Below are 144,179 nucleotides of genomic sequence, written 5' to 3' on the forward strand. Positions count from 1 at the left end.
TTGTCAGCGTCCATCTGAAAGCCGGTCCATGTCTGTGGACCATGTCACCAAAGGGCAGCATGTCGATGAGGAAGAGGAGTGAGACAAGGATTGAACCTTTAGAAACATCAGAGATAACGGTGATAGGGTGGGAAGAGAAGCTTCTCCTGGTTCTGATCAGATAGGTGAGTGGAACCAAGTGAGGGCAGTCCCAGCAAAAGAGGTCAGTGTCCGATGGATGAAGACGTGACGGGTGAATTTGCTGTCGGTATGGAGACGGGGAGTGTTGGGCCATGGAGGAATTTAATCCCAAGGATGAGAATTTTAAATTTAAGTGATATGGAATTGGGAGCCAGTGAGGGTCAGTGAGGCCGAGTAGGACCTGGTGCTGGTTGGACACGCACTATAGGGATTTGGACGATTTCACGTTTATGGAAGGTGGAGGTTGGGTGGCCAGCCAGGAGTGCATTCGAGGAATGGAGTCTGAAGGGGACAGAGGCATTGATGAGGGTTTCAATGGCAATGGGCTGAGGAAGGAATGGAGGCTGGTGAGGGAATCATGTGGCCTTTGTGATGGAGGTCAAATCGGGTCATGAGCTCAGCTGGGTGTTACACGGGGCCAATTTTCCTGGAACCGTTTACCATTTAGAATAAACGGGTAAACATCTGCAGTAAAATAGCGGAGAGAGGAATGTCAATGGGACACGTTCAGTGTCCGTCCCCTAATATCACCCACAGTCATTTTGAGGCTGCAATCCTCAATCTGCCCTTTAACTGTCCCCGTGTCAGCGACTCAAAATTCATATTTTAACTGGGAAACTGCAGGAACAGAGTGAAACGGGTCTGCTTGTGTCTCTGGATTCAGTCCACACTGCGGAGAATCGGTAACATTTATAAATGAATCACCAGGAGTGAATATGGTCAATACAATTATATAAAAACTGTGAATGAAGCCGCTCATTATTGTTGGATTATTCCTGTATGAGAACAGATTTAAACTTTATTCCTGCGAGAGATCTGATTAAGATAATAACCTGGATATTGAGATGTGTTTTATTCACCACATTACTTACATCGGAGTCAAAGCTGCTGACGTAATGTGTTTGTTAAACTGACTGTCACTAATAGCAATGATCAGGTGTATAACCGTGTCAGTGGAGACTATCCCGTGTATAAATCAGGACTTGTTGGAATGGAGCAGCTCAGAGTGCCTGCCGGCGCCGTGGTTTCCAGGCCAACAGAAGTCAGTGCTTCTCACAGAAATGGGATATCCAGTAATAATTCAGATACAACGCATGTATTATCCTGTTCTTGCAGCCGTTGGAGTTCCAGGTAAGCCATTAACTCAGCTGTTAATGGTGTTAATCGCCGTTATCTCTGTTGCTGTATTTGGCAAATTATATTTTCTCCCTGCATGTTTTACGCAGTCGCCTGTTCTGTGCTGTTGGTTGAATGATGGAATGTGTTCTTTTTTTGGTCTTGTAGGAGCTGCAATATATCCGTAATGATTTTTGTGTATCCAACCCTGGCATTGTTAGTGGATTGTTCTCCAAACTGAATGTATTTTTGAACAATGGTATGTCCTTAACTTCCAAAAAGTTCGGTCTTGAAGGAGTTACATTATACCTGGAGTGGCCTTTCTTTCTCCAACCCCGGCATTGTTACTGGAATCATCACTGTACTGAATGTATTTGAGTCAGGTGTCTGGGCTAATAGCTGATGTCAGACCATCAGGAGCTGTTAATAGTTTCATCGTGTGCAACTAACCTGTCCGAGAATATTTTTTCATCAATGTATTTTCAGTGATTGATGATGAGACAGCTCACGGTCTCAGTGTTATAAGGAGGCAGTTCAGTTCCTAGTTTGCTGCAGATTCTATCACATCTCCTTCTCTGCTTCAATGTGGATTAATTCACTGACTGTCACTGGACTTCACTGCAAAATGAAATGTTTTGTTGTTATGTTGTTTCAGTTTGCACTGTCCCTGTTGGAATCAGGAGGCCTTCGATCTATCTGTCGATTGCAAGTGTGATTTTGGCGTTTTGTAAATTGAACAATGCCGCCATCTATCCCTTTACTTCATAATTACAGGTGAAGGAATCTCAATTATTGTGAGATCTCCCTGGGAGAGGCATTCGATTCTGTTCATTCCATGATTTGTGGATGAAGTGAACTGTAGGTGAACAGGTGGAGAATTGAATGATCTATAGAAACATTAAACTATTCCACAGGGGCTTAACGAACCGATACTGAGAATAGGATCGGCGGAATACGGGGCTGGTGAACAGAATGCAGGCACAGGATGATAGGATTTAATCGGATATGAAAATGGACTTGAGAAAGAGAGTAGAGTGAGTGATATAGAGGGCGACTGAGAGGGAAAGCGAGAGGCTGTGGTGTGAATAATTAATCAGAATGAACTGCTGAAACGTCCAGTACAATTAAACAGAGAAAATGTGATTTGAAGGTGTTATTATGATGTGGTCAGATTGGGTGAGTTTTTATTGTGGGACTCGCTCCTCATGCTTATATCCCTGTCAGGTCCTCAGTCTGTTTTTGTGAATGTTCCATGATCTCCAACTTAGCACGAAATATAATTACAACTTACTTCAAGAATAGAATCAGAAATTTCTTGATCATAATGAATTATTCGGATTCTGTATTTTTAAAGCTCGGCTAAATTCGATAACAACGTGGTTGATTTTATTAATACTTTTCAATTTAATTTTAATTGAATGTGCAAATTAAATTTATTTTACACATTTGATACCCAACACAGGTTCCCTGACACCAATAACCACAGAAATGAACTGTTGAATATATTAGTTGGATTGTGTTAGTGGGACCTATAGATTAGATTTCCTCTAACACTCTGCTGCAGTCTCTCCTTGTGAATCCCAGCCTCTCCTCCCACTGCAATGAATCCTCTGTCTCCTCGTCGGTTCCTTCAGTGTGCCCGTTATCCCAAACCATCTGCTCCTGACTTCCCTCCTGCTCCTACACGTTCAGGTACACTACACTTTTCTGTGATTCCCTCCCAATCTCACTAACTGTCGGCTCTGTTAACCCAGAGCAACACACAAGCTGCACCTCCCCCTGTCCCCTCACCTTCCCCACAGTTCGCTCTCTTTCCCCGTCCGTCTGGAGCCCAAACCCGGCTTTAATCTGCTTTATTCCCCGTGTGTAAAATCCCTTCTCCCTTCCCCACTGACACCGAGCCCTCACTCAGCCCTTCCAGTGGATCCGGTGCTCACTTTATTCACTTTCTGTATCCATCTCCCAATTCATTATTGATCATTGTGATTAAAAAACATCTCTCTGCCTGAAAGCGCTGCCCAGGTCAATCAATCACTTTCCACCCTTCGGTGCAGCAACAAAGCTGGAAATTTCACCCCAGATCCTCTCAATCTGCTGCTTTGGCTCCAGGTCTGATCAGTAATTTCTCTGCTTCCTTTTCTCTCTCTTACAGTTAACTTGGTGGCGATTGTGATCCTGTCCCGAGGAAAGTGCGGTCTCTCCAAATGTATCAGTCGCTACCTGGTGGGAATGGCAGTGGCCGATCTCCTGGTCGTTATCACTGATCCGATATTGAACAGGATTAATGACATGTATCTCCCACTGTCATTCCTGGACATTACTCCCGTGTGTAGTTTTATTATATTCTTGGGTTTTGCAACCACGGTGGTTTCTGTTTGGTTCACAGTCGCTTTCACCTTTGATCGATTTGTGGCCATTTGTTGTGAGAAGCTGAAAACTAAATATTGCACCGAGAGAACGGCGGCTGTGGTTCTGGGAACAGTGAGTGTGCTGGGCTGTTTGGAGAGTGTCCCCACGTACTTTATATATGAACCTAAATTTATATTTGATAATGTTCCCTGGTTATGTGAGACTGAATTGATCTTCCGTACTTCCCCCGCATGGGCCGCATTTGACATGTTACACCTCATTTTAACCCCTTGTCTCCCGTTCTGTCTAATTTTGCTTTCCAATGTTCTGACAGTCAGGAGTATTTTAGTGTCCAGTCGAGTCCGCAGGGCACTCCGGGGCCGCAGCAATAGAGAGAATCAGAGTGATCCAGAGATGGAGAACCGAAAGAAATCCATCATTTTACTCTTCAGTATATCGGGCAGTTTTATATTGTTGTGGCTGACACAGGTTGTATTTTACATTTATCTGCGAATTGTGGACTTTATGCCTTTTTACTCCCCATCTGACCCTAATTATATCACAAATGATACAGCAAAGATGCTGCAGCTTCTCAGTTCCTGCACAAACACGTGTATTTATGTCCTGACCCAGACTAAATTCAGACAGGAGCTGAAGAACGCGGTGAAATACCCATTCAATGTAATTGTTAAATTAGTGAAATTATAGAAAGAGCTGAAGGGTTTCAAGCACTAGAACTAAATCCCATTTCATACTCCATCCCCTACACTTCCCAGGTGATAAAAAGTATATTTTATATTAGCAGCACAGAGCCCTGAAATTATCTTAAATCTGATTCTGGTATTATATTTTATTGATTATCTGACCAATTGAGACAGGATTTGCTCCTCAGACGAAACCTGAATTTTTGCTCGAAATTCGAAGCTCAGCTGTACTTCAACTAAATGGCCACCTTAATAAATGGGCAAAGCTGGAAATCAAAGTAGCTGTCGAATGGGCACACTCCATATGAATGGAGATGGAGAAAGGGAGAGGGAGCTGAGAAGGAGAGACATAGAGAGAGACAGAGAGAGGGAGAGACAGTCAGAGGGGGATAGAGAGACAGCGACAGAGAGAGTCGGACAGAGAGAATGAGGCAGACAGAGAGAGAGGGAGAGATAGAGGCAGACAGCGAGAGACAGACAGAACGAGATCGACAGAGAGACAGGGAGAAAGAAAGACGGAGATAGAGAGACAGAGAGAGAGAGACAGGGAGCGTGAGGGTAAGAGACAGACGGAGAGAGGCACAAAGACAAAATAAATGTAACGATTTATAAAGCACAGAAAATTAAGACAGATTCACATAAAAGTCAGAGAGTGTGTGAGAGAGAGAGATTGAAACAAGCAAGGGCAGAGACATGGTTATTCAGAGATGGAGTGAAATAAAGAGAGAGTTATTAAGACAGAGAGAAAAATAAAGAGAGAAAGAAAGCAAATATAAACATATACATATATTATGAGAGAGCGAGAGAAAGCAGACATGGAGGGAACGAGAGAGAGACACTGATAAGGAATTACAAAGTGATAGAAACGGAGAGGTAAGTAGATGGAAGAAATCAATTCAAAATAACTAGAGACTGAGGGAGAGGCAGAGCAGGAGAATGTAAGACATAATAAGACAGTAACAGAAAGAGAGAAAATGGAATCGAAAGCAGGAAAGAGGGGAGAAATACAAAGATTAAAACAGAGATTGAAAGAAATGGAATAAAAGACAGAAACAGATGCAACGAAGAGATCGAGAAATCATCGAGAAACAGAAAGAAAGAAGTAGACAGAAGCAGAGCTGGAGAGACTGAGAAGCACACCGAATGAAATAAAGACAGATGAAAAGAGAAGGAGCAAGAAATGGATAGAAAGAAAAGGGAAAATTAGATCCACAGAGAGAAACTAAGACAGAAATAGACAGAGGAAGAAAGAAAGAGAGAGAAGGATACGGAGACAGTGGCGGAAAGTACAAAAGACGGATAATATCAGAGAGACAGAGAAACATGCGAGAGGGACAGGGAGGCAGGTGGGAAAAAGACAGAGCAGGCAGAGGTAGGATAGGCAGCGATAAACTGACAGAGAGAGAGAGAGAGAAGGAGGCGTATATAAAACAAGAGTAACAGATAGAAAAAGATGGAGATATAAACAGCGACAGATTCTGATATTTCAGAGCAGGTGAAATAATAAGATCGAAAAACACACAGAAAATCAACAGAGATAAACGATATAAACAGAGAACAGACAGGATGAAAGATGGACAAAAAATAAAGTGACAGGAGGGTGGAGACAGGAGTGAGAATAGAACACCGAAAGCATTAAATAACCAAACAAACTGTGTAATCAGCCTGGAGTGTGTGAGAGTGCTGGTCAGCAGAACAGCAGCAGATGAAGCAGGCCAGTTCATGTTTGTTCTGGGGTAATACTCTTGTGGATTTAATTTTGACATTTCTAAAGGTGATGCCTGGAGGCTACACAATAAAGTCCCTCAGCCTTGTGTACCTGACCCTGACCATTACATACCTCCTGCGTTGTCTTACAAATCCGGCCCTTGAACTTCTCCAACTGATCGGCCATCTCTAGGATGTGGGAGGTGACTGTCTCTAGGGTCCACACATTAGGCCTGTGCTACGAAGTCTTAGTTTTGTTGAAGACTGGGGTCCTGAGATCTGGGGCCTTGGGCCCCTCAGCCAAGAGCAGTTGTTTCTCGGTCTCCCCAGGGGAGAAACATAATTATTTCCAGCGCCCCCTGCTCACTGGTGCTCGGTGTTTCATATACCCTCAGTCTCATTACAGACATCCTTTCGAGAGGGTGCATCTGGGCTGGTGATGGAAACGGTGAATCAGGTACAGCAGTAGATGCTTCGGTGCTACAAAGCTTACTGTCATATCCTTACCTTAGTAAGTGGTGTGTGGGGCCTTACAATTGACAACATCTTGCATTTATATAATGCCTTTAAAGTAATGAAACGTCCCAAGGTTCCAGTCACTTTTTCATTGTTTTCATCAAATGCATTCATTTCACTGAGATAAAACTTTTTTTCTTTCATTGCTTAAATTTTTATCTTCAAATCCAATAAATGTTTGTGATTCTTGTTACTTTTTGATTGTTTTCAACAAATGTACCTATTTCACTGAAATAAAGTTTTTCTTCTCTCATGGCTAAACATTTTATCATCAAATCCAATAAATTTTCCTGGTTCTTGTTAATCTTTTCCTTTCTTTCAATAAATGTACTTATTTCATTTGTGAACTCATTTAAAAAGCACCTGGATTTGAACCTGAAGTGCCTTAAACTACATGGCTATTGACCAATTACTGGGAAGTTGGATTAAGCTGGATGGCTCATTTTCGGCTGGGCGGACACGGTGGGCCGAATGGTCTCCTTCTGTGCCGTAAATTTTCTATGATTCTCTGATTCTAAGGCACGTAACGGGAGCATTTTCAGATCAAATCAGAGCACAGCAGCTTGGTGACTGGTTGGTGAGTGATACATGTTTTGCTCTCTCAGCTAGGGGAGTGGTTTAAACTAGGGACCTATAACTTAATAATACTTTATGCAATTATTAACTGAAACTAGATAAATTATGTAATTAAAACAATTACTGAAACTAAAACAAGTAAATTAATTAATAATGACTTTAATGAGGTAAATACATTAAACAAGGTTAGATAGAGATGGCAGGGCAGGTGATGTGCTGTAACTGCAGCATGTGGGAGTTTGTGGAGAGCAGCGTGATCCCAGGGATCCACATCTGCAGTAAGTGTTTGCAACTCGAGGAACTTCGACTCTGAGTTGTTGAGCTGGAGTCCGAGGTGCAGACATTGAGATGCATCAGGGAGCGGGAGAATTATCTGGACAATTTGACACAGGTGGCAGTCACACCCCTTAGGTTTAGTGGTCAGGGACAGAAGGATGTGACTGCGAGTTCGGCAGTTAAGGGGACCCCAGATGCAATAAGGGAGGAGCCTCAGCCTCAGCCCTTGTCCAACTGGTACGAGGTGCTTGTTAGCTTTGTGGATGAGAATAAAGATTGCCCGGAGGAAGGGAAAATTGACCACGGCAGCGTGTTACAAGAGGCCATTCATGTGGGGAGGGGGCGGGGAATGAATGTGGCCGTGTTAGGTGATAATATATTTCGTGGGATAGATACTGTTCTCTGCAGCCGTGACCAGGAGTCCTGAAGGCTGTGTTCCCTACCTGCTGCCACGGTTAAGGATATCTCCTCACGGCTGGAGAAGAACTTGGAGTATGAGCGGGGAGGCGGGGGTGGGGGGGGTAGTTCGGAATGCAGTGGTCGTGTTCCACGTAGGAACCAACACCATAGCTAAAAGAGGAATGAGGTTCTGCTGTTGGAGTTTGAGGAGCGAAGGTCCAAATTAATAAGAAGAATCTCAAAGGGAATAATTTCTGGATTACCAGCTGAGCCACGCGCATATTGGCATAGGGTAAAACAGATCAGAGAGTTCAATGCGTGGCTCAAAGAGTGGTGTGGGAGACAGAGGTTTCAATTCATGGGGCACTGGCATCAGTACTGAGAAGAGAGGGAGCTTTTCCGCTGGGACGGGCTCTACTTAAACAGAACTGGGATCAGTGTGCGAATTGAATAACTAGGGCGGTAGATCGGGCTTTAAACTAAAAAGAGAGGGAGAAGGTTCAAGTAAGATTAAATTTATAAATATAAAGAGAAGAGTCAAGGCCAGAGAGCAGTGTAGCGATTTGGGTAAAGCTAAGCAGAGTGTGTCAGGAGGGGACAGAGAGTGTAACGGAAAGGGTACCTCAGTGAATAAGGTCAACATAGGAACATAGGAACATAGGAACAGGAGAAGGCCATTCAGCCCCTCGCGCCTGCTCCGGCATTTGATAAGATCATGGCTGAGCTGTGATCTAAATCCATATACCTGCCTTTGGCCCATATCCCTTAATACCTTTGATTACCAAAAAGCTATCTATCTCAGATTTAAATTTAGCAATTGAGCTAGTATCAATTGCCGTTTGCGGAAGAGAGTTCCAAACTTCGACAACCCTTTGTGTGTAGAAATGTTTTCTAATCTCTCTCCTGAAAGGTCTGGCTCTAATTTTTAGACTGTGCCCCCACTCCTAAAATCCCCAACCTGCAGAAATAGTTTCTCTCTATCCACCCTATCTGTTCCCCTAAATATCTTATAAACTTCGATCAGATCACCCCTTAACCTTCGAAACTCCAGAGAATACAACCCCAATTTGTGTAATCTCTCCTCGTAACTTAACCCTTGAAGTCCGGGTATCATTCTAGTAAACCTACGCTGCACTCCCTCCAAGGCCAATATGTCCTTCTGAAGGTGCGGTGCCCAGAACTGCTCACAGTACTCCAGGTGCGGTCTAACCAGGGTTTTTTATAGCTGCATCATAACTTCTGCCCCCTTGTAGTCTAGTCCTCTAGATTTAAAGACCAGCATTCCATTAGCCTTCTTGATTATTTTCTGCACCTGTTCATGACACTTCAATGAGCTAGTTATCTGAACCCCTAGGTCCCTTTGGACATCCACTGTTTTCAACTTTTTACCATTTAGAAAGTAGCCTGTTCTATCCTTTTTTGATCCAAATTGGATGACCTCACATTTGTCTGCATTGAATTCCATTTGCCACAATTTTGCCCATTCACCTAATCTATCAATATCGCTTTGTAATTTTATATTTTCATCTACACTGCTTACAATGCCACCAATCTTTGTTTCATCGGCAAACTTAGATATGAGACTTTCTATGCCTTCATATAAGTCGTTAATAAATATTGTGAATAATCGAGGCCCCAAGACAGATCCCTGCGGGTCTCCACTAGTCACATCCTGCCAAAGTGAGGAGCTTCCCATTATCCCTACTCTCTGTCGCCTTTCGCTCAGCCAACTTCCTAACCAAGTCCGTACTTTTCCCTCGATTCAATGGGCTAACAGTCTCTTATGCGGGACCTTGTCAAATGCCTTCTGGAAGTCCATATAAATAACATCCATTGACATTCCCCTATCTACGACTTTATTCACCTCTTCAAAAAATTCAATCCGGTTTGTCAGGCATGACGTACCTTTTACAAATCCATGCTGGCTCTCTCTGATTAACTGAAAATTCTCGAGGTGTTCAGTCACCCTATCCTTAATTATAGACTCCAGCATTTTCCCCACAACAGATGTTAGGCTAACTGATCTATAATTCCCTGGTTTCCCTCTCTGTCCTTTCTTAAAAAGCGGAGTGACATGTGCAATTTTCCAATCGAGAGGGACAGTTCCTGAATCTTGAGAACTTTGAAAGATTATAGTTAGGCCATCCGCAATGTGCTCTCCTACTTCCTTTAAAACCCTGGGATGGAAACCATCTGGTCCTGGGGATTTGTCACTCTTTAGTGCTATTATTTTCTTCATTACTGTTGCTTTACCTATGTTAATTTTATCGAGTACCTGTCCCCGATTCAATATAAGTTTTCTTGTGATTTACAGCATGCTATCCTCTTTTTCGACTGTAAATACGGACGCAAAGTGATTGTTCAACATGTCCGCCATTTTCCCATTGTCAATGACAATATCCCCACTTTCCGTTTTTAAGGCGCTAATACTGCTCCTGACCACCCTCTTTTTCCTAATATAACTATAAAAGTTCTTCGTATTGGTTTTGGTATCCCTTGCAAGTTTCTTTTCATACTCTCTTTTTGTAGCCCTTGCTATCTCTTTTGTGACCCTTTGTTTATCTTTGTATCTTTCCCATTCGCCAGGATCTGTGCCATTGTTTGCCTTTTTGTATGCCCTTTCCTTATGTCTTATACTGTCAGGGAAAAATAGTAAGAAGTTAAAATTAAAGGCTCTTGATCTGAATGCATGAAGCATTTGGAACAAGATAGAAGAAATAATGTAGAGATAAATAGGTTTGATCTAGTAACGTAAAAACATAGAAAATAAGAGCAGGAGTGGGCCATTCGGCCCTTCGAGCCTGGAACGCCATGCGATTTGATCATGGCTGATCCTCTATCTCAATATCATATTCCCGCTCTCTCCCCATATTCCTTGATACTTTTTGTGCCTAGAAATCTATCTATTTCCTTCTTAAATATATTCAGTGACTTGGCCTCCACAGCCTTCTGTGGTAGAGAATTCCACAGGTTCACCACCCTATGAGTGACGAACTTTGTCCTCATCTCAGTCCAAAATGTCCTACCCCGTATCCTGAGACTGTGACCCCTCGTTCTGGACCCCCCCAGCCAGGGGAAACATCCTCCCTGTATCCTGTCTGTCTAGCCCAGTCAGAATTTCATACGTTTCAATGAGATCCATTCTCATTCTGCTAAACTCCAGTGAACACAGGCCTTGTCGACCCAATCTCTCCTCATACGACAGTGCTGCCAGCCCCAGGGATCAGTCGGTTGAACCTTCGCTGCATTCCCTCTGTGGTAAGTATATCCTTTCTTAGGTAAGGAGACCAAAACTGCACACAATACTCCAGGAGTGGTCTTACCAAGGGTGTCTAACTGCAGTAAGACACCCTTGCTCCTGTACTCAAATCCTCTTGCAATGAAGGCCAACATACCATTTGCCTTCCTAACTGCTTGCTGCACTTGCATGTTTCCTTTCAGTGACTGGTGTACAAGGACACCCAGGTCCCTTTGTATATCATTTTTTTCCAATCTGCCACTATTTAAATAATAATCTGCCTTTCTATTTTCCCTTCCGAAGTGGATAACTTAACATTTATCCATGTTATACTGCATCTGCCATGTATTTGCCGACTCACTCAACTTGTCTAAATCGCCTTGAAGCCTCTTTGCATCCTCCTCGCAACTCACGATCCCACCTAGTTTTGTGTCATCAGCAAATTGGAAATATTACATTTGGTTCCCTCATCCAAACCATTAATATATGTTGTGAATAGCTGGAGCCCAAGCACTGATCCCTGCGGCACCCCACTAGTCACTGCCTGTCACCCCGAAAAAGACCCGTTTATTCCTACTCTCTGCTTCCTGTCTGTGAACCAATTCTCAATCCATGCCAGTTTATTACCACCAATCCCATGTGCTTTAATTTTGCACAGTAACGCCTCATGTGGGACTTTATCAAAGGACATCTGAAAATCCAAATAAACCACATCCACTGGTTCTCCCCTATCTATTCTACCAGTTACATCCTCAAAAATCTCCAGTAGGTTTGTCAAATATGATTTCCCTTTCATAAATCCATGTTGACTTTGCATAATCCCGTTGAAATTTTCTAAGTGTCCTGTTATCATATCCTTTATGATAGATTTTAGCATTTTCCTTACTACTTATGTTAGGCTAACGGGTCTGTAGTTCAGGCCTAAAAGGGTTAAATTATGAGGACAGGTTGCACAGACGAGGTTTGTATTCCTCTGAATAGAGACGATTAAGGACTGATCTAATTGTGGTGTTTAAGATGATTCAAGTAGTTGATAGGGTAGATAGAAAGAAACTATTTCCTCTGGTTGGGGACGCCAGAATAAGTGAGCATAACCTTAAAATTAGAGCTAGGTCGTTCAGCGATGATGTCAGGAAGCACTTCTTCACACTAAGGGTAGTGGAAATCTGGAACTCTCTCCCACAAAAGTCTGTTGAGTCGGGGGGTTAATTTCAAAGTGGTGATTGATAGATTTTTGTTAGGCAAGGTTATTAAGGATTAAGGAACCAAGGCGGGTACATGGAGTTCATATACAGATCAGCCGTGATCAAATTGAATGGCGGAACAGGCTTGAGAATCTGAATGGTTTACTCCTGGTCCAATGTAACATGATCGTGGGGCTGAATGGCCTCCTCCAGTTCTTGTGCAACAGGTTAGAGGCGGTGCATAGCCTCTCACTCTTCCTACTTAACATGATCGAGAGGCTGAATGGCCTCCAGTTCCTGTATAACATGATTGAAGGACTGACTGGCCACCACCAGTACCCATGCAAGAGGCTCGAGGAGCTTAATGGCCTCCTGCTGTTCCTGTGTAACAGGCTTGTGGGGCTGAATGGCCTTCAGCTCACAAATAACAGGTTCGAGGGGCTGAATGGCATCCTCCTGTTGCTATCTGACAGGCTTGAGTGGTTGGTTGGCCTCCAGTTCCTGTATAATAGTCTCGAAGGGCTGTATGGCCTCCTCCTATTCCTATGTGACATACTTGAGAGGCTTATCGGCTTCCAGTACTGATGAAACTGGCTTGAGGGCCTGAATGGCATCCTCCTTTTCCGATGTAACAGGTTCGAGGGGATGAATGGCCTCCACCTGCAACTGTGTAACAGCCATGAGGGGCTGAATGGCCTCCTCCTGTTCCTGTCGAATTGCCGTGTGGTACTTGCAGCTATTGCGTCCAAGATGGCGGCCGTAATCGCCGCCATTTTGTCCAAGTTGGCCACCGTGCTTTCCGCCATTTTGTGCAAAATGGCCGCCGTACTTGCCGCCCTTTTGTCCAAGACTGTCGCCGTCCTTGCCGCCATTTGTCCAAAAGGGCAGTCGGACTCGTGCCCATTTTGTCCAAGATAGCTGCCGTACTTGCCGTCATACCGGGTTAGCGTAAATTCATATACATGATGTATATTATAAATTCAAGTTGTTGTTGTACCAGTAGTTGTTATGGTGGTGGTCTAAATAAAGAGATTGCCACTCTGTGATCACTCTGAGGTGTCTGGGCGCTTTCTGGGATCACTTGTTGCACCCTGGGATCACTCTTGTGTGACCGTGTGCAATCCGGGATCCCTGGGTGCACTCTGCGATGAATCTGGATTGACAGCGTGCAATCTGGGATCTATATTTGCACTCTGGATCACTCCGGGGTGACTGGTTGCACTCTGGGATCCCTGGGTGCACTTTGGGAACACTCTGGGGCGACTCAGTGCACTCTGCGGCCAATGTGGGGTCACTGGGACATTCGGGGGTCACTGTCGGATTACTGAGGACACATTTTGTCCCAGTTGTCGGCCGTACTTGCCTCCATTTTGTACAAGGTGGCGGCCATACTTGCCGTTATGCTGGCTTTGTGTATATATATATATATAGAAAATATGTATTTTAGGAATACAAGTTGTTGTTGTTGTTTTTGGTGGTCTAAATATAAAGACTGCCACTCTGGCATTAATCTGGGATGATTGGGTGCAGTCTGGGATCACTGGGTGCACTCTGGGACCCCTGGGAGCACTCCAGGATCACTCTGGGGTGACTGCGTGCAATGTCGGATAATTCTGGATTGACTGGATGCATTCTGGGTCACACAGTGCTGACTGGGTGCACTCTGTGTTCCCGCTGTGTAATCTGTGATCATTCTGGCTTGACTGGGTGCAGGCTTGCATCCCTGTGTGAACTCAGGGTTTACTCTGGGGTGACTGGGTGCGCTCTGTTGTACTGAGGGGACACTGGGAAATTCTGGGGTCACTGTGGTATCACTGGGGACATTCTGAGCGGTACTTGCAGGCATTTCGACAAGGATGGCTGCCGTACTCGCCGTTAATTTGACCAAGATGGCGGCAGTACTTTCGATTATTTTGTCCAAGATGGCCACTGCACTTGCCGCCATTTTATAGAAGATGTCTGCACTAATTGGCGCCATTTTGTCCAAGATGGCCGCCGTAATTGCCGCCATTTCGTCCAAGATGGCCGACGTACTTCCAGACAATTTGTCCAAGATGTCCGCCGTATTTGCAGCACCTTTGTGCAAGATGGCCGCCGTTCTTGCCGCCATTTCATCGAAGATGGTCACTGTAATTGCATCCATTTTGTCGAAGATGGCCGCCGTACTTGCCGCCTGTTTGTCCAAGACGGCGACAGTATTTGCCGCCATTTTGTCCAAGATGGCCGCCGTACTTGCTGCCACTTTGTCCAAGATGGCCGCCGAACTTGCCGCCATTTTGTCCAATTTGGCCACTGCGCTTACCGCCATTTTATAGAAGATATCTGCACTGCTTGGCGTCATTTCGACCAAGATGAATGCCGTACTTGCCGCCATTTTGTCCAAGATGGCCTCCATACTTGCTGCCTATTTTGTTCAAGATGGCCACCGTACTTGCCACCATTTTGTCAAAGATGGCCCCCGCACTTCCCTCAATTTTGTCAAAGATGGCTGCCGTACATGTTGCCATGCTGGCCTTGTTTAAATACAGGCATATGTTTATACAAAATAGTTATACGTATCATAGATACAAGTTTTTGTAGTAGTAGTTGTTATCGTAGTGGTCTAAATATAAAGACTGCCAATCTGGGATCAATCTGGGATGACGGCGTGCAATCTGGAATCTCTAGGTGCACTCTGGGATCACTCCGGGTTGACTGGGTGCACTCTGGGATCCCTGGATGCAATCTGAATTCAATCTGCGGTGACTCGGTGCACTCTGGGGTCACTGTGGGCTCACTGGGATATTCTGGGTTCACCGTCGGATCACTGAGGACACTCTGTGCGGTGCTTGCCACCATTGTGTCCAAGATAGCTGTGTACTTCCCTCCAATTTGTCCAAGATGGCTGCCGTAATACACACACACACATATATATATATATATATATATCATATATATATGAAACATGCAAATATAAATACAAGTTGTTGTTGTAGTAGTTGTGGTGGTGGTCACTCTGGGATCAGTCTGGGTTGACTGAGTGCAGTCTGGGATCACTGGGTGCAATCTGGAATCCATGGGCGCACTCCAGCATCACTCTGAGTTGATTGCGTGCAATCTCGGATAATTCTGGATTGACTGGATGCGTTCTGGTTCACACAGTGCTGACTGGGATCATTCTGGATTCACTGGACACACATTGGGTGCACTCTGGGTTCCCTGCGTGCAATCTGGGATCACTCTCGCTTGACTCTTTGCACTCTGGGATCCCTGTGTGAAATCAGGGATCACTCTGGGGTGACTGGGTGCACTCTGGTGTACTCTAGGGGTCATTGGGACATTTTGGATTCACTGAGGAATCACTTGGGGACACTGTGCTCAGTATTTGCCAACATTTTGTCCATCATGGCTGCCTATATGCCGCCGTTTTGTCCAAAATGGCTGACGTACTTGCTGACCTCTTGTCCAAGATGACGGCCATAATTGCCGCGGTTTTGTCCAAGATGGCGGCCGTGCTAGGAGGCATTTTCTCGCAGATGGCCACTGTAAATGGCGCCACATTGTCCAAGATGGCCAGCATATTTTCTGCTATTTTGTACAAGATGGCTGCCGTTCTTGCCGTCATTTTTTTGTAGTTGGCGGCTGTACTTGCCCCCATTCTCTCCAAGATGGCAACGTACTTGCGGCCATTTTGTCAAAGATGGCCGCCGTACTTGCCGGCTTTTTGTCCCAGACGGCCACACTATTTGCGGCCATTTTGTCCAAGATAGCCACTTTAATTGCATCCATTTTGTCCAAGATGGCTGCAGTATATGCCGCAATTTTGTCCAAGTTGGCCGACGAACTTGCCACCATATCGTCCAACATGGCCCGCCATACTTTCGGACATTTTGTACAAATGGCCACTGTAATTGCCGCCATTTTGTGCAGGATGGCCGCCGTACTTGTCACCGTTTTGTCCAAGTTGGCAGCCTTACCTGCCGCCATGTTGTCTAAGATGGCCGCCGTACTTGCCGCCATTGTGTCCAAGTTGTCCGTTATACTTGAGGCCATTTTGTCTAAAATGTCCACGTACTTGCTGCTATGTTGTCCAACCGAGCAGCCGTTCTTGCCGTCATTTTGTGAAAGATGGCCGCCGTACTTGCAGCAATTTTGTCCAACATGGCCGCTGTACTTTCGGCCATTTTGGACAAGATGGACGACGTACTTGCCACCAATTTTTCCAAGATGGCCACCATATTTGCGACTATTTTGTCCAAGATCGTGCCATTCTTGCCGCCATTTTTTCGAAAATGGCCGCTGTACATGCGGCCATTTTGTCCTAGGCGGCTGCCGGACATACCGTAATTTTGTCCAAGATGGCTTGCATACTTACAGCCATTTTGTCCAAGATGGCCGCCGTACTTGCTGCCAATTTATGCAAGATAGCTACTGTACTTGCTGCTCTTTTGCACAAAATGGCTGCCGTTTTCGCCGCCATTTTGTCCAAAAATGCCCGCCGTACTTGTCTCCATTTTGTCCTAGATGGCCGCCATACTTGCGTCTAATTTGTCCAAGATGGCTGCCGTTCTTGCCGCCATTATTTCGAAGATGGCCACTGCACTTGCGTCCATTTTGTCCAAGACGGCTGCCGTACATGCCACCATTTTTTGCAGGGTGGCAGCCACACTTGCGGTCACTTTGTCCATTGTGGCCACCATACTTGCGTCAATTTTGTCCAAGGTGGTTGCTGCGATTGCCGCCATTTTATCCAAGATGGCTGCCATTCTTGCCGCCATGTTGGCCGTGTGTAAATATACATATATATATCATATATATATACAATAAATACAAGTTGTTGTTGTAGTAGTGGTTGTGGTGTTAGTCAAAATATAAAGACTGCCAAACTGGGATCAATCTGGGGTGACTGGCTGCACTCAGGAATCCCTGGCTGCACTCTGGGATCACTCGGGGTGCAATCTGGGATCCCTGGATATACTCTGCGATCAGTCTCGGGTGACTGGTTGCACTCTGGGATCACTCGGTGCACTCTGAATTCACTCTGGTGTCACTGGGACCACTGTGATATTACTGGGGACAATCTGCGCAGTACTTGCTGCCATTTCGAACAAGATGACTGCCGTACTCGCCGCTGATTTGTCCAAGATGGCTTCGGTACTTTGGGGCAATTTTGACCAAGGTGACCACCATAACCAATACAACTTGTTGTTGTTGTATTTGCAGTTGTTGCGGTGCTCGAAATATAAAGACGACAACTCTGGGATCACTCAGGGGTGACCGATGCCACCCCCAGAGGGGTCCAACCAAGGCCTTCTTCTCTGGAGGGGACTGATGGAGGCCAACGTCAGAGCGGCTGACTGACACCTCCCCCAGAGGGGACCGACCAAGCCCTCCCGCAAAGGGGACTAACCGAAGCCTCCTCTCCAGAGTGGACCAGAGTCCGCCCCCAGAGGGGACTGACTGAGGCCTCCTGCAGAGGGGACCGACCAAAGACTTCTCCAGGGGTGACGAAATGAGGCCTCCTGCCAGACCTCCTCCACAAGTTGCACCCAAACAGGGCCCACGTGAGTTCGTTCTGTTTATTGCCCTGGGGTTAAATTTCCTCTCTGGGCCCTGGTTTTGGGGCCTCGGTTTAACATGTTCCTGTTTGATTGTGACCGTTGTGATTTAATCAGGTTAAAGCCTGGGGTTAAAGTAGCCCGGCCTGCAATGTTATACAAACATGTTAACCCAGTGTGAGACAAATAGGGGCTGAGAGGAGATTAACGTCTGAAACATGAACCCCTGTACGGGCTTCGAGGGTTTGTTATAATTTCAAAATGATGCTTGTGTTTCAGGGAGATGCGATAACTTTGAGGGTTCTGAGCGGCCATTTGAGGTGTTTTGATGGAATAAATAAGGAGAAACTGTTTCCAGTGGCAGGGGGTCGGTAACCAGAGGACAGAGATTCAAAATAATTGTCAAAAGAGCCAGAGGTGACATGAGGAAGGATTTTTTTATTATGCAGCGAGTTGTAATGATCTGCAATTCACTGCCTGAAAGGGAGGTGGAAGCAGATTCAATGGTAACTTTCAAAAGGGAATTAGATAATTCCTGGAAAAGGAAAACTGGGTTGGCCACGGGGAAAGATCAGCGTAATGGGACTATCTGGTTAGCTTTTAAAAAGTGCCGACACCGGAAAGATGGGCCGAATGTCTTCCTTTTGTGATGTTTCATTCTGTGATTTTGCGGCAGGCTCACGTTGATCATTTTGGGGCAGTTGCATGGCGGCCATTTTAAGTTGCATGTCGCGAGGCCATTTTGTGGGGTCCCAGCTGAGCTCTTTTGCTCACAGTCCGTCTCATCATTTTGTGTGAACTGCACATCCAGTCTCCCGAGTAAGACCCCCCCCCCCGCACAACACACACACACAGAGTTCACTGGACCAAACAGTCACATCTGCAATGCCGCTTGGAGGAGGAGGGATGTAATTTTAATGATCTTTTATTCAATGATTTAAGACACTAACACCATTTTTAAAAAAAATAACAAGACCAGGCCTGAGCTGAACTAAGCGGTGGAGTTTTATGAACACAGCACACAGACAACAACTTACATTTATATTGCACCTTTATGGGAGTAAAACATCTGAGGGCGCTTCACAGGAGCGAATCCTATTACACCGAGCAACCCAAGGAGGTCATGGACAAGTGTGAAAAACCTTGGTGAAAGAGGTAGGTTTTAAGGTGCGTCTCAAAGGAAGAGAGGGACATGGAGAGGTTTAGGGAGGGTATTCCAGAGCTGAGGGCCCAGGCAGCTGAAGGCACGGCCATCAATGGTGGAGCAATGGCAGTGGGAGATGTGCCAGAGGCCAGAATTGGAGGAAAGGGGAGGATTTGTCGGGACACTTGTTGCAGAGTCCGAATCCTCACTGGAAGAGACACACATTGTGCATTAGGAAACAAGTTACCTTGGCCCCTCCTGTCTGTACATTGAACAAATGTCCCACTGCAGCGCACACTGAGCCCCACCCTGGGCCCTTCCTGGCTGTTCATTCACCCAGTTTCCCACTGCAGCCGAGACTGAGCCTCAACCTGGACCCTTCCTGTCTGTACATTGAACAGTGTCCCACTGCAGCCCAGACTGAGACCCACCCTGGGCGTATCCTGTCTGTGCATTGACTCAGTGTCCCACTGCAGCCCAGACTGAGCCCCACACTGGGCCCTTCCAGTCTGTGCACTGACCCAGTGTCCCACTGCAGCCCAGACGAAGCCCACCCTGGGCCCTTCCTGTCTGTACATTGACCCAGTGTCCCACTGCAGCCCAGACTGAGCCCCACCCTGGGCCCTTCCTGTCTGTGCACTGACCCAGTGTCCCACTGCAGCCCAGACTAAGCCCACCCTGGGCCCTTCCTGTCTGTACATTGACCCAGTGTCCCACTGCAGCCCAGACTGAGCCCCACCCTGGGACCTTCCTGTCTGTATTTGACCCAGTGTCCCACTGCAGCCCAGACTGAGCCCCACCCTGGTCCCTTCCTGTCTGTACATTGACCCAGTGTCCCACTGCAGCCCAGACTGAGCCCCACCCTGGTCCCTTCCTGTCTGTACATTGACCCAGTGTCCCACTGCAGCCCAGACTGAGCCCCACCCTTGGCCCTTCCTGTCTGTACATTGACCCAGTGTCCCACTGCAGCCCAGACTGAGCTCCACCCTGGGACCTTCCTGTCTGTTCATTCACCCAGTTTCCCACTGCAGCCCAGACTGAGCCTCACCCTGGACACTTCCTGTCTGGACATTGAACAGTGTACCACTGCAGCCCAGACTGAGCCCCACCCTGGGCGTATCCTGTCTGTGCATTGACTCAGTGTCCCACTGCAACCCAGACTGAGCCCCACCCTGGGCGTATCCTGTCTGTGCATTGACTCAGTGTCCCACTGCAGCCCAGACTGAGCCCCACACTGGGCCCTTCCTGTCTGTACTTAGACCCAGTGTCCCACTGCAGCCCAGACTGAGCCCAACCCAGGGAACTTCCTGTCTGTTCATTTACGCAGTGTCGCACTGTAGCCCAGAGAACGCCACACCCTGGGGCCTTCCTGCCTGCACATTGACCCAATGTCCCACTGCAGCACAGACTGAGCCCCACCCTGGGTCATTCCTGTCTGTACACTAACCCAGTGTCCCACTGCAGCCCTGAGTGGGCCCGACCCTGGGCCCTTCCTGCCTGTACATTGACCGAGTGTCCCACTGCAGCCGAGACCAAGCCCCACCCTGGGACCTTCCTGTCTGTTCATTCACCCAGTTTTCCACTGCAGCCCAGACTGAGCCTCACACTGGACACTTCCTGTCCGTACATTGAACAGTGTCCCACTGCAGCCCAGACTGAGCCCCACACTGAGCCCTTCCTGTCTGTACTTTGAAACAGTGTCCTACAGCAGCCCAGACTGAGCCCCACCCTGGACCATTCCAGTCTGTACATTGACCCAATGTCCCACTGCAGCCCAGAATGAGCCCCACCCTGGTCCCTTTCAGTCTGTACATTGACCCAGTGTCCCACTGCAGCCCAGACTGAGCCACACCCTGGGCGTCTCCTGTCTGTGCATTGACCCAGTGTCCCACTGCAGCCCAGACTGAGCCCCACCCTCGGTCCTTCCTGTCTGTTCATTCATCCTGTGTCCCACTGCAGCCCAGACTGAGCCCCACCCTGGGCCCTTTCTGTCTGTACATTGACCCAGTGTCCCACTGCAGCCCACACTGAGCCCCACCCTGTGTCCTTCCTGTCTGTTCATTCACCTTGTGTCCCACTGCAGCCCCGTCCGTGCCCCACACTGAGCCCTTCATGTCTGCACATTGACCCAGTGACCCACTGCAGCCCAGACTGAGCACCACCCTGGGCCCTTCCTCTCTGTACATTGATTCAGTGTCCCACTGCAGCCCAGGCTGAGCCCCACCCTGGGCCCTTCCTGTCTGTACATTGACCCAGTGCCCCACTGCAGCCCAGACTGAGCCCCACCCTGGGCGCTTCCTGTCTCCACATTGACCCAGTTTCAGACTGCAGCCCAGACTGAGCCCCACCTTGGGCCCTTCCTGTCTTTCATTGACCCAGTGTCCCACTACAGCCCAGACCGAGCCCCACCCTGGTCGTCTCCTGTCTGTGCATTGACCCAGTGTCCCACTGCAGCCCAGACTGAGCCCCATCCTGGGTCCTTCCTGTCTGTTCATTCATCCTGTGTCCCACTGCAGCCCAGACTGAGCCCCATCCTGGGCCCTTTCTGTCTGTACATTGACCCAGTGTCCCACTGCAGCCCAGACTGAGCCCCACCCTGTGTCCTTCCTGTCTGTTCATTCACCCTGTGTCCCACTGCAGCCCCGTCCGTGCCCCACACTGAGCCCTTCATGTCTGCTCATTGACCCAGTGTCCCACTGCAGCCCAGACTGAGCACCACCCTGGGCCCTTCCTGTCTGTACATTGACCCAGTGTCCCACTGCAGCCCAGACTGAGCCCCACCCTGGGCCCTTCCTGTCTGTACATTGATCCAGTGCCCCACTGCAGCCCAGACTGAGCCCCACCCTGGGCGCTTCCTGTCTCCACATTGACCCAGTTTCCGACTGCAGCCCAGACTGAGACCCACCTTGGGCTCTTCCAGTCTTTCATTGACCAGTGTCCCAATGCAGCCCAGACTGAGCCCCACCCTGGGCCCTTCCTGTCTGTACATTGACCCAGTGTCCCACTGCAGCTCAGACTGAGCCCCATCCTGGGCCCTTCCTGTCTGTACATTGACCCAGTGTCCCACTGCAGCCCAGACTGAGCCCCACCCTGGCCCCTTCCTGTCTGCACATTGACCCAGTGTCCCACTGCAGCCCAGACCCAGCCCCACCCTGGGCCCTTTCTGTCCGTACATTGACCCAGTGTCCCACAGCAGCCCAGACTGAGCACCACCCTGGGCCCTTCCTGTCTGTACATTGACCCAGTGTCCCACTGCAGGCCAGACTGATCTCCACCTTGGGCCCTTCCTGTCTGTACATTGACCCCGTGCCCCACTGCAGCCCAGACTGAGCCCCACCCTGGGGCCTTTCTGTCTGTACATTGACCCAGTGTCACACTGCAGCCCAGACTGAGCCCCACCCTGTGTCCTTCCTGTCTGTTCATTCATCCTGTGTCCCACTGCAGCCCCGACCGTGCCCCACACTGAGCCCTTCCTGTCTGCACATTGACCCAGTGTCCCACTGCAGCCCAGACCCAGCCCCACCCTGGGCCCTTTCTGTCTGTACATTGACCCAGTGTCCCACTGCAGCCCAGACTGAGCACCACCCTGGGCCCTTCCTGACTGTACATTGACCCAGTGTCTCACTGCAGCCCAGACTGAGCCCCACCCTGGGCCCTTCCTGTCTGTACATTGACCCAGTGTCCCACTGCAGCCCAGAATGAGCCCCACCCTGGGCCCTTGCTGTCTGTACATTGACCCAGTGTCTCACTGCAGCCTGGAATGAGCCCCAACCTGGGCCCTTCCTGTCTGTACATTGACCCAGTGTCCCACTGCAGCCCAGATTGAGCCCCACCCTGGGCCCTTCCTGTCTGGACATTGACCCCGTGTCCCACTGCAACCCAGACTGTGCCCCACCCTGGGCCCTTCCTGTCTGTACATTGACCCAGTGTCCCACTGCATCCCAGACTGAGACCCACCCTGGTCCCTTCCTGTCTGTACATTGACCCAGTGTCCCACTGCAGCCCAGACTGAGTCCCACCCTGGGCCCTTCCTGTCTGTACATTGACCCAGTGCCCCATTGGGGACCATCCAGCCCCGGATATCCGGCAGAATCAGCGCTGTGGGACCGGGTGACTGAGTCTCGTGACCCTGTCGCTGGGCCTCTGACGTCACAATGGGAGACGACGCTCGCTCAGCTCGAGCTGGAAACCGTTAAAGGGCCGTTTGGATTTCAACCTGGAGCGCGGCCGGTTAAAGGGGAGGGACAGAGAATCGGCCAAAAATATTCATATAATGAGACCAGGAATGGCAATAAATTGAAATGTTCATATCATGAGACCAGTAATGGTAATAAATTGAAATGTTCATATAATGAGACCAGGAATGGTTATAAATTGAAATGTTCATATAATGAGACCAGGAATGGTTATAAATTGAAATATTCACACTTTCACACTCAGTCCGGGTCTGGATTCCCGCAGTGACTCCAGGTGTCTCTTTCCGTTTGGACTGAACTGATTCCCCCACAGCCTGAAATAGATTAAAGATTAAACAGGAAATAAACAGATTGAACAACAGTGTAAATAACAGGGAGACTGGGGTTAATATTTCAATAATAATTACAGACAAATATTACCCATAAAAGGCACTGAAACGCATTGATATTTTAATTATTATATTAAACATTAACACAAACACTCACCCGATCCACTCCAGACTCCTGCAGGTCAGTATGAGGGAGCGGAGAGTGGGGACAGATCGGTCTGTGAAGGAGTTTGATCCCAGGGACAGACCCGTCAGTGACCGGTTTGTACTGAGAGCGGAGACGAGATAATCGGTACAAGAATCTGTGAGACCGACATCATCCAGACTGGGGATCAGAGAGAGAGAAATGACAGGAATCATGGTAAATCCACAGTATTTATTTGTATTACTACTTGTACTGACATTACTGTACCGTGTTCGGCATCCAGTTATTATAAACACAATCTCACACAGTCTGATACTTACCCCAGTTCCTGTATTTTACAGTCTGGCTTCCTCAGAGCCGCAGACAGTAGTTTCACTCCTGAATCTCCTAGTTTATTATAACTCAGGTCCAAAACCGTCAATGACCGGTTTGTAGTGAGAGCGGATGCGAGATCCTTGGTACAATAAACTGTGAGATCGTTATCCCATAACCTGGAGAGAGAGAGAGAGAGAGAAATAGATTGCAGCAATCAAAGAAAATTCCCAGTATTTATCTTTTTTTTTTATTCGTTCACGGGATGTGGGCGTCGCTGGCGAGGCCAGCATTTATTGCACATCCCGAATTGCCCCTTGAGAAGGTGGTGGTGAGACGCCTTCTTGAACCGCTGCAGTCCGTGTTGTGACGGTTCTCCCACAGTGCTGTTAGGAAGGGAGTTCCAGGATTTTGACCCAGTGATGATGAAGGAACGGCGATATATTTCCAAGTCGGGATGGTGTGTGACTTGGAGGGGAACGTGCCGGTGGTGTTGTTCCCATGTGCCTGCTGCTCTTGTCCTTCCAGGTGGTCGAGGTCGCGGGTTTGGGAGGTGCTGTCGAAGAAGCCTTGGCGAGTTGCTGCAGTGCATCCTGTGGATGGTACACACTGCAGCCACAGTGCGCCGGTGGTGAAGGGAGTGAATGTTTAGTGCGGTGGATGGGGTGCTGATCAAGCGGGCTGCTTTATCTTGGATGGTGTCGAGCTTCTTGAGTGTTGTTGGAGCTGCACTCATCCAAGCACTGCACTCATCTGTGGTATTATTACTTACTGCAGTTTCTGTAGTTTACAGTCCGGGTTCCTCACAGCCGCAGACAGTAGTTTTACTCCTGAATCTCCCAGTTTATTATTACCCAGGTTCAGAACCGTCAGTGACCGGTTTGGACTGAGAGCGGAGGAGAGATCATCGGTACAAGAACCAGTGAGACCGTTAGCCCATAACCTGGAGATCAGAAAGAGCAAGCCAGAGACAAGTCGAGATAACAGGATTCAGAGTAAATTCCCAGTATTTATTTAAATTATTATTACTATACTGACATTAATATACCGTGATCAGACATCCAGTTATTATAAACACAATCTCACACAGTCTGATACTTACTCCAGTTTCTGTATTTTACAGTCCGGGTTCCTCAGAGCCGCAGACAGTAGTTTCACTCCCGAATCTCCCAGTTCATTTCTCCCCAGACTAAACACAACCAGACAGAGAGTGAGAAACAAACTGAATCCAATCCCCGATCTGACACAATTTCTCTCTGATATTACAGGAAGCACTGAAAAACCTTCAGGAAATTATTAACCAGATTTCCCTGTCACTGACAATGAATCTCACTCTGTCCAACTCCCCATATATTCAGGGACTGTCAGTAAATGTATTTAATAAATAAAGTGCTGTCTGTGTGAAGCCTTCAAATGTCCCTCAGTCCGGTCTCATTCCCTGATGATCAAAATTACCCTCATGGAGGTCAGTGACTTGTCCCGTCATGTTTTGGGAAACTTGTCTCATTTCTGCTGCTTCTTAAATCCCAGATTTTATGTTAATGGGGTGATTTTCCCCAAATTAAATGATAAAGTGGTGATTACCTGTACTTTGTGCAGTATTATATTTATCTGTATAATATCTCGGGGTGAGTTATATTGTGAATCGGTACTAACGGCTGCTGTAAAATCCATCCCCCAGGATTTTATGTGACAAGGAGAGTTTATTCTGTCCTTTTACATGTTTTAAATGTTTCTTTACTGCTCGTTTGTAGGGGAGGGGAGTCTCTCTCTTTATTCCCATTATAGCTCTACATTTATTTAAGGTGTTACGGGCCCGACAGTTACTGGGGAATTTTCTGAAGTTCCCTCCCCGAGCGGTACCTCACACACAGGGGGCAGATTATGGGAAATTCCCGGGTTCACTGCCTCTGGTTAACCCAGGAGCCTCCCGCTGTGTGTGAGGCCCCACCGCTGGCCGGTGTGTGTCTGTACTCCTGGGCTAATACCCCACAACCCGTTAGATTTCAACCTTTTTAACCGGCAGATTTTAGTTCCCAAATCCCACTGAAGTGTCGGCCTGGATTAGTGAGCGAGGGGCCTGAATCCACGACCTTCTGACTCAGAGGCATGAGTGCTGCCATCTGGGTGAAGAGATGGTGGATGTATTGGAGAGTGCAAAGGGCTGGGTCATTGATGAGTTATGATAACGGACCGACATCCTGTGGGGAAAGCTCAGCTCGCCCACTGGCGGTTGACTGCCCGAAAGCTGTGTTTTGCTCTTTGTTAATGAATGTTTGGTGTTTCTGCTTCCCTCTCCTAAACACGTTGACAGTCCGGTGACTGTCACTTGCCCCCACACCTCGGTAAGAGGGTGGGATACTCCGTCACACAGACTGCTGCAGTTAGTGTCGGTCTACGTGTAAGTCACAGTGAGAAGGAGCCTCTTCAATGGACGTATCTCAGGCAGTGAGAAAAACAGCAATAAATATCGTTTATTGCAATTAAATTATCAGACTCTTTCAGTGACCTGTATTTACTGATCCGATAAAGACTCAAAAATCCCTACTTGTTCACAAGATTCCATTTTAGATTCTCCAGTCCTTCGGGAATTATTAATCGATCATCTTATCATTTGTCATATTTGTGTTGAATCTGCTTCTCTCTGGTTTAACTGAACTGTTTGTTTCCCTTCATTACGGAGCAACAATACAATCCGTGACTGTTCCACAATTGGCCTAACAGTTAGAGACAAATAAATAGTTACCTCAACTCCCGGCATTTGTGCAGTGCGGGTCCCAGCCGCTGGAGTCCTTCACACCGAATCGAACCGTATTCTAGATTGAGGTGTTTTATTGTATCACAGAGTCCAATAACACGAGACAGCACCGCACAGTCAATCGGGGTCAGTCGTAATCCATTAAATCTGAGTGTTTCCACAGATCCCACTGTGACCCGAACCAGTGTTTGATTCTGAGACTCAAACAGGTAGTGGAATGTGTTCAGGAGGTCCCTTTGACCAGTTTCACTCTCTGTGTTTCCAATCTCTCCTTCAACCTTCTCCTTCACCCAGTCAATCACTCCGCAGATTGTTCGATGAAGAAATGGACCCAGAAACTCCTCCAGGGGCCGAGCTGACTGTGAGGAGGAGAGACCAACAACAAAACGGAGAAATATCTCAAATCTCCCATCTTCCTTGCTGTGGGCTTCACTGAGGAGTTTCCGGATGTCACCAGGATCTGGAGTCAGGAATTGTGCGAGTGCGGCTACAAACTCTTGGATGGTGAGGTGCGGGAATGTGTAAACCACACTCTGGGCAGAATCATCTCTCTCCAAAAGTTCCATCATGAACCCAGACAGGAACTGGGAAGGTTGCAGATTGTACTTGATCAAATCTCCATTTCTAAACACAATCTTCTTCTCGGAGACTCCAGTGAAGGCCATCTCACCGATCTTCAGTAACACATCACGGGGGGATTCAATCTCTCGGCCATGGTTTTTCAGAATGTTGTAAATATAGTAGGAATATAGTTGGGTGATGGTCCTGGGAACTCGCTGCTGTTTCCTGTCTCTTTGTGTGAAGAAGGGACCCAGTGACAGACCGAGGATCCAGCAGTAGGAAGGGTTGTAACACATGGTGTACAGGATCTCGTTCTCCTCCACATGTTTGAAAACAGCTGCTGCCACCGCCTGATCTTCAAAAAACTTGTTGAAATATTCCTTCCGTTCTTCACCAACAAATCCCAGGATTTCAGCCCAGACACTGATCTCAGCCTTTTCCAATAAATGTAATGCAGTGGGGCGGCTGGTCATCAGCACTGAACATCCTGGGAGCAGCTTGTGCTGTATTAAACTGTACACAATGTCAGACACTTCGCACCAGTCTTCAGGATCTGTGCAGATGTACTGAGGTTCTGTATTTCTCCGATTGTCAGCAAAATCGATACTGTCCTTGAATTCATCTAAACCATCGAATATAAACAGTAATCCCTCTGGGTTCTTCCAGAGCTCTACCAGAATATTCCCAAAGTAAGGATACAGATCCAGTATCAGATTCCTCAGGTTTATTCTACAGCTAATAGAGTTCAAATCCCGGAATTTAAAACTGAAAACAAATTGAAAGTGTGGGTATATTTGCCCAGTGGCCCAGTCATAAACAATCTTTTGTACCATTGTTGTTTTTCCAATCCCCGCGACTCCGCTCACTGCTGCTGAACTCCCAGATTTGAATTTTCTCTTGGAAAAACTGCTCTGGAACAGTTGATCAGTTCGGATTTTTTCCAGTTCTCTCCGGAGATGTTTCTCTCTCCACTCTTCATGGTCTCGGCCTCTTGCCAGCAGTTCGTGTTCTACAAGTGTCCGATCTCGAACAGTAGAAATGACCGTTAGCTCAGTGTATCGAGTGACCAGCTGGAAAATCTTAACCTTCTCCTTTATTAGGATCGTGTTCACTCTCAGTGTTTCAGTTTGGACCCGGAGTGTTTCCTTGTGTTTCTGTTGAACATCTTCAATTCGAACAGACAGAAAGTGGTTCTCAATGTTAGTTCTATTAGCATAAAACCAAATTCTCAATATTACTTTACTCTTCAGTAAAATGTTGCGAGATTGAATTCACAGCTTCAATAGAGGTGCGAGCAGGAAATTAAACTCAGTTACTGAAAACCTCGCTTGAAAGTGAACAATGGCTGTGAAAAGTTTCAAATCCTCACTTGATTCTAATATTTACTGATCATGGAGATTTCTGTGAAAGTGATATTTTCCCTCTGATGGTTAATATTATCAGCCCTGGCCTGAACCATGTACATCTCATTAAAATCCAAATGTGATTCTGGTTATACGAAACTGGATTAACCTATAAAACCATCAGAGGTGCTAACCTTCTGCGGAAATGGGAAATATGTTATTGTGTGCATTGGGAGAGGGACATACTGTGAGTTGACAGAAGTCCCACTGTTATTGTATCAGATCTCGGGCAGGTTATCCGGGATATTGTGGGCACTGGGAGAAGGACAGACTGTGAATGGACAGAAGTTCCACTGTTATTGTATCAGATCTCGGGCAGGTTATCTGGGATATTGTGGGCACTGGGAGAGGGACAGACTGTGAATGGACCGAAGTTCCACTGTTATTGTATCAGACCTCGGGCAGGTTACCTTGGGTGTTGTGTGCACTGGGAGAGCGAAAGATTGAATAGACAGGAGTTAAGTTGCTTTTGTTTTCGGACTCGGTGGGGTTATCTGGGATATTACGTGCATTTCTATCGTCACCTGATCACAGGTAAAGTTTACTGCCATTCTGAAGTTACAGAGGGGAATCAGAAAGATGAATTAAGGTATTGGAGTTTGGGTTGTGGGAAGGCTGACGGGGTTTGATGTATTTTGTTTGGGCAAGAAACTTCGGAATTGAAATGTTTTAATGGAATTCCCAACATTAGTAAGGACATAAGAACATAAGAAATAGAAGGAGGAGTAGGCCATACGGTCCCTCGAGCCTGCTCCGCCAGTCAATCAGATCATGACTGATCTACCTCAAATCCACTTTCCCGCTCAATTCCCTTATCCACTGATTCCCTTAGTGTCTAAAAATCTATCGATCTCAGTCTTGAATACACTGAATGGAAACAGGAAACAGGCTCACAAACAACAAAATAATTAATAACGGAGAAGGGAAGTCAGGGTAATTTTCTCACACAAAGGGCCAGAGAAACTTGGGAAGGACACTAAAAGGGCAGTGTAAGTGGGGTCAAGACATAATTGAACGTGTTTCTGTGGATACACTGAGAGGAGGGGTAGTTGGTGTCATCTCTCTTAGGGACAGGCTTATTTGGGCCAAATGGCCTTTTCCTGTCTCTAATCATTCTCCTGTTACATTGTGTTTCAGAAATTGTCAACAATTTTTCAGCAGTTTTACAACTACATTGAATGTGTTTTTCGAACAGTCCTTTCATATCACCGATTAGAATTAGAATTACTGCCCACATCACTCAGTGTGATGGTGGAGCAGAAAACATTCACAGTTCATTTCAACTGTTCTCCAAATAATTATACTCCGTTATTTCATTTTGGTCTGAATTTCGTATAATGCAGGTTTGGGAAATTACAAATCTGTTTCCATTAGTCATTCCATTGGGTCTAAAAAGACGCCTGAGTTAAAGGACCATTCTTTGAGCAGAAGAAGGTTCTCTCTTTCACTGCCATGAGGAAGTTAACCCATAACTTCCGAATTACCCTGATAATTGTCTTTCCCTCCACGGATTAATGATCCATTGTGTTAACATCTTCTGAGATGAGATCGAACAATTTGCTATCTCATTCTGTGCTGTGAAATGATAATATTTTAAAATTTCGCATTTCTCCACCTCTTTCCCTCTAGTTGATGCTGGGCAGATTTCTGCGGGGGGGGGGGGGGGAATGGGGCTGGCGCCTGCTAACCCTTAACATCTGGCTCAAGGCACTGCTCATTAAATTTGAGGCCAGAGCATCTGTGCGGTGCATAGGCGTAGTGTGTGGGATTCACAATGCAAAAGGTTCCTGCCAGGTAAGTATGGGGATTCGCAGTGTATCAGGATCCTTCCAGACGTGTATGGGGATTCACAGAGTATCCGGAACCTGTCAGGTGTGCATGGGGATTCACAGTGCATCAGGATCATACCAGGTGTGTATGAGGATTCACAGTGTATCAGGATCATACCTGGTGTGTATGGGGATTCACAGTGTATCAGGATCCTGCCAGGTGTGTATGGGGATTCACAGTGCATCAGGATCATACCAGGTGTGTATGAGGATTCACAGTCTATCAGGATCATACCTGGTGTGTATGGGGATTCACAGTGCATCAGGACCCTGCCAGGTGTGTGTGGGGATTCACAGTGCATCAGGATCATACCAGGTGTGTATGAGGATTCACAGTCTATCAGGATCATACCTGGTGTGTATGGGGATTCACAGTGCATCAGGACCCTGTCAGGTGTGTATGGGGATTCACAGTGTATCAGGATCCTGCCAGGTGTGTGGGGGGCTTGACAGTGTATCAGGATCCTGCCAGGTGTGTATGGGGATTCACAGTGTATCAGGACCCTGTCAGGTGTGTGTGGGGATTCACAGTGTACCAGGATCCTGCCAGGTGTGTCTGGGGATTCACAGTGTATCAGGATCCTGCCAGGTGTGTATGGGGATTCACAGTGTATCAGGATCCTGCCAGGTGTGTATGGGGATTCACAGTGTATCAGGATTCTGCCAGTTGTGTATGGGGATTCACAGTGTATCAGGTTCCTGCCAGGTGTGTATGGGGATTCACAGTGTATCAGGATCCTGCCAGGTGTGTATGGGGATTCACAGTGCATCAGGATCCTGCCAGGTGTGTATGGGGATTCACAGTGTATCAGGATCCTGCCAGGTGTGTGGGGGGCTTGACAGTGTATCAGGATCCTGCCAGGTGTGTATGGGGATTCACAGTGTATCAGGACCCTGTCAGGTGTGTGTGGGGATTCACAGTGTACCAGGATCCTGTCAGCTGTGTATGGGGATTGACAGTGTATCCGGATCCTGTCAGGTGTGTATGGGGATTCACAGTGTATCAGGATCATACCTGGTGTGTATGGGGATTCACAGTGTATCAGGATCATACCTGGTGTGTATAGGGATTCACAGTGAATCATGATCCTGCCAGTTGTGTATGGGGATTCACAGTGTATCAGGACGCTGTCAGGTGTGTATGGGGATTCACAGTGTATCAGGACCCTGTCAGCTCTGTCTGGGGATTGACAGTGTATCCGCATCCTGCCAGGTATGTCTGGGGATTCAGAGTGTATCAGGACCCTATCAGGTGTGTATGGGGATTCACAGTGTATCAGGACCCTGTCAGCTCTGTCTGGGGATTGACAGTGTATCCGCATCCTGCCAGGTATGTCTGGGGATTCACAGTGTATCAGGATCCTGCCAGGTGTGTATGGGGATTCACAGTGTATCAGGATTCTGCCAGGTGTGTATGGGGATTCACAGTGTATCAGGTTCCTGCCAGGTGTGTATGGGGATTCACAGTGTATCAGGATCCTGCCAGGTGTGTCTGGGGATTCACAGTGTATCAGGATTCTGCCAGGTGTGTATGGGGATTCACAGTGTATCAGGATCCTGCCAGGTGTGTATGGGGATTGACAGTGTATCAGGATCCTGCCAGGTGTGTATGGGGATTCACAGTGTATCAGGATCCTGCCAGGTGTGTATGGGGATTCAGAGTGTATCAGGATTCTGCCAGGTGTGTATGGGGATTCACAGTGTATCAGGATCCTGCCAGGTGTGTATGGGGATTCACAGTGTATCAGGATCCTGCCAGGTGTGTATGTGGATTCACAGTGTATCAGGATCCTGCCAGGTGTGCATGGGGATTCACAGTGTATCAGGATCCTGTCAGGTGTGTATGGGGATTCACAGTGTATCAGAATCCTGCCAGGTGTGCATGGGGAGTCACAGTGTACCAGGATCCTGCCAGGTGTGTATGGGGATTCACAGTGTATCAGGATCCTGCCATGTGTGTATGTGGATTCAAAGTATATCAGGATCCTGCCAGGTTTGTGTGGGGATTCACAGTGTACCAGGATCCTGCCAGGTGTGCATCGGGATTGACAGTGTATCAGGATCCTGCCAGGTGTGTATGGGGATTCACAGTGTATCAGGATCCTGCCAGTTGTGTGTGGGGATTCACAGTGTATCAGGATCCTGCCAGGTGTGTGTGGGGATTCACAGTGTATCAGGATCCTGCAAGGTGTGTCTGGGGATTCACAGTGTATCAGGATCCTGCCAGGTGTGTATGGGGATTCACAGTGTATCAAGATCCTGTCAGGTGTTTATGGGGATTCACAGTGTATCAGGATCCTGCCAGGTGTGTATGTGGATTCACAGTATATCAGGATCCTGCCAGGTGTGTGTGGGGATTCATAGTGTACCAGGATCATGCCAGGTGTGCATGGGGATTCACAGTGTATCAGGATCCTGCCAGGTGTGTATGGGGATTGACAGTGTATCAGGATCCTGCCAGGTGTGTATGGGGATCCACACTGTACCAGGATCCTGCCAGGTGTGCATGGGGATTCACAGTGTATCAGGATCCTGCCAGGTGTCTGGGGGGATTCACAGTGTACCAGGATCCTGCCAGGTCTGCAAGGGGATTCACAGTGTACCAGGATCCTGCCAGGTGTGTTTGGGGATTCACAGTGTATCAGGATCCTGCCAGGTGTGTACAGGAATTCACAGTGTATCTGGATCCTGCCAGATGTGTACGGGGATTCACAGTGTATCTGGATCCTGCCAGGTGTGTATGGGGATTCACAGTGTATCAGGAAACTGCCAGGTGTGTATGGGGATTCACAGTGTATCAGGATCATACCAGGTGTGTATGAGGATTCACAGTCTATCAGGATCATACCTGGTGTGTATGGGGATTCACAGTGCATCAGGACCCTGTCAGGTGTGTATGGGGATTCACAGTGTATCAGGATCCTGCCAGGTGTGTGTGGGGCTTGACAGTGTATCAGGATCCTGCCAGGTGTGTATGGGGATTCACAGTGTATCAGGACCCTGTCAGGTGTGTGTGGGGCTTCACAGTGTATCAGGATCCGGCCAGGTGTGTATGGGGATTCACAGTGTATCAGGAACCTGTCAGGTGTGTGTGGGGATTCACAGTGTACCAGGATCCTGTCAGCTGTGTATGGGGATTGACAGTGTATCTGGATCCTGTCAGGTGTGTATGGGGATTCACAGTGTATCAGGATCATACCTGGTGTGTATGGGGATTCACAGTGTATCAGGATCATACCTGATGTGTATGAGGATTCAGAGTGAATCATGATCCTGCCAGGTGTGCATGGGGATTGACAGTGTATCCGGATCCTGTCAGGTGTGTATGGGGATTCACAATGTATCAGGATCTTACCTGGTGTGTATGGGGATTCACAGTGAATCATGATCCTGCCAGGTGTGTATGGGGATTCACAGTGTATCTGGACCCTGTCAGGTGTGTATGGGGATTCACAGTGTATCAGGACCCTGCCAGGTCTGTCTCGGGATTCACAGTGTATCAGGATCCTGCCAGGTGCGTATGGGGATTGACAGTGTATCAGGATCCTGCCAGGTGTGTATGGGGATTCACAGTGTATCAGGATCCTGCCAGGTGTGTGTGGGGATTCACAGTGTATCAGGATCCTGCCAGGTGTGTATGGGGATTCACAGTCTATCAGGATCCTGCCAGGTGTGTATGGGGATTCACAGTGTATCAGGATCCTGCCAGGTGTGTATGGGGATTCACAGTGTATCAGGATCCTGCCAGGTGTGTCTGTGGATTCACAGTGTATCAGGATCCTGCCAGGTGTGTATGTGGATTCACAGTGTATCAGGATCCTGCCAGGTGTGCATGGGGATTCACAGTGTACCAGGTTCCTGCCAGGTGTGTATGGGGATTTCACAAGTGACAAAGATCAGCAGCTGAATTAAGTGAAATAATGCAACCTCCACATATTTATGGATAATTCAGAAATCTTATGATCTGTAATTTGAATCTACACAGAATAGTTGAGTATTGATGACAAATCTAAACGAGGTTAATTTCTGTTCCCCAGCCCTTGAAGTTCTGATTCCCAGATTGTGACAATCTCCAATAAATGACTGCAGTCAAACATTCTGATTCTCAGAAGTGAAATAAAGGGTTTGAAATCCCCATTTCATCACTTACCTTTCAGGTGACTGGGTATTTCAGATAAACCTCGTCCGATGTTCATAGAATCAAATGGATCAGGACCTGTTTAAATCAATGAGCTTTCATGAAATCAGATCTGTGTAATATTATAGTAAATTCTACAGTGTTTCAATCTGAAATTGAATTCAGTGTGTCATTTTACCGTACCAAGTTCCTGCATCTGTTTCAGTATTTTGTCCAACTTTGGTATCACAAGGTGCATTTTCACAAAGGATTCCCACATCACCCTTCGGGCCCGAGAGCCTTTCTCCATCACCAGATTTAGGAGAAGTTTGGAACTGTCCGCCCTGTTTCCCTTCTCCACGAGATCAACGACTTTCTGTCAAGAATAATAATGAATATATTGGTCTCTCCTTTTCCCAGTCCCACAAAAACTGTTTCCATTTTGTTTTTAGACAACACAAGAGTTATACCCGAACCGTTCCCCTGCCCTTTATACAGATACTGAACGATCCACTGGGGATTTTCACCTCTTCGTATCATTGTTTCAGATTCACTGTATTTTCAGTTTGATCCATTTCTTTCCTATTTGACCTGTTTCTATTCTGTCACATTCTATGATTCTCAGATCTGATATCCTGTTAGTTCTGTGATGTTTAAATAATCCAAACTCATTCTGTGTCCCTCCCACTTACCCGATGTTCCTGTCCACTGAAATGCCTCGCGTATGTTAACAACGAGCTGACTCCGTCCACCACTTCTTCAATAGCCTGTTCTAGTCTGTCCCGGTAGAATTTCGTCAACTGGAACAGCTGGTAATTGTCGCACTTTGTCAGGAACTCAGTGATTGGATCTGTGAACAAAAATGGACAAAACTAAACACATTATTGTCTTTCCATCCGGGCGGCTACATTTCCTCATATACCAAACGGATGAAGCCGCCTTGTGAGCCACATTATCAAACACCTTCTGAAAACCCATGTACATCGCCTGTGCTGCATCCCATCCATCTATATGGTCACCTCTCAACAAAGCTGTATTAAATTTGTCAAATACGGCTTGTCTGCAGCGAATCAGTTCCTGCCGCCCCCCCCCCCCCCTGATCTTCCCCTGTATCTCTAAATGTTCACTAATTTTACCTGGAATTACAGATTCGAGGAGTTTGCCCACTACTGACAGAGACTAATTGGTCTCCAGTTACCGTTGAGCCTCTCTCCTTATTTTACCAGACATATTACTTGGGCTCCTTCAGTCTACCTGGATATTTTTGATAACAATCGAGGATTGAGAAATTGTGGTCAGGGTCCCTCCTATCTCCTCTCTAACTTCCTTTAACAGCCTCTGGTGTGTTATCTCTGGGCCCAGTGATTTATCCACCTCAGCGAAGTTTCTCAGATCCAAATCCTTCTCTAATTATGGGCCCACATCCTCTTCTAGTGCACCAACACTTCCACTTCCACCATCATTTTTAGAAATTAAAGGAAATATTTTGTATCTCCCCAAACCTTCATCCACAACTAGTTTCCCCCAGTTCCCCTCTATCTCACCTCCACTGATTGCTGGCCTGCAAAACCCACCGAGAATTGTGCTATTTCCCTTCCTATTACTTAACTGTGTACATATGGATTCTATCTTAACACAGCTCCCTGGAACAGCCTTATGTTCTACACCTCTCCATCCCTCTGTCCTCCTTTAAGACTCTTCTTAAAACCTACCTCTTTGTCCAAGCTTTTTGTCTCCTGTCCTCATATCTCCTTATTAGATTCAGTGACAAATTGTGTTTGATAATCGCTCCCGTCACACACCCTGGGTCGTTTTACTACATTAAATTTGCAACATAAACACAATTTGTTATTGTTCCAGCTCTGTCATAGAACCTTTATTAATACTGAAGACCAGGGGTATTTTTCTCTCCCCTCAAAATGTTATAACCAGGAGCATTTCGCTCTGAGCCTTGTGTGAACTCTGGCCCTGTCTTACAGATACTAGATCACATCTGTCATGTTTCTGATTTTCCGAATGTGTTTGGAATGATTTGTTTATTCACAGACATAACACACAATCCTAACTCCGATTTTTTGTAATGTTGACCCATTTTCGTTTCTTGTTTTTTTTAATACCAAGTGACTTTCTCCCTCAATATTTCAAAACCACCTTCCTTTTTACCTGCTAATAACTTTTCACTGTTTCATAAATCTTCGTTCCTGCTCCAGGTTTCATTAATTCCACTCTCTTGTCTCAGATCCGGAGTTTCCCCATCCTCCAGTCATATCAGCTGAAACCCTCCCACTGCTCCATTCACCCAGTCTGTAAAACCATTGTTGGTCGGTTCAGACCGTGACCGTCCCTTCCCTTCCCTTCTCGCTGAACTCACGCCAGTCCCCAAGACCGTGAACCTTTCCCTCCTGCTCCATTCACCCAGTCTGTAAAACCATTGTTGGTCAGTTCAGACCGTGACCGTCCCTTCCCTTCTCCCTGAACTCGCTCCAGTCCCCAAGACCGTGAACCCTTCCCTCCTGCTCCATTCACCCAGTCTGTAAAACTATTGTTGGTCGGTTCAGACCGTGACTGTCCCTTCCCTTCTCCCTGAACTCACTCTTGTCCCGAAGACCGTGTACTCTTCCCTCCTGCTACAGCCCTGCAGCCACACATTTGCCTACCTCCTTAAGCAGCCCAGTGCAAACCAATTCGGAGATCACCAGCGAGAGGCCTTGTTTTTAGTTTAGACCCTGAGCCTTAATATTCCCACCATAAATGTATTTCTCTCCGTGTTATTGATTCCGACCATAACTATTCACTGCTCTCGTTTCCATCCCAGAGATGGTCCCACCTGTTCCAGGATGTTCTTCCCTCTGACACCAGGGAGGCAACTTACCATTCGGGACCTGCTCAGTGCTACAGAAGAGTCTGTGTATTCCCTGACTATGGAATATCCCACCACTATCATTCCACCATTCCTGTGACCCACCTGCCTCTCACCCCCTGCCCCACGCGGGGTGTCCCCCTGCTGCCCGATCTCACACTGTTACTCAGGAAGACCATCCTCTGAGTCACTGTCTCTAACCACCTTACAGTCCCCAACACCAGGTATCTATTGGACAGTTCCAATACTCAGGAGATCCCTCCACCTGTGACTGCACTGTCCCTCGAGATGGTAACTCACTTCCCCCTATCTTCACAGTATCTGCGCAGTTACCTCTTCCAGTGTGAGCTGCAGGTTCTTGCTCGTGATCTGGACCCTTTGTCAGGACAGAAATTCAATTTTGAAGAATTTGCTGAACCTACCTGTGTCCATTCTCATTCTTGTTGAAGATGTTGGCTTTTCTCCCCTGTTTGAACCTTCAGCCATGGTGGTGACAAATTCCCAGATTCTGATGCTCTGTAATAAATATAATATTAATAGGAGAGTTAGACAGAAATATTAAAATGAGCAGGAGAGCGTTCCCTTGTTAAACATGTTACAAAGCCCCTCTTCCCCCATCAGTGCAACAGCTGTTATCTCTAATATCGAGCATTTCCTGAGTGTTATGATCAACACTCCACATCTGGTGTGACACAGACAGCTGCCCCGTGAAATCCAGTAAGTCCCGCTGATCTCCACAACCCAGTTACTGTCGGCCGAGACTCTGCACTGGGAGGGCCCATTTGTAAGCTTCACTCGCACATTGCAGATCAAAAACAGCTTTATTCCTCAGGTAGTTAATATTCTGGAAGGAAATATGGAGCAGGGTGATCATTGGTGAATTAAATGACCCTTCACTCGGTTTAACACAGTCTGGTGATATTGTATTATTTTATTCACATAAGTATTTGGTATTTTTGATTTGTTGAGTTTTGATTTTAAATCCTGTTACTTTATGAATATGATATCTATCCACATATACAATATATAGCAGAGTGTGATTCCTCTGGTCTGTATGGGCAGTGACAGTGTGCGTGTGTTCATGGAGATGTGTCCTAGTTGGTGCTTCTGTTAGAAAATATTCATCACATTCCTCATGGTGTCAGCAGCTGATTAATGAGCACAGTAGGAGGTGAGAAGATTTACCACTGTTCTAATATTAACACTAGTGAGCACTGTCGGAGGTAAGATTTATCACTGTTCAATTATTAACTGTAATGAGCACTTTAGGAGGTAAGGAGATTTACCACTGTTCTAACATTAACAGTAATGAGCACTTTAGGAGGTGAGGAGATTTACCACTGTTCTAATATTAACACTAATGAGCACTGTAGGAGGTGAGGAGATTTACCACTGTTCTAATATTAATGTTATGAATTGTGTAACTTTAAACATTTCGGTGATGCACAGTCCTAATTTATGGAATGTCGCCAGGGTTCTTACAATCTCAATAAACACCATAAATCGTCAATGGCAGATTGTACTGTTTTTATACAATCACCTGTGTGTGTCTCGCTGTGTGCGTGTATCTCACGGACGTGCCGACCAATCAAACTATCAGTCAATGTCCTTTCCTTTCATCACTGTGGAAATGTAAAAGTGATTATGTCTCGGATCAGTAATTTCTCCAAACTATAGTTGAAGTTATTCACCGGCATTAATTTATAACCAAGTTTGGGATTTTGTAAAATTCAGTTGCTGCTGTTTCACTCACACTGACACTAGTATAAAAGCACACAACAGCAACAACTTGCATTGCCACAGAACCTTTAACCTCGAAAAAACATCCCAAGGTGCATCACAGAAGCCGAATCAGAATGAAAATGGCCATCATTTTGGTCGAAGAAATCGGTTTTAGGATGGTCTTTATTCTGACACAACCCACAAAATAATCAAATGGAAGAAATTTTACAAATCTTTATTAAAAATAAAATTTCCCCATCATTTTATCACCAATTTATATTGAAATGATAATAATTTAATTGAACTGCAAACGTGAAATCCAGAAATAGATTTACTGATAGGAAATAACATTGTGTAAAACTTCGCATCCAGTTCAGAATTGCAAGATGATTTATTTTGATAGCTGGATATGAAATATATTTCAATTCGTTAACGCTGTTTGGTACTACATTGATGTGGAGATGCCGGTGATGGACTGGGGTGTACAAATGTAACGAATCTTACAACACCAGGTTATAGTCCAACAGATTTATTTGAAAATCGCAAGCTTTCGGAGGCTTTCTCCTTCGTCAGCTGAGTGTGGGATTCCACGGAAGGTACAGCATTGATAGTCATAGAACAATGCCTGGTGATTACAGATAATCTTTCCAACTCTATATTCAGTAGTCTGGTACCTAATGTTTCACTGTCTGAACACTGTTCAATCCCGTTGATTGTCTTGACAACGGGCAGTTGGAAAGATTATCTGCAATCACCCAGGCATTGTTCTGTGACCATAAATGCGGTAATGTTCAAGGATTCCGACACTCACCTGACGAAGGAGAAAGCCTCCGAAAGCTTATGATTTTAAAATAAAGCTGTTGGACTATAACCTGGTGTTGTAAGATTCGTTACATTGGTACTACATTAACACAGAGTGTAATATCGATATTATGGGGACCATAAAGACGGGTTCTTTCCGAGTTGGTGCTGGACGCGGGGAGACACTATATATCTGCTGGGCTGTCCCTCAGACTGGAGTCACCTCTTAGATCAGACCCCTTCACTCTAAAACACACATAAGATTAATTTGTGACTGTGTGTTTTGAGACAGAAACTGATCTCACTTCACATTTCATTGCACGGCCTCATGCTGGATAATTGTACTCGGTTATCAGACTCTCCCAGTCTCATTCTCACCATTTCCCCCCTTACCTTGTAACATTTCTGGACTGTCGACAGGACCAGTGTTTATCTGAGGAAATGGGACTTTCTCTTACCTTTCTCCCCAGTCGATCTATGGAAGCTCTTTGAATCGGAAGGGTTCTCTCTGGTTGCTGCTCTCTCAATCCTGTGCTGATTCACCTGCTGTTGTTCCTCAGTCGACAATCCCTGTTTACTTCCAGCTGTGAACTTTTCGCAATCACTCCGTCATTCACCGGGAGATCTAATGATGGCAGGGCAGAAAATGAGACCAATATTGACGGTGTGAAGTAGAATGTAATGTGCACTTTTCCTCGAATGTTTAATTAAAATAAAAGTAATTGAAACTTAAACAATTGAATAACAAATATTTGATTGAATGAACAAACTGTTTGATGAACTCTGTTCCACATTCCATGTCTCTTTACCACCCCGACCACAATATGTGATCGTTTCATTCTCCAGCCCCAGTTAGAGGCAATTCCTTCTCCATGTCCTGCCCCTGTTTTGGGGATCACATTTGCTATTTTTGAATCAGTGGCCATTCCTTTATATTTTCTGGCTGAACTCCATCCATGGGCCAGATTCCCAATTTCCAAGTGTATTTTAGTGGCATCATCGACAAACAGGGAGAGTTGATGGGACAATATCCTCAGCGACATGGTTCGACCCACAGAAGGCAGCTGTACTGCCCCAACACCGTGACTGGGAAGTGTGACTATTTTAGTGAGTTCACTTCACTGAATATTTACATAACATAACACAACATGGGACTGATTTATCACAGAAAGAAGAGATTTCCCCTGCTTTGAGTGTTACTGTTTATTGTGGACACTCCAATGAGTAAAAGTCCTGTTCACAGCTGTGGACTGGGTTTCTAACCGTCTTGAATTGACAGTTCCTGACTCAGAGGCTGGATGTTTCTCCAGTTAGCTGCAAATTCCAAAGTTATGGCATGTGGGGGTGGGGATGGAACGTTTGTAACTACAAGTGAGAGCTTTTATTTGGAATATTTAACCGTCAAATAATTATTATCTGTAATAACAACACCTCAGTGTGGGAATGTGGAGGGAACGTTGACCATATTTAAGAGAACAAGAGAAAATAGAAGCTCTCAGCAATTAACTAGTTTTTATTTTGCTATAAATGGTCATTGATGTACACAACTGGACGATAGATTACAACTCATTCACATGCCTGTAATAAAATATTTCTGATTAGATAAAATCAGGATCAGTAAGTGAATGATTTGAAGTAGAACGTGTGGACAAATATGGCCCACTCTTAGTTTTAGGATAAATCAAATCACTATCCCCAAAAATATCAATAGTTGATGGGGAATTGGAGTTGAAAGATTTATCGGGGCCACTCTCCAAACACAATGGATATGATCGAAGAACTCACACATTAGCGAGGGCACGGTGTCACCCAAGGATGACATTCTCCCGTGTCTGATACAACGGAGCGGGGAGGGCACTGTGTTACCACAGGATGACAGTTTACACAAGAGGCGGGGCAGGCACTCGAGGGCACCGACCCCAAACGATGGCAGTGCACCATATGAGAGAGAGAGGAGGCGTGTGTATATCAGTCAGTGACTCTTTGTGTGTTTGATAGAGAGAGATAGGGGAAGTGCTTGCGTATCTGTATCAATGAATGAATCTGAATGTGTGTGCGTATATGAGAGAGGGAGCGTGAAACAGATTTTATCAGTGGGCAACTGAGGATTGTATAAGTATGAGAGAGAGACAATGGATGCCTCTGTATAACTGTGAGACTCTTAATGTGCGTTTATGTGTCTATGAGAGAGACAGAGCGAGAGAGAGAGGATGCATCTGTATATCTGAGTGACTCTGAGCAGGTGTGTGTATATGTGATGGAGGGAGACACAAAGTGTATCAGTAAGGGACTGACTGAGTGTGTGCGTATGTGAGAGGCAGAGAGAGGAGAGAGAAAGAGAAAAGAGTGAGTGTGTGTGTGAGAGAGGGAGACAGAGGATGCCTCTGTATATCAATGAGTGACAGAGTATCTGTGTGTATTTTCTGTTGGGGAGAAGCAGCAGGATGATGAAATCTAACCTTTAACCATCAACCACTTCTAAAATCCTACACAGACCGGTATTTAACAAGTTAAATTTCCAGAAGATACTTTTCCATATCAAACGTTGAATCAGACAAAGCAAGTGCAGACAACGTGCAAAGTACAAAAACCTCTTGCTCTTATCGATAAAAAGTTGGAGGAAGTGAGTTCCCAAAAACGGAAACCGTTCGCCTCTGTCTCTGCAAGTTTCAGCATGTTGCTTTTACTTTGTGTCACTCAGGGGCAGACATTTTGAAACCCTCTCAGTTCCCCCTTCAATTTGTTTTTTTTACAAGAAGGTTTATTCAATTCCACTGTGTTCTGATTAAAGTAGCTCTGGGTTTCAATTCGATCCTAACATTCACCTGAGAATAATGGGATCAACGGCATTTGGTGTTGATTAATTCTCTGCATAAGGTTTTATCTTTCATTCTGATCACCATCCGGTTCTACCCAGAACCGTGTGTGCGACGAGCTCTGCACTTAATGCAGAAATGTGTTTCCTTCGATATAATCCCCCACTCTGAGACATTCTCAGTCACTCACCCAATTCATCCAATGAAAAGACTGAAGCGACATGAGATCTGGTCCGCACGGCTCCTGTCCCCAGTGAAGACCCTGGTGCTCGGGGATTCGGCTGATCCCCCGCCTTAATCTCCCTGTCCCCAGTCAGGACTCTGATACTCGGGGATTTGGCTGATCTCCCCGCCTTTCTCTCCCTGTCCCCAGTCAGGACTCTGATCGTCGGGGATTCGGCTGATCTCCCCGCCTTGCTCTCGCTGTCCCCAGTCAGGACTCTGGTACTCGGGGATTCGGCTGATCTCCCCGCCTTGCTCTCCCTGTACCCAGTGAAGACTCTGGTACTCGGGAATTCGGCTGATCTCTCCGCCTTGCTCTCCCTGTCCCCAGTGAAGATTCTGATATTCGGGGATTCTGCTGATCTCCCCGCCTTGCTCTCCCTGTACCCAGTGAAGACTCTGGTACTGGGGGATTCGGCTGATCTCCCCGCCTTGCTCTCCCTGTCCCCAGTCAGGACTGTGGTACTCGTGGATTCGGTTGATCTCCCCGCCTTCCTCTCCGCTCGACACAATCTGAGTGGAGCCCTCCAGGGCGTGTCAGCGCACATCAACCTCGCTGTCACCTCTTCCGCTGAATGTTACTGACATTTTAAGATCGTGAGGCGCATAACCCGAAACCTCGCGTTGCCTTTACTCTTCCTACCTGATGATTCACGTGGTTTTGATGCGAGTTAAGTTTCGTATTAAGTGCTCAAATTATGTAAATGCTTCGATTTACAATCCCCCCATTGATTTGAAGCAGACAGAACAGAAGGAGACCATTCGGCCCCTGCTGTCTGTGCTGGCTCTTTGAAAGAGCTATCCATTTAATCCTACTCCCCTGCACTTTCCCAATGGTCCTGCAACCTTTCTCCTTTACAAGTGTTTATCCAATTCCATTTTGAAAGTTACTAAACAAATTTGTTCACCGCGAGCGACTGGACAGACAGAGCATCGGTTATAGACAGAGTCATTGGGGTAGATTTTAAACACGAATCTGCTTCCACAGCCCTATCAGGCATTCGGTTCCAGATCAGAAAAACTCGCTGCGTAAAGAAAATTCCACTCATCTCCCCCCTGGCTTTATTGCCAATTCTCATCAATCTGCGTCCTCTGGTTAGCGACCCTCCTGCCAGTGGAAACAGTTTCTCCATATCTACCCAATCAAAACTCCACTATGAAATCTCCACTTAACCTGCTCGAAGAAGAACAAACCGAGATTTGAAGTTCCTCGGGCCAGACGCAGAAAATTGCAGGATATTCGCTGGAAGTTAATGTTACTGAAGTCAATGGAAATTACTGAGGGAGATAGTGAATGGGTGACCAACAGACAGAGGAAGGGTAGGAAGGCAGTGCAGGGGTCCCCTGCGGTCATCTCCCTCCAAAACAGGTATACCGTTTTGGATACTGTTGTGGGAGATGGCTCACCAGGGGAAGGTGGCAGTGGCCAGGTTCATGGCACCGTGGCTGGCTCTGCTGCACAGGAGGGCAGTAAAAAGAGTGGCAGAGCTCTCGTGATATGGGGACTCGATTGTAAGGGGAATAGACAGGCGTTTCTGCGGACGCAACCAAGACACCAGGATGGTATGTTGCCTCCCTGGTGCAAGGGTCAGGGATGTCTCGGAGCGGCTGCAGGACATTCTGGAGGGGGAGGGTGAACAGCCAGTTGTCGTGGTGCATATAGGCACCAACGATATAGGTAAAAAACAGGATGAGGTCCTACAAGCTGAATTTAGGGAGGTAGGAGTTAAACTAAAGAGTAGGACCACAAAGGTAGTAATCTCAGGATTGCTACCAGTGCCACGGGCTAGTCAGAGTAGGAATGACAGGATAGCTAGGATGAATACGTGGCTTGAGAGATGGTGCAAGAGGGAGGGATTCAAATTCCTGGGCCATTTGAACCGGTTCTGGGGGAGGTGGGACCAGGACAAATTGGACGGTCTGCATCTGGGCAGGACTGGAACCAATGTCCTCGGGGGAGTGTTTGCTCGTGCTGTTGGGGAGGGTTTAAACTAATGTTGCAGGGGGATGGGAACCGATGCAGGAAGTCAGTGGGAAGTAAAGTGGTGACAGAAACAAAAGGCAGTAAGGGAGAGTGTACAGAACATGACCGGACAGATGGTCTGAGAAAGCAGGGCAAAGACCAAGGGAAGTCTAGATTAAACTGCATTTATTTCAATGCAAGAAGTCTGATGGGCAAGGCAGATGAACTCAGGGCATGGATGGGCACATGGGACTGGGATGTTATAGATATTACTGAAACATGGCTAAGGGAGGGGCAGGACTGGCAGCTCAATGTTCCAGGGTACAGATGCTATAGGAAAGATAGAGCAGGAGGTAAGAGAGGAGGGGGGGTTGCGTTCTTGATTAGGGAGAACATCACGGCAGTAGTGAGAGGGGATATATCCGAGGGTTCGCCCACTGAGTCTATATGGGTAGAAATGAAAAATATGAAGGGAAAGATCACTTTGACAGGATTGTACTACAGACACCCAAATAGTCAACGGGAAATTGAGGAGCAAATATGTAAGGAGATTACAGACAGCTGCAAGAAAAATAGGGTGGTAATAGTAGGGGACTTTAACTTTCCCAACATTGACTGGGACAGCCATAGCATGATGGGCTTGGATGGAGAGAAATTTGTTGAGTGTATTCAGGAGGAATTTCTCATTCAGTATGTGGATGGCCGGCGAGAGAGAGGGCAAAACTTGACCTCCTCTTGGGAAATAAGGAAGGGCAGGTGACAGAAGTGTTAGTGAGGGATCACTTTGGGACCAGTGATCATAATTCCATTAGTTTTAAGATAGCTATGGAGAATGATAGGTCTGGCCCAAAAGTTAAAATTCTAAATTGGGGAAAGGCCAATGTTGATGGTATTGGACAGGAACTTTCAGAAGTTGATTGGGAGAGTCTCTTGGCAGGCAAAGGGACGTCTGGTAAGTGGGAGGCTTTCAAAAGTGTGTTAACCAGGGTTCAGGGTAAGCACATTCCTTATAAAGTGAAGGGCAAGGCTGGTAGAAGTAGGGAACCTTGGATGACTCGGGAGATTGAGGCCCTATTCAAAAAGAAGGAGGCATATGACATGCAGAGGCAGCTGGGATCAAGTGGATCCCTTGAAGAGTATAGAGATTGCCGGAGTAGAGTTAAGAGAGAAATCAGGAGGGCAAAAAGGGGACATGAGATTGCTTTGGCAGATAAGGCAAAGGAGAATCCAAAGAGCTTCTGCAAGTACATAAAGGGCAAAAGAGTAACTGGGGAGAGAGTAGGGCCTCTTAAGGATAAACAAGGTCATCTATGTGCGGAACCACAAGAGATGGGTGAGATCCTGAATGAATATTTCACATCGGTATTTACAGTTGAGAAAGCCATGGATGTGAGGGAACTTGGGGAAATAAATTGTGATGTCTTGAGGAGTGTACATATTACAGAGAGGGAGGTGCTGGAAGTCTTAACGCGCATCAAGGTAGATAAATCTCCGGGACCTGATGAAATGTATCCCAGGACGTTATGGGAGGTTAGGGAGGAAATTGCGGGTCCCCGAGCAGAGATATTTGAATCATCGACAGCTACAGGTGAGGTGCCTAAAGATTGGAGGGTAGCAAATGTTGTGCCTTTGTTTAAGAAGGGCGGCAGGGAAAAGCATGAAACTACCAGATTGTCGTAAAAACCCATCTGGTTCACTAATGTCCTTTAGGGAAGGAAACCTGCCGTCCTTACCCGGTCTGGCCTATATGTGACTCCAGACCCACAGCAATGTGGTTGATTCTTAATTGCCCTCTGAAATGGCCTAGCAAGCCACTCAGTTGTAAAATCTCGCTACGAAAAGTCATAATAAGAATAAAACCGGACGGACCACCCGGCATCGGACGACTAGGCACCGGACACGACAACGGCAAAACACCAAGCCCAGTCGACCCTGCAAGGTCCTCCTTACTAACATCTGGGGACTTGTGCCAAAATTGGGAGAGCTGTCCCACAGACTAGTCAAGCAACAGCCTGACATAGCCATACTCACACAATCATATCTTTCAGCCAACGTCCCAGACTCTTCCATCACCATCCCTGGGTATGTCCTGTCCCACCGGCAGGACAGACCCACCAGAGGTGGCGGTACAGTGATATACAGTCAGGAGGGAGTGGCCCTGGGAGTCCTCAACATTGACTCTGGACCCCATGAAATCTCATGGCATCAGGTCAAACATGGGCAAGGAAACCTCCTGCTGATTACCACCTACCGTCCTCCCTCAGCTGATGAATCAGTCCTCCTCCATGTTGAACACCACTTGGAGGAAGCACTGAGGGTAGCAAGGGCACAAAATATACTCTGGGTGGGGGACTTCAATGTCCATCACCAAGAGTGGCTCGGTAGCACCACGACTGACCGAGCTGGCCGAGTCCTGAAGGACATAGCTGCTAGACTGTGCCTGCGGCAGGTGGTGAGCGAACCAACACGAGGGAAAAACTTACTTGACCTCGTCCTCACCAATCTACCTGTCGCAAATGCATATGTCCATGACAGTATTGGTAGGAGTGACCACCGCACAGTCCTCGTGGAGATGAAGTCCCGTCTTCGCACTGAGGACACCATCCAACGTGTTGTGTGGCACTACCACCGTGCTAAATGGGATAGATACAGAACAGATCTGGCAGCTCAAAACTGGGCATCCATGAGGCGCTGTGGGCCATCAGCAGCAGCAGAATTGTATTCCAGCACAATCTGTAACCTCATGGCCCGGCATATTCCTCACTCTACCATTACCAACAAGCCAGGGGATCAACCCTGGTTCAATGAGGAGTGTAGAAGAGCATGCCAGGAGCAGCACCAGGCGTACCTAAAAATGAGGTGCCAACCTGGTGAAGCTACAACTCAGGACTACATGCATGCTAAACAGCGGAAGCAACATGCTATAGACAGAGCTAAGCGATTCCACAACCAACGGATCAGATCAAAGCTCTGCAGTCCTGCCACATCCAGTTGTGAATGGTGGTGGACAATTAAACAACTAACGGGAGGAGGAGGCTCTGCAAACATCCCCATTCTCAATGATGGCGGAGTCCAGCACGTGAGTGCAAAAGACAAGGCTGAAGCGTTTGCAACCATCTTCAGCCAGAAGTGCCGAGTGGATAATCCATCTCAGCCTCCTCCCGATATCCCCACCATCACGGAAGCCAGTCTTCGGCCAATTCGATTCACTCCACGTGATATCAAGAAACGGCTGAGTGCACTGGATACAGCAAAGGCGATGGGCCCCGACAACATCCCAGCTGTAGTGCTGAAGACTTGTGCTCCAGAACGAGCTGCGCCTCGAGCCAAGCTGTTCCAGTACAGCTGCAACACTGGCATCCACCCGACAATGTGGAAAATTGCCCAGGTATGTCCTGTCCACAAAAAGCAGGACAAATCCAATCTGGCCAATTACCGTCCCATCAGTCTACTCTCAATCATCAGCAAAGTGATGGAAGGTGTCGTCGACAGTGCTATCAAGCGGCACTTACTCACCAATAACCTGCTCACCGATGCTCAGTTTGGGTTCCGCCAGGACCACTTGGCTCCAGATCTCATTACAGCCTTGATCCAAACATGGACAAAAGAGCTGAATTCCAGAGGTGAGGTGAGAGTGACTGCCCTTGACATCAAGGCAGCATTTGACCGAGTGTGGCACCAAGGAGCCCTAGTAAAATTGAAGTCAATGGGAATCAGGGGGAAAACTCTCCAGTGGCTGGAGTCATACCTAGCACACAGGAAGATGGTAGTGGTTGTTGGAGGCCAATCATCTCAGCCCCAGGACTTTGATGCAGGAGTTCCTCAGGGCAGTGTCCTAGGCCCAACCATCTTCAGCTGCTTCATCAATGACCTTCCCTCCATCATAAGGTCAGAAATGGGGATGTTCGCTGATGACTGCACAGTGTTCAGTTCCATTCGCAACCCCTCAAATAATGAAGCAGTCCGAGCCTGCATGCAGCAAGACCTGGACAACATCCAGGCTTGGGCTCAGAAGTGGCAAGTAACATTCGCGCCAGATAAGTGCCAGGCAATGACCATCTCCAACAAGAGAGAGTCTAACCATCTCCCCTTGACATTCAACGGCATTACCATCGCCGAATCCCCCACCATCAACATCCTGGGGGTCACCATTGACCAGAAACTTAACTGGACCAGCCATATAAATACTGTGGCTACGAGAGCAGGTCAGAGGCTGGGTATTCTGCGGCGAGTGACTCACCTCCTGACTCCCCAAAGCCTTTCCACCATCTACAAGGCACAAGTCAGGAGTGTGATGGAATACTCTCCACTTGCCTGGATGAGTGCAGCTCCAACAACACTCAAGAAGCTCGACACCATCCAGGACAAAGCAGCCCGCTTGATTGGCACCCCATCCACCACCCGAAACATTCACTCCCTTCACCACCGGCGCACTGTGGCTGCAGTGTGCACCATCCACAGGATGCACTGCAGCAACTCGCCAAGGCTTCTTCGACAGCACCTCCCAAACCCGCGACCTCTACCACCTAGAAGGACAAGAGCAGCAGGCGCATGGGAACAACACCACCTGCACGTTCCCCTCCAAGTCACACACCATCCCGACTTAGAAATATATCGCCGTTCCTTCATTGTCGCTGGGTCAAAATCCTGGAACTCCCTTCCTAACAGCACAGTGGGAGAACCGTCACCACACGGACTGCAGCGGTTCAAGAAGGCGGCTCACCACCACCTTCTCGAGGGCAATTAGGGATGGGCAATAAATGCCGGCCTTGCCAGCGACGCCCACATCCCGTGAACGAATAAAAAAAAAGCCTGGGAACTACAGACCGGTGAGCCTGACATCTGCACTGGGTAAGTTGTTCGAGGGTATTCTGAGGGACAGGATATACAGGCATTTGGAGAGGCAGGGACTGATGAGGAACAGTCAGAATGGTTTTGTGAGAGGAAAATCATGTCTCACGAATTTGATTGAGTTTTTTGAAGGAGTAACCAAGAAGATAGATGAGGGATGTGCAGTAGACGTGGTCTACATGGACCTCAGCAAAGCCTTTGACAAGGTACCGCATGGTAGGTTATTACATAAGGTTGAATCTCATGGGATCCAAGGTGAGGTCGCCAATTGGATACAAAATTGGCTTGATGACAGAAGACAAAGGGTGGTTGTAGAGGGTTGTTTTTCAAACTGGAGGCCTGTGTCCAGCGGTGTGCCTCAGGGATCGGTGCTGGTTCCGCTGTTGTTTGTTATTTATATCAATGATTTGGATGAGAATTTAGGAGGCATGGTTAGTAAATTTGCAGATAACACCAAGATTGGTGGCATTGTGGACAGTGAAGAATGTTATCTGGGATTGCAACGGGACCTTGATGAATTGGGCCAATGGGCCGATGAATGGCAGATGGAGTTTAATTTAGATAAATGTGAGGTGATGCATTTTGGTGGATCGAATTGGGCCAGGACCTACTCCGTTAACGGTAGGGCGTTGGGAAGATTTATAGAACAAAGAGATCTAGGAGTACAGGTTCATAGCTCCTTGAAAGTGGAGTCACAGGTGGATAGGGTGGTGAAGAAGGCATTCGGCATGCTTGGTTTCATTGGTCAGAACATTTAATACAGGAGTTGGGATGTCTTGTTGAAGTTGTACAGGACATGAGTAAGGCCACACTTGGAAAACTGTGTGCAGTTCTGGTCACCCTATTATAGAAAGGATATTATTAAAGAATGCAGAAAAGATTTACTCGGATGCGACCGGGACTTGATGGTTTGACTTATAGGGAGAGGTTAGATAGACTGGGACTTTTTTCCCTGGAGAGTAGGAGGTAAAGGGCTGATCTTATAGAAGTCCATAAAATAATGAGGGGCAGTGATAAGGTCGATGGTCAAAATCTTTTCCCAAAGGTAGGGGAGTCTATAACGAGGGGGCATAGATTTAAGGTGAGAGGGGAGAGATACAAAAGGGTCCAGAGGGGCAATTTTTTCACTCAACGGTTTTTGAGTGTCTGGAACGAGCTGCCAGAGGCAGTAGTAGAGGCGGGTTCAATTTTGTCTTTTAAAAAGCATTTGGACAGTGACATGGGTAAGATGGGTAGAGCGGGGTATGGGCCAAGTGCAGGCAATTGGGACTTGCTCGTGGTACAAACTGGGCGACATGGACATGTTGGGCCGAAGGGCCTGTTTCCATGTTGCAACTTCTATGATTCTATGATTCTATGAAATCAGGAATGTGGGAAATCTGAACAGTCAGTATTTTACAAAAAACTAGGAAACAATTTGGACTGTTTAAATTAAGGGGCAACCTTTCATTCTCCGTCTCTCCGCCTCCCCCCGCCCAGCACTGTTCAAAGTAAGGGGCTCTCTGTCATTCTCCCACTCCCCCCTCCCCCCTCCACCCACCCATCACTGATTAAAGTAAGGGGCTCTCTGTAATTCTCGCTCACCCCCTCCCCGCGCCCATCACTGATAAAAGTAAGGGGATCTCCGTCATTCTATTTCTCCCCCTCTCCCAACCATCACTGATCAAAGTAAGGGTCTCTCTGTCATTCGCGCTCTCCCCCTCCCCCTCCAATCACTGATTAAAGTAAGGGGCTCTCTGTCATTCTCCCTCACCTCCCTCCCCCAACACATCACTGATGAAAGGAAGGGGCTTTCTGTCATTCTCCTGCTCCCCCACCCATCACTGATTAAAGGAAGGGGCTCTCTATCATTCTCCCTCTCCCCCCTCCCCCCGCCCATCACTGATTAAAGTAAGGGGCACTCCCTCATTCTCCGTCTCCCACACCCATCACTGATTAAAGTAAGGGTCTCTCTCTCATTCTCCCTCAACCCCCTCCCCCCACCCATCACTGATTAAAGTAAGGGGCTCTCTCTCATTCTCCCACTCCCCCTCCCCCACCCATCACTGATTAAAGTAAGGGGCTCTCTCTCATTCTCTCTCTCACCCTCCCCCCATCCATCACTGATTAAAGTGAGGGGCTCTCTCTCATTCTCCCTCTCCCCTTTCCCCCCGCCCATCACTGATTAAAATAAGGGGCTCTCTCTCATTCTCCCTCTCTCCCCTCCCCCCCACCCATCACTGAATAATGTAAGCGGCTCTCTCTCATTCTCCCTCTCCCCTCTCCCCCCGGCCTTCACTGATTAAACTAAGATGCTCTCTCTCATTCTCAGTCTCCCTCTCCCCCTCACCATCACTGAATAAATAAGGGGCTCTATCTCATTCTCCCTCTCCCCCCTCCCCCCGCCCTTCACTGATTAAAGTCAGGGGCTCTCACTCATTCTCCCACACCCCCCCTGCGCCAACCATCACTGATGAAAGTCAGGGGCTCTCTCTCATTCTCCCCCTTCCCCCACACATCACTGATAAAAGTAAGAGGCTCTCTCTCATTCTCCCCCTCCCCCTCCCCCACCAATCACTGATGAAAGCAAGGGGCTCCCTCTCATTCTCTCCCTCCCACTCCCCCCACCCATCACTGATGAAAGGAAGGGGCTCTCTCTCATTCTCCCTCTCACTCTCCCCCGCCCATCACTGATTAAAGTAAGGGGCTCTCTCTCATTCTCCCTCTCCCCCTCCCACCACCCAATACTGATTAAGGAAAGGGGCTCTCTCTCATTCTCCCTCTCCCTCTCCCCCGCCCATCACTGATGAAAGCAAGGGGCTCTCTCTCATTCTCATTCTCCCTCTCCCCCCTCCCCCACCCATCACTGATTAAAGTAAGGGTCTCTATCTCCTTCTCCCTCTCCCCCCTCCCATCACTGATAAAAGTAAGGGGCTCTCTCTCATTCTCCCTCACCCCCCGCCCATCACTGATCAAAGTAAGGTGATCTCTCTCCTTCTCCCTCTCCCACTCCCCCCACCCATCACTGATTAAAGTAAGGGGCTCTCTCTCATTCTCCCTCTCCATCTCCCTCTCCCTCTCACCCCACCCATCACTGATTAAAGTAAGGGGCTCTCTCTCATTCTCCCTCTCCCTCCTCCCCCCACCCAACACTGATTAAAGTAAGGGGCTCTCTGTCATTCTCCCTCTCCCCCTCCCACCGCCCATGACTGATTAAAGGAAGGGGCTCTCTCTCATTCTCCCTCTCCCACCTCCGCCCACCCATCACTGATTGAAGTAAGGGGCTCTCTCTCATTCTCCCTCTCCCCCTCCCCCCCGCCCATCACTGATTAAAGGAAGGGGCTCTCTCTCATTATCCCAACCCCACCCCCTCCCCCCGCCCATCACAGATTAAAGTTAGGGACTCTCTCTCATTCTCCCTCTCCACCCTCCCATCAATGATTAAAGTAAGGGGCTCTCTCTCATTCTCCCTCTCCCCCTCCCACCACCCAGCAATGATTAAAGGAAGGGGCTCCCTCTCATTCTCCCTCTCCCCCCTCCCCCACCCATCACTGATTAAAGTTAGGGGCTCTCTCTCATTCTCCCTCTACCCCTCCCCCCACCCATCACTGATTAAAGGAAGGGGCTCTCTACATTCTCCCCCCCCCTCCCCCCGCCCATCACTGATTAAAGTGAGGGACTCTCTCTCATTCTCCCTCTCCACCCCGCCCATCAATGATGAAAGAAAGGGGCTCTCTCTCATTCTCCCCCTCCCCCTCACCAACCTAAAACTGATTAAAGGAAGGGGTTCTCTCCCATTCTCACTCTCCCTCTCCCCCTCCCCCTCCCCCCACCCATCACTGATTAAAGTAAGCTTCTCTCTCTCATTCTCCCTCTCCCCTCTCCCTCCACCCATCACTGATTAAAGTAAGGGGCTCTCTCTCATTCTCCCTCTCCCCTCTCCCTCCACCCATCACTGATGAAAGGAAGGGGCTCCCTCTCATTCACCCGCTGCCCCCTCCCCCCTCCCATCACTGATGAAAGTAATGGGCTCTCTCTCATTCTCCCTCTCTCCCCACCCCACCCAACACTGATTAAAGTAAGGGGCTCCCTCTCATTCTCCCTCTCCCCTCTCCCCCCACCCATCACTGATTAAAGTAAGGGCCTCTCTGTCATTCTCCCTCTCCCCCTTCCCCTCCCACCGCCCATCACTGATTAAAGTAAGGGGCTCCCTCTCATTCTCCCTCTCATCCCCGCCCATCACTGATTAATTAAAGGGGCGCTATCTCATTCTCCCTCTCCCTCTCCCCCCACCCATCACTGATGAAAGTAAGGGGCTCTCTCTCATTCTCATTCTCCCTCTCCCACTCCCCATCACTGATGAAAGTAAGGGGCTCTCTCTCATTCTTCCTCTTCCACCTCCCCCTCCCCATCACTGAATAAAGTAAGGGGCTCTCTCTCATTCTCCCTCTCCCACTGTCCCAAAACATCAATGATTAAAGTAAAGGGCTCTCTCTCATTCTCCCTCTCCCCCTCCCCCCCGCCCATCACTGATTAAAGTGAGGGTCTATCTCTCATTCTCCCTCTCCCCTCTCCCTCCTCCCATCACTGATTAAAGTAAGGGGCTCTCTCTCATTCTCCCTCTCTCCCCACCCCACCCATCACTGATCAAAGTCAGGGGGTCTCTGTCGTTCTCCCTCTCCCCCCCGCCCATCGCTGATTAAAGTAAGTGGCTCCCTCTCATTCTCCCTCTCCCACTCCCCCTCCCACCGCCCATCACTGATCAAAGTAAGGGGCTCTCTCTCATTCTCCCTTTCCCCCCGCCATTCACTGATTAAAGGAAGAGGCTCTCTCTCATTATCCCTCTCCCCCTCCCCCACCCATCACTGATTAAAGTAAGGGGCTCTCTCTCCCTCTCCCTCTCCCCCCTCCCCCACCCATCGCTGATTAAAGTAAGGGGCTCTCTCTCATTCTCCCTCTCCCCCTCCCCCACACATCACTGATGAAAGTAAGGGGCTCTCTCTCATTCTCACTCTCCCCCTCCCCCCCCCCCGCCCATCACTGATGGAAGTAAGGGGCTCTCTCTCATTCTCCCTCTCCCTCTCACCCACCCAGCATTGATCAAAGTCAGGGGCACTCTCTCATTCTCCCTCTCCCACTCCCCCCACACATCACTCATTAAAGTAAGGGGCTCTCTCTCATTCTCCCTCTCTCCCCACCCCACCCAACACTGATTAAAGTAAGGGGCTCTCTCTAATTCTCCCTCTCCATCACCCCCACCCATCACTGATCAAAGTCAGGGGGTCTCTGTCATTCTCCCTCTCCCCCAGCCCATCGCAGATTAAAGTAAGTGGCTCCCTCTCATTCTCCCTCTCCCACTCCCCCTCCCACCGCCCATCACTGATTAAAGTAAGGGGCTCTCTCTCATACTCCCTCTCCCCTCTCCCCCACTCATCACTGATTAAAGTAAGGGGCTCTCTCTCATTCTCCCTCTGCCCCCTCCCCCACCCATCACTGATTAAAGTCAGGGGCTCTCTCTCATTCTCCCTCTCCCGCTCCCCCCCACGCCCATCACTGATTAAAGTAAGGGGCTCTCTCTCATTCTCCCTCTCCCCCTCACCCACCCAGCACTGTTCAAAGTCAGGGGCACTCTCTCATTCTCCCTCTCCCCCCTACGCCCCCCCCGCCCATCACTGATTAAAGTAAGGGGCTCTCTCTCATTCTCCCTCTCCCTCTCCCTCTCCCCCCACCCATCACTGATTAAAGTAAGGGGCTCTGTCTCATTCTCCCCCTCCCCCTGCCCCCCTACCCATCACTCATTAAAGGAAGGGGCTCTCTCTCATTCTCCCTCTCTCCCCACCCCACCCAACACTGATTAAAGTAAGGGGCTCTCTCTCATTCTCCCTCTCCCTCACCCCCACCCATCACTGATCAAAGTGAGGGGCTCTCTCTCATTCTCCCTCTCCCCCTCCCCCCCCCCCGCCCATCACTGATTAAAGTAAGGGGCTCTCTCTCATTCTCCCTCTCCCCCTCACCCACCCAGCACTGATCAAAGTCAGGGGCACTCTCTCATTCTCCCTCTCCCCCCTACCCCCCCCCCCCCCCGCCCATCACTGATTAAAGTAAGGGGCTCTCCTTCATTCTCCCTCTCCCTCTCCCCCCACCCATCACTGATTAAAGGAAGGGGCTCTGTCTCATTCTCCCCCTCCCTCTCCCCCCCTACCCATCACTCATTAAAGGAAGGGGCTCTCTCTCATTCTCCCTCTCTCCCCACCCCACCCAACACTGATTAAAGTAAGGGGCTCTCTCTCATTCTCCCTCTCCCTCACCCCCACCCATCACTGATCAAAGTCAGGGGGTCTCTGTCATTCTCCCTCTACCCCAGCCCATCGCTGATTAAAGTAAGTGGCTCCCTCTCATTCTCCCTCTACCACACCCCCTCCCACCGCCCATCACTGATTAAAGTAAGGGGCTCTCTCTCATTCTCCCTCTCCCCCTCCCCCACCCATCACTGATTAAAGTAAGGGGCTCTCTCTCCCTCACCCTCTCCCCCTCCCCCACCCATCGCTGATTAAAGTAAGGGGCTCTCTCTCATTCTCCCTCTCCCCCTCCCCCCACCCATCACTGATCTAAGTAAGGGGTTCTCTCTCATTCTCATTCTCCCCCTCCCCCTCCCCCTCCCCCTCCCCCTCCCCCTCCCCTGCCATACCCGTCACTGATTAAAGTCAGGGGCTCTCTCTCATTCTTCCTCTCCCCCCTCCCCCTATCCATCGCTGAATAAAGTAAGGGGCTCTCTCTCATTCTCCCTCTCCCACTCCCCCCACACATCACTCATTAAAGTAAGGGGCTCTCTCTCATTCTCCCTCTTCCTCACCCCCACCCATCACTGATTAAAGTAAGGGGCTCGCATTCATTCTCTCTCTCCCCCTCCCCCCATCCATCATTGATTAAAGTGAGGGGCTCTCTCTCATTCTCCCTCTCCCCTTTCCCCCCGCCCATCACTGATTAAAGTAAGGGGCTCTCTCTCATTCTCCCTCTCCCCTTTCCCCCCGCCCATCACTGATTAAAGTAAGGGGCTCTCTCTCATTCTCCCTCTCTCCCCTCCCCCCCACCCATCACTAAATAATGTAAGCGGCTCTCTCTCATTCTCCCTCTCCCCTCTCCCCCCGCCCTTCACTGATTAAACTAAGATGCTCTCTCTCATTCTCCCTCTCCCTCTCCCCCACACATCACTGATTAAAGTAAGGGGCTCTCTCTCATTCTCCCTCTCCCCCCGCCATTCACTGATTTAAGGAAGAGGCTCTCTCTCATTCTCCCTCTCGCTCTCCCCCACCCATCACTGATGAATATAAGGGGCTCTCTCTCATTCTCCCTCTCCCCCTACCCATCACTGATTAAAGTAAGGGCTCTCTCTCATTCTCCCTCTCCCCGTCCCCCTCCCCCTCCCCCCCTACCCATCACTGATTAAAGTCAGGGGATCTCTCTCAATCTTCCTCTCCCCCCTCCCCCTACCCATCGCTGATTAAAGTAAGGGGCTCTCTCTCATTCTCCCTGTCCCACTCCCCCTCCCACCGCCCATCACTGATTAAAGTAAGGTTCTCTCTCTCATTCTCCCTCTCCCCCCGCCATTCACTGATTAAAGGAAGAGGCTCTCTCTCATTCTCGCTCTCCCCCTCCCCTCACTGATGAAAGTCAGGGGCTCTCTCTCATTCGAACTCTCCCCCTGCCCCCACCCATCACTGATTAAAGTATGGGGCTCTCTCTCATTCTCCCTCTCCACACTCCCCCCGCCCATCACTGATTAATGTAAGGGGCTCTCTCTCATTCTCCCTCTCCCCCTCCCATCACTGATTAAAGTCAGGGTCTCTCTCTCATTTTCCCTCTCCCACTCCCCCCACACATCACTGATTAATGTAAGGGGCTCTCTCTCATTCTCCCTCTACCCTCTCCCCCCACCCATCACTGATTAAAGTGAGGGGCTCTCTCTCATTCTCCCTCTACCCCCTCAACCCAACCATCACTGATTAAAGTAAGGGGCTCTCACTCATTCTCCCTCTCCCCCTCCCTCCACCCAACATTGATTAAAGTCAGGGGCTCTCTCTCATTCTCCCTCCACACTCCCCCCACCCATCACTGATTCAAGTCAGGGGCTCTCTCTCATTCTACATCTCCCCTCCCCCCACCAATCACTGATTAAAGTAAGGGGCTCTCTCTCATTCTCCCTCTCACCCTCACCCACCCAGCACTGATCAAAGTCAGGGGCACTCTCTCAATCTGCCTCTCCCCCCTTCCCCCGCCCCCCGCCCATCACTGATTAAAGTAAGGGGCTCTCTCTCATTCTCCCGCTCCCTCTCCCCCCACCCATCACTGATTAAAGTAAGGGGCTCTCTCTCATTCTCCCTCTCACCCCTCCCCCCACCCATCACTGATTAATGTGAGGGGCTCTCTCTCATTCTCCCTCTCCCCCCTCCCCCCGCCCATCACTGATTAAAGTAAGGTGCTCCCTCTCATTCACCCTCTCCCACTCCCCCTCCCACCGCCCGTCACTGATTAAATTAAGGGGCTCTCTCTCATTCTCCCTCTCCCCTCTCCCCCAACCATCACTGATTAAAGGAAGGGTCTCTCTCTCATTCTCCCTCTACCCCTCCCCCCACCCATCATTGATTGAAGTAAGGGGATCTCTCTCATTCTCCCCCTACCCCTCACCCACCTAAAACCGATGAAAGTCAGGGGCTCTCTCTCATTCTCCCTCACCCCCCACCCTCCCCCCACCCATCACTGATTAAAGTCAGGGGCTCTCTCTCATTCTCCCTCTCCCCTCTCCCTCCACCCATCACTGATAAAAGTCAGGGGCTCTCTCTAATTCTCCCTCTCCCCCCGCCATTCACTGATTAAAGGAAGAGGCTCTCTCTCATTCTCCCTCCCCCCCTCCCCCACACATCACTGATGAAAGTAAGTGGCTCTCTCTCATTCTCCCTCTCCCCCCACCCATCACTGATTGAAGTAAGGGGCTCTCTCTCATTCTCCCTCTCCCCCTCCACCCACCCATCACTGATTAAAGAAAGGGGCTCTCTCTCATTCTCCCTCTCCCCCTCCCCTCCCCCCCCCTACCCATCACTGATTAAAGTAAGGGGCTCTCTCTCATTCTCCCTCTCCCCCTCCCCCTCCCCCCCTACCCATCACTGATTAAAGTCAGTGGCTCTCTCTCATTCTTCCTCTCCCCCCTCCCCCTACCCATCGCGGAATAAAGTAAGGGGCTCTCTCTCATTCTCCCTCTCCCCCTCCCCCCACACATCACTGATTGAAGTAAGTGGCTCTCTCTCATTCTCCCTCTCCCACTCCCCCTCCCACCGCCCATCACTGCTGAAAGTAAGCGTCTCTCTCTCATTATCCCTCTCCCCCCGCCATTCACTGATTAAAGGAAGAGGCTCTCTCTCATCCTCCCTCTCCCCCTCCCCTCACTGATGAAAGTCAGGGGCTCTCTCTCATTCTCCCTCTCACCCTCCCCCCCACCCATCACTGATTAAAGGATGGGGCTCTCTCTCATTCTCCCTCTCCAACCTCCCCCCGCCCATCACTGATTAAAGTAAGGGGCTCTCTCTCATTCTCCTGCTCCCCCTCCGTCCACCCAACACTGATGAAAGTCAGGGGCTCTCTCTCATTCTCCCTCTCCCCTCCCCCCACCCATCACTGATTAAAGTAAGGGGCTCTCTATCATTCTCCCTCTTCACCTCCCCCCACCCATCACTGATTAAAGTAAGGGGATCTCCCTCATTCCCCCTCTCCCCCTCACCCACCCAGCACTGATCAAAGTCAGCGGCATTCTCTCATTCTCCCTCTCCCCCTCCCCCCACCCATCACTGATAAAGGAAGGGGCTCCCTCTCATTCTCCCTCTGAACCACGCCCATCACTGATTAAATTAAGGGGCTCTCTTTCATTCTCCCTCTTCCCCTCCCCCCCACCCATCATTGATTAAAGTATGGGGGTCTCTCTCATTCTTCCTCTCCCCCCTCCCCCCACACATCACTGATTAACGTAAGGGGCTCTCTCTCATTCTCCCTCTCCCCCTCCCCCTCCCCCACCCATCACTGATGAAAGTAATGGACTCTCTGTCATTCTCACTCTCCCCCTCACCCACCCATCACTGATGAAAGTATGTGGCTCTCTCTCATTCTCTCTCTCCCCCTCCCCCCACCCATAACTGATTTTAGTTCGGGGCTCTCACTCATTCTCCCTCTCCCCCTCCCCATCACTGATTAAAGTAAGGGGCTCTCTCTCATTCTTCCTCTCCCCCCTCCCCCCACACATCACTGATTAAAGTAAGGGGCTCTCTCTCATTCTCCCTCTCCCCCCTCTCCCACCCATCACTGATTAAAGTATGGGGATCTCTCTCATTCTCCCTCGCCCCCAACCCCACCCATCACTGATTAAAGTTTGGGGCTCTCTCTCATTCTCCCTCTCCCCCTCCCCATCACTGATTAAAGTAAGGGGCTCTCTATCATTCTCCCCCTCCCCACTCCCCCCGCCCATCATAATTAGAGTCAGGAGCTCTCTGTCATTCTCCCTCACCCCCCTCCCGCCGCATATCACTGATTGAAGTCAGGGGCTCTCTCTCATTCTCCCCGTCACCCTCCCCCCACCCATCACTGATTAAAGTAAGGGGCTCTCTCTCATTCTCCCTCTCTCCCACCCCCCACTCATCACTGATTAAAGTTAGGGGCTCTCTCTCATTTTCCCTCTCACCCCTCCCCCACCCATCACTGATTAAAGTATGGGGATCTCTCTCATTCTCCCTCGCCCCCACCCCCCACCCATCACTGATTAAAGTTTGGGGCTCTCTCTCATTCTCCCTCTCGCCCTGCCCATCACTGATTAAAGTAAGGGGCTCTCTATCATTCTTCCTCTCCCCCCTCCCCCCACACATCACTGATTAAAGTAAGGGGCTCTCTCTCATTCTCCCTCTCACCCTCCCCCCCCACCACTGATTATAGTAAGGGGCTCTCTCTCATTCTCACTCTCCCCCTCACCCACCCATCACTGATGAAAGTAAGTGGCTCTCTCTCATTCTCTCTCTCCCCCTCCCCCCACCCATAACTGATTTTAGTTCGGGGCTCTCACTCATTCTCCCTCTCCCCCTCCCCATCACTGATTAAAGTAAGGGGCTCTCTCTCATTCTTCCTCTCCCCCCTCCCCCCACACATCACTGATTAAAGTAAGGGGCTCTCTCTCATTCTCCCTCTCCCCCCTCTCCCATCCATCACTGATTAAAGTATGGGGATCTCTCTCATTCTCCCTCGCCCCCAACCCCACCCATCACTGATTAAAGTTTGGGGCTCTCTCTCATTCTCCCTCTCCCCCTCCCCATCACTGATTAAAGTAAGGGGCTCTCTCTCATTCTCCCTCTCCCCCCTCCCCCCACACCTCACTGATTAAAGTAAGGGGCTCTCTCTCATTCTCCCTCTCCCCCTCCCCCACCCATCACTGATGAAAGTAATGGACTCTCTGTCATTCTCCCTCTCACCCTCCCCCCACCCATCGCTGATTAAAGTAAGGGGCTCTCTCTCATTCTCCCTCTCACCCTCCCACCCCCCCACCACTGATTAAAGTAAGGGGCTCTCTCTCATTCTCACTCTCGCCCTCACCCACCCATCACTGATGAAAGTAAGGGGCTCTCTCTCATTCTTCCTCTCCCCCCTCCCCCCACACATCACTGATTAAAGTAAGGGGCTCTCTCTCATTCTCCCTCTCCCCTCTCCCTCCACCCATCACTGATTAAAGTGTGGGTCTCTCTCTCATTCTCCCTCTCCCCTCTCCGTCCACCCATCACTGATGAAAGCAAGGGGCTCTCTCTCATTCTCCCTCTCTCCCCACCGCACCCAACACTGATTAAAGTAAGTGGCTCTCTCTCATTCTCCCTCTCCCCTCTCCCCCCCACCCGTCAATGATTAAAGTGAGGGGCTCTCTCTCATTCTCCCTCTCCCCCCGCCATTCACTGATTAAAGGAAGGGGCTCTCTCTCATTCTCCCTCTCCCCCTCCCCCACCCATTAATGATTTTAGTTTGGGGCTCTCTCTCATTCTCCCTCCCCCCTCCCCCCACGCATCACTGATTAAAGTAAGGGGCTCTCTCTCATTCTTCCTCTCCCCCCTCCCCCTACCCATCACTGATTAAAGTAAGGGGCTCTCTCTCATTCTTCCTCTCCCCCCACCCCCTACCCATCACTGATTAAAGTAAGGGGCTCTCTCTCATTCTCCCTCTCCCCCCACCCATCACTGATTAAAGGAGGGGCTCTCTCTCATTCACCCTCTCCCCCTCCCCACACCCATCACTGATTAAAGTCAGGGGCTCTCTCTCATTCTCCCCCCCCCCCACCCATCACTGATGAAAGGAAGGGGCTCTCTCTCATTCTCCCTCTCCCCCGATCCATCACTCATTAAAGTAAGGGGCTCTCTCTCATTCTCCCTCTCCCCCTCCGCCTCCCCCACCCATCACTGATTAAAGTAAGGGGCTCTCTCTCATTCTCCCTCTCGCCCTCCCCACACCCATCACTGACTAAAGTCAGGGGCTCTCTCTCATTCTCCCTCCCCCCCACCCATCACTGATTAAAGTGAGGGGCTCTCTCTCATTCTCCCTCTCCCCCGACCCATCACTGATTAAAGTAAGGGGCTCTCACTCATTCTCCCTCTCCCCCGACCCATCACTGATTAAAGTAAGGGGCTCTCTCTCATTCTCCCCATCCCCCCTCCCCCCACCCCCCTCCCTCCACCCATCACTGATGAAAGGAAGGTGCTCTCTCTCATTCTTCCTCTCACCCCTCCCCCGACCCATCACTGATGAAAGTAAGGGGCTCTCTCTCATTCTCCCTCTCCCACTCCCCCCACACGTCACTGATTAAAGTAAGGGGCTCTCTCTCATTCTCTCTCTCCCCCTCCCCCCACCCATTACTGATTTGAGTTTGGGGCTCTCTCTCATTCTCCCTCCCCACTCCCCCCACGCATCACTGATTAAAGTAAGGGGCTCTCTCTCATTCTCCCCGTCACCCTCCCCCACCCATCACTGATTAAAGTAAGGGGCTCTCTCTCATTCTCGCTCTCCCCCACCCCCCACCCATCACTGATTAAAGTAAGGGGCTCTCTCTCATTCTCCCTCTCCCCCTCCCCCAACCCATCACTGATTAAAGTAAGGGGCTCTCTCTCATTCTCCCTCTCCCCCTCCCCCATCACTGATTAAAGGAAGGGGCTCTCTCTCATTCTCCCTCTCCCCCTCCCCCAACCCATCGCTGATCAAAGTAAGGGGCTCTCTCTCATTCTCACTCTCCACGTCACCCACCCATCAGTGATGAAAGTCAGGGGCTCTCCCTCATTCTCTCTCTCCCCCTCCCCCCACCCACAACTGATTTTAGTTCGGGGCTCTCTCTCATTCTCCCTCTCCCCCTCCCCATCACTGATTAAAGTAAGGGGCTCTCTCTCATTTTTCCTCTCACCCCTCCCCCGACCCATCACTGATTAAAGTAAGGGGCTCTCTCTCATTTACCCCCTCCCCCCTCCCCCCACACCCCACCCCCCACCCATCACTGATTAAAGTCAGGGGCTCTCTCTCATTCTCCCTCTCCCCCCTCCCCCACCTATCGCTGATTAAAGTAATGGGCTCTCTCTCATTCTCACTCTGACCCCTCCCCCCACCCATCAATGATTCAAGGAAGGGGCTCACTCTCATTCTTCCTCTCACCCCTCCCCCGACCCATCACTTATTAAAGTAAGGGGCTCTCTCTCAATCTCTCTCTCCCTCTCCCCCCACCCATTACTGATTTAAGTTCGGGGCTCTCTCTCATTCTCCCTCTCCAACTCCCCCCACGCATCACTGATGAAAGTAAGGGGCTCTCTCTCATTCTCCCTCTCCCCCGACCCATCACTGATTAAAGTAAGGGGCTCTCTCTCATTCTCCCTCTCCACCCTCCCCCCACCCATCACTGATTAAAGTCATGGGCTCTCTCTCATTCTCCCTCTCCCACTCCCCCCACCCATCACTGATTAAAGTCAGGGGCTCTCTCTCATTCTCCCTCTCCCACTCCCCCCACACATCACTGATTAAAGTAAGGGGCTCTCTCTCATTCTCTCTCTCGCCCTCCCCCCACCCATTACTGATTTAAGTTCGGGGCTCTCTCTCATTCTTCCTCTCCCCCCTCCCCCTACCCATCACTGAATAAACTAAGGGGCTGTCTCTTATTCTCCCTCTCCCACTCCCCCCACATATCACTGATTAAAGTAAGGGGTTCTCTATCATTCTCCCTCTCCACCCTCCCCCCACCCATCACTGATTAAAGTCAGGGGCTCTCTCTCATTCTCCCTCGCCCTTCTCCCTCCACCCATCACTGATTAAAGTAAGGGGCTCCCTCTCATTCTCCCACTCCCCCTCCCCCCACCCATCACTGATTAAAGTAAGGGGCTCTCTCTCATTCTTCCTCTCCCCCTGCCCCCGACCCATCACTGATTCAAGTCAGGGGCTCTCTATCATTCCTCCACTCCCCCCTCCCCCGACACATCACTGATTAAAGTAAGGGGCTCTCTCTCATTCTCCCTCTCCCCCCACCCATCACTGATTAAAGTCAGGGGCTTTCTCTCATTCTCCCTCTCCCCCTCCCCCACCCATCACTGATGAAAGTAAGGGGCTCTCTCTCATTCTCCCTCTCCCCCTTCCCACACCAATCACTGATTAAAGTCAGGGGCTCTCTCTCATTCTCCCTCTCCCCCCTCACCCCACCCATTACTGATTTCAGTGAGGGGCTCTCTCTCATTCTCCCTCTCCCCCGACACATCATTGATTGAAGGAAGGGGCTCTCTCTCATTCTTCCTCTCACCCCTCCCCCGACCAATCACTGATTAAAGTAAGGGGCTCTCTCTCATTCTCCCTCTCACCCTCCCCATCACCGATTTAAGTAAGGGGCTCTCTCTCATTCTTCCTCTCCCCCCTCCCCCGACCCATCACTGAATAAAGTAAGGGGCTCTCTCTCATCCTCCCTTTCCTACTCCCCCCACACATCACTGATTAAAGTAAGGGGCTCTCTCTCATTCTCCCTCTCCCCTCATCCCCCACCCATCACTGATTAAAGTGAGGGGCTCTCCCTCATTCTCCCTCTCCCACTCCACCTCCCACCGCCCATCACTGAATAAAGTAAGGGGCTCTCTCTCATTCTCCCTCTCCCCTCTCCACCACACATCACTGATTAAAGTCAGGGGCTCTCTCTCATTCTCCCTCTCCCCCCGCCATTCACTGATGAAAGGAAGGGGCTCTCTCTCATTCTCCCTCTCCCCCTCCCCCACCCATCACTGATGAAAGTAAGGGTCTCTCTCTCATTCTCCCTCTCCCCCTCCCCCTACCCATCACTGATTAAAGTAAGGGGCTCTCTCTCATTCTTCCTCTCCCCCTACCCCTCCCCCTCCCCCTACCCATCACTGAATAAAGTAAGGGGCTCTCTCTCATTCTCCCTCCCCACCCTCCCCCCGCCCATCACAGATTAAAGTAAGCGGCTCTCTCTCATTCTCCCTCTCCCCCTCCCCCTCCCCCTCCCCCCATCCATCACTAATTAAAGAAAGGGGCACCCTCTCATTCTCCCTCTCCCCTCTCCCCCCACCCATCACTGTTTGAAGTAAGCGGCTCTCTGTCATTCTCGCTCTCCCACCGCCCATCGCTGATGAAAGTAAGAGGCTCTCTCTCATTCTCCCTCTCCCCCTCCCCCACCCATCGCTGATTAAAGTAAAGGGCTCTCTCTCATTCTCCATCTCCCCCTCCCCACCCATTAATGATTTAAGTTTGGGGCTCTCTCTCATTCTCCCTCCCCCCTCCCCCCACGCATCACTGATTAAAGTAAGGGGCTCTCTCTCATTCTTCCTCTCCCCCCTCCCCCTACCCATCACTGATTAAAGTAAGGGGCTCTCTCTCATTCTCCCTCTCCCCCCACCCATCACTGATGAACGTAGGGGGCACTCTTTCATTCTCCCTCTCCCCCTCCCCCACCCATCACTGATTAAAGTCAGGGGCTCTCTCTCATTCTCCCTCTCCCCCGACACATCACTGATTAAAGTAAGGGGCTCTCTCTCATTCTTCCTCTCCCCCTTCCCCCGACCTATCACTGATTAAAGTAAGGGGCTCTCTCTCATTCTCCCACTCCCCCCACCCATCACTGATTAAAGTAGGGTGCACTCTTTCATTCTCCCTCTCCCCCTCCCCCACCCATCACTGATGAAAGTAAGGGGCTCTCTCTCATTCTCCCTCTCCCCCTCCCCACACCCATCACTGATTAAAGTCAGGGGCTCTCTCTCATTCTCCCTCCCCCCCACCCATCACTGATTAAAGTCAGGGGCTCTCTCTCATTCTCCCTCTCTCCCCTCCCCTACCCATTACTGATTTAAGTAAGGGGCTCTCTCTCATTCTCCCTCTCCCCCGACCCATCACTGATTGAAATAAGGGGTTCTCTCTCATTCTTCCTCTCACCCCGCCCCCGACCCATCACTGATTAAAGTCAGGGGCTCTCTCTCATTCTCCCTCTCCCCCCTCCCCCACCTATCGCTGATTAAAGTAATGGGCTCTCTCTCATTCTTCCTCTGACCCCTCCCTCCACTCATCACTGATGAAAGGAAGGTGCTCTCTCTCATTCTTCCTCTCACCCCTCCACCGACCCATCACTGATGAAAGTAAGGGGCTCTCTCTCATTCTCCCTCTCCCCCCTCCCCCCACCCATCACTGATTAAAGTCAGGGGCTCTCTCTCATTCTCCCTCTCCCACTCCCCCCACACATCACTGATTGAAGTAAGGGGCTCTCTCTCATTCTCCCACTGCCCCCACCCATCACTGATTAAAGTAGGGTGCACTCTTTCATTCTCCCTCTCCCCCTCCCCCACCCATCACTGATGAAAGTAAGGGGCTCTCTCTCATTCTCCCTCTCCCGCTCCCCACACCCATCACTGATTAAAGTCAGGGGCTCTCTCTCATTCTCCCTCCCCCCCACCCATCACTGATTAAAGTCAGGGGCTCTCTCTCATTCTCCCTCTCTCCCCTCCCCCACCCATTACTGATTTAAGTAAGGGGCTCTCTCTCATTCTCCCTCTCCCCCGACCCATCACTGATTAAAGTAAGGGGCTCTCTCTCATTCTTCCTCTCCCCCCTCCCCCAACCCATCACTGAATAAAGTAAGGGGCTCTCTCTCATTCTTCCTCTCCCCCCTCCCCCGACCCATCACTGAATAAAGTTAGAGTCTCTCTCTCATTCTCCCTCTCCCACTCCCCCCACACATCACTGATTAAAGTAAGGGACTCTCTCTCATTCTCCCTCTCCCCCCACCCATCACTGATTAAAGTCAGGGGCTTTCTCTCATTCTCCCTCTCCCTCTCCCCCTCCCCCCCCCACCCATCACTGATTAAAGTAGGGGACACTCTGTCATTCTCCCTCTCCCCCTCCCACCACCCATCACAAATTAAAGTTAGGGGCTCTCTCTCATTCTCCCTCTCCCTCTCCGCCTTCCCCTCCCACCACCCTTCACTGATTAAAGTAAGGTGCTCTCTCATTCTCCCTCTCCCTCTCCCCCCACCCATCACTGATTAAAGTAAGGGGCTCTCTCTCATTCTCCCTCTCCCTCTCCCCCCACCCATCACTGATTAAAGTGAGGGGCTCTCTCTCATTCTCCCTCTCCACTCTCCCCCCACCCATCACTGATGAAAGTCAGGGGCTCTCTCTCATTCTCCCTCTCCCCCTCCCCCCGCCAATCACTGATTAAAGTTCAGGGCTCGCTCTCATACTCCCTCTGCCACCTCCCCCACCCATCACTGATGAAAGTAAGGGTCTCTCTCTCTCATTTTCCCTCTGCAACTCCCCCCACACATCACTGATTAAAGTAAGGGGCTCTCTCTCATTCTCCCTCTCCACTCTCCCCCCATCCATCACTGATTAAAGTGAGGGGCTCTCTCTCATTCTCCCTCTCCCCCCTCGACTCAACCATTCCTGATGAAAGTAAGGGGCAACCTCTCATTCTCCCTCTAACCCCCGCCCATCAATGATTAAATTAAGGGACACTCTCTCATTCTCCCTCTCCCTCTCCCCCCACCCATCACTGACGAAAGTAAGGGGCTCTCTCTCATTCTCCCTCTCCCTCTCCCCCCACCCATCACTGATGAAAGTAAGGGGCTCTCTCTCATTCTCCCTCTCCCCTCTCCCCCCACCCATCACTGATTAAAGTGAGGGGCTCTCTCTCATTCTCCCTCTCCCCCTTCACCCCACCCATCACTGATTAAAGTAAGGGGCTCTCTCTCATTCTCCCTCTCCCCCCACCCATCACTGATGAAAGTAAGGGGCTCTGTCTCATTCTCCCTCTCCCCCTACCGATCACTGATTAATTTCAGGGGCTCTCTCTCATTCTCCCTCTGCCCCCTCCCCCCGCCCATCACTGATTGAAGTAAGGGGCTCCCTCTCCCCTCTCCCCCCGCCCATCACTGATTGAAGTGAGGGGCTCTCTGTCATTCTCCCTCTCCCTCTCCCCCCACCCATCACTGACGAAAGTAAGGGGCTCTCTCTCAATCTCCCTCTCCCTCTACCCCCACCCATCACTGATTAAAGTAAGAGGCTCTCTCTCATTCTCCCTCTCCCCTACCCCCACCCATCACTGATTAAAGTAAGGGGCTCTCTCTCATTCTCCCTCTCCCCCTCCACCCACCCATCACTGATTAAAGTAAGGGGCTTTCTCTCATTCTCCCTCTACCCCCTCCCCCTCCCCCCTCCCCCCGCCCATCACTGATTAAATAAGGGGCTTTCTCTCATTCTCCCTCTACCCCCTCCCCCTCCCCCCTCCCCCCTCCCATCATTGATTAAAGTAAGGGGCTCTCTCTCATTCTCCCTCTCCCTCTCCCCCCGCCAATCAATGATTAAAGTAAGGGGCTCTCTCTCATTCTCCCTCTCCCCCTCCCTCCACCCAACACTGATTAAAGTAAGGGGCTCTCTCTCATTCTCCCTCTCCCCCTCCCCCATCACTGATTAAAGGAAGGGGCTCTCTCTCATTCTCCCTCATAACTCACCCCACCCATCACTGATTAAAGGAAGGGGCTCTCTCTCATTCATTCTCCCCCCTCCCCCCACCCATCACTGATTAAAGTCAGGGGCTCTCTCTCATTCTCACTCTCCCCCTCCCCCCACCCATCACTGATTAAAGTAAGGGGCTCTCTCCCATTCTCCCTCTCACCCCTCCCCCATCACTGATTAAAGTTGAGGGCTCTCTCTCATTCTCCCTCTCCCCCCTCCGCCACCCATCACTTATTAAAGTAAGTGGCTCTCTCTCATTCTCCCTCTCACCCCTCCCCCATCACTGATTAAAGAGAGGGGCTCTCTCTCATTCTCCCTCTCCCCCTCCCCCCGCCAATCACTGAGAAAGTTAAGGGCTCGCTCTCATACTCCCTCTGCCCCCTCCCCCACCCATCACTGATGAAAGTAAGGGGCTCTCTCTCATTCTCCATCCACAACTCCCCCCACACATCACTGATTAAAGTAAGGGGCTCTCTCTCATTCTCCCTCTCCCCCCTCGACTCAACCATTCCTGATGAAAGTAAGGGGCAACCTCTCATTCTCCCTCTTACCCCCGCCCATCAATGATTAAATTAAGTGACACTCTCTCATTCTCCCTCTCCCCCCACCCATCACTGATTAAAGTAAGGGGCTCTCTCTCATTCTCCCTCTCCCTCTCCCCCCACCCATCACTGATGAAAGTAAGGGGCTCTCTCTCATTCTCCCTCTCCCCTCTCCAACCACCCATCACTGATTAAAGTGAGGGGCTCTCTCTCATTATCCCTCTCCCCCCTCACCCCACCCATCACTGATTAAAGTAAGGGGCTCTCTCTCATTCTCCCTCTCTCCCCACCCCAGCCAACACTGAAAAAAGTAAGGGGCTCTCTCTCATTCTCCCTCTCCCCCCACCCATCACTGATGAAAGTAAGGGGCTCTGTGTCATTCTCCCTCTCCCCCTACCGATCACTGATTAATTTCAGGGGCTCTCTCTCATTCTCCCTCTCCCCCCTCCCCCCGCCCATCTCTGATTGAAGTAAGGGGCTCCCTCTCCCCTCTCCCCCCGCCCATCACTGATTGAAGTGAGGGGCTCTCTGTCATCCTCCCTCTCCCTCCGCCCATCGCTGATTAAAGTAAGGGGCTCCCTCTCATTCTCCCTCTCCCCCTCCCCACACCCATCACTGATTGAAGTCAGGGTCTCTCTCTCATTCTCCCTCTCCCCCTCCCCCCACCCATCACTGATTAAAGTAAGGGGCTCCCTCTCATTCTCCCTCTCCCCCTCCCCACACCCATCACTGATTGAAGTCAGGGTCTCTCTCTCATTCTCCCTCTCCCCCTCCCCCCACCCATCACTGATTGAAGTCAGGGTCTCTCTCTCATTCTCCCTCTCCCCCTCCCCACACCCATCACTGATTAAAGTAAGGGGCTCTCTCTCATTCTCCCTCTCCCCCCTCCACTCACCCATTCCTGATTAAAGTAAGGGGCTCCCTCTCATTCTCCCTCCAACCCCCGCCCATCAATGATTAAAGTAAGGGGCCATCTCTCATTCTCCCTCTAACCCCCGCCCATCACTGATTAAATTAAGGGGCAATCTCTCATTCTCCCTCTCCCTCTCCCCCCACCCATCACTGACGAAAGTAAGGGGCTCTCTCTCATTCTCCCTCTCCCCTCTCCCCCCACCCATCACTGATTAAAGTGAGGGGCTCTCTCTCATTCTCTCTCTCCCCCCTCACCCCACCCATCACTGATTAAAGTAAGGGGCTCTCTCTCATTCTCCCTCTCCCCCCACCCATCACTGATGAAAGTAAGGGGCTCTGTCTCATTCTCCCTCTCCCCCTACCGATCACTGATTAATTTCAGGGGCTCTCTCTCATTCTCCCTCTGCCCCCTCCCCCCGCCCATCACTGATTGAAGTAAGGGGCTCCCTCTCCCCTCTCCCCCCGCCCATCACTGATTGAAGTGAGGGGCTCTCTGTCATTCTCCCTCTCCCTCCGCCCATCGCTGATTAAAGTAAGGGGCTCCCTCTCATTCTCCCTCTCCCACTCCGACGGCCCATCACTGATTAAAGTAAGGGGCTCCCTCTCATTCTCCCTCCAACCCCCGCCCATCACTGATTAAATTAAGGGGCTCTCTCTCAATCTCCCTCTCCCTCTACCCCCACCCATCACTGATTAAAGTAAGGGGCTCTCTCCCTCATTCTCCCTCTACCTCTCCCCCCACCCATCACTGATTAAAGTAAGGGGCTTTCTCTCATTCTCCCTCTACCCCCTCCCACCACCCATCACTGATTAAAGTAAGGGGCTCTCTCTCATTCTCCCTCTCCCTCTCCCCCCGCCAATCAATGATTAAAGTAAGGGGCTCTCTCTCATTCTCCCTCTCCCCCTCCCTCCACCCAACACTGATTAAAGTAAGGGGCTCTCTCTCATTCTCCCTCATAACTCACCCCACCCATCACTGATTAAAGGAAGGGGCTCTCTCTCATTCAATCTCCCCCCTCCCCCCACCCATCACTGATTAAAGTCAGGGGCTCTCTCTCATTCTCCCTCTCCCCCTCCCCCCACCCATCACTGATTAAAGTAAGGGGCTCTCTCCCATTCTCCCTCTCACCCCTCCCCCATCACTGATTAAAGTTGAGGGCTCTCTCTCATTCTCCCTCTCCCCCCTCCGCCACCCATCACTTATTAAAGTAAGTGGCTCTCTCTCATTCTCCCTCTCACCCCTCCCCCATCACTGATTAAAGTGAGGGGCTCTCTCTCATTCTCCCTCTCCCCCTCCCCCCGCCAATCACTGATGAAAGTTAAGGGCTCGCTCTCATACTCCCTCTGCCCCCTGCCCACCCATCACTGATGAAAGTTAGGGTCTCTCTCTCATTCTCCATCCACAACTCCCCCCACACATCACTGATTAAAGTAAGGGGCTCTCTCTCATTCTCCCTCTCCACTCTCCCCCCATCCATCACTGATTAAAGTGAGGGGCAACCTCTCATTCTCCCTCTAACCCCCGCCCATCAATGATTAAATTAAGTGACACTCTCTCATTCTCCCTCTCCCTCTCCCCCCACCCATCACTGACGAAAGTAAGGGGCTCTCTCTCATTCTCCCTCTCCCTCTCCCCCCACCCATCACTGATGAAAGTAAGGGGCTCTCTCTCATTCTCCCACTCCCCTCTCCCCCCACCCATCACTGATTAAAGTGAGGGGCTCTCTCTCATTCTCCCTCTCCCCCCTCACCCCACCCATCACTGATTAAAGTAAGGGGCTCTCTCTCATTCTCCCTCTCTCCCCACCCCAGCCAACACTGAAAAAAGTAAGGGGCTCTCTCTCATTCTCCCTCTCCCCCCACTCATCACTGATGAAAGTAAGGGGCTCTGTCTCATTCTCCCTCTCCCCCTACCGATCACTGATTAATTTCAGGGGCTCTCTCTCATTCTCCCTCTCCCCCCTCCCCCCGCCCATCACTGATTGAAGTAAGGGGCTCCCTCTCCCCTCTCCCCCCGCCCATCACTGATTGAAGTGAGGGGCTCTCTGTCATTCTCCCTCTCCCTCCGCCCATCGCTGATTAAAGTAAGGGGCTCCCTCTCATTCTCCCTCTCCCCCTCCGACCGCCCATCACTGATTAAAGTAGGGGGCACTCTGTCACTCTCCCTCTCCCCCTCCCCACACCCATCACTGATTGAAGTCAGGGTCTCTCTCTCATTCTCCCTCTCCCCCTCCCCCCACCCATCACTGATTAAAGTAAGGGGCTCTCTCTCATTCTCCCTCTCCCCCCTCCACTCACCCATTCCTGATTAAAGTAAGGGGCTCCCTCTCATTCTCCCTCCAACCCCCGCCCATCAATGATTAAATTAAGGGGCAATCTCTCATTCTCCCTCTCCCTCTCCCCCCACCCATCACTGACGAAAGTAAGGGGCTCTCTCTCAATCTCCCTCTCCCTCTACCCCCACCCATCACTGATTAAAGTAAGGGGCTCTCTCCCTCATTCTCCCTCTAACTCTCCCCCCACCCATCACTGATTAAAGTAAGAGGCTCTCTCTCATTCTCCCTCTCCCCTACCCCCACCCATCACTGATTAAATAAGGGGCTCTCTCTCATTCTCCCTCTCCCCCTCCACCCACCCATCACTGATTAAAGTAAGGGGCTTTCTCTCATTCTCCCTCTACCCCCTCCCCCTCCCCCCTCCCCCCTCCCCCCGCCCATCACTGATTAAATAAGGGGCTCTCTCTCATTCTCGCTCTCCACCCTCCCACCACCCATCACTGATTAAAGTAAGGGGCTCTCTCTCATTCTCCCTCTCCCTCTCCCCCCACCCATCACTGATTAAAGTAAGGGGCTCTCTCTCATTCTCGCTCTCCCCCTCCCCCCACCCATCAGTGATTAAAGTAAGGGGCTTTCTCTCATTCTCCCTCTCCCCCCTCCCATCATTGATTAAAGTAAGGGGCTCTCTCTCATTCTCCCTCTCCCTCTCCCCCCGCCAATCAATGATTAAAGTTAGGGGCTCTCTCTCATTCTCCCTCTCCCCCTCCCTCCACCCAACACTGATTAAAGTAAGGGGCTCTCTCTCATTCTCCCTCATAACTCACCCCACCCATCACTGATTAAAGGAAGGGGCTCTCTCTCATTCAATCTCCCCCCTCCCCCCACCCATCACTGATTAAAGTCAGGGGCTCTCTCTCATTCTCCCTCTCCCCCTCCCCCCACCCATCACTGATTAAAGTCAGGGGCTCTCTCTCATTCTCCCTCTCCCCCTCCCGACACCCATCACTGATTAAAGTAAGGGGCTCTCTCTCATTCTCCCTCTCCCCCTCCCCCCACCCATCACTGATTAAAGTCAGGGGCTCTCTCTCATTCTCCCTCTCCCCCTCCCCCCACCCATCACTGATTAAAGTCAGGGGCTCTCTCTCATTCTCCCTCTCCCCCTCCCGACACCCATCACTGATTAAAGTAAGGGGCTCTCTCCCATTCTCCCTCTCACCACTCCCCCATCACTGATTAAAGTTGAGGGCTCTCTCTCATTCTCCCTCTCCCCCCTCCCCCACACATCACTTATTAAAGTTAGTGGCTCTCTCTCATTCTCCCTCTCACCCCTCCCCCATCACTGATTAAAGTGAGGGGCTCTCTCTCATTCTCCCTCTCCCCCTCCCCCCGCCAATCACTGATGAAAGTTCAGGGCTCGCTCTCATACTCCCTCTGCCCCCTCCCCCACCCATCACTGATGAAAGTAAGGGTCTCTCTCTCATTCTCCATCCACAACTCCCCCCACACATCACTGATTAAAGTAAGGGGCTCTCTCTCATTCTCCCTCTCCACTCTCCCCCCACCCATCACTGATTAAAGTGAGGGGCTCCCTCTCATTCTCCCTCTCACCCTCCCCCCACCCATCACTGATTAAAGTAAGGGGCTCTCTCGCATTCTCCCACTCCCTCTCCCCCCACCCATCACTGATTAAGGGAAGGGGCTCTCTCTCATTCTCCCTCTCACCCTTCCCCCATCACTGATTAAAGTGAGGGGCTCTCTCTCATTCTCCCTCTCCCTCTCCACCCACCCATCACTGATTAAATTAAGGGGCTCGCTCTCATTCTCCCTCTCCCCCCACCCATCACTGATTAAAGGAAGGTGCTCTCGCTCATTCTCCCGCTCCCTCTCCCCCCAACCATCACTGATTAAAGTAAGGGGCTCTCTCGCATTCTCCCTCTCCCTCTCCCCCCATCCATCACTGATTAAGGTAAGGGGCTCTCTCATTCTCCCTCTCCCCCTCCCCCCAAACATCACTGATTAAAGTGAGGGGCTCTCTCTCATTCGCCCTCTCCCCCTCACTCCACCGAACACTGATTAAAGTAAGGGGCTCTCACTCATTCTCCCTCTCCCTCTCCCTCCACCCATCACTGATTAAAGTAAGGGGCTCTCACTCATTCTCCCTCTCCCTCCACCCATCACTGATTAAAGTAATGGTGTCTCTCTCATTCTCCCTCTCCCCCTCCCCCCGCCCATCACTGATTCAAGTCAGTGGCTCTCTCTCATTCTCCCGCTCCCCCCTCCATCACTGATTAAAGTAAGGGGCTCTCTCTCATTCTCCCTCTCCCCCTCCCCCTCCCCCCACCCATCACTGATTAATGTCAGGGGCTCTCTCATTCTCCCTCTAACCCCTCCCCCACTCATCAATGATTGAAGTGAGTGGCTCTCTCCCATTCTCCCTCCCCCCTCCCGCCACCCATCACTGATTGAAGTAAGTGGCTCTCTCTCATTCTCCCCCTCCCCCCACCCATCACTGATTAATGTCAGGGGCTCTCTCTCATTCTCCAACTCCCCCCATAGATTTTGTCCCTATTGGATCAAACCCGATTGACAAGTCCGTCCCCCTGTCATCCCCAACTGACTCCTCCCCCGGGGCCCTTCCGGGGCAGGGTCTGCGCACTGCACACTCGGGACAAATGAACGCCTCCCCCACAGGCACCGCCCTCTCTCATTTGATTGACCGACCACAGAAAGGGTCACGTGTCTCCAGATTTTTAAACCCTTTCGGCCGTTTCACCGACTCAGCGCGGGCCCGGATGCAGCGCGCTTGTGTGATGTCAGCAATCCGGCGGGGTCGCGACCTGACTGATGGAAGAATCCAGGGGACTGGAGACGATCAACTGGTCCCTATCCTCCGCCATCATCTCAATCCACCGCCATCATCTCAATCCACCGCCATCCTCCCCCTGGAGAGGATCAACCGGTCCCTATCCACCGCCATCATCTCAATCCACTGCCATCCTCCCCCTGGAGAAGATCAACCGGTCCCCATCCACCGCCATCATCTCAATCCACCGCCATCCTGCCCCTGGAGAAGATCAACCGGTCCCCATCCACAGCCATCATCTCAGTCCACCGCCATCCTCCCCCTGGAGAAGATCAACCGGTCGCCATCCACCGCCATCATCTCAATCCACCGCCATCCTCCCCCTGGAGAGGATCAACCGGTCCCCATTCACCGCCATCATCTCAATCCACCGCCATCCTCCCCCTGGAGACGATCAACCGGTCCCCATCCACCGCCATCATCTCAATCCACCGCCATCCTCCCCCTGGAGAGGATCAACCGGTACCCATCCACCGCCATCATCTCAATCCACCGCCATTCTCCCCCTGGAGAAGATCAACCGGTCCCCATCCACCGCTATCATCTCAATCCACCGCCATCATCTCAATCCACCGCCATCCTCCCCCTGGCGGGAGTGTGAATCAGACGGTTAATCAGACTCATCCATCCCTTTCTCACCTCCAGACTCCACTATTCCAATACTCTTCTGCCCGTCCTCCCATCTTCCACCCTCCATAAACATCCTAAACTCTGCTGCCCATGTCAGAACTCGCACAAAGTCCCGTTCACCCATCACCCGCTTTGTTCACTGACCTACATTGGCTCACGGTCTGGGAACGCCTCCATTTTAAAATTTTCATCCTGGTTTTGAAATCCCTGCACGACCCTCCCCCCTCCCCATCTCTGTAACCTCCTCCAGCCCTACAACCCTCCGCGATCTATGCGCTCCTACAAATCTCGCCTCTTGCCGATCCCCCCATTTCCATTGCTTCACCACTGGCGGCCGTGCCTTCAGCTGCCTGGACCCCAAGCTCTGGAATTTCCTCGCTAAACCTCTGCGCCTCTCTCTCCTCCTTCAAGACGCTCCTTAAAATCTACCTCATTGATTGATCGAGCTCTCGAAGGGCTCTAACCAGAGCTATGGAAAGATGTAACATAACTTCCTCCACTTCATATTCCAGCCCTTGAGATAAAGGCCAACATTACATTAGTCTTTTTGATCACTTCGTGTACCTGCCCACTGGGTTTTAGAGATTTGTGTACTTGGACCCCTAAATTTCTCTGCTCATCCACAGTTCCCACACTCTTCCCATTCAGAAAATATTCCGATTTGTCTTTTTCTGATCCAAAGTGGATGACCTCACACTTGCCCACATTAAACACCATCTCCCACAGTTGTCCTCACTCACTTAGTCTGTCTGTGTCCCTGGTTTCCAGTTTCCCCAATAGAGTAAGATTCTGTTTTCAGTACAAAGTAACAGGGAATCAAATCTACCCTTTTATTAGGTGTGTTGAGGTGATAGGAAGTTGAAGTACAGATCGGTTACGATTTAATAGAATGGCGGGAAAGGATCGAGGGGATGAATGGCCTCCTCCTTTTCCTGTGAAACAACCTCGAGGAGCTGAACGGACTCCCCCTGTTCCGGTGTAACAGGCTCGAGGGGTTGAACGGCCTCCTCCTGTTCCAGTATAACAGGCTCGAGGGGCTGAATGGCCTCCTCCTGTTCCTGTGTAACAGGCTCGAGGGGCCGGATGGCCTCCTCCTGTTCCTGTGTAACAGGCTCGAGGGGCTGAACGGCCTCCTTCTGTTCCTGTGTAACATGCTCGAGGGGCTGAACGGCCTCCCCCAATTCCAGTGTAACAGGCTCGAGTGGCTGAACGGCCTCCTCCTGTTCCTATATAATGTCATTGGGTTTGGAGTGAAACACACGGGTAATGATACAGTATCAAACACTTTGGGGAAGGCACTGGGTCACCACACAATGGCAGGGTACCGTGTGAGAGACACAGTGAGAAAGGATGTGTGCGTATATCAGTGAGTGAGAGTGAGAGAGAGGATGCCTCTGTCTATCAGTGAATGAGTGAGTGTGAGCGAGGGTGCCTCTGTATATCAGTGAATGAGTGAGTGTGTGTGAGAGAGAGGATGCCTCTGTATATCAGTGAGTGACTCGGAGTGAGTGTGTGAGAGAGGATGCCTCTGTATATCAGTGAGTGACTCTGAGTGAACGTGTGTGAGAGAGACGATGCCTCTGTATATCAGTGAGTGACTCTGAGTGAACGTGTGTGAGAGAGAGGATGCCTCTGTATATCAGTGAGTGACTCTGAGTGAACGTGTGTGAGAGAGACGATGCCTCTGTATATCAGTGAGTGACTGAGTATCTGTGTGTATTTTGTGTGTAGGGGACAAGCGGCAGGATGATGAAACCCAACCTAGAACCATCAACAACTTCTAAAACCCGACACAGACTGGACCTGAACAAGTTAAATTCCCAGAAGACACGTGTCCATATCACTGGTTGGATCAGACACTGCAAGTGGCGTCTCGGGGCAAAGTATCAGAAACCTCTTCCTCATATCGACCCATTCCGCAGAGGGGGGCGATGCAACAGATCGACTTTACCCCCCAGTCTCCAGGTTACAAACCTCAGTCAGCAGAATGGGGCGATGCAACAGATCTACTTTACCCCCCAGTCTCCAGGTTACAAACCTCAGTCAGCAGAATGGGGCGATGCAACAGATCTACTTTACCCCCCAGTCTCCAGGTTACAAACCTCAGTCAGCAGAGGAGGGCGATGCAGCAGATCTACTTTACCCCCCAATCTCCAGGTTACAAGCCTCAGTCAGAAGAGGGGGGCGATGCAACAGATCTACTTTACCCCCCAGTCTCCAGGTTACAAACCACAGTCAGCAGAGTGGGGCGATGAAACAGATCTACTTTACCCCCCAGTCTCCAAGTTACAAACCTCAGTCAGCAGAGTGGGGAGATGCAACAGATCTACTTTACCCCCCAGTCTCCAGGTTACAAATCGCAGTCAGCAGAGGGGGGCGATGCAACAGATCTACTTTACCCCCCCCCCCCCATTCTCCAGGTTACAAACCGCTGTCAGCAGAGGAGGGCGATGCAACAGATCTACTTTACCCCCCAGTCTCCAGGTTCAAGCCTCAGTCAGCAGAGGGGGGCGATGCAACAAATCTACTTTACCCCCCAGTCTCCAGGTTACAAATCGCAGTCAGCAGAGGGGGGCGATGCAACAGATCTACTTTACCCCCCAGTCTCCAGGTTACAAACCTCAGTCAGCAGAGGGGGGCGATGCAGCAAATCTACTTTACCCCCCAATCTCCAGGTTACAAGCCTCAGTCAGCAGAGGGGGGCGATGCAACAGATCGACTTTACCCCCCAGTCTCCAGGTTACAAACCTCAGTCAGCAGAATGGGGCGATGCAACAGATCTACTTTACCCCCCAGTCTCCAGGTTACAAACTTCAGTCAGCAGAATGGGGCGATGCAACAGATCTACTTTACCCCCCAGTCTCCAGGTTACAAACCTCAGTCAGCAGAGGAGGGCGATGCAGCAGATCTACTTTACCCCCCAATCTCCAGGTTACAAGCCTCAGTCAGCAGAGGGGGGCGATGCAACAGATCTACTTTACCCCCCAGTCTCCAGGTTACAAACCACAGTCAGCAGAGTGGGGCGATGAAACAGATCTACTTTACCCCCCAGTCTCCAAGTTACAAACCTCAGTCAGCAGAGTGGGGAGATGCAACAGATCTACTTTACCCCCCAGTCTCCAGGTTACAAACCTCAGTCAGCAGAGGGGGGTGATGCAACTGATCTACTTAATCTCCCAGTCTCCAGGTTACAAACCGCAGTCAGCAGAGGGGGGAGATGCAACAGATCTACTTTACCCCCCAGTCTCCAGGTTACAAATCGCAGTCAGCAGAGGGGGGCGATGCAACAGATCTACTTTACCCCCCCCCCCCCATTCTCCAGGTTACAAACCGCTGTCAGCAGAGGAGGGCGATGCAACAGATCTACTTTACCCCCCAGTCTCCAGGTTCAAGCCTCAGTCAGCAGAGGGGGGCGATGCAACAAATCTACTTTACCCCCCAGTCTCCAGGTTACAAATCGCAGTCAGCAGAGGGGGGCGATGCAACAGATCTACTTTACCCCCCAGTCTCCAGGTTACAAACCTCAGTCAGCAGAGGGGGGCGATGCAGCAAATCTACTTTACCCCCCAATCTCCAGGTTACAAGCCTCAGTCAGCAGAGGGGGGCGATGCAACAGAACTACTTTACCCCCCAGTCTCCAGGTTACAAACCACAGTCAGCAGAGTGGGGCGATGAAACAGATCTACTTTACCCCCCAGTCTCCAGGATACAAACCGTTGTCAGCAGAGGGGGACGATGCAACAGATCTACTTTACCCCCCAGTCTCCAGGTTACAAACCTCAGTCAGCAGAGGGGGGCGATGCAGCAGATCTACTTTACCCCCCAATCTCCAGGTTACAAGCCTCAGTCAGCAGAGGGGGGCGATGCAACAGATCTACTTTACCCCCCAGTCTCCAGGTTACAAACCACAGTCAGCAGAGTGGGGCGATGAAACAGATCTACTTTACCCCCCAGTCTCCAAGTTACAAACCTCAGTCAGCAGAGGGGGGAGATGCAACAGATCTACTTTACGCCCCAGTCTCCCGGTTACAAACCTCAGTCAGCAGAGGGGGGCGATGCAACTGATCTACTTAAACTCCCAGTCTCCAGGTTACAAACCGCAGTCAGCAGAGGGGGGAGATGCAACAGATCTACTTTACCCCCCAGTCTCCAGGTTACAAATCGCAGTCAGCAGAGGGGGGCGATTCAACAGATATACTTTACCCCCCCATTCTCCAGGTTACAAACCGCTGTCAGCATAGGAGGGCGATGCAACAGCTCTACTTTACCCCCCAGTCTCCAGGTTCAAGCCTCAGTCAGCAGAGGGGGGCGATGCAACAAATCTACTTTACCCCCCAGTCTCCAGGTTACAAATCGCAGTCAGCAGAGGGGGGCGATGCAGCAAATCTACTTTACCCCCCAATCTCCAGGTTACAAGCCTCAGTCAGCAGAGGGGGGCGATGCAGCAAATCTACTTTACCCCCCAGTCTCCAGGTTACAAACCACAGTCAGCAGAGTGGGGCGATGAAACAGATCTACTTTACCCCCCAGTCTCCAAGTTACAAACCTCAGTCAGCAGAGGGGGGAGATGCAACAGATCTACTTTACCCCCCAGTCACCAGGTTACAAACCTCAGTCAGCAGAGGTGGGCGATGCAACAGATCTACTTTACCCCCAAGTCTCCAGGAAACAAACCGCAGCCAGATGAGGCGGGGCGATGCAACAGATCTACTTTACCCCCCAGTCTCCAGGTTTTAAACCGCAGTCAGCAGAGGGGGGCGATGCAGCAGATCTACTTTACCCCCCAGTCTCCAGGTTACAAACCGCTGTCAGCAGAGGGGGGCGATGCAGCAGATCTACTTTACCCTCCATTCTCCAGGTTACAAACCGCTGTCAGCAGAGGGGGGAGATGCAACAGATCTACTTTACCCCCCAGTCTCCAGGTTACAAACCTCAGTCAGTTGAGTGGGGCGATGCAACAGATCTACTTTACCCCCCAGTCTCCAGGATACAAACCGCAGTCAGCAGAGGCGGGGCGATGCAACAGATCTCCTTTACCGCCCAGTCTCCAGGTTACAAACCTCAGTCAGCAGAGGGGGGCGATGCAACAGATCTACTTTACCCCCCAGTCTCCAGGTTACAAACCTGAGTCAGCAGAGGGGGGCGATGCAACAGATCTACTTTACACCCATTCTCCAGTTTACAAACCTCAGTCAGCAGAGGGGGGCGATGCAGCAGATCTACTTTACCCCCCATTCTCCAGTTTACAAACCTCAGTCAGCAGAGGGGGGCGATGCAGCAGATCTACTTTACCCCCCACTCTCCAGTTTACAAACCGTTGTCAGCAGAGACGGGCAATGCAACAGATCTCGTTTCCGTTCCTTGAGCTCGCTGGCAACTTACAGCTGCCAAATGGAAAAAAAGTGTTTTGAACTTTGTGTCGCTGCAATTATGCTTGTTTTTCAAAAACATATTATCACCCCGCCATTTCTTAACAACGGTATTATTTATGATCGCTTTGTAATATGAAAGTTACATGACACGCCAGACTTGTACATTAATCTCAAGGGCCTGTCTCTCACTGATATTTTGAAAACACGGTCCTCTATTTATACCTGTTAAGTTAGATTAAACATAATTATAAATCGATAAACGGATGGTTAGAAAAAGGCTTTTAAGATTAATATGTGTCGATAACGAGGGGACACAGATTTAAGATAATTGACAAAAGAAGCAGGCGGGGGGAGATGAAGAGATTTGCATTTTGATGTGGCCAGATATTATGATCTGGACTGGACTACCTGAACGGGTGGTGGAAGCAGATTCAATAGTAACTTGAAAAAGGAATTGGATAGAATAACGGAATGATTACAGCATCGAAGGAGACCATTCAGGCCATCGAGCCTGTGCCGGCTCTTAGTCAGAGCATTACATTTAATCCCATTCCCCCGCTCTTTCCACGTAGACCTGCAAATATTTTCCCTTGCACAATTTATCCAATTCGCTTTTGAATCTGCTTCCACCATCCTGTCAGGCAGCGCATTCCAGACCATTAAACTCACTGCATTTGGTTCTTTCGCCAAGCACCTGAAATGTGTGTCATCTGGTTCTTGACCCTTCCGCCAATGGGAACTGTTTCACTTTATTTACTTCATCTAAATCGCCATGATTTTGAACACTTCTATCGAATCAAAGAGCACGGAAATGAATCTGGATTGTATGGGGACAAACATCGCTCTCAGTTTATTAAAAAGAACCCTCGGCAGAGGCTGGATCAGGTGATCACCCAGCACATTATTCTGACAACACACAAAATAATCAATTGGAAGAATTTTTACAATCCATTAAATAAGATTTGCGTATCATTTTATCACCAGTTTATATTTAAATGATAATCATTTAATTCAACTGCAAGTGTGAAATCCAGAAATAGATTTACTGATGGGAAATAATATTAAGCAAAACCCAGTATCCAGTTCAGAATTGTAAGATGGTTGATTTTGATGGATATGAAATATATTTGAATTCAGTAACACTGTCTGGCATTACATTAAAACACAGTATAATATCGATATTATGGAGACAAGAAAGGTGGGTTCTTTCCAAGTTGGTGCTGGGGGCGGGGAGACACTTTAAACCTGATGGGCTCCGCATCAGACTGGAGTCATCTCTTCGATCAAACCCCTTCACTCTAAAACACACACAAGATTCATTTGTGACTGTGTGATTTGAGACAGAAACTGATCTCACTTCACATTTCATTGCACTGCCTCATGCTGGATAATTGTACTCGGTGATTAGACTCTCCCAGTCTCATTCTCACCATTTCCCCCTTTACCTTGTAACCTTTGTGGACTGTCTACAGGACCAGTGTTCATTTGAGGAAATGACACTTTCTCTTACCTTTCTCCCCAGTCGATCTGCGGAAGCTCTTTGAATCGGAAGGGTTCTCTCTGGTTGCTGCTCTCACAATCCTGTGCTGATTCACCTGCTGTTGTTCCTCAGTCTACAATCCCTGTTTACTTCCAGCTGTGGACTTTTCTCAATCACTTCGTCATTCACCGGGAGATCTAATAATGGCAGGGCAGAAAATGAGACCAATCCTGACGGTGTGAAGGAGAATCTAATCTGCACTTTCCCTCGCTGCAGAAATGATTGCCGCTCATTGAGTCCGCCACTTCCATTGGTTCAAAACAAGTGATTGATAACCCCACCGCCAATCAGTGCCTGGTCCCACACACAGACCCACGCCCGCTTGTTATGAACCAATAGAATAGAACCTCCCTTCCGATCAGCACTGTGGGAGAACCTTCACCACACAGACTGCAGCGGTTGAAGAAGGCGGCTTACCACCACCTTCTCAAGGGCAATTAGGGCTGGGCAATAAATGCTGGCCTCGCCAGCGATGCCCACATCCCATGAACGAATAAAAAAATAATAGAACGGGCGGAAGTCACTCGCCTATGCGAATCTCTGTAGGAGTTTTTTGAGGATGTCACGAGCAGGGTAGATAAAGGGGAACTAGCGGATGTTGCTTATTTCGATTTTCAAAAGGCAGTCAATAAATTGCCACACAATAGTTTGTTACACAAGAGAAGGGCTCATTGGGTTGGGCTAATATTGAGGATTGAGAATTGGTTCACGAACAGAAAACAGAGAGTCGGGATAAACGAGTCATTTTCAGGTTGGCAGGCTGTAACCAGTGGAGTGCCACAAGGATCAGTGCTGGGGTCTCAGCTATTTACAATCTATATTAATGACTTAGATGAAGGCACCGAGTGCTGTGTATCCAAGTTTGCTGACGATACAAAGCTAGGTGGGAAAGTAAGCAATGAGGATGACACAAAGAGTCTGCAAAGTGATATAGACAGCTTCAGTGAGTGGGCAAAAATATGGCAGATAGAGTATAATGTGGGGAAATGTGAGGTTATTCACTTTTGTCCGAAGCAAAGAAAAACAGAATATTTTTTAAATGGTGAGAAAATGTTACATTTTAGCGTTCAGAGGTGTCCTCGTACAAGAAACAAAGAAAGTTAACATGCAGGTACAGCAAACAATCATGAAGGCAAATAGCATTTTGGCCTTTATTGCAAGGGGGTTGGAGTTCAAGAGTAAGGAATTCTTCCGAGAATTGTATCGGGCTTTGATGAGACCTCACCTGGAGTACTGTGTACACTTTTGGTCTCTTTATCTATGGAAGGATATACTTGTCTTACAGGCAGTGCAAGATGGGTTCACTGGATTGATTCCTGGGATGAGAGGGTTGTCCTATGAGGAGAGATTGAGTAGAATGGGCCGATACTCTCTGGAGTTTAGAAGAATGAGAGGTGATATTATTGAATCATATAAGATTCTGAGGGGTTTTGACAGGGTCGATGCTGAGAGGTTGTTTCCCCTGGCTGGATAGTCTAGAACAAGGGGGCATAGTCTCAGGATACGGGGTCAGACTTTTAGGAATAAGATGAGGAGAAATTTCTTCATTCAGAGGGTTGTGAACCTTTGGATTTCTTTTTCCCCGGGGGGCTGTGGATGGTCAATCGTTGAGTATATTCAAGGCTGAGATTGAGAGATTTTTGGACTGTAATTGACTCAAGGGATATGGGGATCAGACGGGAAAGTGGAGTTGAGGTTGAAGATCAGCCATGATCTTATTGAATGGCGGAGCAGGATCGAGGGGCCGGATGGCCCAGCCCTGCTCCTATTTTGTATGTTCTTATGAGGTGACCCAGGGGATGGACCGGGCGGTGATACCAGGCAGTGAGACCGGGCGGAGAGTGCGGGAGTGCAGCTCCTCACTGACTGAAGCCCGGGGTTCAGGGAGGGGGAGATTTATCTGAGCCACAAGCACACTCCCTGGAGCTGCCACACGTTCCCGGGCCCAGAGAGAGGGACAACACAGTCACTCACATGACCCTCCGTGCACCCTCATTCACGTGCCTCTCCCTCCACAGTCACCCACATCCCTATCCCTCCACCGTCTCTCACATCCTCCACCCTCCACCCTCACACACATCCCCCTCCCTCCACACTCACACACACCACCTCCCTCCACCCTCACACACACCACCTCCCTCCACCCTCACACACATCCCCTCCCTCCACCCTCGCACACATCCCCCTCCCTGCACCCTCACACACACCACCTCCCTCCACCCTCACACACATCCCCTCCCTCCACCCTCGCACACATCCCCCTCCCTGCACCCTCACCCTGAACCACATCCCCATCCCTCCACCCTGTTTCACATCTCCTCCCTCCACTCTCACTCACCTCACCCTCCCACAACACTCATTCACATCCCACTCCTTCCACACTCACTCACATCCACTTCCATCCACCCTCACACACATCCCCCTCACTCCACCCTCAAGCACATGCCCCTCTCTCCACTCTTACTCAGATCACCCTCCCTCAACACGCATTCATATCCCTATCCCTCCATCCTCTTTCACATCCCCCTCACCCCACTCTCACTCACATCCACTTCCGTCCAGCCTCACTCACATACGACTCCCTCCACCCTCACACACATCCTGCTCCCTCCACCCTGACTCATAACACCCTCCCTCCACTCTCACTCACACATCCCCCTCCCTCCACCATAACACACAATCCCCTCCCTCCACTCTCACTCACACTTCTGCCTCCCTCCAGCCTCACTCACAACCCCGTGCTTCCACCATCACATACAAACTCCTCCATCTACACTCACTCACATCGTTCCTATCAACCTCATTCACATCCGCCTCCTTCCCTTCTCACTCAAATTCACCTCCCTCTACCCTCACTCATATTCCCCTCCCTCCACGCTCAATCATACATCCTCCTGTCTCCACCCTCACTCACATTCCCTTCCCTCCCTTCTCACTCACATCACCGTTACTGCACCCTCATGAACATCCCCCTCCCTCCACCCTGACTCACATTTCCCCCTCACTTCACAGGCACTCACACATTTCCCTACCTACGCCACCCCCCACACACAACCCCCTTCCACAACACTCACTCACATATCCACCTCCCTCCACCCTCATTCACATCTCCATGCCTCCATCCTAACTCATATAACCACTCCCACTACCCTCACTCACACATCCCCCTCCCTCCACACTCACTCAGACATCACCGTCACTCCACGCTCACTCACACATTCCCCTCCCTTCACTGTAACTCACACATCCCACTCTGTCCACTCTTATTCACATACTCCTCCCTCCACCCTGACTCACACATCACACTCTGTCCACTCTTATTCACATACTCCTCCCTCCACCCTAATTCACACATCCCACTCCCTCCACCCTTATTCACATACTCCTCCCTCCACCCTAACTCACACATCCCACTCCCTCCACCCTTATTCACATACTCCTCCCTCCACCCTAATTCTCATATCCCACTCCCTCCACCCTTATTCACATACTCCTCCCTCCACCCTAATTCACATATCCCACTCCGTCCACCCTTATTCACATACTCCTCCCTCCACTCTAACTCACACAGCCCACCCTCACCCACATCCACCTCCCTCTACCCTCACATATACTTCCCCGTCCCTCCTCCATCAATCACATATTCACCTCGCTCCACCCTCACTCACGTCATCCTCTCTCCAACCTCACTCACACATCCCCTCCCTCCACACTCACTCATATCCCCTCACAGTCATTCACATTCCACTCCCTCCACCCTAACTCACACATCCCTCTCCTTCCACCCTCACTCACACATCCCCCTCACTCCACGCTCACTCACACATCAAATTCCCTCCACCCTAATTCACACACCCCACACCCTCCATCCTCATTCACATTCTCTTCCCTCCTCCCTAACTGAAACATCCCACCCTCAGTCAGACCCCACCATCCACCCTCACTCACATCGCCGCCCTCCAACCTCACTCCCATTGACCTACCACCAACCTCGCTCACATCGCCCTCCATCCACCCTCACTGACACATCCCCATCCACCCTCACTCATAAATCCCATCCCTCCACCCTTATACAATCATCCCACTAACTGCACACTCAAACACACACCATTCCTCCAACCTTATTCACTCATTCCCCGCCCTCCACCCTCACTCACACATCCTCCTTTCTCTACCATCATTCACTCCTAACCCTCCCTCCATCCTCACTCACAAATCCTCCTCCCACCACTCATCCATCCTGAGTCAATCACACATCCACCTCCCTCCAAACTCACTCACACATCGTCTGCCTCCGCCCGCAATCGCATCCCGTCACCTCACCCTCACTCACACACGGCCCACCCTCCACCATCACTCACACATCCATCTCCTTCCACTGACACTCACACATCCCTCTCCCACCATCCTCACTCACACATCCCACTCCCTCCCCCTCACGCGCAACCCCTTCCCTCCATACTCACTCACATCCCCTCCCTCCACCCTCATTCACATCCCTCTATATCCATGTTCACTCACTCATCATCCCTCTAACCTCAATCACACATCCCACGTCGTCGACCCTCACTCACATCCCCCTTCCTCCACTCTCACTCATACATCCACATCACTCCACCCTCACTCAGACAGCACCCTCTCTCCACTGTCATTCACACATCACAATTCCTCTACCCTAATTCACATCCTCTTCCCTCCACCCACAATAACGCATCCACCACCCTGCACCCTCACTCACACGTCCCTTCCTCCACCCTCACTCACATGGCCCTCCCTCCACTCTCATTCACATCCCTCTACCTCCACCGTCACTCACACACCCCACTCCGTCCACCCTCATTCACATTCCTCTCCATTCACCCTCATTCAAACATCCTCCTCCCTCCACCCTCACTCAAAACCCACACCCCCAACCTCACTTACATTGCCCTACCTCTATCCTCACTCACATCACCATCCCTCCACCTTCACTCACACATCACCCTCAGTCCACATTCACTCAAACATACCCCTCACACCACCCACACTCACACTTTCATCTCGCTCCACCGTCACTCACACATCACCCTTCCTCCACTGTCACTCACATCCCCCTCCCTTCACCCTCGAACACTCATACCCCACACTCCACCCTCACTTACACATCCCCCACACTCCACCATCAGTCATACATCCTCTTCGCAATACACTCACTCACATCCCCTCCCTCCAAACTCACTCACAACCCCTTCCATCCAGCCTCACACACATCCACCCTTCTACCCTCACTCATACCCTCTCCCACCACCCTCACTCAAACATCCTCTCACTCCACCCTCACTCCCATCGCCATACCTCCACCCTCATTCACATCCCCCAACCCCCACCCTCAATCACGCATCCACCTCCCTTCATCCTCATTCACACATTTCCCTGCCTCCACCCTCTCTCATACATCCCCCTCCTTCCACCGTCACTCACACATCCCACTCCCTCTACCCTCTCTCACATATCCCACTCCCTCCATCATCATTCACATCGTCCTCCCACCACAGTCACTTACACCCCCCTCCCTTCACCATCGCTCACATCCTCCACCCTCCACTCTCACTCATACTTCTCTCTCTGGGCCCGCCCCGGTTCAATCATGGCCTTTAAAAGGGAATTGGATAAATACTTGAAGGGAACAAAAATTGCAGGGCTCCGGGGATAGGGCAGGGGAGTGGGACTAGCTGGATTGCTCTTGCATAGATTCGGCGCATGGTCGACGGGTCGAATGGCCTCCCTCTGTGTTGCAACGATTCTATGACTTAGATGAAGGGGCCGAGTGTAATGTCTCCAATTTTGCTGACGATAAAAGGTAGGTGGGAAAGTAAGCTGTGAGGAGGACACAAAGAGTCTGCAAAGAGATATAGACAGGTTAAGTGAGTGGGCAAGAAGGTGGCAGATGGAGAAATGTGAGGTTATTCACTTTGGTCGGAAGAAAAGAAAAACAGGATATTTTTTAAATCGTAAGAAACTATTGAACGTTGGTGTTCAGAGAAATTTGGGTGTCCCGTTTCATGGTCTGAATATATAGAGAAGAGTTTACACTGAATGTTTCATGGTCTTTCGGACATAATTTGGAACCAACACCTCTTGTACTGAGATCTGACAGATTGTTACCATGGCAGTAGAGGAAATCACTCATGGAAAATAACTGAAACGGAAATGACAAAAACCACCATCGTGTTTAGAGTTTAGTTAAGATGAAGATTAACCCTAAACATTCAGACACTTTTTCTAACCACGAAGCTGCCATTCCAATAAAGATTTTTTTACACCACGAGACCTGATACTGGGAATTTAGTGAATGTACCGTCAGTTCGAGCTCGACAGAACATTAAGCAGCACCGCATCGACAGAAGGATCAAACAGTCACATTATTAAAAACAGACCCCATCTGCTCTGAAAATCAGATTGTCATAAACCATCTAAACATGTAACTGTTAGCAGTGGCCATTTAAATTACTGCCACAATACTGAATTCGATGGCAAAACATCTGATCGTCACATTCTTTATACATCTGGAATGTTACAAAGTTTGGATAAACAACATTTCTGGAAACTCCAGTTCGTGTTTAAAAGGGCTGAAAGACAGTGATTATATTTTCTGCTTAAAGCATTATTCGAATACGATTTACGTATCATTTTATCACCAGTTTATATGTAAACTGTCATTTAATTCAACTGCAATTCTAAAATCCAGAAATAGATTTACTGATGGGAAATAACATTAAGTTAAATCCAGTATCCAGTTCAGAATTGTAAGATGATTGATTTTGATAGTTGGATATGAAATATATTTGAATTCGGTAACACTGACTGGTACTACATTAATACAGTGTAATATTGATATTATGGGGACCATAAAGGTGGGTTCATTCACAGTTGGTGCTGGTGGCGGGGAGACATTGCATATCTGCTCGGCACTGCCTCAGACTGGAGTCACCTCTTAGATCAAACCCCTTCACTCTAAAACACACACAAGATTCATTTGTGACTGTGTGCTTTGAGACAGAAACTGATCTCACTTCACGTTTCATTGCACGGCCTCATGCTGGATAATTGTACTCTGTGATCAGACTCTCCCAGTCTCATTCTCACCATTTCCCCATTAGCTTGTAACCTTTGTGGACTGTCCACAGGACCAGTGTTTATCTGAGTAAATGGGACTTTCTCTTACCTTTCTCCCCAGTCGATCGATGGAAGCTCTTTGAATCGGAAGGGTTCTTTCTGGTTGCTGATCTCACAATCTTGTGCTGATTCGCCTGCTGTTGTCCCTTAGTCTACAATCCCTGTTTAATTCCAGCTGTGGGCTTTTCTCAATCACTCCGTCATTCACCGGGAGATCTAATTATGGCGGGGCAGAAAATGAGACCAATCCTGACGGTGTGAAGGAGAATCTAATCGACACTTTCACTCGCTGCAGAAATGATTGCCGCTCATTGAGTCCGCCCCTTCCATTGGTTCAAAACAAGTGATTGATAACCCCACCCGCCAATCAGGGCCTGGTTCCACACACAGCCCCACACCCGCTTGTTATGAACCAATAGAATAGAACCTCGCCTCCTCACAGCACTGTGGGAGAACCTTCACCACACAGACTGCAGCGGTTGAAGAAGGCGGCTTACCACCACCTTCTCAAGGGCAATTAGGGCTGGGCAATAAATGCCGGCCTCGCCAGCGACGACGACATCCCATGAACGAATAAAAAATAATAGAAAGGGCGGAATCACTCGCCTCGGTGAATTTCTATTGGAGTTTTTTGAGGATGTCACGAGCAGGGTCGATTCAGGGGAACCAGTGGATATTGTATTTTTAAATTTTCAAACGGCATTCAATAAGTTGCCACACAAAAGTGTGTTATGCAAGGTAAGGGCTCATTGGGTTGGGGGTAATATTGAGGATGGAGCATTGGTAAACGGACAGAAAACGGAGAGTCGGGATAAACGGGTCATTTTCAGGTTGGCAGGCTGTACCTCGTGGAGTGCCACATGGATCAGTGCTGGGGCCTCAGCTATTTACACTATATGTTAATGACTTAAATGAAAGCACTGAGTGTTAGGTATCCAAGTTTGCTGACGATACAAAGCTAGGTGGGAAAGTAGGCTGTGAGGAGGACATAAAGAGTCTGAAAAGGGATATCGACAGGTTCAGTGAGTGGGCAAGAATATGGCAGATGGAGTATAATGTGGGGAAATGTGAGGTTATTCACTTTTGTGGGAAGAATAGAAAAACAGAATATATTTTAAATGGTGAGAAACAATAAAATTTTGGTGTTCAGAGATTTCTGGGTGTCCTCGTACAAGAAGCACAGAAAGTTAACATGCAGGTGCAGCAAACAATTATGAAGGCAAATAGCATGTTGGCCTTTATTGCATGGGGGTTGGAGTATAAGATTAAAGAAGTTTTCCGACAATTGTACTGGACTTTGATGTGACCTCACCTGGAGTAATGTGTACAATTTTGGTCTCCTTATCTAAGAAAGGGTGTACATGCCTTACAGGCGGTGCAACAAAGGTTCACTAGATTGATTCCTGAGATGAAGGCGTTGTCCTATGAGGACAGATTAAGTAGAATGGGCCTATACGCTCTGGAGTTGAGAAGAATGAGAGTTTAGAAGATTGAGAGCAATACGATTCTGAGGGATTTGACAGGGTAGATGCTGAGAGGTTGTTTCCCCTGGCTGGATTGCCTCGAGCAAGGAGGCATCGTCTCAGGATATGGCGTCGGACATTTTAGTTTAGGACTGAGATGAGGAGAAATTTCCTCACTCAGAGGTTTGTGAATCTGTGGAATTCTCTCCCCCAGAGGGCTGTGGGCGTTGAACCGTTGACAATATTCATGGCTGAGATCGATAGAGTTTTGGACTCTTAGGGAATCCAGGGAAATGGAGATCGGGCAGGAAAGTTAATTTGAAGTCGAAAATCAGCCATGATCTTATTGAATTTGGGAGCTCACTGAAGAGGCCATATGGCCTACTCCTGCACCAATTCTTATGTTCTTGTCCTGCATCCATGGGAATGGAGCAGGCAGTGAGAACGGGCGGGGAGAGCGGGAGTGCATCTCTTCACTGACTGAGGCCCGGGGTTCAGGGAGGAGGAGATTTCTCTGAGCTGTTCCCTCAATACCGAGAGCCGCCAACACGTTCCCAGGCCCAGAGAGAGGGAGAAGGCGATCGAGCACACACCCCTCACTCCACCCTAACTTCCAGCTCACTCCCTCCACACTCACTCATATTCGACTCCCTCCATCCTCACTCACATCCCCTCCCTCCACCCTCAATCACATCCGACTCTCTCCATCCTAACTCACATCCCGCTCTGCACGCTCACTCACATCCCCTCCCTTCACCCTCACTCAAATCCCCTGCCGTCCACCCCCATTCACACATCCCCCTCCCTCCACAGTCACTCACACATCCCCATTCGTCCAACCTCGGTCACATCCCACTCCATTCAATTTCACTCAAATCCCCCTCCCTTCACCCACACTCACATCCCCAACCCTCCACCCTCACTCACACCCCCTCCCTCCACCCACACTCACATCCCCTCCCTCCAAGTTTGCTCTCATTACCCTCCCTCCACACTCACTCACATCCCCCACCATCCACACATACTCACACCCCCTCCCTCCACCCACAATCACAGCCCCCTCCCTCCACCCACAATCACAGCCCCCTCCCTCCACCCACAATCACATCCACCTCCTTCCACGTCCACCCACAACACCCTCCCTCCACACTCACTCCCATCCCAAACCCTCTAATTTCACCCAAATACCCCTCCCTCCACACTCACTCACATCCTGCTCCCTCTTCCCTCATTCACACATCACCACGCATCCCCATCCCTCCATCATCACTCACAATCCCCTCCCTCAACACTCATTCACATCCCATTACCTCCACTCTCACTCACATACCCCTCCCTCCAACCACACTCATATCTCGCCCTCCACCCTCACTCACATCCCACTCCCTGCACTCTCATTCATACATCACGCTTCCTCCACAATCACTCACATATCCCAAACTCTCCACCATCATTCACAACTCTCTCCCTCCACCCACACTCATTTCCCCCTCTCTCCACGCTCAGTCACACCCGCATCCCTTCACACATACTCACATCCCCTTCCCTTCACACTAACTCACACGTCCGCCCCCCTCACTCGCAGCCCCTCTCTTCACCCTCATCACATCACCGTCACTCCACACTCACAACTCCCTCACTCGCATACACCTTCCTCCCCCTCAATAACACATCCCCCTCCCTCCACCGTCACACACATCCCATTCGCTTCACCGTCTCTCACACATCCCACTCCCTTCACACTCAATCACGTACCACTCCTTCCACCCTCAATCACATGTCCACCTCCCTCCACCCTCACTCGCACATCCCACAACCTTCATCCTCATTCACATCCCCCACCCTCCACCATCACTCACATTCCTCTCCCTCCACACTCACTCACACAGTCCCCTCCCTACGACCTCACTCACATATCCACCTCCCTCCACCCTCACTCACACATCCCAATATCTTCACCCTCATTCACATCCACCACACTCCACCCTCACTCGTATGCCACACCCAACACACTCAATCACATCCCCCTCCTAACAGCATCAATCCCATTACCCTACAACTACCCTCATTCACACAACTCCTTCCCTACACCTCACTCACGCATCCCCCTCCCTCCAACCTCACTCACACATACCCCGCATTCAAACTCAATCACATATCCACCTCCCTCCACCGTCACTCACATTTCCCACTCCCACTGGCCTCACTGAAATCGCACTCCCTCCACCCTCTCTAACATCCTCCTCCGTCAATCCGCACTCACATCTCCCTCCTTCCATCCTCACTCACTCAGCCCCCTCACTCCACCGTCACTCACAAATCCCCCTCCCTCCACCTTCACCCATATCCCTCTCACTCCACCTTCACTCACACATCCCCCATCCTCCACCCTCACTCACACATCACCGTCCTTCCGCCCTCAATCACATCCCCCTTCCTCTACACTCACTCACACATCCAACTCCCTCCACCATCACTCAAACAGCCCACTCCCACCACCCTCACTCATACTTCACCTCCCACCTCCATCACAGAAACATCCCATTCCCTCCACCTTCACTCATACATCACCCTCCTTCCACCATCACTCAGTTACATCCTACTCCCATCATCCTCACTCACGTCCCGCCCTCCATGCTCAATCACATCCCCTTCCTCCACCCTCACTCAAATCCCCGGCCCTCCATCCTCACTCAAATCCCCGGCCCTCCATCCTCAGTCACACATAACCCTCCCTCCACACTCACTCAAACATCCACATCCGTCCAACCTCATTCACATCCCACTCCCACCAATTTTACTCAAATGCCCCTCCCTCCACCAACACTCACATCCCCTACCTCCACATGCACGCACATCCCCGTCCCCCCACGCACAATCACATTACCCTCCCTCCACACTCAATCACATGTGTCACACTCCACCGTTACTCACACATCCCACTCCCTCCACCATCATTCACATATCCCTCTCCCTCCTCTGTCACTCAAACATCCTGCTCCATCCATGCTCATTCACATCACCCTCCCTCCACCCAAACTCACACATCCCCCTCCTTTCAGAGTCACTCACACAACCCCCACCCTCCACGCTCACTCACAAATCCCCGTTCCTCCCCCTTACTCACATCCACCTCCCTTCACCTTCACTCACATATCCCACTCCCTCCATCCTCACTAAAACATCCCCCTCCCTCCACCCTCACTCACATCCACCTCCCTTCAGCTTCACTCATATATCCCACTCCTTCCATCCTCACGAACACATCCCACTCTCTCCACCGTAACTCACACAAACCGCTCCCTCCAACTTCTCCAACACATCCGCCTCCCTCCACCCTCATTCACATCCCCCTCCCTCCACCCTCACTCACACATCCCCCTCCATCCACCCTCATTCACATCCCCCTCTCTCCACCCTCACTCACATCACCCTCCCTCAGCCCTTACCGACATATCGCCCTCCCTCCATCCTCTCTAAAACATTCCCCTCTCTCCACCCACACTCTCATCACACTCCCTCAGCCCATACCGACATATCGCCCTCCCTCCACCCTCACACAAATATCCCCCCTTCAGCCCTTTCAGACATATTACCTCCCTCCCTCCATCCTCACTCAACATCCCCCTCCCTCCACCCTCACTCACACAGCCCCTCCATCCTCATTCACACACCCCCACCCTCCACCCTCATTCACATCCCCCTGCCTCCACCTTCACTCTGATCCCCTCCCTTCAATCTCACTAGTATTCCCCTCCATTCCCTCTCACTCACACATCCCACTCCCTCCACCCTCACACTCACCTCACTCCCTCGACCTTCAATGGGACATACCCCTCCCTCCACTCTCACTCACACATCACTCTCCCCCAGCGAGTGAGGCTGTAAGGAGGGAAATGTGTGGGTGGAAGGAGGGGGATATGAGTGAGGGGGATGTGAGTGCGTGTGGAGGGAGGGGTATGTGAATGAGTGTGGAATGACGGTGACGTGAGTGAGGGTGGAGCGAGGGGGATGCAAGTGAGGATGGAGGGAGTTGGTTGTGATTGACGGCGAAGGAATGGGGCTGTGTGAGAGAGCGTGGAGGGAAGGGGATTTATGAGTGTGGGTGGAGTGAGGGGATGCTAGTGAGGATGGAGGGAGTTAGTTGTGAGTGATGATGGAGGGATGGGGTGTTGGAGTGAGCGTGGAGGGAAGGGGGTGTGTTCGTGTGGGTGGATCGAGGGAGATGTGTCAGTGTGGGTGGAGGGAGGGGGATGTGAGTGTTTGTGAAGGGATGCGGGTATGACTGAGCGTGGAGAGATGGGGAAATGAGTGGGGGTGGACGGAGGGGGTTGTGAATGAGAGCGGAGGAAGTGGGATCTGAGTGATGGTGTAGGGACGGAGTTATGAATGATCGTGGAGAGATGGGGATGTGTGAGTAATTGTGGAGGGAGGGTGATATGTGAATGGTGGTGGAGGGAGTGGGATGTGAGTGCAGTTGGAGGGAGGTGGATGTGATTGAGCGTGGAAGGCCGGATGTGAGTGAGGTTGGAGCGTGGAGAATGTGAGGGATGGTGGAGGGATGGGGATACGTGGGTGATTCTGGAGGGATGGTGATGTGTCAATGAGGGAAGAGGGAGGGGATGTGAGTGAGGGTGGAGGATGGGGGTGTGAGTGAGTGTGGAGGGAGGGGGATGTGAGTGAACGAGGCGGGAGAGGGATGTGAGTGTGCGTGGAGGGACGTGGATTTGAATGAAATTGGAGGGAGTGGGATGTGAATGAGTTTGGACGGATGGGGATGTGTGAGTGTGTGTGGAGGGAGGGTGTTGTGTGAATCAGGATGGAGGGACGGAGATTTGAGTGAGGATGGAGGGAGGGGATGTGAGTGAGTGTGGAGTGAGTTGGATGGGAGTTAGGGTGATCGAGGGGGATGTGAGCGATCGCCTTCTCCCTCTCTCTGGGCCCGGGAACGTGTTAGCGGCTCTGGGTATGGAGGGAGCAGCTCCGAGAAATCTCCTTCTCCCTGAACCCCGGGCCTCAGTCAGTGAGGAGCCGCACTTCCGCTCTTCCCGCCCGCTCTCCCGCCCGGTCTCACAGCCCGGTCCATCCCCTGGGTATCCACGTAAGAACATAAGAATTGATGCAGGCGCAGGGCGGTCACTCCAGTCAGTTCCGGAATTCAATAAGATCCTGGCTGATCATCGATGGCAAATTCACTTTCCTGCCCGATCCCCATTTCCCTTGAATCCCTTAGAATCCAAAACTCTATCGATCTCAGCCTTGTTCAACACCCACAGCCCTCTGGGGAGAGAATACCTCTGAGTGTGGTGGATATCTCAGTCCTATATGTCCGACCCCTTATCCTGAGACTATGCCCCCTTGTTCGAGACTATCCAGCCAAGGGAAACAACCTCTCAGCATCGACCCTGTCAAGCCCCTTAGAATTGTACATGATTCAAAAACATCACCTCTCATTCTTCTAAACTCCAGACTGTATAGGCCCATTCTACTTGATCTGTCCCCATAGAAAGACCCCCTCATCCCAGAAATCAATCTAGTGAACCTTCGTTGCACCGCCTGTAAGGCAAGTACACCCTTTCTTCGATAAGGAGACCAAAACTGTAAACAATACTCCAGATGAGGTCTCACCAAAGCTCAGTACAATTGTAGGAAAGCTTCTTTACTCTGAGACTCCAGCTCCCATGCAATAAAGGCCAACATGCCATTTGCCTTAATATTTATTTTCTGTACCTGCATGTTAACTTTCTGTGTTTCTTGTACCAGGACGCACAGATCTCTCTGAACGCTAAAATGTAATTGTTTCTCAACATTTAAAATATTCTGTTTTTCTATTCTTCCCACTAAAGTGAATAACATCACATTTCACCACATTATGCTCCATTTGCCACCTTCTTACCCACTCACTAAACCTGTCTATTCCCCTTTGCAGACTCTTTATGTCCTCCTCAAAGCTTACTTTCCCACCTAGCTTTGTATCGTCAGCAAACTTGGATACATTACATTCGGTGTCTTCATCTAAGTCATGAATATAGATTGTAAATAGCTGAGGCCCAAGCACTGATCCTTGTGCAACTCCACTAGTTAGAGCCTGCCAACCTGAAAATGACCCGTTTATCCCCACTCTCTGTTTTCTGTCCGTTAATCAATCCTCAATCCATGCTGATATATTACCCCCAATCACATGAGCACTTATCTTGTGTAACAACCTTTTATGTGGCAAATTATCGAATGCATTTTGAAAATCCAAATATACAACATCCACTGGATCCCCTTCATCTACCCTGCGAATTTACATCCGCAAAAAACTCCAATGGAGATTCTCATATGAGAGTGACTTCCGCCCTTTCTGTCAGTTCAAAACATGTGGGGGCGGGTCTGTGAGTGGGAACAGGCCCTGATTGGCGGGTGGGGGTATCAATCATTTGTTTTGAACCAATGGAAGGGGCGGATTCAGTGAGGGACATTAATTTCTGTAGCGAGGGAAATTATCGATTAGATTCTCATCCACACCGTCAGTATTGGTCTCATTTTCTGCCCTTCCAGAATTAGATCTCTCGGTGAATGACGGAGTGATTCAGTAAAGTCCACAGCTGGAAGTAAACAGGGATTGGAGACTGAGGAACAACAGCAGGTGAACCAGCACAGGATTGTGAGAGCAGCAACCAGAGAGAACCCTTCCGATTCAAAGAGCTTCCATAGATCGACTGGGGAGAAATGTAAGAGAAAGTCCCATTTCCTCAGATAAACACTGGTCCTGTAGACAGTCCACAAAGCTTCGGGGGGAAATTGTGAGAATGAGACTGGGAGAGTCTAATCACCGAGGACAATTATTCAGCATGAGGCCGTGCAATGTAATGTGAAGTGAGATCAGTGTCTGTCTCAAAACACACAGTCACAAATTAATCTTGTGTGTGTTTTAGAGAAAAGGGGTTTGATCTAAGAGGTGACTCCAGTCTGAGGCAAAGCCCAGCAGATATACAGTGTCTCCGCCCCCAGTACCAACTCGGAAACAACCCACCTTTATGACCCCCATAATATCGATATTACACTGTGTGTTAATGTAGTACCAGACAGTGTAACTGAATTCAAATATACTTCATATCCAACTATCAAAATCAATCATCTTACAATTCTGAACTGGATACTGGGTTTAACTTAATGTTATTTCCCATCAGTAAATCTATTTCTGGATTTCACAATTGCAGTTGAATTAAATGATTATCATTTAAATATAAACTGGTGATAAAATGATACGTAAATCGTATTCTAATAATGATTTGTAAAATTTCTTCCAATTGATTATTCTGTGTGTTGTCAGAATAAATGTTCTGGGTGATCACATGATCCAGCACTCGGGCTCGGCCGAGGGGTCGTTTTATTAAACTGAGAGTGATGTTTGTCCCGATATAATTCAGATTCATTTCTGTGCTCTTTCATCACAATTACCTGATTATTATGGGGTCTGCTTTTAGTAGAAAATATAAACACCATCTTAAACACTAACTGGAGTTTCCAGAAATGTCGTTTATCCAAATTTTGTAACATTCCAGATGTACAAAGAATGTGACGATCAGATGTTTCAGTAATTTAAATATTAACAGTTACAGGTTTAGATGGTTTAAGACAATCAGATTTTCAGAGCAGGCGGTGTCTGCTTTTAACAATGTGACTGTTTTATCGAAGTCCTTCTGTGGATGCGGTGCTGCTTAATGTTCTGTCGAGCTGGAACTGATAGTGAATTCAGTAAAGCCCCAATATCAGTTCTTGTGGTGTAAAAAATCCGTTGCTGGAATCGCAGCTTCATGGTTCGAAAAATTGTCTGAATGTTCAGGGTTAATCTTCGTCTTTCCGAAACTCCAAGCACGTGATGGTGTTTTTGTTATGTCCTTTTCAGTAACTTTGGTTGAGTGAGTTCCTCTATTGCCAGGGTAAAAATCTGTCAGATCTCAGTACAAGAGGCGTTGGTTCCAATTTATATCCGAAAGACCATGAAACATTCAGTGTAAACTCTTATCTATATATTCAGACCATGAAACATTCAGTGAAAAGTCCTATCTATATATTCAGACCATGACACGTTCAGTGTAAACTCCTATCGATATATTCAGACCATGAAACATTCAGTATAAACTCATATCTATGTATTCGGCATACCAGGAGTAGATACGATTAAAAAATTTGAAGAGTTGTTATTAATCCAGAAAAATAATATTAAAGTACAGCAGTAGGTTGTGCAGATATGTACAATTCATAAGACTTTCTGTTGCCATGGTTTAATAATACTTTTCTGAAATTGATAACTCCTGTGTGAATACTTATTTAATGGAGATTATTATTCCACGAGTTATTCAGTCCTCCCAGCACTGCTGGTATTATAGTGAACATTCACACATGTCCGCCTCCCATTCTGGCCTGTTTGAACAAACAGTGAGAACACATTCCAGTTCATCTGGCCCAGTATGAGCAAGACCATCGAGATGCACTAGTGATGAAATAAAAGTCTTATTTCTAACGCACACTTCCTGTAAGTGTCACACTTAATGCTGCACTCGTCTCCTGTCACATTCACTTCCTGTTACACATCAAACTTCATAATTCAGAAATTAAACTTGTAGAATAACCTCTTGTTCCCTGTCAGTGGTGTCTAGGTGTGGGACTGGGTCAATGGTGTGTGGGTGTGGGGTCGGGTCAGTGGGGTGTAGGTCCGGGTCAGTGGTGTTTGTGTGTGGGGCCGGGTCAGTGAGGTCTGGGTGTGGGGCGTGGTCAGTGGGGTGTGTGTGTGGGGCCGGTTCAGTGGAGTGTGGGTGTGGGGCCGGGTCAGTGGGGTGTGGGTGTGGGGCCGGGTCAGTGGGGTGTGGGTGTCGGGCCGGGTCAGTCCGGTGTGGGTGTCGGGCCGGGTCAGTGGGGTGTGGGTGTGGGGCCGGGTCAGTGGGGTGTGGGTGTCGGGCCGGGTCAGTGGTGTGTGGGTGTGGGGCCGGGTCAGTGGGGTGCGGGGCCGGGTCAGTGGTGTGCGGGTGTGGGGACCGGTCGGCGTGGTGTGGTGTGGGGCCGGGTCAGTGGGGTGTGGGGCCGGGTCAGTGGGGTCTGGGTGTGGGGCGTGGTCAGTGGGCTGTGGGTGTCGGGCCGGGTCAGAGGTCTATGAGTGTGGGGCCAGTTCAGAGTGGTATGGGTCTGGGGCCGGGTCAATGGGGTATGGGTGTGGGTTCGAGCCAGTGGGGTATGGGTGTGGGGCCAGTGAAGTATTGGTCTGTGGCCTGGTCAGATGGGTATGGGTGTGGCGCCTGATCAGTGGGGTATATGTCTGGGCCGTGTCAGGGGGTATGAGTGTGCGGCCAGGTCAGTGGGGTGTGGGTGTGTGGCCGGGTCAGTGGGGTATGGGCGCCTGGTCCGGTCAGTGGGATATGGACACGGGTAAGGATCAGTGGGATACAGGTATAGGGCCAGTTCAGTGGGATATGGGTATGGGGCCAGGTCAGTGGGGTATGGGTGTGGGGCCGGGTCAGAAGGTTATGGGTGTGGGGCCGGTTCAGAGGGGTATGGGTGTGGCGCAGGAGCAGAGAGGTATGTGTGTGGGGCCGGGGCAGTGAGGTGTGGGTGTGGGGCCAGGTCAGTGAGTTATGGGTGTGGGGCCGGGTCAGATGGGTATGTATGTGGGGCCTGGTTAGTGGGGTATGTGTCTGGGCCGTGTCAGGGGGTATGGGTGTGGGGCCAGGTCAGTGCGGTGTGGGTGTGGGGCCGGCTCAGTGGGGTATGGGCGCAAGGCCGGGTCAGTGTGTTTTGGGTGTGGGGTCGGGTCAGTGGGGTATGGGCACGAGACCGGGTCAGTAGTGTATGGGTGTGGGGCCAGGTCAGTGGGATATGGCTGTGGGGCCAGGTCAGTGCGGTGTCAGTGTGGGGACAGGTCAGTGGGGTATGGGTGTTGGGCCAGGTCAGTGGGGTATGGGTGTGGGGCCAGGTCAGTGGGGTATGGGCAAGGGTCCGGATCAGAGGGGTACAGGTGTGGGGCTAGGTCAGTGACATATGGTTATTGGGCCAGATCAGTGCGGTATGGGTGTGGGGCCGGGTCAGAGCGGTACGGGTGTGGGGCCGAGTCAGTGAGGTATGGGTGCGGTGCCAGGTTAGTGAGGTATGTGTGTGGGGCCGGTTTAGTGAGGTATGTGTGTGGGGCCAGAACAGAGGGGTTTGTGTCTGGGGCCGGGTCAGTTGGGTATGGGTGTGGGGCCGGGTCAGTGAGTAATGGGTGTGGGGCCGGGCCAGTTGGGTGTAGGTGTGGGGCCTGGTTAGTGGGGTATGTGTCTGGGCCGTGTCAGGAGGTATGGGTGTGGGGCCAGATCAGTTGGGTATGGGCGCGTGGCCCGGTCAGTGGGGTATGGCTTTGGGGCCAGGTCAGTGGGATACGGGTGTGGGGCCAGGTCAGTGCGGTGTCGGTGTGGGGACAGGTCAGTGGGGTATGGGTGTTGGGCCAGGTCGGTAGGGTAGGGTGTGTGGCCAGGTCGATGGGGGAGGTTGTGGGGCCAGGTCAATGGGGTAGGGTGTCGGACCAGGTCAGTGGGGTATGGGTGTAGGGCCAGGTCAGTGTTGTATGGGTGTTGGGCCAGCTCAATGGGGTATGTGAGGTATGGGCGCGTGGCCCGGTCAGTGGGGCATGGGTGTGCGGCCAGGGAGGTGTGGTATGGGTGTGGGGCCAGGTCAGTGCGGTGTCGGTGTGGGGACAGGTCAGTGGGGTATGTGTGTGAGGCCAAGGCAGTGGGATGTTGGTGTGTGGGGCCACGTCAGTGTGGTATGGGTGTGGGGCCGGGTCAGAGGGTAAGGGTGTGGCGCCGGGTCAGAGGGTATGGGTGTGGTGCCGGGTCAGTGCGGTGTATGTGTGGAGCCAGTTTGGTGAGGTAAGGGTGTGGGGCCAGGTCAGTGGGGTACGGGTGTGGGGCCAGGTCGGTGGGGTAGGGTGTGGGGCCAGGTCAGTGGCGTATGGGTGTCGGGCCAGGTCAGTGGGGTATGGGTGTGGGGCCAGGTCAGTGGGTTATGGGTGTGGGGCCAGGTCAGTGGGGTTATGGGTGTGGGGCCAGGTCAGTGGGGTATGGGTGTGGGGCCAGGTCACTGGGTATGGGTGTGGGGCCAGATCATTGGGGTATGGGTGTGGGGCCAGGTCAGTGAGGTATGGGTGTGGGGCCACGTCAGTGGGGTATGGGTGTGGGGCCAGGTCAGTGGGATACAGGTGTGGGGCGAGGTCAGTGCGATATCGGTGTGGGGTCAGGTCAGTGGGGTATGTGTGTGAGGCCAAGGCAGTGGGGTGTTGGTGTGTGTGGCTAGGTCGGTGGGGTATGGGTGTTGGGCCAGGTCAATGTGGTATGGGTGTTGGGCCAGGTCGGTGGGGTAGGTTGTGGGGCCAGGTCAATGTGGTGTGGGTGTGGGTTCGGGTCAGTGAGGTTTGAGCGCGTGGCCCGGTAAGTGGGGTATGGGTGTGGGGCCAGGGAGGTGGGGTATGTGTGTGGGGCTAGGTCAGTGCGGTGTGTCTGTGTGTGGGGCTAGGTTGGTGAGGTAAGGGTGGGGCCACGTCAGTGTGGTATGGGTGTGGGGCCGGTTCAGTGGGTATGGGTGTGCGGCCGGGTCAGTGATTTATGGGAGCGTGTCCGGATCAGTGGTGTATGGGCACGGAGTCGTGTCAGTGTGTATGGGTGTGGGGCCTGGTCAGTTGAATATGGGTATGAGGCCAGGTAAGTGCGGTATGAGTGTGGGGCCGGTTCAGAGTGGTATGGGTGTGGCGCCGGGTCAGTGGGGTATGTGTGTAGGGCCGGGTCAGTGGGGTGTGGTTGTGGGGCCAGGTCGGTGGGTATGGGTGTGGGTCCAGGTCAGTGCGGTGTGTGTGTGTGCGGCCAGTTTGGTGAGGTAATGGTGTGGGGCCAGGTCAGTGGGGTATGCGTGAGGGGCCAGGTCAGTGGGGTAGGATGTGGGGCCAGGTCAGTGGGGTATGGGTGTTGGGCCAGGTCAGTGGGGTATTTATTGGTGATCACTGTTATGAAACATTATTTCATTATGTGTGTATCTGACGCTGCTTCAGATGTCTGGTTACTGAACTGAGTTTTCTGCTCATTCTTTCACATCTCATTCTCTGCTTCACTGTGGATGAATTCACTGACTGTCACTGGACTTCGCTGTGAAATGAAATGTTTTGATGTTATGTTGTCTCAGTTTGCACCGTACCTGTTGGAATCAGAACCCTTCTGTAGATTATACGTGTAATTTTGGCGTTTTGTTAATTGAACAATCCCGCCATCTATCACTTCACTTCATAATTACAGGAGAAGGAATCTCAATTATTGTGAGATCTGCCTGGGAGAGGCATTTGATTCTGTTTATTCCATGATTTGTAGATTAAGTGAACAGTGTAGGTGAACAGGTGGAGAATTGGATGATCGGTAGAAATTTTAAACGATTCTACAGAGGCTTCACTATTTAACAAACTGACACTGAAAATAGGATCGGTGGAACCCGGGGCTGGTGAACAGAATGCAGGCACAGGATGATAGGATTTAATCGGATATGAAAATCTACTTTGGAAAGAGTGTAGAGTGAGTGATAGAGAGGGGGACTGAGAGGGAAAGCGAGAGGCTGTTGTGTGAATAATTCATCAGAATGAACTGCTGAAACTTCCAGTACAATTAAACAGAGAAAATGTGATTTGAAGGTGTTATTATGATGCGGTCAGTTTGGGTGAGTTTTTATTGTGGGACTCGCTCCTCATATTTATATCCCTCAGGTCCTCAGTCTGTTTTTGTGAATGTTCCTTGTTTTCCAACTTGACACTAAACATAATTAGAATTTGCTTAAATGATAGAATCAGTAATTTCTTGATCATAATGAAATATTCGGATTCTGTATTTTTAAAGCTAGCCTGAATTCAATAAACAACGTGGTTGATTTGATTAATTATTTTCATTTTAAGTTTAATTGAATGTGCAAATTAAATTTATTTTGGACATTTTATACCCAACACATGTTCCCCGACACCAATAACCACATAAATGAACTGTTGAATGTATTAGTTGGATTGTGTTCGTGGGACCCATAGATTAGATTTCATATAACACTCTGCTGCAGTCTCTCCCTGTGAATCCCAGCCTATCCTCCCACTGCAATGAATCCTCTGTCTCCTCGTCGGTTCCTTCAGTTTGTCCGTTTTCCCAAACCATCTGCTCCTCACTCACCTCCAGCCCGCATACGTTCATCTACACTACTCTTTTCCTGGACTCCTTCCCAATCTCACTCACTGTCGACTCTATTAAACCAGAGCAACACACAAGCTGCTTCTCCCCCTGTCCCCTCAACTTCCTCACCTTTCCTTCTCCTTCCCCGTCCGTTTGGAACCCAAATGCGGCTTTAATCCGATGGATTGCCGGTGTTCAAAACCCTTTCTCCCTTCCCCACCGCACTGTGCCCTCACGCAGCCCTTCCATTGGATTCGGTGCTCACTTTATTCATTTCCTGTATTCATCTCCCAATTCGTTATTGATCATTGTGTTTAAAAAAAAAACATCTCTCTGCCCGAAAGCGCTGCCCAGGTCAATGAATCACTTTCCACCCTTCGATGCAGCAACAAAGCGGGAAATTTCACCCCAGATCCTCTCAAACTGCTGCTTTGGCTCCAGGTCTGATCAGTAATTTCTCTGCTTCCTTTTCTCTCTCTTACAGTTAACTTGGTGGCGATTGTGATCCTGTCCCGAGGAAAGTGCGGTCTCTCCAAATGTATCAGTCGCTACCTGGTGGGAATGGCAGTGGCCGATCTCCTGGTCGTTATCACTGATCCGATATTGACGGTGATTAATGTGATGTATCTCCCAGTGTCATTCCTGGACATTACTCCTGTGTGCAGCTTTATTAGGTTCTTGGGTTTTGCAACCACGGTGGTTTCTGTCTGGCTCACAGTCGCCTTCACCTTTGATCGATTTGTGGCCATTTGTTGCGAGAAGCTGAAAACTAAATATTGCACCGAGAGAACGGCGGCTGTGGATCTGGGAACAGTGAGTGTGCTGGGCTGTTTAGAAAGTGTCCCCACGTACTTTATATATGAACCTCAATTTATAATTGATAATGTTCCCTGATTTTGTGTGGGTAAACCGAGCTTCCGTACTTCCCCCGCATGGGCCGCATTTGACATGTTTCACCTCATTTTAACCCCTTGTCTCCCGGTCTGTCTGATTTTTCTGTTCAATGTTCTGACTGTCAGGCGTATTTTAGTGTCCAGTCTAGTCCGCAGGGGACTCCGGGGCCGCAGCAATGGAGAGAATCAGAGTGATGCAGAGATGGAGAACCGAAAGAAATCCATCATTTTACTCTTCAGTATATCGGGCAGTTTTATACTGTTGTGGCTGACACAGGTTGTCTTTTAAATTTACATGTGAATTGCAGACATTCGGTCATTTTACTCTCACACTGACCCTTGTTATATCACAAATCACTCATCAAAGATGCTGCAGCTTCTCAGTTCCTGCACAAACACGTGTATTTATGTCCTGACCCAGACTAAATTCAGAGAAGAGCTGAAGAACGGGGTGAAATACCCACTCAATCTAATTGTTAAATAAATGAAACGATAGAAAGAGCTGAAGGGTTTCAAGCACTAGAACTAAATCCCATTTCATTCTCCATCCCCTACACTTCCCAGCGGATAGAAATTATATTTTATATTATCAGCACAGAGTCCTGAAATGATGTGAAATCTGATTCTGATGTTATATTGTATTGATAATTTACCAATTGAGACAGCATTTACTCCACAGACGACACTTGAATTTTTGCTCGAAATGTCAGCACGAAGGAGCTCAGCTGGACTTGAATTAAATCACCACCCCGATAAATGGGCAAAGCTGGGAATTAAAGTAGCTGTTTAGGGTCTAATTGGAATTTGCGCACTCCATATAAATGGAGAGGGAGAAAGGGAGAGAGAGCAGAGAGGGAGAGACATAGAGAGAGAGACAGAAAGAGAGAGAGAGAGACAGTCAGAGAGAGATAGAGAGAGAGACAGAGCCAGAGAGAGGCAGACAGAGCGAGTGAGACAGAGCGAGAGAGAGGCAGACAGCGAGAGACAGACAGAGCGAGACCGATAGAGAGAGAGACAGAGAGAAAGAAAGACAGAGAGAGACAGAGAGAGCGAAAGACAGAGGGAGAAGACAGACAGAAAGAGGCAGACAGAGAGAGTGAGACAGACAGAGAGGGTCAGACAGAGCGAGAACGACAGAGAGATGGAGAGAGACAGACGGAGAGAGGCACACGGACAAAAAACATGTAACGATTTAAAAAGCGCAGAAAATTAAGACAGATTCACATAAAAGGCAGAGAATGTGAGAGAGATCGTAATAAATAAGGGCAGAGACAGAGTTATTCAGCGATGCAGAGAAATAAAGAGAGTGTTATTAAGACAGGAGAGAAAAATAAAGACAGAAAGAAAGCACATATATTATGAGAGAGAGAGAGAAAGCAGACATGGATGGAACGAACGAGAGACATTGATAAAGAATTACAACGTGATAGAAACGGAGAGGTAAATAGACGGAGGAAATCCATTTAAAATAACTAGAGACTGAGGGAGAGGCAGAGCAGGGGAGTGTAAGACATAAAGAGACAGTAACAGAAAGAGAGAAAGTGGAATAGAAAGCATGGAGACTAATAGAAAACAGGAGAGGGGGAGAAATACAAAGATTAAAACAGATATTGAAAGAAATGCAATGAAATACAGAAACAGATGCAAAGAAGAGATCGAAAAGTAAACTAGAAACAGAGAGAAAGAAGCAAACAGAAGCAGAGCTGGAGAGAGTGAGAAACAGACAGAATGAAATAAAGACAGATGAAAAGGGAAGCAGCAAGAAATAGAGAGAAATAAAAGGGAAAAGTAGATCCACAGGGAGAAACAAAGACAGAGATAGACAGAGGAAAACAGAAAGAGAGAGAAGGATACGGAGAGAGAGGTGGAAAGATAAAAAGACAGATGAAGTCAGAGAGAGAGAGAGAGAGAGAGAACGTGCGAGAGAGACAGGGAGGCAGATGGGAAAAAGACAGAGAAGGCAGAGAGAGGATATAGGCAGCGACAAACAGACCGAGAGAGAGAGAAAGGGAGGCGTACAGATAAAAACTAAGAGTAACAGAAAAAGATCGAGAGATAAACAGCGACAGAGACTGAAATTACAGTAGAAGTGGAAATAACAAGATAGAAAAACACTCAGAAAATAAACAGAGATCAACCATATAAAAAGAGAACAGACAGGGTGAAACATGGACAAACATATAAAGTGACAGGAGGGTAGAGACGGGAGTGAAAATAGGTCTCAGAAAGCATTAAATAAACAAAGAAACTGTGTAATCAGCCTGGAGTGTGTGAGAGTGCTGACCAGCAGAACAGCAGCAGATGAAGCAGGCCAGACAGTTCATGTTTGTTCTGAGGTAACACTCTTGTGGATTTAATTTTGACATTTCTAAAGATGATGCCTGGAGGCTGCACAATAAAGTCACTCAGTCTTGTGTACCTGACCCTGACCGTTGCTTACTGCAGGAGTTTCCCAGCTGCTCTGTGTAGTAAATAATCATACGATAAACGAAAGCCTGAGACTAAATCGGCTTCATCATGTCTGAAGGAAAGGGATGATTAAAAGGTGGAAGGGCTGTTGAAAGGATTGTTAATGACACATTGTAAAAGATCAGACAGCAGGGGATAGATCACCATAGCAATAATAACGATTCCAGGGGGGCGAGAGGTCGTTTGAACTCCTGCCGACTTAACTTGGTTACGTTGTGGACACTGAGAGAAAACAAGTGAAGTGTCAATCAATCGTGGGTTGTATTTTTAGGAACCTATTGTTGACAAGCCAGCGTCCCAGAGGTGTTGTTCTGTGTAGAAACGGTCTTTAAAAGCTGGGCAGAAGTTGAGTGGAGAGAGACACAGATCCACCATAACTGCTCCAACCTCACTTTTCGCTTCCTGGCAGCACCACCTCACCTGGAATCTTCCTGACTGCTCGCTACCTCCCAGCTTGATGCCTCGATGCTGGTTTATAGATTGCCTGTGAAGCAGATGACCTGGATGTAAGAAAAAGTCACGCGACACGACAACGGTATCCATCAAAATACCTGGAATCTTCTCGGCAAGCTTGAGCCAACCATCAGTACATAACTTTCGTTATGGAATAACTCTAAGATAGGCATTTGATTTCCAAACGGTTATGCATTTTGAGAATTGAGAATGTGTTGTTTTATTTTTGTTAAAGCAATTCTAAATCGGACATAAACCCAAGGTGTTGTTTAAATTCTAATGTCATTTCTTTTTCTATTGAATTAATAATAAATGATTGTTTTCGTTATAAAGCCATGGTTTGTGCCTAAAGTTTGTTTAGGAAAAAGAGCCCATTAATTAAATGTAAAACTAAACCTCGTGGAGATAAAAAGTCATTGCCCCAAATTAAAGTAAAAACCACTTTGCACCTTTTTGCTCCTCCATCTGGACCATGTGTAACTTTCCCAGCGAGCTGCTGGATTCTCTAATAAATCGCACTGTATCTTTACCTCTGCTGCAGTGATAATATACTGGACAGGGTCCCACAGCACTCTCCTGTTCTGTTTCTGTTACAAATACTGTTATTGTTTCAGATTGAAGAAAAATATGAATAATGGAGAAATGAATTAAATCCCAGATCAGAACGACATTCAGATTGAGTCCAATTTTACTCTGATTTATTTAATAGAAGCTAGAATTACATTCTCTACACAAAATGGCTAATCGGACCTTTCCTCCGAATGTCTGCTCTCTCCTTTTGTTTAACCATTACGTCCAAATAACCAAATGTTAATCTTTTTTTTGCCGAAGTTCACATTTGGTGTTTACTTCCCTCACTGAACCGCTGTCTTTGTGTTAAACACCAGCCAGTGCGATTCTCACTCAGTTTGTATCTTTAACTGTAATGCAACAGTGATTTAACAGGGACAGCAAATTAACCCTTTCTGTATCTCTCACCAGAACAAGCTTCTCATTGCCCCTCAGTAAGATGGCTGTCTTCCTGGTGACCATTTAGATTCAAGGTCAGGGCGGCCATTTTGATTAAAATTCATCGCGGCCTTGTCCCTCAGTTAGATGGCTGCCTTACCAATCAGTCAGATGGATGCCCTATTGACGGCCATTTAGTTCAAGGATCAGGCCGGCAATTTTCTTTAAGCTTCATGGCGGCCAATTTTCTCAATATAACCATCTTGCCCTCCAAGTAAGTTGGCCGCCTTACTGCTGAGTAAGATTGCCGTCTTACTGGTGGCCATTTTTTTTCACGTTCACGGCGTTGAAGATGTTGTTCATGGTTTCATTGCAGGTACGGTGCAAGAGGAGGCCATTCAGCCCATTGTGCCTGTGCCAGCTCTTTGAAAGCGCTATCCAATTAGTCCCATTTCCCGCTCTGCTTTTCCCCAACTGCCCTTATGGAAGCTTTGTAACAGTAGTTGTAATAATACACATACACTAATATATAAACAAATTGATGTTATAGCAGTTGCTGTAATATATAAATACAAGTTGTTGTTGTCGACAAAGATTGTCTCTCAATCTTTTACTCTTTAGATTCTTCTCCTTTATAAACTGGGCTTTGTTTCCGTGTAAATGAATGTTGCTGAGTGATTGACCCTGTAACTGAGTGAGGGATCATGCTGTGTATTAGGTTTTTTAAAAAACTTTTTCGCTTTGGCTCTTTTATATGTCATGAATTTATTTGAACTCTTTGGCTGATTGGAAAAAGCCACAAACTGTAAGTTGAATACAAACTATAGGCTTTTTATCCACTGCGAATTAAAACAAGAGAAAAGAGCAAAGGGAAAGTTCGTTCACCTTTGCAAACTGCAGCATAAAGGGTGAAGTAGCAAAAAATGCCCGGGCTTTTTGTCCCCTGCTCCAGAAACAGAAGAGAAAATGAGCACGGGGGCAATTTGGACCCTGCAGCAAACACGAACTAGGACAGGCTGACAGACCAGCACTTTTTAGGGGAGGGGTGAGGGGGAGTGGGTGAGTGAGGGAGTGAGTGGCAAAGCAGGAGAGAAAACCCTGCAAACTTGTATTGGAGAGAGAGAAGCAACTTGTGCTGTTCAGTCTGCCCGAGCATCTTTCTGTCTCTCTCTCTCTCACAACTTTTCTCTCTTTTCTTTTGATTCTCTGCTTTGTAACTGGGGATTTTGTTTGTCAGTGGTGTTTGCTGAGAGATTGCCTGCCTGTGTAATGGAGTGAGTGAGTGAGTGTGAATGTGTATGTGTGAGTGAGTGTGAGGGAGCTCTGGGCTCTTGCTGTGCCTTTTCAATCACTTGCTTTGTTTTTAATCAATTGTTTTTCACCATCTCTCTCCCTACAGCGGATATTTTTTTGTGGAAATGCTGTAACATGAAGATGTGGAAAGACAATTTTTGGGAGGAGGATGAATCCTTGGACAAGAGGCTTTCTCTCCACAGCGAACTGACCGAGGCCTTCATCCCAGGCTGCACTCAATGTGACTCACGTGAGATTTGCCTGGGTCACTGTGGGATCACTGGGAGCACTGTGGGATCACGGGTTGCTGTGGGATTACTGGGACACTGCAGGTTCACTGTGACATTGTGGGGTCACTGTGACACTGTGGGATCAGTGGGTCATCGTGGAATTATTGGCTTACTGAGGGATAACTGAGACAATGGCGTCCATTTTATTTAAGATGGACGCCTTACTGGCACCATTTTGTTTCAGCTTCGTGGCGTTACCGGAGAAATTACTTTACCCATTCTATGTAACACATAAATATTTTGTACATATATATATTTATATATATATATATATATACAAAGAAAGTATCTGCAACTTTTACACAATTGCAGTTTGGATCCTGGGACCTCTGGGTGCTCCGTGCAATCACTGGGTGCACTGTGAGAACACTGGCTGCACTGTGGGATCATTGGGATCACTTTGAGAGCACTGGGACACTCTGGGATTACTGGTACACTTTGGATCACTGGGACACTTTGGATCAGTGGGTGCACTGTAGGATCACTGGGTCACTCTGCGATCACTGTCGGATCACTGGGTGCACTGTGGATCACTGGGACACTGTGGATCAATGGGGCACTCTCACTGGTTGCACTGTGGGATCACTTGCTCACTGTGGGAACTCTGTGGGATATTTCCTTACCCAGGCGGGCCGAAAGGCCCCTGTCTCTCTGCTGTACATTCGATGTAATTGTATGTAGTGTACAAATATAGATAATGTTGTTATTGATGTTGTAGTAAAACAGGGAATCCCGGAGACACTGATTTACCCAAATGGGCCGAATGGTCTCTTTCTTGCCGTGCTATAGTCTATGCAATATATATATATATATATGTATATATATATATATATATATATATATATATATATATATATATATATATATATTTTCTTTTCCAATAAGGATCTGGTTGAACTTTACAGTAAAACTGTTGTCTTACTGCTACTATTTGTTTATTCTCTTACTGTTTCATCAATTTGTTTGGCAGTTAAAGTCTAAAACAAGGTCTGGTGTAGTGTGAATCTGTCTCTCTCTGAAGAGCAGGCACTATTAAGCACTGGATAGAACGAGTGGGCTGAGATCATCTGAAGGGGTTTCACTGTTCATTACCTGGAGCCCTTCAAATGTTACATTGATATCAGGACAAGCGGAAACACTGAGACATTGGGAGTGAAGCCTCACCTAACAGAGGAGCTGCTTTTTCAACCTTAGAAATACAGCTGATTTTAAGTCAGCAAAATTTCACTTCGTTAAAGTAGGTAAAAGGCAACTATCTCTGAACTATCACCATTATCTAAATAAACACGGACATTTTACTGATCGGGCAATAATGATCTTGTTCAAACTTTACAACATAAAAAAACAATTGTAATCGTTTTAATATAACGATCCGATGTAAAGCATTCTCCAACCAAACAAAAGCACGAAGCATTCACAGGACATTGAGAGATTAAGTGAGTGGGTGAAACTGTGGCAAATGGAGTTCAATGTGGGGAAATGTGAGGTCATCCACTTCGGATCTAAGAAAGATAGATCAGAGAGTTTTCTAAATGATGAGGAGCTCGGAACTGTGGAGGAGCAGAGAGTTTTAGGGGTCCAAGTACAGAGATCATTAAAAGCTAGTGGACAGTTACAAAAATAATTAAAAAGGCTAATAGAATGTCGGCCTTTATTTCAAGGGGGCTGGAATATAAAAGGGTGAAAGTTATGTTCCAGCTGTGCAGAGCTCTGGTTAGAGCCCATCTGGAGGACTGCATTCAGTTCTGGGCACTGCTCCTCAGGAAGGATATATTGCCCTTGGAGGGGGTGTAGTGCAGTTTCACAAAAAAGATATCGGGGCTAAAATAATTAAATTATGAGGACAGGTTGCATAGACAAGGCTTGTATTCCCTTGACTATAGAAGATTAAGGGGTGATCTAATTGAAGTGTTTAAGATGATTAAACGAGTTGCTCGGTTAGAGAGAGTGAAACTACTTCCTCTGGTGGGGAATCCAGAACAAGGGGGCAAAACCTTAAAATTAGTGGTGGTGTCAGGAAGCACTTCTTCACATAAAGGGTCGTGGAAATCTGGAACTCTCTCCCTCAAAAAGCTGTTAAGGCTGGGGCTCAATTGAAAGTTCATGAAATGTGTTTGATAGATTGTTGTTAGGTAAGGATATTTAGGGTTACGGAGCTAAGGCGGATAGATGGAGTTAAGGTACATATCTAATTGAATGGCCGAACAGGCTCAAGGAACTGAATGGCCTCCTACTGTTCATACCTAACAGGCTCGTGGGGCTGAACGGCGTCCAGTTCCTGTATAACAGGCACGAAGGGCTGAATGACCTAGCCCTATCCACATGCAATAGGCTCTATGTGCTGAATGGCCTTCAGATCCCGTACAACAGGCTCGAGAGGCTGAATGGACTCCGCCTGTTGCTATGTAACAGGCTTGAGGGGCTGATTGGCCTTCAGTTCCGGTATATCATGCTCGAGGGGCTGAATTACACCCAGTTCCTATTAACAGGCTCGAAGGGCTGAATGGCCTCTTCCTTTTCCTGTGCAATAGCCTTGAGGGGCTGAATGGTCTCTTCTAACTGTGTAACAGGCTCGAGGGGCTGAATGGCCTCCTTCTCTTCCTGTCGAACAGCGTTGAGGAACTTGACGCTATTATGTCCAACATGGCTGCCGTAATAACCGCCATTTTGTCCAAGAGCGCCTCCGTCCTCACCGCCAGTTTGACCAAGATGGCCGCCGCACTTGCAGCCATTTTGTCCAATATGGCCACCATACCTGCCGCCATTTTGTCCAATATGGCCGCCGTACTTGCAGCCGTTTTGTCAAAGATGGCCGCCATACCTGCCGCCATTTTGTCCAAGATGGCCGCCGTGCTGCCGACATTTTGTCCAATATGGCCGCCTACTTACTGCCTTTTTGTCAAGATGGCCGCTGTGGAATTATTCTCGGTGGAGTTAAGAAGCACCAAGGGGCATAACACACTGGTGGAAGTTTTCAATAGGCCTCTAAGCAGTAGTGGTAATGTTGGGGACAGTATCAAAAAGGAAATTAGAGATGCATGTAACAAGGGTACTTCAATAATCATGGGTGATTTTCATCTACATATAGACTGGCTAAACCCAAATCACCATCATAGTGTGGAGGATGAATTCCTGGGGTGTGTACGAGATGGTCTTTTAGACCAGTACGTTGAGGAGCCAACCAGGGAACAGGCTGTCCTAGATTGGGTATTGTGCAATGAGTAGGGGTTAATTAATAATCTTGTTGTGCGTGGTCCTTTAGGGAAGAGTGACCATAACATAATAGAATTCTTCTTTAAGATGGAAAGTGAAGTCGTTCAATCCTAAACTAGGGTCCTAAATCAAAACAATGGAAACTACGAATGTGTGAGGAGTGAGTTGGCTATGATAGATTGGGAAGCTTCATTAAAAGGCATGACGGTGGATTGGCAATGGCTAACATTTAAAGAACGAATGCATGAATTGCAACAGTTACACATTCTTTTTTGGCACAAAAACACAAATGGAAAAATGGCCAACCATGGCCAACACAAGAAATTAAGGGTAGTATTAGCTCCAAAGAGGAGTCATATAAAGTTGCCAGAAAAAGTAGCAAGCCTGAGGATTAGAAACGGTTTAGAATTCAGCAAAAAAGGAACAAGCGATTGATTAAGAGAGTAAAAATAGAGTATGAGAGTAAACTTGCAAGGAACATAAAAGTGGACTGTACAAACGTCTACAAGTATGTAAATAGAAGAAGATCAGTGAAGACAAAAGTAGGTCCATTACAGTAAGAAAAGGGAGAATTTATAATGGGGAACAAGGGAATGGAAGAGCAATTCAACAAATACTTTGGTTCTGTCTTCACGGAAGAGGACACAAATAATTTCCCAGAAATGCTCCAGAATCAATGGACTAGTGAGAAGGAGGAATTAAAGGAAATTCGTATTAGTAAACGAATAGTGCTGGAGAAAATAATTGGACTGAAAGCCGATAAATCCCAAGGGCCTGATAACCTGCATCCCAGAGCACTAAAAGAGTAAGCCATGGAAATAGTGGATGCATTAGTCGTCATCTTCCAAAATTCGATCGATTATGGAACAGTTCCTACAGATTGGAGGGTGGCAAATATAACCCCACTGTTTAAAAAAGGAAGGAGAGAGAATACAGGGAACTACGGACCGGTAAGCCTAACATCAGTAGTAGGGAAAATGTGAGAGTCTATTATAAAGTATGTGATAACAGGACACTCAGAAAATATCAACGGGATTCGACAAAGTCAACATGGATTTATGAAAGGGAAATCATGTTTGACAAATCTACTGGAGTTTTTTGAGGATGTAACTGGCAGAATAGATAAGGGAGAACCAGTCGATGTGTTTTATTTGGATTTTCAGAAGGCTTTTGATAAAGTACCACATATAAGTGTGCAAAATTAAAACACATGTGATTGGTGGCAATATACTTTGAGCCAGAATTAAACCAGCGATTTTCCTTTCAAGTTTTAATCTCTACAAGTTTTCTGCACTACAAGCTGAGCTATGGAAGGGAAGCAGCAAAGGTCCCTCTCTTTAGTGATTGTTCACCGTGCGCCTATTGACACTCCCGGACTCGTGGAGTCGTGTGGGCATGACCGAGACTGACTCGGTACCTGCTCATACCGCAGCGCTGTGGGAGCGTGAGCTCCTAATTACTTGCCGCACCCTGGGCCAGTGGAGAAATGAATAACGTGCCTGACCAGAATTCAGGAGATTGTTGGTTCGATTTCCACCTGGATGGATGGTTTTTGCAAACTGCCAATGAGCTGATGACTTTACAGCTTGCAAGCTGTCCGACTTGGTCGTGCGGCCTGGACATTTATGCGTCAAGTGCTTTCTTAGCGCAGCAGGCAGCGCGTCAGTCTCATAATCTTAAAGATCTTGAGTTCAAGCCTCAGAGAAGGCATCATTAAGCTTTTTTCCCCCATCTTTGCTCAAGACCAAAATCAAGAATTTTTGCTTCCTGCAGCACACCAAAAGATTTGCTGCCCCTTGACCTCTCTGTACCGTAGCACGCAGTGAAGCTTAAGAAGTACATGGACCATGGGCTCGCTGAAAACTGACGCCACTTTTGTTTCTGGACAATTGACCCAAGTCAAAATGTGAGTGGAGAATGCAAGAATCGATCCTGCTATCTCTCACATGCTCAGCGAGCAGTCAACCAGAATCATATGAAGGTTCGAGCACGGAAGGAGGCCATTCGGCCCATCGAGTCCGCATTGGCTCCATGCACGAGCAATACAGCCAGTTCCACTCCCCCGCCCCATCCCAGTAGCCCTGCATTTTTTTCCTCTCCACGATTAAATCACCCCCTCGGGCAATGCATTCCAGATCCTAACCACTCGCTGTGTAAAAAAGTTTTTCCTCATTTCACCTTTGGTTCTTTTGCCAATCACCTTAAATCTATCTCCTCTGGTCCTTCACCTTTCCGCCAATGGGAACGGTTTCTCTCTATCTACTCTGATTAGATTCTTCATGGTTTTGAATACCTCTATCAAATCTCGCATCCGTCTCTGTTCCAAGGAGAACAACCCCAGCTTCTCCAGTCTATCCACGTAACTAAATTCCCTCACCCTTGGAATCATTCGAGTAAATCTCTTCTGCACCCTTTTTAAGGCCTTTACATCTTTCCAAAAGTGCGGTGCCCAGAAGTGGACACAATACTCCAGTTATGGGCGAAGCAGTGTTTTATAAAGGTTCATCATGAATTCCATACTTTTGAACTCTATGCCTCTATTTATAAAGCCCAGGAACCCGTATGTTTTTTAACTGCTTTCTCAACCTTTCCTGCCTCATTCAACGATTTGTGCACATACACCCCCAGATCTCTCTGTTCCTGTATCCCTTTTAGAATTGTGCCCTCTAGTTTATATTGCCTCTCCTCATTATTCCGATCGAAATGCATCACTTTACATTTTTCTGCGTTAATTTTCATCTGCCACATGTCCGCCCATTCAACCAGACTGTCTATATCCTCTTGAAGTCTATCACTATCCTCCTCTTTGTTTACTAATCTTCCAAGATTTGTGTCATCTGCAAATTTGGAAATTGTGCCCTGTACACCCAAGTCCAAGCCATTAATATATATCAAGAGAAGCAATGGTCCTCGCACTGACCCCTGGGGAACAACATTGAACACCTCCCTCCAGTCTGAAAGAACAACCCTTCACCACTACTCTCTGTTTCCTGTCCCTTAGCCAATTCTGTATCCATGTTTCTACTGCCCGCTTTATTCCATATTTGAGGTTGTTCCTTGTAAATTGCCCTTCACAGTAGTTGCTTCGCACTCGCCTCCAAGCAGCTCCACGACCAGCCTTGCCTTGGGTTGGCCCCTCCCTGAATACAATCAATACTTTGCTCCAATCGGCGACATCGAGTATCAGCAAGTGAGCAACAGCAGAACGGGAAGCCCCAGTAATCGTGAATGATGCTGAGAAGGGCCCGAGTTTGCTGAAGACAGACGGGGTCACCGGGAAGGAAAAGTTGCCCCGAGCTTGAGGAAGAAGCGAGAGCCCAGTCTGTCTCTCTGTCTGACTGACTGATTGAAGGCTTTCTTGCCTGAAAGCGGTTTGAAGCGTTGTTCAAAGGCACTTCCTGCTCGTGAGCAGAGGCAAATGCTCGAGCAAAACAGCCATTTTCGGCAGACACAGAATGCTTTACGGTTTGGGAAAGGAGAAGTGGTCTCCTGTGCCTCAGCACCAACATGTTAAGCTGTCGGCTGCCTGGAAAGTTAAGAAAGCGGCCTTGAGTTAATTGCTGCTTACAACAATAGCACGTTCGCTACTTTGAACCAGCAAACTAAGGATGACTTTGATCTATTATTGTGTGATAGTCCTCCGCTTTACCAACTGAGCGATTGAAGGGAAGCTGCAATCATCCCTCTCTTTGGTGATTGCTCAGCGTGCACCTTTTGACACTCCCCGACTCGTGGAATCGCGTGGCCATGACCGAGTCTGAATTGGTAGCTGCTCATACCGCAGCGCTGTGGGAGTGTGAGCTGCAATGTATTTCATCAAACTGCAGTTAGTGGAGCAATAGATAACATATTTATTTAGAAATCAACCCATTATAGGTTCGATTCCCGTTTAACTTGAAGGTTTCTGTATTTTTTCAATACAAAACATATATCACCACTTAGAATTTAAAAATACACAGAGTTAAAATTAAATATCACAATTTCGAAGCAATACAACCCAATACAGAGCGTATCTCACGCTAGGTCCCTTCCAGTAAAAGGGGCCTCACCCTGCAATCTCACGGTGTGACCTGTCCAGTTAAAGGGGCCTCACCCTGCGATCTCATGGTATGACCTGTCCAGTTAAAGGAGCCTCACCCTGCGATCTCACGGTATGACCCGTCCAGTTAAAGGGGCCTCACCCTGTGACCTTATGGTGACACCCGTCCAGTTAAAGGGGCCTCACCCTGATATCTCATGGTGACAACCTTCCAGTTAAAGAGGTCTTACACTGTGATCTCATGGTGACACCCGTCCAGTTAAAAGGGCCTCAACCATTATCTTCCGGTCCAGAGTCCGTGGAGCAGAACGAGAAGTCCTCGCGCTTCTTGTTCCAGAAGCTGCACAGAGAGACTTCTGTGATCAGCAGCCTGAAGGAGGAAGAGGGCTCGGTGACGTCTTCAGAGACCGATATACTGAGTCCTCCCCACCTTGTATTGTGCAGAATGTAATATAAGATATGTACTGAGTCCACCCGACCTTGTATTGTACAGAATGTAATATAAAAAATGGACTGAGTCCACCCCACCTTGTATTGTACAGAATGTAATATAAGATATGTACTGAGTCCACCCCACCTTGTATTGTACAGAATGTAATATAAGATATGTACTGAGTCCACCCCACCTTGTATTGTACAGAATGTAAAATAAGATATGGACTGAGTCCACCCCACTGTGTATTGTACAGAATGTAATATAAGATATGGGCTGAGTCCACCCCACCTTGTATTTTGCAGAATGCAATAAAAGATATGTAGTGTGTTTTGTGTTGAAATAATGGGATCATTGTGTCTGCGATCTATTTTGTATTGTTTTGAACTCAAATTGCGTCTTTTACACTGAACTGTATGTATGCTTAATATTCATGAAATAAAGTATATTTTGAAATTTTAGAAAAGTTGCTGCACAATGGCGCCCCCTGCTGGTGAGAAGAGACAAATGCTCGAGTGAAACAACCGTCTTCGGGCAGACACAGAAAGCTTTAAGGTTTGAGAAAGGAAAAGAGGTGTCAACATGTTGATCTGTTGGCTGCCTGAAAAGTTGAAAGAGCGGCCTTGAGCTAATTGCTGCTTAATCCAAAAGCAGACATGTTCCTTCAAACCGGAATTAAAACAGTGATCTGAGGATGAATTTGCTTTGTTCTGCGCTGGAATAATTCCACCAGCTGTGCTATCCTCCACTCTACCAGCTGTGCTATCCAAGGGAAGCAGCAGAGGTCCCTCTCTTTGGTGATTGTTCATCGTGCCCCTTTTAACACTCGCTGACTTGTGGAATCGTGTGGGCATGACCGAGCCTGACTCAATACCTGCTCATACCGCAGCGCTGTGGGAGTGTGATTTGCTACTTACTCTGTGCACCCTGGGCCAGTGGAGCAATGGATAACTTGTTTAATGACAAATCAGAAGATTGTAGGATCTGCTCCTACCTGGCTGGGTGAATTTTGCAAACTGCCCATTACTTTATGACTTCAGATAGCTTGCAAACTGTCCTACTTGGTAGTGCTGCCTGCTGGTCTCTACCATACGTGCGGTCTTATCACAGCAGGTAATACATCAGTCTCATAATGTTGAAGGTCCTGGGTTCACTCCTCGGCAAAAGGTAGCAGGGCTTGTGAAGCTTTTTTTTCATCTTTGCTGAACACCAATCTCAAGAACTTTTGCTGACTGCAGCAAACCAAAAGATTTGCTGCCCCTTGACCTCTCTGTATCGAAGCTGAGGATTTTCGTGGGTTATGGGCTCGCTGACAACTGACACCATTTTTGTTTCTGGACATTTGCCCCAAGGTTTAAAAAAATGGAGAATGCAGACATCAACCCCGCTACTTTGCACATGTTAAGCGAGCGCTCTGCTAATTCCCCAGTTGCTTTAGATAAATTGTCCTTCACAGTAGCCACTTCACACTCGCCTCCAAGCAGCGCCATGAATTGCAGATTGGCCCCCTACCTGAATATATTCAATACTTTGTTCCAATCGGCGGTATCGAGCATCAGCAAGTGAGCATCAGCAGAACGGGAAGCCACAGCAATCGTGAATGATGCTGAGAAGAGCCCGAGCCTGCAGAAGGCAGACGAGGTCACCGGAAAGGAACAGCCGCCCCCGAACTTGAGGGTACAGCGAGAGCCCTGTCCATCTGACAGACAGAAGCCCTGATTTGCCTGAAAGTGAGTGCGATTTGACGTGTTGTTGCTCAAAGGCGCTCCCTGCTGGTGAGCAGAGGCAAATGCTGGAACAAAACAGCCATGTGAGGGCAGATGCAGAAAGCTTTCAGGTTTGAGAAAGGAAAAGAGGTCTCCCGTGCCTCAGCGCCAACATGTTAAGCTGTCGGCTGCCTGTAAAGTTAAGACCTTGAGCTAATTGCTGCTTACTCCAAAAGCACACTGGCTTCTTCGAGCCAGAATTAAACCAACAATCTAAGGATGACTTTGCTTTGTTTTCGACATTCGTCCTCTGCACTACCAGCTGAGTAATCGAAGGGAAGCAACAAAGATTGCTCTCTTTGGTGATTGTTCACTGTACGTCTTCTGACACTCCCTGACTCGTGGAGTCACGTGGGCATGACCGAGACTGACGCGGTACCTGCTCATACCGCAGGTGTGTGGGAGTGTGAGCTCGAAATTACTCGGCATACCCAGGGCCGCTGGAGCAATGGGTAACGTGTCTAACGACAAATCAGAAGATTGTAGGTTTGATTTCTAGATCGCTCGAAGGTTTCTGCACACCTTTTGTTGTTACAAAATATACTTTATTTCATAAAATTTAAGAATCCACAGAGTTCAAACTAAATACCCCAATTTCAAAGCAATACAATTAAAAAAAAATCGTACCCAATATGATCCCAATATTACAATTCAACCACAGTATATATCTCATAATACATGGTGGCCAATAGCACGTGGGATGGCCTTACTCGGTTCCCGTTCCGCATAGAGCCCTTGTGCAGGCCGCACCTCGCTTCAGTGCGTCCCGCAGCACGTACTGCTGGACCTTGGAGTGAGCCAGTTGGCAACACTTGGTCGTGGGCTGTTCCCTCAGCTCGAAGGTCAAGACATTTCGGCCAGACCAATGGGCCTCCTTCATCGCGTTGATGGCCTTCCAGCAGCAGTTCATATCGGTCTCGGTATGTGTCCCGGGGAACAGCCCGTGGAGCACAGCGTCCTGTGTTACCGAGGTGTTGGGGATGAACCGTAATAGATACCAACGCATCTCTGTCCACACCTTCTGCGTGAAGGGGCAGTCCATCAGGAGTTGGATGATGGACTTGCCGCATTGTAGCTTCGAGTGCAGCCCGCGGTGGTGCTGAGATTCTGTGCATGTTTGAAGGTCCGCACTGGAAGGCCTTTCTCACCACCATCCAGGCCACATCCCGGTGCCTGTTGGTCAGTTCTGGCAACGAGACGTTCTGCCAAATGGCATCGACCGTCTGGTGGAGGAACTGCCCGATCGGAGCCACCCCCTCCTTTCCCCGCAGGACACCCAGAACGTTCCGTGCCGTCCACTGTCTTGGGGCTTTGTGGTCAAAGGGGTTCCTCCTCAGGGACTTCTCCACCTGGGACAGATGGTGGGCAATGGTCCAGCTCGACGGGACGACCTGGATCTGCTCAGCCAGTGTAGAAACTGAGCACGCAGTGATCATTCCGCAGGCTCGGCCGCTTCTCAGAATCATTCCTGATTACTGAGTCTTCCCGTTCTGCTGTTCTGGGGAATGAGGTGGGTCAAGTTGAGCAAGTTTCAATGGGGGAACAGTTAGGGAACGGCAATCGTAATATCATGAGGTTTCTATTAGTTATGGACAAGGACAAGGAGCAATCTCAATACTTAATTGCAGGAGTGACAATTTCAGTGGGTTGAGATCGGATCTGGCCCGGGTAAATTGGAATCAAAGATTGGCAGGCAAAACTGTCATTGAACAATGGGTGGCCTTTAAAGAGGAGATGGTTCGGGTACAGTCTAGGTACATTCTCACGAGGGGGGAAGGTAGGTCAACTAAAGCCAGATCTCCCTGGATGACGAAAGAGATAGAGAGTAAGATGAAGCAGAGAAAGGGGGAGTATGACAGATGTCGGGAAAATAATACAAGTCATAACCAGGCTGAATATAGAAAGCTCAGAGGAGAAGTGAAAAAGGAAATAAGAGGGGCAAAGAGAGAATATGAGAATAGACGGGCAGCTCACACAAGAAGGGAATCCCAAAGTCTTCGACAGGCATATAAATGAAACGGGTAGTAAGAAGTGGGGTGGGGCCGGTTTGGGACCAAAAATGAGATCTACACATGGTGGCAGAGGGCATGGCTGAGGTACTAAATGAGTCTGCCATAACTAAGGAAGAAGATGCTGCCAAAGTCTCAGTAAAAGGGGAGGTAGTTCATCTATTGGATGGGCTAAAAATTGACAAAGAAGAGGTACGAGATAGGCTGGCTATGCTTAAAGTAGATAAGTCACCCGGCCCAGTTGCGATGCATTCGAGGTTGCGGAAGGAAGTAAGGATGGAAATTGCTGAGGTACTGGCCATAATCTTCCAATCATCCTTAGATATGGAGGTGGTGCCATAGGACTGGAGAATTGCAAATGTTACACCTTTGTTCAAAAAAGGGTACCAGGATAAACCCATCAACTACAGGCCAGTCAGTTTAACGTCGGTGGTGGGGAAGCTTTTAGAAAAAATAATCAGGGATAAAATTAATAGCCACTTGGACAAATGTGGGTTAATAAAGGGACTAATTGGATAGCCCTTTTTAAAGAGCTGGAACAGGCACAGTGGGCAGAATGGCCTTCTCTTGTGCCGTACCTACTATTAAAATATGAAACTATGAACAAAACAACTTCAACAACTTCAACGTCATAAACCTGAAAAAGAATGGCAGCCAGTATGGCAGCAATCTTACTGAGGGACAAACTGGACATCTTACTGAGGTGCAAAGCGGCTATCTTACTGAGGGGCAAGGCAGCCATCTTACTGAGGGGCAAGGCAGCCAACTTACTGAGGGGCAAGGCAACCAACTTACCAGCGGGCAAGGGGGCAATGTCAAACAAATTGGCCGCCATGAAACTTAAACAAAATGGCCGCCCTGATCCTGAAACAAAATGACCACCAGGAAGGCAGCCATTTTACTGAGGGGCAAGGTGGAGCTTGTTATGATTGGAGAGACGGAGAGGGTTCATTTGCTGTTCCTGTTCAATCACAGTTGCACAATAGTTAAAGATACAAACTGAGTGAGACTGGCACTTGCTGGTGTTTAACACAAAGGCAGTGGTGCGGTGAGGGAATTAAACACCAAAACGTGAACTTCTGCTGAAAAAAAAGGATTAACATTTGTTTTTTTTTAAGTAATGTTCACGGCGAAGGAGAGACCAGACAATCGGACGAAAGGTCAAATTAGTCATTTTGTATCGAGAATGCAATTCTAGCTTCCATTAAATAAATCAGAGTAAAATTGGACTCAATGTGACAGTAGTTCTGATCTGGGATTGTGATTATTTCTCCATTATTATTTAATCTGAAACAATAACAGTATTTGTAACTGTAACAGAGCAGAAGAGTACTGCGGGACCCTGTCACACAGTAACACAGCAAAAGGGGTAAGAGTACAGTGTGATTTATCACAGAATCCAGCAGCTCACTGGGAAAGTTACACATGGTACAGATCGAGGAGCAAAAAGGTACAAAGTGATTTTATACTTTAATTTGGGGCAATGACGTTTTATCTTCACGAGGTTTAATTTTATAATTAACTTAATGGTCTCTTTTTCCTTAAGAAACTTCAGGCACAGACCACGACTTCATAAAGAAAACAATCAGTTATCATTAATTCACAAGAAAAGTTGACATTAGAATTTAAACAACATCTTGGGTTTATGCCCGATTTAGAATTGCTTTAACACCAATAAAACAACACATTCTGAATTCCAAAAATGTCTAACCGTTTGGAAATCAATTGTCTATCTTAGACTAAGCCCATAACGAAAGTTATATCCTCATTTGAGGCTAATTGGGGAGTTTAATGACTTTGACATTTTTTCCCTGTGACTTGTATAGTTTCGATCGATGAAATGTTCGTGAAAAGAGTCAGTGTAAAGAGAGTCAGCAGTTCATGTTTTCCCGAGACACTTCCTTCAGACCTAAGACCTAAGACCAAAACGTTTGTCGTTTCCGTAGTGTAGCGGTTATCATGTTACACGCAGAAAATCCCAGATTTGACCTCGGGGGGAAGCATTTTGTTGTGACTTTCACCCCATAAACCTCCAGGGTCGAGTTTCTTCAAGCGTGAAAGGGGCTGCAAACCTTTTTAAATTTAACAGCGGCTACACCAGATTCCTGGTGTAATAAGCACTAAACATTTTTAAGCAGACTCCTAAAATACATTACATAAAATGGGAAGCGATAGAAGTTTATGACATGCAAAGCACAAAGATTTATTAACGTTTTAATTGTCACTTGGCAAACAAGCTAGTATTTCCTTCAGTGTGCAACAGAATGTATTAATGGTGATTAAAAAATCATTAAGTGTCTCACAGACTTAAATTAGTTTTGTGCAATGAACTATTCCCAACCACGAGGGAACACAGCATCAAATATATATATTTAAGTATATAATACGTATATGTACATATATAATCTATGCCCTCAGGAGACCTTATGCGGCAACGGTAGCCCACCCAGGGACGAAAATTGCACCTTTTTTCCAACTTTCGGATTCATTGCCTCATTCTGATAGCACTGAAGCCGGTGCCAGGTTTTAATTCCTGATCTGCAGTAACTGGGAGCACTTTAAATGGCTCCGATCTCTTAATCTCATTTCAAGTTTTCTAATGTGTGATTTGGCTGCAAGAAAACACTCCGTGAACAATGTTATCTGAGCATGCCTTATTCGCCATAATTTACACTGAGGTCGGATATTAGGCACATTAAAAAAAAACAGTGAAATGTTTGTGTGGGCGCGATGCTCTGGGATTCCCTGCCTGACCAGCGCCACCGATCCTTCTCTGCAGCCTTCCGAAATACAGCGCTGCAAATGCATTCCTGTGAAATGAGCTCCTGGACAGTAATACGGAAATTAGTTTGGCTGAGGGGGTTTGCTCCTAGCACGGAACGTCAAATGTCAGGTTTCCGTAGTGTAGTGGTTATCACGTTCGCCTAACACGCGAAAGGTTCCCGGTTCGAAACCGAGCGGAAACATTTTGAAACCTTGTCCCCATTAAAAATGAGTAAATATTTAACGATTCACATTGCTGAATAATGTGAACAAAGTCCATATCTCCCAGCCCTGTTAATGCAGTCCGCTGAGAGCAATCGATGAATGCCAGCGTGATATTGGGGGTGAAGGGTGATTCTAATACTGTCTCATTCCCGGTGGGATCTGGCGGAGATTTGATAAGCCCGATCGATTCAACCAATATATGAAACGGTGTTTGAGAAACATCCAGGATCCTGTCTTCAGATTGCGTGGCGCAAAGGTCTGACTCCAGATCAAAAGGCTGCGTGTTCACATCACATCGGGGTCACTGTTTCTTTCACCCCACACATGAGACTGGATAATTCCCGAATGAAGGTTTTAATTGCTTTTTCACACAAAACAAAACAGATGTTTGGTCGAAATCCTGACTCAGTACCGACCCAGCGGCAGGGAGGGGAGCGCCTGATACCCTCATTAATTTCATGCAACAAACTGACACGAATACTGGTATTGATTCAAAATCGACCTGCAGATGGACACACACGGAAAAAAGACAACCACAGAAACAGACAGCAACTACTTGTATATATATATATATATATATATGTATATATCGCCATTAACGTGGTCAGACGATTTAAGCTCGGTGAACTTGCTTCTGCTTTCTGAACTGTACTTGTCCATCCTTAAGAGGTCACGGGAAATATATTTTTTGCCTTTCGAAAAAAGACGCGAAACGGCAGAGACATGTTTTGTCTTCAACACGGCTGGTGAAATGGCCGGACTATCATAAATTAGGGGTCGCCTTTGAAACACTTAAAGGAGACTACCTAAAAATCACTTAGTGCAAATTTAAAATCACGGTTCCTATTTATTTCGGTCTGAAAGAAATAACAATAAACATGTCAGTCTGCGCCCACGGTGAGACGGTGATGAACTTGTTTGCTGCGAAGTTCACCGCTGGGCTAAAGCTGACGCCGTTTAAAAGACGCGAACCCACTCAATGTAAAGGATGAGCTCATAACCAACAGGTCCCGTCAACGTCAAACATCTCCTTTCTTGTTCAATAGAGGGAGCAGAGGCGTGTACATCATCAGACGCCAGCAACTTTAAGAACTGGAACAGATAAAGGCACAGATGCAAGTTCCAAATCTTTTCAATGCAAAGTTATTTCACTTTATTTAAAGTGCCGTGAGGCTAAAAACGGGTCCCAGATGATTTGCGTTCAGTCGTGACTTGTTTTCCTGTGTTTGTCCGCCAGGTTTGCAATTCAATTTGTATTGGATATTGAAGATATTTCAGGATGATTGCACAACATACCATGTGTAAAGCAACCATCTTGATAACTTCAATCATCACACACTCTACATCGACGCTGCAGAGACCCCAGCACCCCTTTCAATATTGTTTTTCTTAACTCACAGTTTTCAAAAGGGAATTGGATAAACGCTTGGATGGAAACATTTTCAGGGTTATGGGGAAACAGCAGGCGAGTGGGACTAATTGGACAGTTCTTTCAGAGAGCTGGCACAGGCACGATGGGCCGAATGGCATCCGAATGACGCTGTCTTATTCTATGATTCTATTAATAGATCAATTTCCGCCTTTCACTGAGTCTCCCTAAATGGAGGACAGTAATCGTGTCCCTGTGAAATGAGCTCCTGAACAGTAATACGGAAATTAGCGTGGCTGAGCGGTTTGAAACTCTGGTTAGGCTCCAAACAGGAAATTTCCTCTCTGAGTTTGATTAGTTTATCAATTATCTCCCCCCTTTCGATCTTAAATGTCTTTACATATTTTTTGATCTCTTCTTCTACTGTCATGCCCACAATACTAGTCTCCCTGGTAAACACTGAAGCAAAGTGATTATTTAATATTTCTGCCATTTCGCTGTCATTGCCTGTGAGTTTGTCGTGTGTATCCCTGAGTGGCCCTATTCCTATCCCAAATTTTCTGTGTCTGTTGAAGTGTCTGGAAGACTTTGCTTTTTTTGATATTCCTTTTTGCCTTTCCAATAGTTCTTTCGACTTCTTTCCCAGTCTTTTCACATTCCCCTCTCTCCTTTATTGTCCAGTGTGGGCCTTTTTCTTTAGTTTCAATTTTACCCTTGTTTCTTTATTCATCCCTGGAGTGTCATATCTGGCTAGTTTATTCTTGCTTTTTCGTGGGATATATTTCTCCTGGACTCTATTGATCACCGTTTTAAATGTTCCCCACTGCTGTTCTATTTCTTTGTCCAGGTCATTAATATGTCAAACATTTCATCGTTTGAAACTTCTCAAGTCACATTTCCACAACAAAGCCAGTTACTTTTGTGTGAGGAGCAAATCAACTTGGTCGAAAAATCAGCTGCAGCCCAATCCACAAATAAAATATTTTCATGTCTTGGTGAAAATAACCAATGTCAGAAGTGGGATTCGAACTCACGCCTCCAGAAGAGACTGCGCCCTGAACGCAGCGCCTTAGACCGCTCGGCCACCCTGACTATAAATTGAATGCTTCATTCTGCATCAATTCTGGACCGTTGGCCAGTGAACGCATCATAAAAGTTTAAAATGATACTCGCCCAACGTGGGGCTCGAACCCACGACCCTGAGATTAAGAGTCTCATGCTCTGCCGATTGATCTTGCCGGGCTTGAGTACTCTTAACCGCCTTATCTGTTATTGCAGCAAGCATGCGAAAGACTCCATTTCAAATTATTGGAATCAGTTCTGAAGGACAGGATAAACTGTCACTTCGAAAGGCACGGACGAATCAAGGACAGTCAGCATGGATTTGTTAAGGGGAGTTTGTGTCGAACTAACCTGATTGAATTTTTCGAGGAGGTGACAAGAATGATCGATGAGGGTAGCGCAATTGATGTAGTCTACATGGATTTTAGAAAGGCTTTGGAAAAATTCCCACATGGCAGATTGGTCAAAAAAGTGAAAGCCCATAGGATCCAAGGGAATGTGGCTCTTTGGATCCAAAATTGGCTCAGTGGCAGGAAGCAAAGGGTCATCGTCGACGGGTGTTTTTGCGGCTGGAAGGCTGTTTCCAGTGGGGTGGCGCAGGGCTCGGTACTTGTTCCTTTGCTTTTTGTGGTATACATTAACGATTTGGACTTGAACGGAGGGGGCATGATTCAGAAATTTAGGGGTGACACAAAAATAGGCCGTGTGGTTGAGAGCGAGGAGCAAAACTGTAGACTGTGGGGGTTCAGGCAATTTTCTGATAACAAGTACTCAATCTGTCTCTGAACGAATTTTGAACGAATACGTGTGTTTGACCCGGCACAGGCACGATGGGCCAAACGGTCTCCTCTTGTGGAAAAACATAATACGATGATACTAAGTGTTGTCAGGCAGAAAAGCAACACATTCCAAATAAGAGCATAACAGCACGGTGAGATATTGTATTTGAGAAGGATGAGGAGGGATAGTTTATCGTGGTGGTAGTCACATCGGGTGTCATTTGTGAGTTGATAAGGACCATTTCGTGCTGCGAAAGTGGCGGAAACATAATTGGAGAGATTCAGCCCGGGCGCGACCCCATCGTGCGCGGTGAGACCGAGGGGGGGGGGGGGGGGGCGGGGGGAAGTGTCAGAGCTGGGGCTCACCGGTGGAAGCAGCATAAAAGTTTAAAACGGTACTCGCCCAACGTGAGGCTCAAACCCACTACCCTGAGAGTTTCTAAAGATAAGGGGGAGCAGCCACTGTCTGTATCTCTTGCTGGACTTGAAACAATCCATTCCAAGTACGAGCAGAGAAAGGACACCATTCAGTTGCTCAATTTGGTGAATAAAATGCCATCGGTTTTTGTAGGGTAGTGGTTATCACGGTTGCTTTATACGCAAAAAGTCCCCGGTTCGATCCTGGGCGGGACCGTTATTTTGGAACTTGGTCTCCATGAACATCCAGATCGAATTTTTCTTGTATCAAAAAGGGAGACAGTGGATGCTCCCTTCTTCTTTGCAAGCTGCATCTTTTACTTCATTAAACAGATAAATTTGAGTGAGAGAAAACTGATTCTCAGTGACGCTCATTTCAAGTTTTATCCCCTTTTAATCTGGAAGAATGTATTGGCTTTGGACAGAATGGCTTTTGAAAGGAGTTCATCGGTTGGGATCGACAAAACTTTTCCGCTGGTGGTGGACGAGGGAACCAAACCAATCATGTACCAATTTCTCCTGAATTCTAAGGTGCAACGGGAAACCGACCAAAAAAAGCCCTTTCATTGACCGTGGAGGTTCAGACAATTTTCTGATAACAAAGCGCTCAATCTATCTCTCTTGTCTATTTCCCGATGTTTCCGGATACTGTCTGCATCTCTGCCCTGTGTTAATCTCACTATTTGTCCACCTGCAGGGTACTTTTTGAACGAAGACTTGTGTTTGTCTTCTGTTTGTTATATTAAATAAATGAGAGCATAAGCTGCTTCCCTCCCTGACACTGGGGAACCAGAGGCAGACTTTCGAGCAGGGTTCTGTTAATTGTGAAGACGCAAAGAAAACATCAATTGCGGAATTATACAAACCATCTCAAAGTGAAAAAAACTGTGACCCCGACGTGATTTGAACACGCAACCTTCTGATCTGGAGTCAGACGCGCTACCGTTGCGCCACGAGGCCTGGATGCTACAATGGGCGTTTGTTTCTATTAATGTTGCTCAAGCAGCACTTTATAGCTTCCAAATTGGTGGAATGGGTTGGCTTTCAAATCCCCGCCCACTCCCACCGGATGTCAGGCAGCATCAGAAGTATCCTTCACCTGTCAGCGGCAGCATGGCGCTCGCTTCCATCGCCTGCTGTCAGCGGACTGCAGCAAATCCAATTGCATTCATCCTGCACCCTGAATTATCACATCACAGGAAAAGGATGTGGGAAACTGCTCAAGATACATAACGGGAGGGGAAACTTCTGAAGAACACTTTGACTTTCCGTGTTTAGACTTCGATTCGAACTGCGAAAAAGAACGTGTGAAAATATAAACTATGGGTGTGATGTTTATATTTGTAGGAAACTGTTCAAAATACATAACAGGACGGGAAACTTCTGAAAAACACGTGAACTTTCGATGTTTGGACTTTGGTTAGAACTGCAAAAAAGTACCTGTGAAAATATAAACAATGGGTGTGATGTTTATATATAAAGTGAATGTTTGTAAGCGGATTTCTCCCGTTACTGTCGTAACTATGGGTTGTTAATCCATCAACAATAACTTCCGCTTGATTTTAGCCCGAGTGGTTACAAAATAGCAAGTTTAATAGATTGACTTACAACAGAGTTGCACGACAGCTGTCTTCAACATTACATTCAACACTATTATTATTACAAGACAATCGTCTACAGATTAAATTAATGACAAGCAATCAACACAACCTGACCTGTCTGCGAATCCAGGTATATCAGACTTGACCTTTGCGGACTGCCTGTGGCAATCGACTTCTGACTGTCCCCTATTGAGAGCTCTAACATTTGAGAAGGGAGCATGCCCTATCTTTATAAGATTCGGCTGCATTGTTCTGTATCGAAGCACCACTGATCTTAACTCATGGTCGTAAACCATCCCACTTTGCTGACTCTCAGAAACCACCAAGGATTGTTTCATGTCTTCGTGTTTATTTAGCCTTTCTCCGTCATCAGGTTTTGGATGTTTATACTAGGTCAGCACAACCTGGAGTTCAGGTGTCCAGGACACCCAAGTTTCTCTGGACATCAACATTTAATAGCTTCTCACCATTTCAAAAAAAAATTGTTTTTCTGTTCTTCCGACCAAAGTGAATAACCTCACATTCCCCCACATTATACTCCATCTGCCACCTTCTTGCCCACTCACTTAACCTGTCTACATCCCTTTACAGACTCTTTGTGTCCTCCTCACAGCTTACTTTCCCACCTCGCTTTGTATCAGCAGCAAACTTGGATACATTGCACTCTATCCCTTCATCAAGTCAATAAAAGTCTTCCATAGGCATATAAATAGTAAACGGGTAGTAAGCGGAGGGGTAAGACCGATTAGGGACCAAAAAGGAGATCAACGCATGAAGGCACAGGGCATGGCTGAGGTACTAAATGAGTATTTTGCATCTGTGTTTACAGAGGAAGAAAATGCTGCCTCAATCACAGTAAAAGGGGAGGTAGTTGAGATGCTGGATGGGGTGAAGATTGATAAAGAGGAGATATTAGAAAGGCTGGCTGTACTTAAAGTAGATAAGTCACCTGGTCCGAATGGGATGCATCCTAGGTTGCTGAGGAAATTAAGGGTGTAAATTGCAGAGGTCCTGGCCATAATCTTTCAATCCTCCTTCGATACATGGTTTGGTGCCAGAGAACTGGAGAATTGCAGATGTTACACCCTTGTTCAAAAAAGGGTGTAAGGATAAACCCAGCAATTACAGGCCAGCCAGTTTAACCACGGTGGTGGGAAGCTTTTAGAAATGATAATCTGGGACAAAATTAATAGCCATTTGAACAAGTGTGGATTGATAATAGAAAGCCACTGTGGATTTGTTAAAGGCAAATCGTGATTGAGTTTTGTGGTTAGTTAACAGAGAGGGCTGATGAGGGCAATGTGGTTGATGTTGTGTATATGGCCTTTCAAAAGGCGTTTGGTAAAGTGCCACAAAATAAGCTTGTCAAAAGGGGCGATAGTAGCTGCTTCCTTTATCTTTAAAAGCCCTTTCGTTTATTTCACTCAACAGATAACTTTGAATGAGCGAAAACTGATCCACAGTGATGCTTATTTCAAGTTTATCCCCTTTGAATCTGAAAGGATATATTGGCCTTGGAAGGAGTGCTGCACAGATTCACCAGATTGTTACCAGGGTGCAATGAGTTAAATTATGAGAAGATGTTATTTTAACTGGACTTAAAGTCACACAAGTGAAACTGCCAAAAGTTTTCATTTTTGATACATACATTAATGACCTGGACTTGGATATACAGGGTATAATTTAAAATTTTGCAGACAACACGAAACTCGAGAATGTAATAAACAATGTGGTGGATAGTATCAGACTTCAGGAGGACATAGACAGCCTGGTCAAATGCACTTTATTAATAGAGGCATAGAGTACAAAAGCAACAAAGTTATGCTAAACGTTTACAAAACATTGGTTAGGCTGCAGCTGGAGTATTGTCTTCAATTCTGAGCACTGCACTTTAGGAAAGATGTCAAGGCCTTGGGGAGGGTGCAGAGGAGATTTACGAGAATTGTAACAGGGATGAGGGACTTCAGTTATGTGGCGAGAATGGAGAAGCTGGGATTATACCCTTAGAGCAGAGAAGGTTAAGGGGAGATTTGATAGAGGTGTTCAAAATCATGAAAGGTTTTGTTAGAGCAAATAAGGAGAAACTGTTTTCAGTTGCAGAAGTGTCGGTAACCAGAGGACACAGATTTCAGGTAATTAGCAAAAGAGCCAGAGGCGACATGAGGGAATATAATTTACACAGCGAGTTGTTATGATCTGGAATGCGCTGCCTGAAAGGCCGGTGGAAGCAGATTCAATAGTAACTTTCAAAAGGGGATTGGATAAATACTTGAAAAGGAAAAAAAATCAGGGCTTATGAGGAAAGAGCTTATGGGTGGTGAGACTACTTGGATAGCTCTTTCAAAGAGCTAGCACAGGCACGATGGGCCGAATGATCTCTATCTGTGTTGTAACATGTTAAGCGTTGCTCGACGGAGAAGCAACACATTCCAAATCAGAACAGAGACAGGAGAGTAAGTCAGTTCACCATTGTTTTTAATGAGACACTAGTGGTTTCCTTAGTGTAGCGGTTATCGCGTTTGTTTTACACGCGAAAGGTTCCCGAGCATAAACATTATGTTGAAATTTGCTCTCCATAAACAACCAGGGAGGAGTTTTTTCTCCTGCCAAAAAGGGCGACAGTGGCTGCTCCCTTATGCTTGAAAAGCTGCATCTTTTACTTCACTAGCAGATAACTTTGAGTGAGAGAAAATTGATCCTCAGTGACGCTCATTTCAAGTTTTATTCCCTTTTACTCTAAAATTGTATATTGGTCTTGGAAGGAGCGCAGCCCAGATTTACCAGAATCTTAGCAGGGCTCGAAGGGTTAAATTATGAGGAGCAGTTACATGCTTATATTCCCTGGAATATTGAAGGCTTTTTAGGATTTTGAAAGGTCGACAGACAATCCCTTTCCGCTGGTGAGGGAGTCTAAGACAATATCACAACATCACAATAGCTGTTCTCCGAGTGAAAACGGCCCGATGCATCACTGTGAGTGCAAGAGACGAGTCTCGAGGTGCCGCGTCCTGTGCAGTGAATGTCAAAACTTTTAAAAGATGCAGAAACTGTTAGGGGTTCAGATACACAAACCTCTAATGGGAATGAGATTTTGTCAGAGGTTGCAGCCTTCCCTACTTCTCTTGCCCTTTGCGAGGCACCTGTTCCGGTTTAAATTCACAAACTGGATGAGTTGGTGATCACGGTACAGCAGACTCAGCGGTCCCGGGTGAGAGAGAGAGAAATCAGCCCGGGCGCGGCCACAATGGGCGCGGTGACACTGCACGGGAAGTCGGGGTGCGTCAGAGCTGGGGTTCGCTCCAAAAAGCAACATAAAAAGTTTAAAAGAGAATGCATTCAACGTGGGGATTGAACCCACGACCTTGAGATTAAGAGTCTTATGCTCTCCCGACTGAAGTCGTCGAGCCAGAAAAACCCAGCGACTCTTGTCCATCATTGCAGTAAACTCGCCCCTGGGTGTCCATGTGCAGCAATCCCAACACAACGTCCATATCATTGGCCGTGTTTATCTCTGTGTGTGTGTCCACCTGCAGGTTGATTTTGAACGAATACGAGTGTTTGTCTTCTGTTTAAACATTAAATAAAAGAGGGCATCAGACACTTCCCTCCCTGACACCGGGGAACCAGTGAGACAGACTTGTTGTTGTGAAAACGCAAATAAAGCATTAATTGCGGAATTATACAGACTCTAATCAGTGCCAAAAGTAGCTTTACAATACATACACCCCAATAAATAAATAAACACTACAGATACATGGAATACATTTGCAACTAACAGAGTCACCAAACCAGAAATATTATTTGTACCAAAAACAAGCACTTCCATATATATTTAGAAAATTTATATGCATTCCTTGATGGTCCAGTGGTTAGGATTCAGCGCTTTTAATATAGTGGCTGAGTTCGATTCGCAGTCAGGAAATTTGCTCTTATCAAAAACAATTGCCATTTTTGAAAATTTACAACACAGAAGGAGGCCATTCGGCCCATCGCTTCCGCGCCGGCGGAAAATGAACCCCCCAGCCAAATCCCACCTTCCAGCACTCGGTCCGTCGCCTTGGAGGTTACATCAATTCAGGTGTATATCCAAGTGTGTTTTAAATGTAACGAGGGATTCTGCCTCGACCACCCTTTCAGGCAGTGAGTTCCAGACCACGACCATCCTCTGGGTGAAAAAAATTTCCTCAGCTCCTCTCTAATCCTTCCACGAATCACTTTAAATCTATACCCCCTGGTTATTGACCTCCCTGCTAAGGTAAATATGTCCTTTCCATCTAGGCCCTTCATAATTTTGTGCACCTCAATTAAATCACCCCTCAGCCTCCTCTGTTCCAAAGAAAACAACCCCAGCCTATCCAATCTTTCCTGACAGCCAAAATTCTCCAGCCCTGGCAGCCGCCTCGTAAATCTCCCCTGTACCGTCTCGAGTGCAATCACATCTTTTTTGACCAGTCTGCCAATTGGGACCTTGTCAAAAGCCTTGCTAAAATCCATGTAGACTACATAAAAAGTACTCCAGGTGTGTTCTGACCAAAGCCCTATTTATTTGCAGCCTGACTTCCTTACTCTTGCACTCCAAATCCTTCCAAAACGGCCAACATACCATTTTTCTTCCTAATTGCTTGCTGTACATGCATGTTAACTTTCTGTGATTTGTTTACAAGTGCACCCAACTCCCTCTGAATATCAACATTTATTGGACCCTCACCTTTTAAAAAATATTCTGCTTTTCTGTTCTTCCTACCAAAGTGGACAATTTCACATTTTCCCAACTTATATTCCAACTGCCACTTTCTCACCCAATCACTTAACCTGTCCACCGCCCTTTGCGTCCTCCTCACGGCTTACTTTCCCATCTACCTTTACACTCGGTCCCCTCATCTAAGTCATTAATATAGAATGTAAGCAGCAATTGTAACATCAATTGTTCGCCCAGGATCGAAAGCAGGGCCGTTCGCGTGTAAAGCGAACTGATAACCACTACACCACAAAAAACCGCTGGTGACTTATACTGGACAGAGGGGAACTGACCAGTCACCTCTCTCTGCTCTGCTTGGGACACTTTTACCTCTCTTGAAACAGCATCTCTCCTGTCCCACACTAAAATCATGGAATAGAATCATAGAATATTACAGCACAGAAGGAGGCCATTCGCTCGTGTTGCCAGAAAGGATGTTAACCAGAGGACACAGATTTAAGGTAATTGGCAACAGAGGTGAGATGAGGAGAATGTTTTTACGCAGCGAGTTGTCATGATCTGGAATGCACTGCCTGAAAGGGCGGTGGAAACAGATTTAATAATAACATTCAAAGGGGAACTGGATAAATACTTGAAGGGGAAAATTTTGCAGGGCTATGGGGAAAGGGAAGGGGCGCGGGTCTAATTGGATAGCTCTTTCAAAGTGTTGGCACAGGCACGATGGGCCGAATGGCCTCCTTCTGTGATGTTTCCATGCTGTGATTCTATGTTCTGGAGGATTTTCTGATGCAGTGGATATTCGGGGCAGAGGACCAAGTGGGGATTGAGCTCGACGGCAAGTGTATACAGTTCGTTCAAAGGACTGAAGCCGATGGTTTCATTCCTCCCGTCGTTTAGCAGCAGGAAATTACTCGGCCATGCAGGCGACTTTTTTTGTCTTCATTCATGGGATGTGGGTGTCAATGGCAAGGTCAGCATTTATTGCCCGTCCCTAATTGCTCTTGAGAAGGTGCTGGTGAGCCGCCTTCGTGAGCTGCACCTTTCATTGACTGTGTCATTGACATTTTCTGGATAGAGAGAAACTATTTCCGCTTGTTGGGGATTCTAGGACGAGGGGGCACAGTCTAAAAATTAGAGTCAGACCTTTCAGGAGTGGGATTAGAAAACACTTCCACACACAAAGGGTGGTTGAAGTTTGGAACTCGCTTCCGCAAACGGCAATTGACATTTGCTTAATTACCAATTTTAAATCTGAGATCGATCGCTTTTTGCCAACCGAAGGTCTGAAGGGATACGGGCCAAAGGCAGGTATATGGAGGTAGATCACAGATCAGCCATGATCTGATCAAATGGCGGAGCGGACTCGAGGGGCTGAATGGCCTGCACCTGTTCCCATGGTACATTTCCCCAAGTGTCTGTTCTCTCCATAGTTATTGCCTTGTGTTTAAAGCGTATTTTCGTTTAAAGCTCGGTTTAGGGATGAGCCGGTGGGCGTCAAAACGTGCCGTGGATCGAGACCGGGTTGCTTATTGCGGGAAGAGCAAATCAACTGGGCCGAAAAATCAACTGCAGCTCAAGCAACAAATAAAATAGGAGTCAAAATAACTGATGTCAGAAGTGGGATTCGAACCCACGCCTCCAAAACAAAATGCGATCTAAACGCAGCCCCTTAGACTGCTCGGCCATCCTGACGAGCCATTCTTTCCACATTGAGCCCCCCCGGAGAAAGTTTCACTCACTCCAGTTCTTGGTAAGATAAATGCTGCTGGAAAGGCTCGGTGAGCGGGATTCCACCTCCCCGGGTTTTCCTGAGCCTATTGTACTTTATTCCTATTTAATCACGGGAATATCCGCAATCAGGAGCTAAAAAGGATTAAAAGCTGAATCACAGAGAAAGGGTAATCCATATTACATCTGATAAACCAATTAACAGCGCTCCATGGTGGTCTAGTGGTTAGGATTCGGCGCTCTCACCGCCGCGGCCTGGGTTCGATTCCTGGTCAGGGAAGCAACTTTTGAACACTTGTTATGTTAATCGAATCAACTCACTCAAAGTCTGTGGGAAGAAAAAAACAACTATTGTTTTCATCACCATTAATTAACCGATGACGTTATTTTGCAGAATGAAAGGCGACTGAGGGAAGTTGGAAAACTTTAATAATTTCTTTTGTGCAATGAACTTTTTATCCCATCTCATTTTACACACTGTATTTTTAAGGGCTCGGTTTAAAATGTTCAGTGCTCGTGAGACCACGGATTTGTGTTAAATTTAACAGGACCGGCTATTTCACAGAGAAAAAATAAATTTGCACCAACACAGTATTTTTGCCTGGGATCGAACCGGGGACGTTTTGCATCTAAAGTGAACGTGATAAACGCTGCACGAACCTTTGCTTTGGTTATTTGTCAGAAGTTCAAATGACTGCATTGATTCTCTTTCATAACTATTCAATTGATCGAAGTTGCACAAGTCACAAAATAAAAATGTTCATTTCAAGGTTATTAAACTCCCAAATGTGGCCTGCCTTGTTTGGACAGGGGTTGATCCAGACGTCATAGCCTCAACAAAGCATATTCTCAACATTTCCATTGGGAACAGGAGGAGGCCATTCAGCCCCTTGAACCTGTTCCGCCCTTCAATCAGATCATTGATGATCTGCACCTCAAATCCATTTACCCGCCTTTGCTCCCGATCCCTCGATACCCTTACCCAACAAAAATCTATTGATCTCAGTCTTCAAAGCTTCAATTGACCCCCAGCATCCACAGCCTTTTAGGGGACAGAGTTCCAGACTTCTACTGCCCTTTGTGCAAAAATGTGTTTCCTGATTTCGAACCTGAATGGCATGGTTCAAATTTTAAGGTTATCTCCCCCTCGTTCTTGATTCCCACGAGGAAATTGATTCTCTCTCTCTATTCGAGCGAATCATTTAAACATGTTAAACACCTCGCTCAGACCGCCCCTCAATCTTCGACACTCGAGGGAATACGAGCCGAGTCGATGCAGCCTGGCCTCATAATTTAACCTTTTAAGCCCCGGTAACATTCTGGTGAATCTGCTCTGCACCCCCTCCAAGGCCAATCTATCCTTCCTGAGATGCAGTGTCCAAAACTGAACGGAGTGACTCCAGACACAGTCTAACCAGAACTTTATATAACTGGAACATAACTTCCACTTCTTTATATTCCAGCCCCCTGAGATAAAGGCTAACATTCCGTTATTCTTTTAAATTATTTTTGGAACCGTTCGTTAGCTTTTACTGATTTATGGAAATGAACCGTTAATTTTCTCTGCTTCTCCACAGTTCCTAGCTTCTTACCATTTGGAAAATACCCTGACCATAGGTCCAAAGTGGATTACCCCACATTGATCTCCATCTGCCATAATTTTGCCCACTCACTTAATCTATTAATGTCCCTTTGCAAATTTCCAATCGCATCCACACTACTTACTGCATCACCTAACTTACTGTCATCAACAAACTTGGATATACGACTCTCTGTTCCTTCATCTCAGTCGTTGATAAATATGGTTACAAGCTGAGACCCCAGTTACAGATCCCTGGGGGACACCACTAGTCACATCCTGCCAATTGGAGTATGTACCCATTGTCCCTACTCTCTGTCTCCTATCTCCTAACCAATTCTCTACCCATGTCAATACATTGCCTCAAGTTCCATGCACTTTCATTTTTGCCAACAGTCTCTTGTGTGGAACCTTATCAAATGCCTTTCGGAATTCCATATAAATAATATCATAGGAACATAGGAACAGGAGAAGGCCATTCAGCCCCTCGTTCCTGCTCCGCCATTTGATAAGATCATGGCTGATCTGTGATCTAACTCCATATACCCGCCTTTGGCCCATATCCCTTAATACCTTTGATTGCCAAAAAGCTATCTATCTCAGATTTGAATTTAGCAATTGAGCGAGCATCAATTGCCGTTTGCGGAAGAGTGTTCCAAACTTCTACCACCATTTGTGTGTCGAAATGTTTTCTAATCTCGCTCCTGAAAGGTCCGGCTCCAATGTTCAGACAAAATGGTGGCAAGTTCGCCGGACATCTTGGACAAAATGTCTGTAAGCACGGCGGCCATCTTGGACAAAATGGCGGCATGTCCTTCACGGCTGTTCGACAGGAACAGAAGGAGGCCATTGAGCTCCTCAAACCGGTTACATCGTTACTGGAAGCCGATCATCTCCTCAAGCCTGTTACATAGAATCAGGAGGAGGCCATACAGCCCTTCGAGCCTGTTATACAGGAACTTGAGGCGAATCAACCCCTCAAGCCTGTCAAATAGCAAAAGGAGGAGGCCATTCAGCCCCTCGAGCCTGTTATCTGGGAACTGAAGGCCATTCAGCCTTCGAGCCCCTTACACCAGATCTGGTGGCCAATCAGCCCCTCAAGCCTGTTACATAGGAACAGGAGGAGACCATTCAGCCCTTCGAGCATGTTATACGGGAACTGAAGGCCATTCAGCACCGCGAGCTTATTACACTGGAATAGGACTCGGCCATTAAGCCCCTCGAGCTTGTTGCACTGGAACAGGAAGAGGCCATTCAGCCCTTCGAGACTGTTATACAGGATCTGGACGTCATTCAGCCCCTCGCGCATGTTACATAGGAACAAGAGGAGTCCATTCAGCCCCTCGAGCATGTTAATATAGGAACAGGATGAGTCCATTCAGCCCCTCAAGCATGTTCCATAGGAACAAGATGAGTCCATTCAGCCCCTCGAGCATGTTAATATAGGAACAAGATGAGTCCATTCAGCCCCTCGAGCATGTGACATAGGAACAGGAGTGGACAATTCAGCTTCTCAACCTATTCCGCCATTCAATTAGATCATGGATGATCTGTAGCTTAATTCCATCTACCCGCCTTGGTTCCTTAATCCTTAATACACTTGCCTAACAAAATCTATCAATCTCCGTTTTGAAATTTCGGATTGACCCCCAGCCTCAACAGACTTTTGTGGGAGAGAGTTCCAGATTTCTACGACCCTTTGTGTGAAGAAGTGCTTCCTGACATCACCCCTGGACGGCCGAGCTCTAATTTTCAGGTTATGCCCCTTTGTTCTAGGCTCCCCCAACAGAGGAAGTAGTTTCTCTCTATCTACCCTATCAACTCCTTTCATCATCTGAAACACCTCAATTCAATCACGCCTTAATCTTCTTTATTCAGGGGAATACAAGCCGAGTCTATGCAACCTGTCCTCATAATTTAACCCTTTTAGCCCCGATATCATTCTGGTGAATCTGCACTGCAGCCCTTCCAAGGCCAATATATCCTTCCAGTGGTGCAGTGCCCAGAACTGAATGCACTCCTCCAGATGGGCTCTAACCAGAGCTCTGTACAGCTGTAACATAACTTCCACCCCTTTATATTCCAGCCCTCTTGAAATAAAGGCCGACATTCTATTGGCCTTTTTAATTAATTTTGTAACTGTCCACTAGCTTTTAGTGATTTCTATACTTGGACCCCTAAATCTCTCTGCTCCTCCACAGTTCCGAGCTCCTCACCATTTAGAAAACTCTCTGATCTATCTTTCTTAGATCCGAAGTGGATGACCTCACATTTCCCCACATTGAACTCCATTTGCCACAGTTCTGCCCACTCACATAATCTCTCAATGTCCTGGGAATGTTCGGTAATTTTGATTGGTTGGAGAATGCTTCATATTAGATCGTTATTTTAAATAGATTACAATTGATTTTTATTTTGTACAATTTAAACAAGATCATTATTCCCCGATCAGTAAAATGTCCGTGTTTTTCAGATAGGGGAGGCAGCTCAGAGATAGTTGCCTTTTTGTCTCCTTTAATGAAATTATTTTTTTGCTGATTTGAAATCAGTTGTATTTCTAAGCATGAAAAAGCAGCTCCTCTGGTAGGTGAGGCTTCACTCCCAATGTCTCAGTGTTTCCAGATATCAATGTAACATTTGAAGGGCTCCAGGTAATGAACAGTGAAACCCCTTAAGATCATCTCAGGCCACTCCTTCTATCCAGTACCTAATAGTTCCTGTTCTTCAGAGGGCGACAGATTCACACTACACTAGAGCTTGTTTTAAACTTTAACTGTGATCAAATTGATGAAACAGTAAGAGAACAAACAGAATAGTAGCAGTAAGACAACAGTTTTACTGTAAAGCTCAACCAGATCCTTAATGGAAAAGAAAATAATAAATAATTCGCAAATACTATACGAAACTGTGACCGAACTTTCGAACATCCTTGTTCTTTGTTGTCTTTTTCTCACAAACTATGGAAGCTGTCGACTTGATTAACATTCTCAGAGATTCCAAACAGACTCACCAGTTTGAAAAAGACAGGCTGATAAATGGCTTCAAAACAGTGACTGGGAGCCAGTCATTTTAAGCAATGGTCTGTTTAATTCAAAAGAAGCTGCCAATCAAACCTATAGGAGAAGAAATGACCCCGAAGGTTTGAATCTGAATCAAATGTTTGACTCGTTCCCCCGGCAACTGCCCGGGAACAAGCTGCTAATTGATACAGTGCTTGTATTAAATTAACCTGGGACATTATTTCTGTGTGAAGCTAGTTTGTAATCCCTTATGTACCATGTATTCCTTATGTAGTCCTTTGAACGAGCTATCCAGTAAGTCCCTTAAAGAAGCCAATACCATGTGAAATATTAGACACCCTTGCTTCATTTTGTCACACTGGATTACTTTGCTGGACCACATGGTGTGTTACACAGTGTGGCGTTGGCTGTAATTAAAATCAGCGTTTTCTCAGACTCACTCTGCCCATCAACATGGGAGATCTGCCACTGTTTACAAACCGCACAGAGAAAGGGCTGAATCATAGAAATTTACAGCACAGAAGGAAGATATTCGGCCCATCGTGTTTGTGCCAACCGAAAAAGAGCCCTCCAGCCTAATCCCACTTCCCATCTCTTGGTCCGTCGCTTTGTAGATTGCAGCACTTCAAATGCAAAAGTTTCTTCTATCCCAGACAACAAAAAGACCAGACAGCTTTAGACACTAGTATTATCGTGTTAAACATTTTAAAGCCTGTCTGCACTCATGCAATAATTCAAATTTGCTCTTTCTTTAAAAAAAACAAACTTTTCCCCCACCATTGATGAAAGCGAGGCCCAGCTTCTCACTCACATTATCCCACACTCCAGATATCTGAAGTACCTCATCCCTGGTATCATTTTGGTAAATCTCATCTTAACCTTCTCCACTCTAAGGAGAACAACCCCAACACTCCAGACTGTCTACATGACTGAAATCCCTCATCCCTGGTCCCGTTCTGGTAAATCTCTTCTGCACCATCTCCAAGGCCTTGACATCTTTCCAAAGGTGTGGTACCCAGAATTGGACATAATATTCCAGCTGAGTCCTTACCAGCATTTTACAAAGGTTTAGCATAAATTCCTTGATTTTGTACACTAAGCCTTTATTAATAAATTGATATGAAAATGTACTTTTACTCACTTGAATAAAATCACAAGGTTATTAAACTGCAACCATGAAACAATGCACCAGCAGAGTGGGTAAATTAATTGTGTGCATGGTCCTGAGGAGTACAGATCAGGAAGGCCCACATTTCGATCCATACGCTGAGTTCGCTGTTTACAGCTGAGGCAGCAGCGAGTGCTATTAGGAACCTTAGAGCCCAGGTCAGACAGAGAGAGAGAGCACTGGTACGAATAGATCATTTCAGATACAGGGTACTGCTCAAGTATTGTTTATAAATCTGGAATTAAATGGTGAAACTGAAAACCAAATTCTGGGCCTGGAGTTTGTTGCATATTGGGGGTAAGATACCATCTCCATTACTTAGAACCATCACTGATAATCCTGATTCCAAAGTTCAGGAGGTGCTGAGCACCATCACTGATAACACTGAGTCCACAGTACAGGAGGTGATGAGCACCATCACTGATAGCCCTGAGTCCACAGTACAGGAGGTGCTGAGCACCATCACTGATAACCCTGAGTCTACAGTACAGGAGGTGCTGAGCACCATCACTGATAACCCTGAGTCCACAGTACAGGAGGTGCTGAGCACCATCACTGATAACCCTGAGTCCACAGTACAGGAAGTGCTGAGCACCATCACTGATAACCCTGAGTCCACAGTACAGGAGGTGCTGAGCACCATCACTGATAACCCTGAGTCCACAGTACAGGAAGTGCTGAGCACCATCACTGATAACCCTGAGTTCACAGTACAGGAGGTGCTGAACACCATCACTGATAATCCTGAGTCCACAGTACAGGGGGGCACGTAGACGATGGTCCGAATAGACTCCTGATGTGTCGCAACTTGATCTTATTCTATGATTCTATGATTAGCTGAAGTACTTTATTCACCACATTTGTGACCCTGACGTGATCGACGAGACTTTAGATCGAGACCCTATCAGAGTTTTACGAGGCTTGGATATTATGTTTTGCTTTTGATATTTACGAATTTTACTTTAGATTACCTTTTAGTCTAACTTGAGTCATTTTGACCTTTTCATCATGGCGTCGGAAACAGAAACTTTCCCCATTCAACAGGTTCCTGCGGCAGCAGTCAGCTTTAAACTGACGCCCTTTTGGTCGACCGACCCAACAATTTGGTTCGCCCGGGTGGAGGTGCAGATCATGACCAGAGGTTTAACAGCTCAGGCAAACAAGTACGCCA

The 144,179-nt window shown here is 48.2% G+C and overlaps 1 protein-coding gene, 1 long non-coding RNA gene and 4 other non-coding genes across 9 annotated transcripts; 2 read left to right on the forward strand and 4 right to left on the reverse strand.

The window, feature by feature from the left end:
* Positions 1-18,769: 18,769 nt before the first annotated feature.
* Positions 18,770-90,377, reverse strand: LOC137317446 (NACHT, LRR and PYD domains-containing protein 3-like). 4 transcript variants are annotated; one of them, XM_067980791.1, is made up of 14 exons: positions 90,174-90,377; positions 82,940-83,106; positions 40,418-40,584; positions 38,977-39,058; positions 37,859-37,952; positions 35,269-35,426; positions 34,781-34,952; positions 34,610-34,675; positions 26,655-28,392; positions 25,011-25,097; positions 24,681-24,851; positions 23,917-24,087; positions 23,609-23,776; positions 18,770-23,436 (listed from the first exon to the last, which is right to left on the reverse strand). In XM_067980791.1, exons 5-14 carry the CDS (start codon positions 37,920-37,922, stop codon positions 23,349-23,351), a joined length of 2,883 nt encoding a protein of 960 aa, XP_067836892.1. In that variant the 5' UTR covers positions 37,923-37,952; positions 38,977-39,058; positions 40,418-40,584; positions 82,940-83,106; positions 90,174-90,377; the 3' UTR covers positions 18,770-23,348. The 4 variants fall into 4 exon arrangements, with proteins under 4 accessions (XP_067836892.1, XP_067836890.1, XP_067836891.1 ...); XM_067980789.1 differs by lacking the exon at positions 38,977-39,058; XM_067980790.1 differs by lacking the exons at positions 38,977-39,058; positions 82,940-83,106; positions 90,174-90,377 and adding an exon at positions 42,966-43,510.
* Positions 90,378-98,071: 7,694 nt separating this feature from the next.
* LOC137317447 (uncharacterized) lies at positions 98,072-110,944 on the forward strand. Its single transcript, XR_010961707.1, has 3 exons — positions 98,072-98,303; positions 105,277-105,605; positions 108,426-110,944. It is a non-coding gene; the product is annotated as an uncharacterized lncRNA (long non-coding RNA).
* A 14,547-nt stretch (positions 110,945-125,491) lies between these two features.
* trnav-aac (transfer RNA valine (anticodon AAC)) lies at positions 125,492-125,564 on the forward strand. The gene has a single exon. It is a non-coding gene; the product is annotated as a tRNA-Val (tRNA).
* A 2,400-nt stretch (positions 125,565-127,964) lies between these two features.
* On the reverse strand, positions 127,965-128,047 carry trnal-cag (transfer RNA leucine (anticodon CAG)). Its single transcript has one exon. It is a non-coding gene; the product is annotated as a tRNA-Leu (tRNA).
* A 78-nt stretch (positions 128,048-128,125) lies between these two features.
* Positions 128,126-128,198, reverse strand: trnak-cuu (transfer RNA lysine (anticodon CUU)). Its single transcript has one exon. It is a non-coding gene; the product is annotated as a tRNA-Lys (tRNA).
* Positions 128,199-130,101: 1,903 nt separating this feature from the next.
* trnaw-cca (transfer RNA tryptophan (anticodon CCA)) lies at positions 130,102-130,173 on the reverse strand. Its single transcript has one exon. It is a non-coding gene; the product is annotated as a tRNA-Trp (tRNA).
* Between the last annotated feature and the right edge of the window lie 14,006 nt (positions 130,174-144,179).

Source organism: Heptranchias perlo, unplaced genomic scaffold, assembly GCF_035084215.1.
Source record: "Heptranchias perlo isolate sHepPer1 unplaced genomic scaffold, sHepPer1.hap1 HAP1_SCAFFOLD_62, whole genome shotgun sequence".
NCBI lineage: Eukaryota > Metazoa > Chordata > Chondrichthyes > Hexanchiformes > Hexanchidae > Heptranchias > Heptranchias perlo.

Bases quoted from the DNA above. Each gene is read 5' to 3' on its own strand.
- LOC137317446 (XM_067980789.1), bottom strand. From the start codon at position 37,922: ATGGCTGAAGGTTCAAACAGGGGAGAAAAGCCAACATCTTCAACAAGA. The intron at 24,852-25,010 runs GTAAGTATCAGA...TCTGATCTCCAG, and splicing joins TGTAAAATACAGAAACTGGA to GTTATGGGCTAACGGTCTCA. The intron at 23,437-23,608 runs GTGAGTGTTTGT...AATCTATTTCAG, and splicing joins AGGAGTCTGGAGTGGATCGG to GCTGTGGGGGAATCAGTTCA.